The sequence below is a fragment of the Gobius niger genome, assembly GCF_951799975.1.
Source record: "Gobius niger genome assembly, chromosome: 13".
NCBI classification, from domain to species: Eukaryota; Metazoa; Chordata; class Actinopteri; order Gobiiformes; family Gobiidae; genus Gobius; species Gobius niger.
Window position 1 is genome coordinate 26,675,073 of NC_136864.1, and position 144,179 is coordinate 26,819,251.

Here is a 144,179-nt window from a genome sequence, read left to right on the forward strand (position 1 = left end):
AGATGAGCCTCATTCAAAACACATCATAAATCTGCACTCGTGCTCTTTCTATGCAGATATTTTTATCATTAGGTTTTTTGTACTATATTGTTATTACTACAGTGAAGCTCAGACCAGACTTTATACAGAAACATACTACTACTACTACTACTACTACTACTACTATGTTTGGTGGGTAAAGTAGATAAATAGATTTACCTTGACATGTTTCAGCATTGGTAATAACTTTAAGCTTCTGGTAAATGACTTTTAGAAATCAATCCTAAAACTAATGAGCTTTAATTTTACAATACAGTTTTACTGGACACTAATGTAGATGTAAACTATTCAAACTGCACCTTTTTCATTAAAACACGGCCAAGCAACACGAGAAATAAGAAATGAAAAACACTGGATATGAGGAATGACAAGGTTGGTCCATCAAGACTTTATTTTCATGTTCAGATAAATGACAAAAAGATTCAGACTCATTAGTGGAGCAAAAAACATCATTTTCCCTCATACACCGTCCTCCAGAGCCCAAAACTCAGATAAAACCCCATTATCTGACTGCAGACATAGTAAAATAATCCACTATCAGGGAAAACTCAGTGACATTATAGAAAACATTTACTTCCTTTGACATTTTGAAGTAAATGAGCACAGACTAAAACAAAGTTATTACTTGTTTAATTTATGATTTTGATTTGTTCTTGTGTAGAAAGTCGTGTGTGGAGGAAGAGATTTTCTAGTTTGTTTAAAATGATCAAATAAAATCAAGGTCAAATCCATGTGACTAAGTTTATTGAATTTGAAGCTTGTTTACGAGTCAGACCGATAAAATCACACATGTTCAGCTTTTTGACACAGGACAGACACAAGAACAGCAGTCATTTTGAAGTCCTTGTAAATATGGCAGGTACAGCAGGAAACTTTGATCAAACATTTAAAAAACTAGTGCAGTGTCATGTGAGTTTTGGAAAACATGCAGAATCTCCCCTGTAAACCCCAAGTCCAGCGTGCAGAGGCTGAGTGAAGGTGGTCTGGACTCTGTGCAGGAGGATCATGGTTTGATCCTTAACGCTGTAGAAGGACAGAGCTCCTGCGCTGTGGTCCAGGTAAACTCCCACTCTGTTTGAAACTGGACCCGGTACCTTTGAGAGGACGCTGTTGAACCAAAATGTGTAGAGACTTTTCTCACACTGTAGGGCCCAGGATTTATTATTCATTCCAAAGGCAGATTCAACACCTCCTTTTCTGTTGATATCTTTATATGTTACTCCGATAAAAACCACTCCCTTCCAGGTCAACTCCACCTCCCAGTAACAACGCCCCGTCAGACCCTCTCTGCTCAACACCTGGGTCCAAGAACTAAATCTGTGTGGATGATCAGGATGACTTTGGGATTGGGTCATATGTGTTGCTCTTCTGTTTCCCTCAGACAGAGACAGATAATCGTTGGCTGTATTTGGGTCGAGTGTAATATCACATGCATATCTCAGGAAGTCCTCTCTAAAGTTGAGTTCAGGTTCAGACAGTTTAAACTCTTTCAAAGTGAGCTGCAGTTTGTCTTTGAGCTCTGACACAGCTCTGGTCAGGTCCTCTAAGTTCCTCCTTGTCCTGGTCTGGATTCTGGACTCTGTCTCAGACTCAGTGCTTTGTGTGGCTCTCACCAGAGGAGGACAGAGCTGTATGAACTGGTTATGGTCTGGTGTGAGGGACAGTGTGTCCAGCTCAGAGAGGGTCCTCTTCAGCTCAGTGACGTCCCGCTGCAGTTTGTCCTGAAGCTCTTGGACTTGCTGTAGTTGGCTCTGCTCTTCAGACCGGATCTGCTGCTCCACTTCAGAGCGTCTCTTCTCTAAAAGCAGGGCCATCTCTCTGAAGTCGTCCCCGCTGCGCTGCACTGCAGTCTGGGCAGAGTGGCTGATGTCCTGGGCCTGCTGTCGGAGCCTCTCCTGCTCCGTCTCTTTGTCCTGGAGGCTCTGGCGCAGCAGGGGCCTCCTGGTCTGCAGCTCCTCCTGTCTCTGGGCCCTCTCTGCTGCACAGGACACCGTGTCATGGCCCTTGTGTTGGTCCATGCTGCAGAGGTAACAGATGACCTGCTCATCTGTGCGGCAGAATATTTCCATCAGCTTGTTGTGTTGAGAGCAGAGGTTTTCCTGGAGTTTGTCGGAGGGCGCCACCAGCTGGTGTTTCTGAAGCATGGCCACTTCATGATGAGGCTGGAGGTGGCTCTCACAGTAAGAGACCAGACAGTGCAGACAGGATTTAACAGCTTTCAGCTTCCTCCCAGAGCACAGATCACACGACACGTCTCCAGGACCAGCGTAGCAGCGGTCAGGAGGGGGCGCTGTGAGCCCTGTCCTCTTCAGCTCCTCCACTAGATCAGCGAACATTGTGGTTTTGACCAGGACAGGCCTGGGAGTGAAGCTCTCTCTGCACTGAGGGCAGCTGAACCTCACCTGTTGGTCCCAGTGGGTTTGAATACAGTCCATGCAGTAGCTGTGTCCACAGGGAACAGTCACTGGATCCTTCAGTAAATCCAAACAGATGGAACAAGTTATGGCGTCCTGGTTCAGAGCTCTCTGCGCCATTTCTGCTCCGGCTGTGAGTGACTGTGTTAGTTTCACTTTTGCACAAACAAATCCTTGGTGTTTCTGACGACAGAGGCTCCTCCCACCAGCTGCGCCTGCCCAGAGCTGAGCAGGAAGCACTGTTTTCTTTTCTTTTTTTCACATCAGAGATTCTTTTTAAAGGTGCGCCGGCAATGAGTTTGTGTCAACAAGTAGATTATAACTAACTATAACTTTAAAACTCAACACACAAAGCATTCAAACACACAGTATGTAATCCATGTGTTGAATGAATTATGAACTACTACATTCTCTATCTGTTACTGTTCTCACTATTTACTATTTGAGTATTTTGTGGCTGCAACAGTGAGAAAAATAAAGGTTTCTTACGTCACCAGAACTGGCAGCTTCTCCAACATTATTAGGTCCCTTCAGTCTCTGGTTTGTCTCCCTCCACAGTTCTCACGTCTCATCTTTAACCTGGTCCTTTGCTTTTACGTCTGCAGGGCCACCTTCAGATTGGGCGTCTGAAACGACAGGTTTCACTTTTTATTACATGTCATTTTTATGCATGTACGTGCTGTACTTTATGTGTGTATGGACGGATATGTAAGAGTTTATCATTCCTACATTTGTTTTGTCTTTTTTTCTTTTATTAAACTCTGTCCAATGATCTGAAGTCGTACATTAATGTTGTTCTACCTGTAACACATTGTGATATTAATATGAGGTTTTATCACTAAATAGAACCTTGTGCATCTTCAGTCTCAAGTTTAGAATCTTCCAAGTCATTTCCAGTTTGGTTCTGAATTTGAAAACAATGATTGTATCTTCAATTCAATTCAATTCCATTTTTAATTTGAGCATTTGAGTTCCACACAGTTCTTCATAGGAACAGCTTTCAGAGTAATCAAAGCCAAAGAAAGATACATGTGTAGGTGAAAAGGTGAATAAATAAATAACGTCTTCATAATTATATAGTGATATAGTCGTGTGGCAGAATTACGTAACGTCCTGTCTGGTTTGGAAATATAGTGTCCAGCAAACTTGACCAAAGGGCTAAAGGCTGGATTTATAAGAAATGAAGCAGACGGGATTGAGGCCTATGAAGTGCATCGCTGTAGTAATGTTGACCTCTGAACCCTTCGCCTGAACCGAGCACATTTTCTCCAGTTCGACTTCACCCAAATCTAAAAGCTTCTCGGAAAAACATTCAAATCGTGACAAAAAGGAGAAGTGAATGAGGATGAAAACACAGCAAAAAGCATCAACAGGGGCGAGAAAAAAGCTGCAACAATGCGAGGAAAATATCTTAGATCAGTTTTGAAGGTCTTAGCTTTCAAATGATGCGTTACTCTGGCCTTTAGGCGAGACGTTTTTAGATTTGGGTAAAGCCGAGCTGGAGAAAATGTTCTGGGTTAAGGCAGAGGGTAAGAGTAAATGTACAATAAATACCAGCACTGGCCTTCTCTTCTTCCAGAACTTCAGGGTTGAGAGAAAGACCATAGATTTAATCATTAGAGATTAGTGGGTCCCATTCAGCCTCATTCATTATAAAGGTCCCGAGTCGTCTGTGAAACTTACATGGCTGCCAAGTCTCCTCCTACGAAGCCCGTTCCTTAAAAGGACAAAAAGGCGGGGGCGGCTGAATGACTAATCTGACAAACAGCATCACTGAGAATTCAAACTTCATGACGTGACTAAACAAGCAGGTGCAGTTGTAGAGCAGAGTTTAGCAGTAAAAGTAGAACTGTAGTTATGTTAGCAAACATGCAGAAAGCTAACTGTAGCCTACCTGAACTGTTCTTCAGTCGTTCATTTATTGTTTAACAGGACCCAGCCCTATAGGCGCCGATAATGTTCTTCCCAGTTAAAAAAAAAAGACAGGTCAGGATCGATCTCACACACTCGTAGTTCTGAGCCCAGCGCTCTACATGGAGCTAAACAAGCAGAACAACAGTCTGTCGCTGCACATTCATCATCTCAATATCTTTCTTCAACACAAGAAGACAAAGTGAAGGATCAGTTACAGGCCTACAGCCTCATGCCTTTGTAAAATGATGTCATCTACAGGCATGAAGTAAAAAACAAAAGTCACACATGTATGAACACAGACCAGACACTTAAAAATTTAACATGATTTTTTATTTTTAAATTCATTACAAAGTTGAGCGTCATTGAACAAATGTATAAATAATCAAAGATGTTTGTGCTCGTGCTCAAAAGGACACTTCATCTGCTGCTCGCACGAAAATATGATCCCAAATTTCTTCACGTCAAAATATGACAAAGAGCAGCTCATCTTTCTACATATTCACAGAACAAAAGTGAAGGAATCAGTCGTGTGTTGTATTGGAGTTTGCTGAACAAAAAGGAACCTTGAAGAGCAGCTCAGTTTTTATTTACCACTTTGGTTTTCTTCTTTCCTTTCCCTGAAAAAGAAAAACTTTTTATTGCTTTTTTTCTCAGCACAAACACATTAAACTCCAGAATGATTAAGTCAATTAGAAGTTGTGTTTGAAGAAATTACAACATGTGGTTAAAGTCCCCATAATGTGGACACAGAGTCTTCAATTATGTTATATTTCCTCCAATATATTCATACACTAAGTCAGGCCCGTGGGCCACACTCGGTCTCCCAGTGCTTCAATCTGAGGGCCCTGAGGCAATTCTCAATTTAAATGTTTTTCTATTTATTATAATGTTAATAAAACCCATTTTACAGCACCAGTGCATCACAGCGTCTGTTGGATTTGGATTAGTTCTACTGTACATTTATGTTTGCTCTGGAATATCAATAACTGAATCAAATCAACACTTTCCTGATTAGTTTAGTTGTGATTTGCAAACCAGCACAACACAGTGTGCTTCTCTCACTTTGATCTGTTTGAAAACATATTTACATGTGAAGGATCATGTTTATGATATTGGCAGATCCTGAATGTAGAACTGCAGCCCATGAACCATTGCCCTCAGTACATTGTTCATTACCTGGAGTTTGGCCGTTCTTGGCTCCTCTGTGCTGTCCTCTCTCTCCGGTGTCCGGGGCCTGGGAGTGTTTGGGCCGAGCGAAGGCCACGCCCACTTTTTTCCCGTCGATCTCAACGTCCTCCGCTGCCTCTTTGGCTCGTCTGCACGAGTCAGTGCTCTCAAAGTCCACAAAGCCAAACCTGAGGAACAAATGAGAGTGATTCACAGATTCCCAGCTCCAGACTCATTGTAATGTGTCATTAATGAGCACGTGACTTCAAGATAAGTGTCCGATACACTGGCCCGAGAGTGTTTGTTTAAAAAGTACAGCAAAGCCTTAAGGGCAAAAATAAAGTTTTACATTAGAAAACTGCGACAAAAAATGTAATAAATGTACAGACGATAAATATTGAAAAAAAAAAAAAAAAAATATTATGTGATATTTCTTGAGCGATACATCGACATTAGCCTGGCTAACACCAGACTAAAATCACAAGTGATATTTAGTCTGGGGACCACCAATTCATTTTCTCGTAGGAGAGGTGTGGTTTGCGATCGTCCATAGTCGTTTATTGGGCGATACGAAAAAAAAAAAAAAAAAGTCTCATGCGTCTGCACGTAGCCACAGCCAATCATATCATCGTATGAGATGACGTATGACGTACCCGCTGTAAACTTTTGAGCTAAATTATTTAGAACAAGGTCTAAAGCTTGATCAAAAAATACCATCGTGTCTGCTGCTGTCATGTTGGATCCGTAAATAAACTTTTTTTTAAATTATCCGTAAATAAACTACAAGCTTCCATATATCGAATAGCGCGTCATCGTCTTGCCGTCCCTCCTCGCTCTGTGATTGGTTCCCAAATCCACCGGAGATTTGGCCATGGTCCCCAGGCTGTTGTGCAGTTCGAAATAATTCGAGCGCACACAGCAGCCTGGTGTTAGCCAGGTTACATCGACATAGTAATCATTGTGACAGCCCTAACACTTGTAATCTCCACATACACATGATGGCCACTGGGAGGCGCCACACGCCTATGCCAGTTAATCCACTGTATCCAGTGTTTTCAATCAGCATTTTCAATTGTCTGATTAATTTGTCCTATTTGATGTGAGACTGTTTTTCCTACTGCTCACTCATGACCTGCACTTTGACCGGCAGAACTAAAGGAAAAGACCAACAGCTCTGAGATTAGGAGGAAAGACTTTTCCTATTTCAAAATGACCATTTAGAAATTTCAATAATTTGTTATTATTATTTATTTTGTTTCTATCTTGATCCTCTTGAAGCACAAAGAACAAGCTCTCATCATTGTGTCTCTTCTTCATCTATAATGTGGTGCAGTCCTGGTTTTAAGTACCACTGTGTGCTGCCCCCTGCAGGTTACCTCATGTGTGTACAGCTCCAGTATCTTACTCAGACAATCCCATCTGTGCACTTCCTGTTTGACTCACTTCCTTGACAGTCCAGTGTCTTTATCCACAAATATCCGTGAACTGGAGGCTCCCTCAAACGCCTCGGTCAGAGTGTCCGCTGTGGTTTTCTCATGGAGGCCCAGGACAATCAGGGTTTTAGACGGGACTGGAACAACCATCATAAAGCACGACTATCACCATTTACTGATTGATTTGGTCTGAATGCAGTCCGCTGTGTCACCAACCTTGTGCCGGCTCGGCTTTCCACTTCAAACCAAACTGGACTTTGAGCGGCCTCTTCTGAATCGCACTGTTTTTGGACGACAGTATTTAAATCTATACAAAAATGTGTATCAATACATTTGTATATCCTACTAAAATCCTATAAAAGCTGTATATAAAAGTAGCACATATTTGCATTCAGAAAGGAATATCACATGACACGTTCATTTGCCAAATTCAATCCATATTTGTTTGTAAGAGTTTTCTCAGTAACAATTTAAATCTCTTCTTGTCCTCCACTAACGTTAGACTATCTGGAAGTCCATTCCATGCCTGCATAGCTCTGTATATGAAGGTCCTCGTGATGCTATTCGATCTTACTGTTGGCAAGAGAAATTTTCTGGCCGTTGCATGTCTGGTTTTATATTTGTGTTTCTCGTGGCTGAACAGGAGATTTTCATAGGTAATCTTTGGACATCTTGTCGACATAATACTTTTTACTGAGGATAACAGAGAATACAAGAGTCTGTTTTTCACTGACAACCATTTTAGTTTACTCTGCATTTCTTTTGTGCTTGTCATGTAGTCACAGCCTAGCACCATTCGTGCTGCTCGGTTCTGGACTACTTGTAAGGTTTTTATCCCTTCAGATGTTGCATTTGACCAGACTGTTGGACAATAGTCCAAGTACAGTACCAGCGCTTGTGTGATTAGTTTAGTAGATTGCTGTGTAAGACAGTGCTTGTATCTTTTTATCATTGAGATCGCCCGTGCCATTTTTACCGCTATCATTTCTATATGTTTGGTCCAGTTTAATTTACAGTCCACTAAAACTCCCAGCAGCTTAGTTTCATATACCTGATTTATTTGAACTCCTTCTATCTCAAGTTTTAATTCTGGATCTGATTTAATGTTATTGTTAGACCCAACTACCATTGCAACTGTTTTTGACGTTTTTAATATCAATTGGTTTTCTTGAGTCCATTTTAACACCTGCTTTAATTCTTCACCTAATACTCGTCGCAGTTCTATTCTGTCTTTTGCTGATGAATACAGAGTAGAATCGTCAGCATACATTACTATTTTAGTTTTGTCAAGAGCCAGTGGCATTTCATTTGTGTAAATATTAAAGAGCAAAGGCCCAAGGCAGCTGCCCTGAGGCACCCCGCACGTTATCATTCTTTCTCCTGAGTAATAGCCATTAAAGAAAACTGACTGAAATCTTTTTTCTAAATAGCTTTTAAACCATAATGTCGCTGTCTTCTCAAAACCATAACTCTCTAACTTTGTCAAGATCATCTGATGATTAAGTACATCAAAGGCTGCAGAATAATCTAACATTACAGTTCCGACTATCTTCTTATCTTCTATTTCTCCAAGCCAGTCGTCAGTTATTCGAGTCAGAGCTGTTGCAGGGGAGTGCCCGTGTTTATAGGCATGTTGATGATCAGAGAATAGGTTATTTGCGTGGAAGTAATCATAAACCTGTTCATATACCACTAGCTCCATTACTTTAGCTAGGGCTGGTAATAAACTTATTGGACGACTATTCTGTCCCGAGAATGGTGATTTTTTATCTTTAGGTAGTGACTTTTACCCTCTTCCATTCTTGAGGACATTTACTTTTGGTGAGACTTAGGTTAATGACATAGCAATAATTTCTGCAGTCATTTTCAACAAGTAACAATCAATTTCATCCATGCCAGGCGGTTTATTCTTTAGATTTTTCAGAATGTTTTCAATTTTGCATGTTTCAGTATTCATAAATTGAAAATTACAACGTTTGTGTTCCATTATGTTATTTCTAATTAGTTCATTTGATGTTCTAGTATCATTACTGTTGGATATTGTCATCTTCAGACTCTCTACCTTTGTCGTAAAATAATCATTAGAATAGTTTGCAATCTCAATTGGTTTCGTCATAAAGTTTCCATCCACTTTTTCTTCCCGTTAAATCATTTATTATGTTCCATAGTTTCTTATTATCATTTTTAATATTGTCGATTTTAATTCCATAGTGCAGTTTCCTCTTGTTTCTATTCAATTTTGTCGTTTGATTTCTCAGTTTACGGTAGAAGATCCAATCCTCTGCCTTTCCTGAGAGAGATGTTATTGCTTTTGCTTGTTCCCGTTGTTTTATTAGTTGTTTTAGATCTTTATCCAGCCAGGGTGTTTCTTTGTTCTTTACTGTAAACCTTTTGACTGGAGCATGCTTGTTTACTATTGACAGAAAAGTATCATTAAATTTTAGTATGGCCTCGTCAACATTCTCTTGACTCATTACAGCTGCCCAATTAGCACTTTGGATTTCCTTAATAAAATCTTCTTTTATGAACTTTTTATAAGATCTTTTGTTCAAAATGCTTGGACCACACTTTTCTATTTTGGCTTTCCTTACTGTAAGTATTAGGTCATGGTCGCTGCATCCAACTTGAATAGATGGTGCTTTTGTACAAAGTTCGGGAGTATTCGTGAAGATGTGATCAATACATGTTGCAGTAATGGTTCCGTCCTGTTTTTGACATATTTTCGTAGGTTTTTTAATCAATACAATTGATTAAAAAAGTGCCATTTGCACTTGTGAAGTCGACAAGTTTGCTTTTTTGTGGGCATTTATTTGCAAGCCAATCTACATTCAAGTCACCCATAAAATAGGTTTCTGAGGCTAGATTGCTGATTTTTTCCAACATTTCTCCAATTAAACTCATATAATTACTGTCCGCCCTAGGTGGGCGGTAGCAGCATCCCACTATCATTGGACTTACATGAGGTAGATGTATTTGCAACCAAATAGTTTCTACATTACAGTCCCATAGATCCTTTCTGACTTTTGCTGGTATGTTTTCCTGTATATAAAAAGCTTCTCCTCCACCGTAACGGTTTCTGTCCCTTCTGAATATGTTGTACCCTTGTATTGCAATTTCTTCATCATCAAATGTGTCGTCTAGATGTGTTTCTGAAATCCCTAGGACGTGCAGATTGTACATGTATAATAGTTCTTTTACATCCACTAGTTTATTTCTTCAACTGTTAATGTTAACATGTGCTATTTTTAATCCCGTTTTTGGTATGTGTACATCCTTCATGATAAAATTGACATGCTCTCAACTGTGGTTAAAATCCTACAATGTGGGATTCCCTCAAGGCTTTTTTGGCGTACTACTGTTTGGTCTTGTATGTACAATTAGTTTGTCGTGCCTTAAAAATGCTATGTTTCCTTTAGCTCTTTCTTCTCTCATTTTCGGTAGTAGTTCTTTTCTTCTTCTTATGGTTTCTTCTGTATAATCGTCGTTAATAAAAACATTGGTTCCTGTAACCCGGCATTTCAAACATGTGCAGTGTCTGGTCAGTGCTGTGGACATTATTAAGGTAAGACACTGCAGGTGAAGAGGGGGGGAAATAAATGTAGAGACATCAGTGTGAAACCTTTGCTGTCGATTAAATATGAGCAACAAATGTATTGAAAGTTTTCTGTCATTTTCTGTTTTCATAAAGGGTCATTTACTGGTAAAAATGGCTAAAATTGTTTATATTTTGATGACGAAAGCTGAATAATAAATTGAGCCTGGTTTAACCTCTTAACCCCCAACTGAACCGACCACATTTTCTCCAGTTTGGCTTTACCCAAATCTAAAAGCTTGGAAAAAATGTCACTATAGCAACGAGAAAAAAGGATGAAAACGCAACAAAACAAGCAACACGCGACACACGAGAAATAAGAAATGAAAAACACTGGATATGAGGAATGACAAGGTTGGTCCATCAAGACTTTATTTTCATGTTCAGATAAATGACAAAAAGATTCAGATTCATTAGTGGAGCAAAAAACATCATTTTCCCTCATACACCGTCCTCCAGAGCCCAAAACTCTTTCTCTTGTCTATCACACAAGAATAGATTTATAAAATATATCACAGGTGTGTTAGAGTTGTATATGTTTCTCCCTCTTGGTTTAATATACGCGGTAACAAAGAACAGAAACAGTTAAACAATACAGCGGGTCGTGGATTGACATTGTAATGATGAGTCTTGAAGTAGATTCTGTATTTATGTTTGTTTTGCTTCTCTTTTACATGTTTTTAATCATTCACAGATAGTTCTGAACGTTCTCAGTGGATTTTCTCCAGAAAAATCACTGTCAGCGTGTGATGAAATAAAACCCCATTATCTGACTGCAGACAGAGTAAAATAATCCACTATCAGGGAAAACTCAGTGACATTATAGAAAACATTTACTTCCTTTGACATTTTGAAGTAAATGAGCACAGACTAAAACAAAGTTATTACTTGTTTAATTTATGATTTTGATTTGTTCTTGTGTAGAAAGTCGTGTGTGGAGGAAGAGATTTTCTAGTTTGTTTAAAATGATCAAATAAAATAAAGGTCAAATCCATGTGACTAAGTTTATTGAATTTGAAGCTTGTTTACGAGTCAGACCGATAAAATCACACATGTTCAGCTTTTTGACACAGGACAGACACAAGAACAGCAGTCATTTTGAAGTCCTTGTAAATATGGCAGGTACAGCAGGAAACTTTGATCAAACATTTAAAAAACTAGTGCAGTGTCATGTGAGTTTTGGAAAACATGCAGAATCTCCCCAGTAAACCTCAAGTCCAGCGTGCAGAGGCTGAGTGAAGGTGGTCTGGACTCTGTGCAGGAGGATCATGGTTTGATCCTTAACGCTGTAGAAGGACAGAGCTCCTGCGCTGTGGTCCAGGTAAACTCCCACTCTGTTTGAAACTGGACCCGGTACCTTTGAGCCGACGCTGTTGAACCAAAATGTGTAGAGATTATTCTCACACTGTAGGGCCCAGGATTTATTATTCAGTCCAAAGGCAGATTCATCATCATATCCTTTTCTGTTGATATCTTTATATGTTACTCCGATAAAAACCCGTCCCTTCCAGGTCAACTCCACCTCCCAGTAACAACGCCCCGTCAGACCCTCTCTCTTCATCACCTGCCACCAATATTCAAATCTGTGTGGATGATCAGGATAACTTTGGGGTTGGTTCATACATGTTGCTCTTCTGTTTCCCTCAGACAGAGACAGATAATAGTTAACTGTATTTGGGTCGAGTGTAATATCACATGCATATCTCAGGAAGTCCTCTCTAAAGTTGACGGGCTCAGGTTCAGGCAGTTTAAACTCTTTCAAAGTGAGCTGCAGTTTGTCTTTGAGCTCTGACACAGCTCTGGTCAGGTCCTCTAAGTTCCTCCTTGTCCTGGTCTGGATTCTGGACTCTGTCTCAGACTCAGTGCTTTGTGTGGCTCTCACCAGAGGAGGACAGAGCTGTATGAACTGGTTATGGTCTGGTGTGAGGGACAGTGTGTCCAGCTCAGAGAGGGTCCTCTTCAGCTCAGTGACGTCCCGCTGCAGTTTGTCCTGAAGCTCTTGGACTTGCTGTAGTTGGCTCTGCTCATCAGACCGGATCTGCTGCTCCACTTCAGAGCGTCTCTTCTCTAAAAGCAGGGCCATCTCTCTGAAGTCGTCCCCGCTGCGCTGCACTGCAGTCTGGGCGGAGCGGCTGATGTCCTGGGCCTGCTGTCGGAGCCTCTCCTGCTCCGTCTCTTTGTCCTGGAGGCTCTGGAGCAGCAGGGGCCTCCTGGTCTGCAGCTCCTCCTGTCTCTGGGCCCTCTCTGCTGCACAGGACACCGTGTCATGGCCCTTGTGTTGGTCCATGCAGCAGAGGTAACAGATGACCTGCTCATCTGTGCGGCAGAATATTTCCATCAGCTTGTTGTGTTGAGAGCAGAGGTTTTCCTGGAGTTTGTCGGAGGGCGCCACCAGCTGGTGTTTCTGAAGCATGGCCACTTCATGATGAGGCTGGAGGTGGCTCTCACAGTAAGAGACCAGACAGTGCAGACAGGATTTAACAGCTTTCAGCTTCCTCCCAGAGCACAGATCACACGACACGTCTCCAGGACCAGCGTAGCAGCGGTCAGGAGGGGGCGCTGTGAGCCCTGTCCTCTTCAGCTCCTCCAATAGATCAGCCAACACTGTGCTTTTGACCAGGACAGGCCTGGGAGTGAAGCTCTCTCTGCACTGAGGGCAGCTGAACCTCACCTGTTGGTCCCAGTGGGTTTGAATACAGTCCATGCAGTAGCTGTGTCCACAGGGAACAGTCACTGGATCCTTCAGTAAATCCAAACAGATGGAACAAGTTATGGCGTCCTGGTTCAGAGCTCTCTGCGCCATTTCTGCTCCGGTTGTGAGTGACTGTGTTAGTTTCATGTTTACTTAAATGAATCTCTGGTGTTTCCTGACGACAGAGGCTCCTCCCACCAGCTGCACCTGCCCAGAGCTGAGCAGGAAAAACGAAATATCAGAGATTGTTTTAAAGGTGCGCCGGCAACGAGTTTGTGTCAACTGTGTCAAACAGGTTTAGGATAAATGTAAGTCGATTATAACTAACTATAACTTCAAAACTCAACACACAAAGTATTCAAACAGACAGTATGTAATCCATGTGTTGAATGAATTATGAACTACTACATTCTCTATCAGTTACTGTTCTTACTATTTACTATTTGAGTATTTTGTGGCTGCAACAGTGAGAAAAATAAAGGTTTCTTATGTCACCAGAACTGGCAGCTTCTCCAACATTATTAGGTCCCTTCAGTCTCTGGTTCGTCTCCCTCCACAGTTCTCACGTCTCATCTTTAACCTGGTCCTTTGCTTTTACGTCTGCAGGGCCACCTTCAGATTGGGCGTCTGAAACGACAGGTTTCACTTTTTATTATATGTCATTTTCATGCATGTACGTGCTGTACTTTATGTGTGTGTGGACGGATATGTAAGAGTTTATCATTCCTACATTTGTTTTGTCTTTTTTTCTTTTATAAAACTCTGTCCAATGATCTGAAGTCGTACATTAATGTTGTTCTACCTGTAACACAGTGTGATATTAATATGAGGTTTTATCACTAAATAGTACCTTGTGCATCTTCAGTCTCAAGTTTAGAATCTTCCAAGTCATTTCCAGTTTGGTTCTGAATTTAAAAAAAATGATTGTATCTTCAATTCAATTCAATTCCATGTTTAATTTGAGCATCTGAGTTCCACAAAGTTCTTCACAGGAACAGCTTTCAGAGTAATCAAAGCCAAAGAAAGATACATGTGTAGGTGAAAAGGTGAATAAATAAATAACGTCTTCATAATTATATAGTGATATAGTCGTGTGGCAGAATTACGTAACGTCCTGTCGGGTTTGGAAATATAGTGTCCAGCAAACTTGACCAAAGGGCTAAAGGCTGGATTTATGAGAAATGAAGCAGACAGGATTGAGGCCTATGAAGTGCATCGCTGTAGTAATGTTGACCTCTGAACCCTTCGCCTGAACCGAGCACATTTTCTCCAGTTCGACTTCACCCAAATCTAAAAGCTTCTCGGAAAAACATTCAAATCGCGACAAAAAGGAGAAGTGACTGAGGATGAAAACACAGCAAAAAGCATCAACAGGGGCGAGAAAAAAGCTGCAACAATGCGAGGAAAAATCTTAGATTAGTTTTGTAGGTCTTAGCTTTCAAATGATGCGTTACTCTGGCCTTTAGGCGAGACGTTTTTAGATTTGGGTAAAGCCGAACTGGAGAAAATGTTCTGGGTTAAGGCAGAGGGTAAGAGTAAATGTACAATAAATACCAGCACTGGCCTTCTCTTCTTCCAGAACTTCAGGGTTAAGAGAAAGACCATAGATTTAATCATTAGAGATTAGTGGGTCCCATTCAGCCTCATTCATTATAAAGGTCCCGAGTCGTCTGTGAAACTTACATGGCTGCCAAGTCTCCTCCTACGAAGCCCGTTCCTTAAAAGGGCAAAAAGGCGGGGGCGGCTGAATGACTAATCTGACAAACAGCATCACTGAGAATTCAAACTTCATGACGTGACTAAACAAGCAGGTGCAGTTGTAGAGCAGAGTTTAGCAGTAAAAGTAGAACTGTAGTTATGTTAGCAAACATGCAGAAAGCTAACTGTAGCCTACCTGAACTGTTCTTCAATCGTTCATTTATTGTTTAACAGGACCCAGCCCTATAGGCGCCGATAATGTTCTTCCCAGTTAAAAAAAAAAGACGGGTCAGGATGGATCTCACACACTCGTAGTTCTGAGCCCAGCGCTCTACATGGAGCTAAACAAGCAGAACAACAGTCTGTCGCTGCACATTCATCATCTCAATATCTTTCTTCAACACAAGAAGACTAAGTGAAGGATCAGTTACAGGCCTACAGCCTCATGCCTTTGTAAAATGATGTCATCTACATGCATCAAGTAAAACAAACAAAAAGTCACACATGTATGAACACAGACCAGACACTTAAAAATGTAACATGATTTTTTATTTTTAAATTCATTACAACGTTGAGCGTCATTGAACAAATGTATAAATAATCAAAGATATTTGTGCTCGTGCTCAAAAGGACACTTCATCTGCTGCTCGCACGAAAATATGATCCCAAACTTCTTCACGTCCAAATATGACAAAGAGCAGCTCATCTTTCTACATATTCACAGAACAAAAGTGAAGGAATCAGTCGTGTGTTGTATTGGAGTTTGCTGAACAAAAAGGAACCTTGAAGAGCAGCTCAGTTTTTATTTACCACTTTGGTTTTCTTCTTTCCTTTCCCTGAAAAAGAACAACTTTTTATTGCTTTTTTTCTCAGCACAAACACATTAAACTCCAGAATGATTAAGTCAATTAGAAGTTGTGTTTGAAGAAATTACAACATGTGGTTAAAGTCCCCATAATGTGGACACAGAGTCTTCAATTATGTTATATTTCCTCCAATATATTCATACACTAAGTCAGGCCCGTGGGCCACACTCGGTCTCCCAGTGCTTCAATCTGAGGGCCCTGAGGCAATTCTCAATTTAAAAATGATCTTTTTTCTATTTATTATAATGTTAATAAAACCCATTTTACAGCACCAGTGCATCACAGCGTCTGTTGGATTTGGATTAGTTCTACTGTACATTTATGTTTGCTCTGGAATATCAATAACTGAATCAAATCAACACTTTCCTGATTAGTTTAGTTGTGATTTGCAAACCAGCACAACACAGTGTGCTTCTCTCACTTTGATCTGTTTGAAAACATATTTACATGTGAAGGATCATGTTTATGATATTGCAGATCCTGAATGTAGAACTGCAGCCCATGAACCATTGCCCTCAGTACATTGTTCATTACCTGGAGTTTGGCCGTTCTTGGCTCCTCTGTGCTGTCCTCTCTCTCCGGTGTCCGGGGCCTGGGAGTGTTTGGGCCGAGCGAAGGCCACGCCCACTTTTTTCCCGTCGATCTCAACGTCCTCCGCTGCCTCTTTGGCTCGTCTGCACGAGTCAGTGCTCTCAAAGTCGACAAAGCCAAACCTAAGGAACAAATGAGAGTGATTCACAGAGGCCCAGCTCCAGACTCATTGTAATGTGTCATTAATGAGCACGTGACTTCAAGATAAGTGTCCGATACACTGGCCCGAGAGTGTTTGTTAAAAAAGTACAGCAAAGCCTTAAGGGCAAAAATAAAGTTTTACATTAGAAAACTGCGACAAAAAATGTAATAAATGTACAGACGATAAATATTGTGTGACATTTCTTGAGCGATACATCGATATAGTAATCATTGTTACAGCCCTAACACTTGTAATCACTACATACACATGATGGCCACTGGGAGGCGCAACACGCCTATGCCAGTTAATCCACTGTATCCAGTGTTTTCAATCAGCATTTTCAATTGTCTGATTAATTTGTCCTATTTGATGTGAGACTGTTTTTCCTACTGCTCACTCATGACCTGCACTTTGACCGGCAGAACTAAAGGAAAAGACCAACAGCTCTGAGATTAGGAGGAAAGACTTTTCCTATTTCAAAATGACCATCTATAAATTGCAATAATTGATTGACTGCGGAATTCTTCCGCAGTCAATTATTGGTTTTCATGTTCTTTATTATTATTCCTCTTCCATCTTTTTCCCGATTTTCTAGAGCTTTCAGCACCTTCATGCTTTGTGCAATTTATGCAAGTTATGCATCAAAATGTTCTGCATGTTGAGGAGAAGGGTGCTATTACTTTTGGGACTTCTGCAACTTACGGTTTTTCCGCAATCGGCCGAAATGTTGGAGATTTTTCCCATTGACTTATAATGGGGCTTCCGCAAATCCATGCTTTTCTGCACTTTTTTCTGCATTTTCTGCAATTTCTGCACTTTGTGCATGTTCAGCATCTGCAACTTGTGGGTTTTGAAAAAAAATTGTCCTTCTGCAGTTTTCCAGTTTTTTTATACGGGAGTTTGAAATGTTTGCATTGGTGTGTATGGGGGAATCCAGCCAATGGGGAGACTCCAGGCCTTTCAGCCATTTGTGCAGCTTCTGCCAATCAAGCACTGAGGCCATTTCAACAGTTTGACCAGTTTATGGAATTTAAAAGTTTATGCAATATTAACAATTTATGCAAAGTAACCACTTCATGGGATTTAACCAGTTAATGCATTTTAAAGCGTTTATGCAACTTAAGAGTTCATGCCATTTAGGATTTATGCATTTTAAAGCGTTTATGCAATTTACATAATTATGCAAATTAAACCATTAATGCATTTTACCACTTTATGCAGTTTATACAGTTTATGCAACATGACATTTTATGCATTTTACCAGTTTATGCAAATTTGATTATGCAATTTGAAGAGTTTATGCAATTTCTGCATTCGCTTCCCGCATTTCCGCAGTCAATCGCAATGGCGCAGCCATTGCATTTCTAGTTTTTTATTATTATTTATTTTGTTTCTATCTTGATCCTCTTGAAGCACAAAGAACAAGCTCTCATCATTGTGTCTCTTCTTCATCTATAATGTGGTGCAGTCCTGGTTTTAAGTACCACTGTGTGCTGCCCCCTGCAGGTTACCTCATGTGTGTACAGCTCCAGTATCTCACTCATACAATCCCATCTGTGCACTTCCTGTTTGACTCACTTCCTTGACAGTCCAGTGTCTTTATCCACAAATATCCGTGAACTGGAGGCTCCCTCAAACGCCTCGGTCAGAGTGTCCGCTGTGGTTTTCTCATGGAGGCCCAGGACAATCAGGGTTTTAGACGGGACTGGAACAACCATCATAAAGCACGACTATCACCATTTACTGATTGATTTGGTCTGAATGCAGTCCGCTGTGTCACCAACCTTGTGCCGGCTCGGCTTTCCACTTCAAACCAAACTGGACTTTGAGCGGCCTCTTCTGAATCGCACTGTTTTTGGACGACTTCAGAGCCTTCGCCGCATGTGCCACAGACGCAAACTCCACAAAAGCAAATCTGTGCAGGAAAAGGCAAACACGCTGTATCAATAAGCTCAATAAATGCTCTATCCAGCGGTTTCTAATCTGAGCTCAGAAATCTACATCCTGTAACCCGGCATTTCAAACATGTGCAGTGTCTGGTCAGTGCTGTGGACATTATTAAGGTAAGACACTGCAGGTGAAGAGGGAGGGAAATAAATGTAGAGACATCAGTGTGAAACCTTTGCTGTCGATTAAATATGAGCAACAAATGTATTGAATGTTTTAAGTAAGTTTTCATAAAGGGTCATTTACTGGTAAAAATGAGTAAAATTGTTTATATTTTGGTGACGAAAGCTGAATAATGGATCGAGCCTGGTTTAACCTCTTAACCCCCACCTGAACCGAGCACATTTTCTCCAGTTTGGCTTTACCCAAATCTAAAAGCTTGGAAAAAATGTCACTATAGCAACGAGAAACGAGGATGAAAACACAACAAAAATGTGATCAAAGAGCGACAAAACCAACAATAATACAACAAAAAAGTGCGACAACTTGACAAAAAGGTCAAGATCCGTCTTGATCTTGAGCTTTCAAATGAGCCGTTATACTGCACTGTTGCTCTCCAGTCGAGTCGCTTTCAGATTTGGGTAAAGCTGAACTGGAGTAAATACACTTGGTTAAGGCGGGGTAAGTGGTAAATATTTCACATGTGTTTATTTTGTGACATATTCGTTAAAAAGATCTTTTCAGACGGGATTTTGGATCTTGTTTGGTTTAAATAAGCTGGAGAAAAATGATGTAAAAATTCAAATTTCGCCTTGTTTTTTGAGGTTTGAAACTCAATAAATCAGTCTAAGATATGAAAAAATTCCCTCTGGAAAAAAGTGTGAAATACCTCGAGTCCATGATGGAAAAGTTCAAGTCTTTGGAGCGACTGAAGTGGAGATATCGCTGCAAGAGTGTAAAGAAAAGCTCTTTCTTCTTGAGTTTGCTGCAAACGTCTCCCACAAAGGAAATGACCACACTGCAAAAAGTGGATTCTAAGCAAGTAAAAAAGGTCTTACTTTAAGAAATAAGTTCTTATTTTTTCCCTAAAAAGTAATAATGTCTTGACGAGCAAAGTTTTCTTGAGAAAAACAATCTTGTTTTAGGAAATAAAATCTAGCCATTTCTTGTTCAGATATATTTGCTAAAAACATGCTAATTTATCTTGTAACAAGAAATAAAAACTTCAGTTTTAGACAAAGAATATTTTTTCTTATTTTAAGAAAAACTAAGATCACAACAACTCTTAATGTAAGAACTGATTCTCACAGAGAGATAATACATTCCATTCGGTTTGAGCCTCAGCTTCACAGCTCGAAGGTCCTGGGTTCGATTCCCACCAGGACGGGGCCTTTCTGTGTGGAGCTGTTCTCCCCGTGTCTACCACTAAAAACATGTACAATAGGTGAATCCTCCAGCAGGTGATTCTGACCATCAGCCTGGCTCCACATCATGGAGACGGGTCTCCGGGCGTGGGCAATACTTTCCTTAAATATTAGTATTCATTAAGAACATTTTGCTTAAATCAAGCAACATTTAAGTAAAATATCCCACAATTTTTCACTAAATAAGAATGTTTTCCTTAAATTATTGCATTTTCTGAGGACATTTTGCTTAATTCTAGCTATTTATTTGCTTAAATTTAGTGTTTCTTTCTTGTTTTATGATAAGAAAAATATTCTAGAAAAAAGAATTCTTAGCAAGAAAAAAATGCTGACCCCATTGGCAGAATTTTTTCCTTAAAACAAGACAAAATGTCTTATTTTAAGATTTTTTTCCCTTGTTTTTATTCGGGCACTTTTTGCAGTGCAGACTTGGATGACGGAGTCTTATCGACGGGATTCCCTGCAACACGTGGATACCAAACCTGCATAAAAGATTTACCCCTTGGATTTCCCGTCGCTCTGAGGAATGCGGATCTGCACGGCGCTCTTGAAGATCTTCTTGAGGAGTTTGGGCTTCAGGACGTCTTCTCTTGTAGCAGAGGATGGGAGGTTTTCCACATGGACACAACGCAGATTTCTGCCTGTTCACAAAGTTTAAACACGTATTAACCCTTTGTAGCTGAGCTGAAGACAAAACACTACACGAATGCAGTACTTTTCTGAACTTCCTGTGGATCTTTCTTCTTCTTCTTCTTCTTCTTCTTCGCCGCGTCGGCCTCTTTGGCTTTAGCCTTGGAGATTTTCAAGGGTTTGTCGAGCAGCTTCTGTCCATTTAACGCGAGCGCTTTGGTCAGGTCCATCTGGGAGGCCAGGTCGACAAACGCGTGCTTTCTACAACACAAACAACTGTTTTTAAAAGAAACAAAGAGGTGTCTTCAAACAACGGAGGATTTAAAACAATTCTCCCTGATTTTATGTCACATTTTTGTCATTTTTTGTCACATTTTTGTCACATTTTTGTCATTTTTGTCATTTTTGGTCATTTTTTGTCACATTTTGTCATATTTTTGTCATTTTTTCGTTAATTTTTATCACATTTTTGTCATTTTTTTGGTCATTTTTTTGTCACATTCACAGCTTTTTTCCAGAAGCTTTTGGATTGGGGTAAAGCCAAACTGGAGAAAATGTGCTTGGTTCAGGTGGGAGTTAAGGGGTTAAAGGAACGACACCTGATTTTTTTTCTAGTCATGGAACAACATTATGACTTTTAGTTTATTGGAAACTCTATTTCATGAACTTACAGGCTGGTTTTCTTGCATTTTTGTCAAAGTGACCCTGCAAAATTGTGAAATGAGCGTAAAAACACATCACATTGACTTTGCTCAATATCCCACTTTAGGAACTGTATTTGTATATTTGATCGTCTTCTGCATTCGACACATTCATCATCAAGTATAACGTGATTCCTGCTGTTGTTATCACTGTGTTGCCACATCTATGAGGCAGATAAAGTCCACACTCACTTGGCTTTGTCCAGTCGAATGTCCTGCACCAGGAGAGACTGCGTCATGAAGTAGTTTGCTAAAGAATTTCGGATTTCCTCGTAATATTTAGAGTTGTCCAAGTTTCCCACATAAAGGCAGTAACCTACAAACAGAGATGTTATCAACCTCTCGTCTGTTACACATTAGCTCCATTCTAGCTTTACATTCACTGAACCAGGTCATGAAGAAGAAAGACACAATTCTTCCTCTGGTCGTCAGTAAAATGGAGCCGAAGGAAAACTTTTGGATAGAGAGACTTTAGAGACACGTTTATTCATGATGAGCCTCATTCAAAACACATCATAAATCTGCACTCGTGGTCTTTCTATGCAGATATTTTTATCATTAGGTTTTTTGTACTACATTGTTATTACTACAGTGAAGCTCAGACCAGACTTCATACAGAAACATACTACTACTACTACTACTACTACTACTACTACTACTACTACTGCTACTACTACTACTACTACTACTACTACTACTACTACTACTACTACTACTACTACTACTACTACTATGTTTCGTGGGTAAAGTAGATAAATAGATTTACCTTGACATGTTCCAGCATTGGTAATAACTTTAAGCTTCTGGTAAATGACTTTTAGAAATCAATCCTAAAACTAATGAGCTTTAATTTTATAATACAGTTTTACTGGACACTAATGTAGATGTAAACTATTCAAACTGCACCTTTTTCATTAAAACACGGCCAAGCAACACGAGAAATAAGAAATGACAAACACTGGATATGAGGAATGACAAGGTTGGTCCATCAAGACTTTATTTTCATGTTCAGATAAATGACAAAAAGATTCAGACTCATTAGTGGAGCAAAAAACATCTTTTTCCCTCATACACCGTCCTCCAGAGCCCAAAACTCTTTCTCTTGTCTATCACATAAGAATAGATTTATAAAATATATCACAGGTTTGTTAGAGTTGCATATTTTTTTCCCTCTTGGTTTCATATACGCGGTAACAAAGGACAGAAATAGTTAAACAATACAGCGGGTCGTGGATCGACATTGTAATGATGAGTCTTGAAGTAGATTCTGTATTTATGTTTGTTTTGCTTCTCTTTTACATGTTTTTAATCATTCACAGATAGTTCTGAACGTTCTCACTGGATTTTCTCCTGAAAACTCACTGTCAGCGTGTGATAAAATAAAACCTCATTATCTGACTGCAGACAGAGTAAAATAATCCACTATCAGGGTGGAGTTTATTGAATTTGAAGCTTGTTTACGAGTCAGACCGATAAAATCACACATGTTCAGCTTTTTGACACAGGACGGACACAAGAACAGCAGTCATTTTGAAGTCCTTGTAAATATGGCAGGTACAGCAGGAAACTTTGATCAAACATTTAAAAAACTAGTGCAGTGTCATGTGAGTTTTGGAAAACATGCAGAATCTCCCCTGTAAACCCGAAGTCCAGCGTGCAGAGGCTGAGTGAAGGTGGTCTGGACTCTGTGCAGGAGGATCATGGTTTGATCCTTAACGCTGTAGAAGGACAGAGCTCCTGCGCTGTGGTCCAGGTAAACTCCCACTCTGTTTGAAACTGGACCCGGTACCTTTGAGTCGACGCAGTTGAACCAAAATGTGTAGAGACTTTTCTCACACTGTAGGGCCCAGGATTTATTATTATTTCCAAAGGCAGATTTAACAAATCCTTTTCTGTCGATATCTTTATATGTTACTCCGATATAAACTCCTCCCTTCCAGGTCAACTCCACCTCCCAGTAACAACGCCCCGTCAGACCCTCTCTGCTCAACACCTGGCTCCAAGAACTAAATCTGTGTGGATGATCAGGATGACTTTGGGATTGGTTCATATATGTTACTCTTCTGTTTCCCTCAGACAGAGACAGATAATCGTTGGCTGTATTTGGGTCGAGTGTAATATCACATGCATATCTCAGGAAGTTCTCTTTAAAGTTGACGGGCTCAGGTTCAGGCAGTTTAAACTCTTTCAAAGTGAGCTGCAGTTTGTCTTTGAGCTCTGACACAGCTCTGGTCAGGTCCTCTAAGTTCCTCCTTGTCCTGGTCTGGATTCTGGACTCTGTCTCAGACTCAGTGCTTTGTGTGGCTCTCACCAGAGGAGGACAGAGCTGTATGAACTGGTTATGGTCTGGTGTGAGGGACAGTGTGTCCAGCTCAGAGAGGGTCCTCTTCAGCTCAGTGACGTCCCGCTGCAGTTTGTCCTGAAGCTCTTGGACTTGCTGTAGTTGGCTCTGCTCTTCAGACCGGATCTGCTGCTCCACTTCAGAGCGTCTTTTCTCTAAAAGCAGGGCCATCTCTCTGAAGTCGTCCCCGCTGCGCTGCACTGCAGTCTGGGCAGAGTGGCTGATGTCCTGGGCCTGCTGTCGGAGCCTCTCCTGCTCCGTCTCTTTGTCCTGGAGGCTCTGGAGCAGCAGGGCCCTCCTGGTCTGCAGCTCCTCCTGTCTCTGGGCCCTCTCTGCTGCACAGGACACCGTGTCATGGCCCTTGTGTTGGTCCATGCAGCAGAGGTAACAGATGAGCTGCTCATCTGTGCGGCAGAATATTTCCATCAGCTTGTTGTGTTGAGAGCAGAGGTTTTCCTGGAGTTTGTCGGAGGGCGCCACCAGCTGGTGTTTCTGAAACATGGCCACTTCATGATGAGGCTGGAGGTGGCTCTCACAGTAAGAGACCAGACACTGCAGACAGGATTTAACAGCTTTCAGCTTCCTCCCAGAGCACAGATCACACGACACGTCTCCAGGACCAGCGTAGCAGCGGTCAGGAGGGGGCGCTGTGAGCCCTGTCCTCTTCAGCTCCTCCACTAGATCAGCCAACACTGTGCTTTTGACCAGGACAGGCCTGGGAGTGAAGCTCTCTCTGCACTGAGGGCAGCTGAACCTCACCTTTTGGTCCCAGTGGGTTTGAATACAGTCCATGCAGTAGCTGTGTCCACAGGGAACAGTCACTGGATCCTTCAGTAAATCCAAACAGATGGAACAAGTTATGGCGTCCTGGTTCAGAGCTCTCTGCGCCATTTCTGCTCCGGCTGTGAGTGATGTTTACACAAATGAATCTCTGGTGTTTCTGACGACAGAGGCTCCTCCCACCAGCTGCACCTGCCCGGACCTGAGGAGGACGCTCTTCAATATTAAAGATTCCTTTTAAGGCATCTCGGAAGTGAGTTTGTGTCAAACAGGTTTAGTGACATTTAAGCACAATTTAATCCTTTATGGAAAAATAGTCTCAAAGCTTTCTCTTCAAAACATCCACGAGCCAAAACATTTCATAGAAAATAGATATCCATTCATGAAGTTCATGTAATCTTTTGTATTATGTTTCGTGGGTAAAGTAGATAAATAGATTTACCTTGACATGTTTCAACATTGGTAATAACTTTAAGCTTCTGGTAAATGACTTTTAGAAATCAATCCTAAAACTAATGAGCTTTAATTTTACAATACAGTTTTACTGGACACTAATGTAGATGTAAACTATTCAAACTGCACCTTTTTCATTAAAACACGGCCAAGCAACAAGAGAGATAAGAAATGACAAACACTGGATATGAGGAATGACAAGGTTGGTCCATCAAGACTTTATTTTCATGTTCAGATAAATGACAAAAAGATTCAGACTCATTAGTGGAGCAAAAAACATCATTTTCCCTCATACACCGTCCTCCAGAGCCAAACATGAGATTTGATTCATTATAACATTTTTTTCCTTGTCCATCACACAAGAATATCTTTATTTTCTATCTAACCCTTATTAAACCAGGAAAGTCCCACTAAGATTAAAAACCTCTTTTTCAAGCGAGTCCTGGCCAAGAGGCGGCAAAAGACACAGTCACAGAATCACACACACGTTATATACACATGAAAAACAGGCACAAAGTCAAAAAGTCAACTCAAGTGCTCTCAATCTGGACTTAAAAGCGATCAATGAAATAAGTTCAGTTCACTTTGATCAAACATTTAAAAAACTAGTGCAGTGTCATGTGAGTTTTGGAAAACATGCAGAATCTCCCATGGTGTAAACCCGAAGTCCAGCGTGCAGAGGCTGAGTGAAGGTGGTCTGGACTCTGTGCAGGAGGATCATGGTTTGACCCTTAACGCTGTAGAAGGACAGAGCTCCTGCGCTGTGGTCCAGGTAAACTCCCACTCTGTTTGAAACTGGATCCGGTACCTTTGAGTGGACACTTTTGAACCAAAATGTGTAGAGACTTTTCTCACACTGTAGGGCCCAGGATTTATTATTCAGTCCAAAGGCACATTCATCATCACAACATTTTCTGTTGATATCTTTATATGTTACTGCGATATAAACCACTCCCTTCCAGGTCAACTCCACCTCCCAGTAACATCGCCCCGTCAGACCCTCTCTGCTCAACACCTGGCTCCTATACCTAAATCTGTGTGGATGATCAGGATAATTTTGGCGTTGGTTCAAATATGTTGCTCTTCTGTTTCCCTCAGACAGAGACAGATAATCGTGGGCTGTATTTGGGTCGAGTGTAATATCACATGCATATCTCAGGAAGTCCTCTCTAAAGTTGAGTTCAGGTTCAGACAGTTTAAACTCTTTCAAAGTCAGCTGCAGTTTGTCTTTGAGCTCTGACACAGCTCTGGTCAGGTCCTCTAAGTTCCTCCTTGTCCTGGTCTGGATTCTGGACTCTGTCTCAGACTCAGTGCTTTGTGTGGCTCTCACCAGAGGAGGACAGAGCTGTATGAACTGGTTATGGTCTGGTGTGAGGGACAGTGTGTCCAGCTCAGAGAGGGTCCTCTTCAGCTCAGTGACGTCCCGCTGCAGTTTGTCCTGAAGCTCTTGGACCTGCTGTAGTTGGCTCTGCTCTTCAGACCGGATCTGCTGCTCCACTTCAGAGCGTCTTTTCTCTAAAAGCAGGGCCATCTCTCTGAAGTCGTCCCCGCTGCGCTGCACTGCAGTCTGGGCAGAGCGGCTGATGTCCTGGGCCTGCTGTCGGAGCCTCTCCTGCTCCGTCTCTTTGTCCTGGAGGCTCTGGAGCAGCAGGGGCCTCCTGGTCTGCAGCTCCTCCTGTCTCTGGGCCCTCTCTGCTGCACAGGACACCGTGTCATGGCCCTTGTGTTGGTCCATGCAGCAGAGGTAACAGATGACCTGCTCATCTGTGCGGCAGAATATTTCCATCAGCTTGTTGTGTTGAGAGCAGAGGTTTTCCTGGAGTTTGTCGGAGGGCGCCACCAGCTGGTGTTTCTGAAGCATGGCCACTTCATGATGAGGCTGGAGGTGGCTCTCACAGTAAGAGACCAGACAGTGCAGACAGGATTTAACAGCTTTCAGCTTCCTCCCAGAGCACATATCACACGACACGTCTCCAGGACCAGCGTAGCAGCGGTCAGGAGGGGGCGCTGTGAGCCCTGTCCTCTTCAGCTCCTCCATTAGATCAGCCAACACTGTGCTTTTGACCAGGACAGGCCTGGGAGTGAAGCTCTCTCTGCACTGAGGGCAGCTGAACCTCACCTGTTGGTCCCAGTGGGTTTGAATACAGTCCATGCAGTAGCTGTGTCCACAGGGAACAGTCACTGGATCCTTCAGTAAATCCAAACAGATGGAACAAGTTATGGCGTCCTGGTTCAGAGCTCTCTGCGCCATTTCTGCTCCGGCTGTGAGTGATGTTTACACAAATGAATCTCTGGTGTTTCCTGACGACAAAGGCTCCTCCCAAATGTGCCTGCCCAGACCTGAAGAGGACGCTCTTCAATATTAAAGATTCCTTTTAAGGTGTAATGGCCGTATTACAGTTAGTGGGTGTGGGACTACCTGTATGACCCACAAACTCCCAGTAATCCAATCTACCAAACAACGCCACCCTGGGTTATAGTGCCAGGGACACTTTCAAAGAGGACTCGCAAGTTCGTGACTGAGTGGACCAGGAGACGTAATTGAAAAGCCACAATATTTATTTAAATCAGTCAGTGTGAAATACAGTTGGATAGATTCTATTTAAAAACACTATAGGCCTCATTCACACATAAAACCAAACATTTGTACCATAGACCACGTTTCCCAAAGCAGCAGCCCCCCCCAAATGTTCCAAGTCTGTGCTATATGTCCTACCGGAGAGTCGCGCCGGTCCACGCGGTGTCGACTGGCTTGGCACGGCGCGCCAGCTGCGCACACAGATGCAGCCAACCTGGGACCAGGGCAGTGTCCGCGCTAGTCTCTAGCAGTCTTTACACCGTATCGTTCGGATTGGGGGCGAAGGGGCGAAGGGGATCTGGAGCCAGGTGAGACGGGAGAGGGAGGAAAAGGGATTGGGCGAGGAACAAAAACTAATGACAGGAGAAGGGACCAAGGGGGAAGGAGCCAATGTAGAAGGGACCAACGGAGAAGGAGAGGCCCGCTCGGATTCCAATCCTGAGAAAGGTACATTTTTAGACACAATTGATCCTATATGGCTGTAGAAAACCTGCGCAGCAGGGAAGAGCACACGTAGCCTACTTACCCAAAAAGCGCTTCGGCGCTGCACGTATTTGAACGGAGAACGCCAAACGGATGGCGGAAACTGAGTGCCACGCTAAATAAGGGGACGCTAATTAGTGAACTGGAATAACAGATTAAATTTAATATTAACAAAGTTCTTACCGGAGTGTGGCACGAGCGAGGCGCGGCACGAGCCTGGTGCAACACAGTCGTGCGTAAAAGCACTCGCCTGACGCTGCGCACTACAACCAGCGCCAGATTAGGATACAGTTTTAACAAATTACGATATTGTGCACGGAGACGGCTTACCGGGGCTTGGTTAACGGAGATGCGTGCAGCACGAGCCGCAAAGTTGTTCCAAAGTGACTGAGCCAAGCTGTAGAAGCGAACACACACGCTGTGCGTCAAAGGAAGCTGGAGAGAGGAGGTTTGTTTTAGTACGACGGAATGAACGAAAGATTATTTGACACGCAAGGTACTCACTGTAGAACGAGAACGCTTTCGGATGAATTGCTGATTTTAAGACCGAATGGATCGGCAATGTTTGTTTGGCAAGGCTCCAGTCCGGCTCGTGCTGCTGCCAGCTCCCAGGCAGCGGGTGACGTCAGAGGCGAGAGAGAGCTAGCGCAGGTGAGGTACCCACCTCTTAAAGGCTCAGTCGGCACGCCATAGGCCGCCCGCAGTTAAAGGGGCCTACTACCACACTCTACCCCCCCATTTTCATCGTCGCCCCGACGATGGGGCAACAGGTTGTTCCAACGACCTCACAGTGGCACCTGCCGTGTTTGACACGGTCTTCTAAGCGTCCAATGTTGACCGTGGCATGTTGTGTGGATTAGGGTGGCAGCCAGCAGTGGAGCGCGTCGACCGCCGCACCTCCAGGGTTTCAGCATTGACGGGTGAAGACGGTTCAGATCTTCTAGGGGAAGTACAGACAATTTCCCCCGCCGTATCGGGGACGGGAGGCAAAGCAGGTTGTTCAATAGGTTGGCTTTGAAGTAAAGGAGGAGGATGACCAGAAACAACCCACAGCTCTGCATCACAAGACTCATCTGATAAGCGGCGAGAGGGCCCGGGTTGGCCATCGCCTTGATTGACTACATGTCTTTCTGCGCCAACAAACACCTTCAATAAGGACCGATGGACGGTTTTGACCTTCCCATGGTCATGAGCAGGGGCAATGGTGTACACAGCTCCACCATTGTGAGCTTTCAAGACAACATGGGGAGTGGAAGACCACAAGTCTTGTGTCTTACAGCGGCCTCTAACGCCAGTATTACGCAGCAAGACCATTTCCCCTATGTCCAGAGAGTTCTCGCGGATGTTCTCGTCATGTCGAGCCTTCCTACGCCCTGCAGCAGATCTCAAACGTTCCTTGGCTCCTTCAAAAGCAAGCTGCAAGCGAGTTTGATGCTCTAGGATCCAATCATGATGGTCTCCCCCAACAGGGTCGTCCACCTGACCAAGCAAGAAGTCGACTGGAAGCCGGGGCTCCTGGCCGAACATCAAGAAGAAAGGGGATTCTCCAGTAGAGTTGTGGGGTGTTGTGTTATATGCATACAGGACCTGTGGCAAGCAAGAGCACCAATCACGCTTACGAGAAGGTGGCAAAGTGCGAAGCAGGTTGTGTAAGGTGCGATTAAATCGCTCACACTGCCCGTTCCCACTAGGATGGTATGGAGTAGTACGCGATTTTGAGATGTTATAAAGGTGACACAGCTGTTGCACTAGCACATTCTCGAAACTCCGCCCCTGGTCGGAATGAATTCTTGCAGGAACCCCGAACTTTGAGAACCACTCGGTCACTAAAATCTGCGCAACCGTCAAAGCTCGCTGATCTCGAGTTGGGAACGCCTGTGTATACTTGCTGAACACATCCGTAATGACCAACACGTTCTCGAATCCTCTGGATGATGGCTCGAGCAATGTAAAATCCAAGGCCAAGATTTCGTTGGGCCTCGAGGCCAAGAGGTGGCCCATAGGGGCTCGAACTGGAGGCCTGGAATCCTTGGCTATCTGACAACGGGTACACTGTTGGCACCACTGACTCACGGCCTTCGACATTCCAGGCCAGTAACACCGTGCACGTAGAAGGGCCAGGGTTCTCTCCACCCCTTGATGGCCATGTGCATCATGTATTTGGGTCAACACTTCCTCAATCATGACTGCAGGTAACAACAACTGAAGCACAGCTTCGCCACCATCAGGGCGAAGGATTTTACGGTACAACAATGAGTCTCTTTCAACAAGCCGATCCCACTGACGAAGCAACACCATCGCGGGTGGTGACAAGCGCCTTCTCTCCTCAGGATTTGGTTCCTGCTGCTGCCTCCAAAAGACTGCTACTTCCTGAATAACAGGATCCGAGTCCTGAAGGGCACCGATATCGGCCAACGAGTGACCTGGCAAAGCGGACACCACAGCCTGGGTTACTTCAACTGATGGTAGGGGCGGAACTCGCCGCAAGGAGAGAGGAACCACAGTGCCTGGAACCAGACCTGCCATATCCGCTGAGCCACACTCCTGTTGGCGGGACAGAGCATCTGCGTTGCGGTTACTTCGACCCGATCGGTATCGCAGCTCAAAATCGAAAGCAGCGAGCTGTGCCGCCCAACGCTGCTCAACGGCACCAAGTTTAGCAGTTAAAAGATGACTCAAAGGATTGTTGTCGGTGTATACAATGCAGCTATGTCCCAACAAGTATTCACGAAATTTTTCGGTCATTGCCCACTTAAGGCCCAAGAGCTCAAGTTTCATTGAACTGTAGTTTGTCATATTCCGTTCTGCTCCTCGTAGACCCCGACTAGCGTAGGCTATGGGCCTCACCTTGCCTCCTTGTTCCTGCGAAAGTACTGCACCTAGGCCGCAGTGGCTCGCGTCCACCTCAAGGATGAAAGGCAAGGTAAAGTCGGCGTAAGCCAGCACCGGTGCACTGCTGAGTCGCTCCTTCAAGCCATCGAAGCCTGCTTGACATTCCTGGTCCCACGTCTCCATGCTAAACCTAACAGACCTCCTCTTGGACTTCCCTGACAACTCTGCCACCTTCCGATGTAGCGGTGCCGCCAGCTTGGCGAACCCATCCACGAAACGACGATAGTAACTCGCAAAGCCAATAAATGATCGTAATTCGGACACCGTGGTGGGCACTGGCCACTCAGCGACCGCCTTAACCTTCCCTGGATCGGTAGCGACTCCTTTGTCAGAAATGACATGTCCCAAGTAGTTAACTTCCCGCTGAAAGAAACTACATTTCCCAAGCTTCACTTTTAGACCCTCTGTGTGTAATCGACTCAGGACCCCGTCAAGCCTCTCTAACTGCTGATCTAAGTTGGAAGAGAAGACAATGATATCATCTAAGTAGAGGAGCAATGACTGACCCTGCTGGCTACCGAAAATCCTTTGCATCAGCCTTTGAAAGGTACTCGGCGCATTGCAAAGGCCGAAAGGCATCCGGTTCCATTCAAATAGGCCAAAAGGCGTACAGAAAGCGGTCTTTGGACGGTCTCTCTCCACAACAGGCACCTGATTGTAACCGCTCGCTAGATCTAGAGTAGAGAACCAGCAAGCGCCGGTAAGGGAGTCAAGAGATTCCTCTATACGCGGAAGCGGGAACGCGTCTTTCCTAGTTTTGGAGTTCAGCTGACGATAATCCACGCAGAGGCGTAAAGTGCCGTCTTTCTTGCGCACGAGCACGATCGGGGAGGCGTAAGGGCTTGAACTTTCGCGGATGACTTGCGCCTCGAGCAGTTGGTTTATGTGTTCTTTCACGACCTCGTACTCTGATGGTGGTATGCGGCGGTGTCTTTGTCTAATCGGAACGTCGTCAAGCAACGGAATCTCATGAGAAATCAAATTTGTACAGCCAAGGTCCTGGTTGTTGGCAGAGAAGACAGAGACGTGTTTTCGCAGGAGGGAACGAGCAGCTTCATGTTGTCCAAGGGGCAAGTAGGACAGGTCAATGGACTCAATCTGGTCAAGGATCGGAGAAGCAACACCATGGCCAGCAACTTCAGCGGCAATGGTGGACACCTCAGCGACACCAGAGGGCAAGCTAACAACCCGGACACTGTCCAGCGTGCCAAGAGCAGTGCGGGGATACAAGAGCACATCTGCAACACCCACATTCACTACAGGGATATAAGCAGTGCCATGATCAACGCGGACCAAAGCTGGCGATGCCAGAAGGCCCGCCGGTAAACCAGACTCAGGTGGTTCGAAAAACACAGTTCCACTGGAAAATTGTTCTGAACATGTGGCAGCAATCAACTTTATGGCTCCACCCGGGATACAACAGGCTCTCTTCCCTCTAACCCGGACACGACCCGGTTTAGTAGGCGTGGTGTGAGCACTAGCAACATGACACTTCTGCATAGCTTCTACAAGGACAGTAGGGAGCGAACTGGGCGACTCTCCAAACAATGCAGATCCATACTGGCCGAAGAGCTCGAGATAACATTTCCGGATAATGTTCATCCCCAGCACACCGGGTACCTGAGGGGGAGTCCGCCCAGGAGGGTCCCTAACTACCAAGACGCCACACTGGGGCATCGACTTCCCGCTAAGATTGACATCAAGCTCGAGGTAGCCAATATATGGGATGGCCAAACCATTGGCGGCTTTCAATTCCAACCAATGGCAGGCTTTCAGACGCTCCGCACCCCAAGGTTCAAAGTTCTTCCTAAAGAAACTCTCGGTAATCGTTGATACCATCGACCCAGTGTCCACAAGGCATGGCACGGTGGCGCCTCCCATACCTATGTCCATGTGTGGGCATGAGGAAATCAACTTGGGAGCGTCTTCAAGCCCCCCCCAAGGATTATGTGAGCCAGTAGATGCCCCACCCGAGCTGTGGCTCGACAGCACGGTGGGCGCTAGTTTTCCGAATGCTGATGCTGTTGAGAGCGACCACGCCCAGAAGAATGCGAACGAAACGGAACCCTGGGTCCATCACACTCCCTGGCAATGTGACCTGGTTGCTGACAGCGCAGGCAGATGATTGGACCAGAGCGGGGTGAACGGCCGCGCTGGTGATGCTGCGGGGCCTGTAAGCGCGAAATACTCTCCGTCAGCTTGTCCAGCTGTGCCTGCTGCTGTTTCAAGAGCTCTTTCATTTCGCTGACTTCAGTGGATGGCGGGGGATGGCCCGACTGCTGGCAACCACCCTGTACCGCAAACTGGAGCCCTAAGGCTGAGGGGACAGAATGGCTTCGGCCCCTTACAACCGCAGGCAACCCCTCGCGCTCCCACCGTATAGCCTCGCCTCTGACGTCAAGGAGCGTGGCCTGCGGAAACTGACGCACATATTGTTTAAGGTCGCGCCGAAGAGCGCCATCTAGGACCTGTTCAACGAATTGATCTCGCAAAAGGATTTCTAAATTTGCAATATTATTGGGAGCGCGCTGTTTAACTTTTTCCATAAGAGACATAAGCGCAAGTGAGTACTCCAGCAAACTCTCCCCTTCCTGCTGTCGGCGCGAGAAAAATGCTTCTTGCAATGCTACGTATGATTCCACGCAGCCATATAGGTCCTGCAAAATGGCAGTAATTTTGGTTGGGTCGCTCCGTTCTTCAGCAGAGCGATATTTTATTTCCTCGCGAGCCTCTCCTTCTAAATGGTCAAACAGAAAAAATGCTTCGTCTGCGGAAGACAAATGCCGAGCTCTAATACATGCCTGGGCCTCTTCTAACCACTCACCAAGGCCAATGCCCGTTCTGCCTCGAAACATGGGGCACTTGCGGTCACGTGGAATAAAAACTAACCTCTCAGCACCAGAGTCCCTACGCGCTGAAGGTACAGGTGGTGCAGTAGACTGACTGGATGGCCCAGCAGTAGCACCTTGACGCAGGGTTTCATTGTCGGTTTGTAACTGTTTCACTAATTCTTCTAGCTCACGCAGTCGCTCTTCCATATTTTACATAAGGGGCACAGACTTGGACCACAAATGGGGACAACTTTCTACTGCTTTCACAATACCCCAACACAATTTACTTAAGACAGGAGGTAAATATCAAGCACAATTTTCACATTAATGGCAATGAGCTATTCAATCCGGATCTAAAGCAGCTGTAATAGTAATAGTTTGAGGTACAAACACAGGTTAAACAGCACTGCAAAAACAAATCATGCAAGGGTCAAAACATGCACAAAATAGTAAATATTGCAACTCAATAAACATGCAAACATAACAAAATGCCCTTTAACTCATACACATTAAGCACCTTTACTTCGCTAGAATAACAGCAATCACCAGAGTGCTAAATTGTACTGTACTCTTTACTCCAGTCTAAAGTTAGTGTTTTTTTTTTTTCTTTGTATTGTTTTTTTTTTTTTTCCAATTAGGTCTCGGTCCAACTCAATCGTATCCTGCCAAGACAGCGCCAAAACTGTAATGGCCGTATTACAGTTAGTGGGTGTGGGACTACCTGTATGACCCACAAACTCCCAGTAATCCAATCCTGCCAACAACGCCAAAACTGTAATGGCCGTATTACAGTTAGTGGGTGTGGGACTACCTGTATGACCCACAAACTCCCAGTAATCCAATCTACCAAACAACGCCACCCTGGGTTATAGTGCCAGGGACACTTTCAAAGAGGACTCGCAAGTTCGTGACTGAGTGGACCAGGAGACGTAATTGAAAAGCCACAATATTTATTTAAATCAGTCAGTGTGAAATACAGTTGGATAGATTCTATTTAAAAACACTATAGGCCTCATTCACACATAAAACCAAACATTTGTACCATAGACCACGTTTCCCAAAGCAGCAGCCCCCCCCAAATGTTCCAAGTCTGTGCTATATGTCCTACCGGAGAGTCGCGCCGGTCCACGCGGTGTCGACTGGCTTGGCACGGCGCGCCAGCTGCGCACACAGATGCAGCCAACCTGGGACCAGGGCAGTGTCCGCGCTAGTCTCTAGCAGTCTTTACACCGTATCGTTCGGATTGGGGGCGAAGGGGCGAAGGGGATCTGGAGCCAGGTGAGACGGGAGAGGGAGGAAAAGGGATTGGGCGAGGAACAAAAACTAATGACAGGAGAAGGGACCAAGGGGGAAGGAGCCAATGTAGAAGGGACCAACGGAGAAGGAGAGGCCCGCTCGGATTCCAATCCTGAGAAAGGTACATTTTTAGACACAATTGATCCTATATGGCTGTAGAAAACCTGCGCAGCAGGGAAGAGCACACGTAGCCTACTTACCCAAAAAGCGCTTCGGCGCTGCACGTATTTGAACGGAGAACGCCAAACGGATGGCGGAAACTGAGTGCCACGCTAAATAAGGGGACGCTAATTAGTGAACTGGAATAACAGATTAAATTTAATATTAACAAAGTTCTTACCGGAGTGTGGCACGAGCGAGGCGCGGCACGAGCTTGGTGCAACACAGTCGTGCGTAAAAGCACTCGCCTGACGCTGCGCACTACAACCAGCGCCAGATTAGGATACAGTTTTAACAAATTACGATATTGTGCACGGAGACGGCTTACCGGGGCTTGGTTAACGGAGATGCGTGCAGCACGAGCCGCAAAGTTGTTCCAAAGTGACTGAGCCAAGCTGTAGAAGCGAACACACACGCTGTGCGTCAAAGGAAGCTGGAGAGAGGAGGTTTGTTTTAGTACGACGGAATGAACGAAAGATTATTTGACACGCAAGGTACTCACTGTAGAACGAGAACGCTTTCGGATGAATTGCTGATTTTAAGACCGAATGGATCGGCAATGTTTGTTTGGCAAGGCTCCAGTCCGGCTCGTGCTGCTGCCAGCTCCCAGGCAGCGGGTGACGTCAGAGGCGAGAGAGAGCTAGCGCAGGTGAGGTACCCACCTCTTAAAGGCTCAGTCGGCACGCCATAGGCCGCCCGCAGTTAAAGGGGCCTACAACCACACTGGCATCTCGGAAGTGAGTTTGTGTCAAACAGGTTTAGTCAATTCAAATTCACTTTATTTATCCGTTAGGAACGTCATTTGCAGGAGAAGTGCCAGCACGGGCCCGATAAAAACATTACATCAACAGACATACAACAACATACAGCAATAACAAATACATAAAAAAAATATATATATATATAGTGGGCCTTTGATAGACCAAGGTCCACACAGTCATTTATTCAGCAGGCGGATGGAGGTCGAGAGGAAAGTGGAGGTCGCCCTCTTTGTCCCTTGTTTATGGTCGATTATGGAACCCAGGTATTTGTATGAATGAACCTTTTCTATTATTTTGTTGTTGACAGTGAGGGAGGGAGAGCTGGAGTGGCCATGTTGGAAGTTGATGGTCATCTCTTTGGTCTTGGATACATTTAAATCCAGACAGTTCTCCCCACACCAGCGTGAGAATGAGTCCAGTTCAGTTTGCAGTGATCCGTGTGTGTTTGTGGTGTCCATGATAACTGTGTCGTCTGAGTACTTGATGTAGGTCATACCTGGGGTGGTGCTCCTGCGGTCGCTTGTGTACAGAGTGAAGAGAAGTGGAGAGATGACTGATCCTTGAGGAGAACCAGTGGACATTGTCCTGACAGCACTGAGGTGGCCGTTCACTCGGACCCTCTGATCCCTCCCCGTGAGAAAGGAACGGCCCCAGAGGATGAGGTGAGGGTTGGCGTTCATCTGGAGCAGCTCACGTCCCATGAGATGTGGCTGCACGGTGTTAAATGCACTTGAGAAATCCACGAAGACCAGGTTGACGTGGGACTTGGGCTTTTCCAGGTGGGTGATGACACCATGTACCAGAGTGAGCACAGCATCATCCACCCCTCTCCGTGGCTGGGAGGCGAATTGCAGTGGGTCAGAGTGCAGACCCACATCTGCACATTTAAGCACAATTTAACCCTCGATGGGAAATAGTCTCAAAGCTTTCTCTTCAAAACATCCACGAGCCAAAACATTTCATAGAAAATAGATATTTAATTATTAAGTTCATGTAATCCTTTGTGTTATTTTCCGTGGGTAAAGTAGATAAATAGATTGACCTTGACATGTTTCAGCATTGGTAATAACTTTAAGCTTTTAGAAATCAATCCTAAAACTAATGAGCTTTAATTTTATAATACAGTTTTACTGGACACTAATGTAGATGTAAACTATTCAAACTGCACCTTTTTCATTAAAACACGGCCAAGCAACACGAGAAATAAGAAATGACAAACACTGGATATGAGGAATGACAAGGTTGGTCCATCAAGACTTTATTTTCATGTTCAGATAAATGACAAAAAGATTCAGACTCATTAGTGGAGCAAAAAACATCATTTTCCCTCATACACCGTCCTCCAGAGCCAAAACTCTTTCTCTTGTCTATCACACAAGAATAGATTTATAAAATATATCACAGGTTTGTTAGAGTTGTATATGTTTTTCCCTCTTGGTTTAATATACGCGGTAACAAAGAACAGAAACAGTTAAACAATACAGCGGGTCGTGGATTGACATTGTAATGATGAGTCTTGAAGTAGATTCTGTATTTATGTTTGTTTTGCTTCTCTTTTACATGTTTTTAATCATTCACAGATAGTTCTGAACGTTCTCAGTGGATTTTCTCCTGAAAACTCACTGTCAAGGTGTGATGAAATAAAACCCCATTATCTGACTGCAGACATAGTAAAATAATCCACTATCAGGGAAAACTCAGTGACATTATAGAAAACATTTACTTCCTTTGACATTTTGAAGTAAATGAGTACAGACTAAAACAAAGTTATTACTTGTTTAATTTATGATTTTGATTTGTTCTTGTATAGAAAGTCGTGTGTGGAGGAAGAGATTTTCTAGTTTGTTTAAAATGATCAAATAAAATAAAGGTCAAATCCATGTGACTAAGTTTATTGAATTTGAAGCTTGTTTACGAGTCAGACCGATAAAATCACACGTGTTCAGCTTTTTGACACAGGACAGACACAAGAACAGCAGTCATTTTGAAGTCCTTGTAAATATGGCAGGTACAGCAGGAAACGTTGATCAAACATTTAAAAAACTAGTGCAGTGTCATGTGAGTTTTGGAAAACATGCAGAATCTCCAATGTCGTAAACCCAAAGTCCAGCGTGCAGAGGCTGAGTGAAGGTGGTCTGGACTCTGTGCAGGAGGATCATGGTTTGATCCTTAACGCTGTAGAAGGACAGAGCTCCTGCGCTGTGGTCCAGGTAAACTCCCAATCTGTTTGAAACTGGACCCGGTACCTTTGAGCGGACGTTGTTGAAGCAAAATGTGTAGAGACTTTTCTTACACTGTAGGGTCCAGGATTTATTATTCTGTCCAAGGACAGATTCAACACCTCCTCCTTTTCTGTTGATATCTTTATATGTTACTCCGATTTCAACCCGTCCCTTCCAGGTCAACTCCACCTCCCAGTAACAACGCCCCGTCAGACCCTCTCTGCTCAACACCTGGCTCCTATAACTAAATCTGTGTGGATGATCAGGATAACTTTGGGATTGGTTCATACATGTTGCTCTTCTGTTTCCCTCAGACAGAGACAGATAATTGTGGGCTGTATTTGGGTCGAGTGTAAAATCACATGCATATCTCAGGAAGTCCTCTCTAAAGTTGACGGGCTCAGGTTCAGGCAGTTTAAACTCTTTCAAAGTGAGCTGCAGTTTGTCTTTGAGCTCTGACACAGCTCTGGTCAGGTCCTCTAAGTTCCTCCTTGTCCTGGTCTGGATTCTGGACTCTGTCTCAGACTCAGTGCTTTGTGTGGCTCTCACCAGAGGAGGACAGAGCTGTATGAACTGGTTATGGTCTGGTGTGAGGGACAGTGTGTCCAGCTCAGAGAGGGTCCTCTTCAGCTCAGTGACGTCCCGCTGCAGTTTGTCCTGAAGCTCTTGGACTTGCTGTAGTTGGCTCTGCTCTTCAGACCGGATCTGCTGCTCCACTTCAGAGCGTCTTTTCTCTAAAAGCAGGGCCATCTCTCTGAAGTCGTCCCCGCTGCGCTGCACTGCAGTCTGGGCAGAGCGGCTGATGTCCTGGGCCTGCTGTCGGAGCCTCTCCTGCTCCGTCTCTTTGTCCTGGAGGCTCTGGAGCAGCAGGGGCCTCCTGGTCTGCAGCTCCTCCTGTCTCTGGGCCCTCTCTGCTGCACAGGACACCGTGTCATGGCCCTTGTGTTGGTCCATGCAGCAGAGGTAACAGATGACCTGCTCATCTGTGCGGCAGAATATTTCCATCAGCTTGTTGTGTTGAGAGCAGAGGTTTTCCTGGAGTTTGTCGGAGGGCGCCACCAGCTGGTGTTTCTGAAGCATGGCCACTTCATGATGAGGCTGGAGGTGGCTCTCACAGTAAGAGACCAGACACTGCAGACAGGATTTAACAGCTTTCAGCTTCCTCCCAGAGCACAGATCACACGACACGTCTCCAGGACCAGCGTAGCAGCGGTCAGGAGGGGGCGCTGTGAGCCCTGTCCTCTTCAGCTCCTCCACTAGATCAGCCAACACTGTGCTTTTGACCAGGACAGGCCTGGGAGTGAAGCTCTCTCTGCACTGAGGGCAGCTGAACCTCACCTGTTGGTTCCAGTGGGTTTGAATACAGTCCATGCAGTAGCTGTGTCCACAGGGAACAGTCACTGGATCCTTCAGTAAATCCAAACAGATGGAACAAGTTATGGCGTCCTGGTTCAGAGCTCTCTGCGCCATTTCTGCTCCGGCTGTGAGTGACTGTGTGAGTTTCACTTTTGCACAAACGAATCCTTGGTGTTTCTGACGACAGAGGCTCCTCCCACCAGCTGCGCCTGCCCAGACCTGAGGAGGACGCACTTCAATATTAAAGATTCCTTTTAAGGCATCTCGGAAGTGAGTTTGTGTCAAACAGGTTTAGTGACATTTAAGCACAATTTAATCCTTGATGGAAAATAGTCTCAAAGTTTTCTCTTCAAAACATCCACGAGCCAAAACATTTCATAGAAAATAGATATCCATTCATGAAGTTCATGTAATCTTTTGTATTATGTTTCGTGGGTAAAGTAGATAAATGGATTTACCTTGACATGTTTCAACATTGGTAATAACTTTAAGCTTCTGGTAAATGACTTTTAGAAATCAATCCTAAAACTAATGAGCTTTAATTTTACAATACAGTTTTACTGGACACTAATGTAGATGTAAACTATTCAAAATGCACCTTTTTCATTAAAACACGGCCAAGCAACAAGAGAAATAAGAAATGACAAACACTGGATATGAGGAATGACAAGGTTGGTCCATCAAGACTTTATTTTCATGTTCAGATAAATGACAAAAAGATTCAGACTCATTAGTGGAGCAAAAAACATCATTTTCCCTCATACACCGTCCTCCAGAGCCAAACATGAGATTTGATTCATCAGAACAATTTTTTCCCCTTGTCTTTCACACAAGAATATTTATATTTTTTTATCTAACCTTTATTTAACCAGGAAAGTCCCCCTAAGATTAAAAACCTATTTTTCGAGCGAGAAAGACTCAGTCCCAGAATCACACACACGTTATATACACATGAAAAACAGGCACAAAGTCAAAAAAGTCGACTCAAGTGCTCTCAATCTGGACTTAAAAGCGCTCAATAAAATAAGTTCAGTTCATTTCCCGTCTTTTTTACAACATGCTCCATGAAAAAGGAGCAGAGTGAACGAAAGCCCTTTTTCATATTAAAAATGAAGCAATAGCTTAAGATTTGGTAAAGGACAGCGAGTAAAAGCTAAGATGTGACGGAGCAGGTTAGAAAATATTACATGAGACGTAACGACTTCACTGGAGGAAACTCCGTGTTCATAACGGTGGATGTTTTTGTCTTGAGGCTAACGCGGCTAACACTAAATAAAAATTAAATCAAAGTTTTGAACGAGCCTGCGCAAAAAAGGATCGTCCTGTTAGTAGTTTAAATAATATTGACTTGTTTACATGTTATATTATCATTTTTCAACACTAGCCTTTAGCTCTAAGATAAAAGCTCCGCCCCTTACGACAGCTGGCGTTTCCTTTGGGGCTGGATTCACAGTGAACATGATGTTTGTAACACGTTGCTGTGACTCCATCAGTAACTCGTTGTCCTTAACCAGATCCTGAGCTTCTCTATATTTGTGTGGGACCTGCTAATTGTGAAAGTAAACGATCGCTGACAGGAAGTCCAGCGTCTGGCTGACTGTCCAGGAAGACGTCACGTGGGGAAACTGTGCATAAGCCTATAGTTTTATAAAAGAAACAGGTTTGTAAGAGTTGCATATTTTCCCCTCTTGGTTTAATATACATGGTAACAAAGGACAGAAATAGTTGAACAATATAGCGGGTAGTGAAGTCTTGAAGTATTTATGTATCTTTTGTGAGTCGTTTACATTTTTAAATCATTCACAGATAGTTCTGAACGTTCTCAGTGGATTTTCTCCTGAAAACTCACTGTCAGCGTGTGATGAAATAAAACCCCATTATCTGACTGCAGACAGAGTAAAATAATCCACTATCAGGGAAAACTCAGTGACATTATAGAAAACATTTCCACCTTGGACATTTTGAAGAAAATGAGTACAGACTAAAAAAGTTCTTTTGGCTGTCATTACTTGTTTCATTTATGATTTTGATTTGTCCCTGTGTAGAAAGACAGGTGTGGAGTTTATGTTTAAAATTGCAAAATAAAATAATAAAGGTCAAACCCATGTGCAAAGTTCATTGAAAGAACGACTGTGTTTGTTTCACTTTTGCACAAATGAATCCTTGGTGTTTCTGACGACAGAGGCTCCTCCCACCAGCTGCACCTGCCCAGAGCTGAGCAGGAAAAAACAAATATCAGAGATTGTTTTAAAGGTGCGCCGGTGTGACCAAGTGAGGGCGATGGTGATATTTGTTTATACAATTATGTTCGATCCATGACAACGCCACTGGTTAAACCAGAAATATTTTGTTCTATACACCAAAAGGCTACGCAGTTTCGTTGACTGAAGTGACAGAAACACATGATTACAGGACGGAAGTTTCGTTTCTTAGATTAATTTATTTTCTGCTATATAAAACCAGCATTAAAATATATGTTCGACTTTGACGTTTAAAGACACGTGGTGCAACATCCCATTCACAACTGGGTATAAACAAAAATGCAGTCCGTTAGTGAGTCCAGTGGTTACAAACTGTGCACCCGAAGGCCAGTGCACACAGGAAAAAGGGGGAGACTCCCGCCAGCAGAAGCCTGGACAACATGGATACATTCAGTTTACATACAAATGAGTAGGCAACATGCGCACATAAACAAAGACATAACACCAAGGACATACCGAGACGTATAGAGCGACGCTGCGCCACCCTTTGGCCCGCAACAGCCGCAAGGATCCCCGAGCCGCCGAAGACTAGAAAGAACAGGGCCGTTAGCCACACGCCAAGTTACTTAAAACCACGAGACTGCTCCAACGCTTACCCACGATGCACGCGCAACCATCTCGAGCTACTGCGCTTGACGCCCTCAGAAGCTACGGTGCGCCTTATCGTGCCCAAACAGCTTGGAGCCCCAGTCTCGCCGCCATGACAGCTGCGCCAGCGTGTGACGTCACGGGGTGGGAGGTCAGGTGAGGGAAAGTGCGGATGAAGGTAGTGGCCTTTTATAGGCAGGGAGGGGTAACGCACCCCGAACTACCACATTCACCCCCCCAAAGTGAATCGGCGGCCCGACGATTGACCATTTAAACCCATTATACACTACGGGAAGGCGCGGTGAAGCAGCTCCCTACCCCATAGCCGACAGTACAAAGATAAAACAGTCTACACAAAACAAAAACATTAAATGAAGGGATGCCCCCAAAAGGCAACGAGGAAAGTGCGGGTTGGATCCACTTGGTACCCACGTACGCTGCAACTGCGGCTCTACTTCACGTTCAAGCCCACACGTACAATACAGTTGCGGCTCTACTTTACGTTCAAGCCAACACGTACGCTGCCCTGAAGGCTGGCACCATGTGATGCGGACCCAAGTCCCCATACCTCAATTCTCCCCCCAGCCACACCTGAAAGGCCCACCCCCAACGTCTTTTCCACAGAGCCTCCCCCTTTTAGCTCCACTTTGCAATGTCTGTACGAAAATCAAATCCATTTAGCAAGACTTGGTGAATAGTTACAATATAGTAAACTTTACACGTGTTACATCCACAGGCTAGTCCGGTACAAAAATGAACCAGGGCTGTCAAATTACACAAAAGCCACACAAAAATTAAGCACACAGCCTACACACAAAACATGCAGGGCAAATTATGAAAACAAATGAAAACAATTGTACAGGCCCAAGAACATCCTGCACAGAAAAATCCGATGGCTTCGACGCTTGATGTTTACAACATTGATCCCATTGTGCCACAATCAATCTAAATTTTCATGTAGTTTCTGTCAATCTTGCAGTCAATCCAGACGACCAACGCCAAATGTGACCAAGTGAGGGCGATGGTGATATTTGTTTATACAATTATGTTCGATCCATGACAACGCCACTGGTTAAACCAGAAATATTTTGTTCTATACACCAAAAGGCTACGCAGGTTCGTTGACTGAAGTGACAGAAACACATGATTACAGGACGGAAGTTTCGTTTCTTAGATTAATTTATTTTCTGCTATATAAAACCAGCATTAAAATATATGTTCGACTTTGACGTTTAAAGACACGTGGTGCAACATCCCATTCACAACTGGGTATAAACAAAAATGCAGTCCGTTAGTGAGTCCAGTGGTTACAAACTGTGCACCCGAAGGCCAGTGCACACAGGAAAAAGGGGGAGACTCCCGCCAGCAGAAGCCTGGACAACATGGATACATTCAGTTTACATACAAATGAGTAGGCAACATGCGCACATAAACAAAGACATAACACCAAGGACATACCGAGACGTAGAGCGACGCTGCGGCACCCTTTGGCCCGCAACAGCCGCAAGGATCCCCGAGCCGCCGAAGACTAGAAAGAACAGGGCCGTTAGCCACACGCCAAGTTACTTAAAACCACGAGACTGCTCCAACGCTTACCCACGATGCACGCGCAACCATCTCGAGCTACTGCGCTTGACGCCCTCAGAAGCTACGGTGCGCCTTATCGTGCCCAAACAGCTTGGAGCCCCAGTCTCGCCGCCATGACAGCTGCGCCAGCGTGTGACGTCACGGGGTGGGAGGTCAGGTGAGGGAAAGTGCGGATGAAGGTAGTGGCCTTTTATAGGCAGGGAGGGGTAACGCACCCCGAACTACCACACCGGCAACGAGTTTGTGTCAACTGTGTCAAACAGGTTTAGATTAAATGTAAGTCGATTATAACAAACTATAACTTTAAAACTCAACACACAAAGCTTTCAAACAGACAGTATGTAATCCATGAAGCTTGTTTACGAGTCAGACCGATAAAATCACACATGTTCAGCTTTTTGACACAGGACAGACACAAGAACAGCAGTCATTTTGAAGTCCTTGTAAATATGGCAGGTACAGCAGGAAACTTTGATCAAACATTTAAAAAACTAGTGCAGTGTCATGTGAGTTTTGGAAAACATGCAGAATCTCCCCCGTAAACCCAAAGTCCAGCGTGCAGAGGCTGAGTGAAGGTGGTCTGGACTCTGTGCAGGAGGATCATGGTTTGATCCTTAACGCTGTAGAAGGACAGAGCTCCTGCGCTGTGGTCCAGGTAAACTCCCACTCTGTTTGAAACTGGACCCGGTACCTTTGAGTGGACGTTGTTGAACCTAAATGTGTAGAGACTTTTCTCACACTGTAGGGCCCAGGATTTATTATTATTTCCAAAGAGAGATTCAACAACTCCTTTTCTGTTGATATCTTTATATGTTACTCCGATATAAACCCCTCCCTTCCAGGTCAACTCCACCTCCCAGTAACAACGCCCCGTCAGACCCTCTCTGCTCAACACCTGGGTCCAAGAACTAAATCTGTGTGGATGATCAGGATAACTTTGGAATTGGTTCATATGTGTTGCTCTTCTGTTTCCCTCAGACAGAGACAGATAATTGTTGACTGTTTTTGGGTCGAGTGTAATATCACATGCATATCTCAGGAAGTCCTCTCTAAAGTTGATTTCAGGTTCAGGCAGTTTAAACTCTTTCAAAGTGAGCTGCAGTTTGTCTTTGAGCTCTGACACAGCTCTGGTCAGGTCCTCTAAGTTCCTCCTTGTCCTGGTCTGGATTCTGGACTCTGTCTCAGACTCAGTGCTTTGTGTGGCTCTCACCAGAGGAGGACAGAGCTGTATGAACTGGTTATGGTCTGGTGTGAGGGACAGTGTGTCCAGCTCAGAGAGGGTCCTCTTCAGCTCAGTGACGTCCCGCTGCAGTTTGTCCTGAAGCTCTTGGACTTGCTGTAGTTGGCTCTGCTCTTCAGACCGGATCTGCTGCTCCACTTCAGAGCGTCTTTTCTCTAAAAGCAGGGCCATCTCTCTGAAGTCGTCCCCGCTGCGCTGCACTGCAGTCTGGGCAGAGCGGCTGATGTCCTGGGCCTGCTGTCGGAGCCTCTCCTGCTCCGTCTCTTTGTCCTGGAGGCTCTGGAGCAGCAGGGGCCTCCTGGTCTGCAGCTCCTCCTGTCTCTGGGCCCTCTCTGCTGCACAGGACACCGTGTCATGGCCCTTGTGTTGGTCCATGCTGCAGAGGTAACAGATGAGCTGCTCATCTGTGCGGCAGAATATTTCCATCAGCTTGTTGTGTTGAGAGCAGAGGTTTTCCTGGAGTTTGTCGGAGGGCGCCACCAGCTGGTGTTTCTGAAGCATGGCCACTTCATGATGAGGCTGGAGGTGGCTCTCACAGTAAGAGACCAGACACTGCAGACAGGATTTAACAGCTTTCAGCTTCCTCCCAGAGCACAGATCACACGACACGTCTCCAGGACCAGCGTAGCAGCGGTCAGGAGGGGGCGCTGTGAGCCCTGTCCTCTTCAGCTCCTCCACTAGATCAGCCAACACTGTGCTTTTGACCAGGACAGGCCTGGGAGTGAAGCTCTCTCTGCACTGAGGGCAGCTGAACCTCACCTGTTGGTCCCAGTGGGTTTGAATACAGTCCATGCAGTAGCTGTGTCCACAGGGAACAGTCACTGGATCCTTCAGTAAATCCAAACAGATGGAACAAGTTATGGCGTCCTGGTTCAGAGCTCTCTGCGCCATTTCTGCTCCGGCTGTGAGTGACTGTGTGAGTTTCACCTTTGCACAAATGAATCCTTGGTGTTTCTGACGACAGAGGCTCCTCCCACCAGCTGCGCCTGCCCAGAGCTGAGCAGGAAGCACTGTTTTCTTTTCTTTTTTCACATCAGAGATTATTTTTAAGGTGCGCCGGCAATGAGTTTGTGTCAACAAGTAGATTATAACTAACTATAACTTTAAAACTCAAAACACAAAGCATTCAAACAGACAGTATGTAATCCATGTGTTGAAGGAATTATGAACTACTATAATTTCATGTTTTCTTGGGCAGATACATAAATATCAGAAAATGTAGCTTTACCTTAACATTTGGTGAACGATCGTGATGAACAACTATAATAAACAATAGTAATAAACTCAACAACCCACTTATCTTTACAATTGAGTTTTTATGGTTAGTAAATGTGTCTCTGAAAATTACAACCATCTGGTTACAATTCCAGGCAACAAAAGCTGAGCAACAAAACAACAAACTGAACACACTGAAGGTGGAACAATATTGTGGGTCAACAATGTAAAACTGAGTCAGATGTTTTGCTCCTGTACATTCTCCATCTGTTACTGTTCTTACTATTTACTATTTGAGTCTATTGTGGCTGTAACAATGTCATTTCCCTTCAACGAGAAAAGAACAGTTTTTCTTTTCTTTTATATCACGAGAACTGATGCCTCTCCAACAGGCCGGGGCTTGACAGCAGCCACTGGGACGTTTGGAGTCTTTATTCAGGTTTAGGATATTTTTAATCATTTCTTTTGACGCTACAACACAGTCACAACATATAGACCGGGAGCCAGACCACCTCCTCAGGCACATTTTTGCTACTTTTCCAAACTAGTATCTTTCAATAGAGTATATCCTGGGTCATTTCCAGTGGGGACCCCCCATTGCAACTCGGCCCCGTTCGGCTGTGGGACCCCAAAAACCACTTTAACGGGACAGGCTTCAGACAAACCTTTGTGACTCTATCCAAAGTAGTGCTGTGGTCTCATACAGAGTCACAGATTAATGAAATTTAGAACAAAGAAAGCTGACATGATGAGGAACAAAGGAATATGACAGTTTTGGGCTTTAGCTTTTTCTTTTTCCATATATTAAACAATATATCTACAAAAATGCTAAATAAATGTCATATAGATAAGAAAAGCGCTTCACAAATGAGTGCATTATTGTCTTTTGTGTTTATTTTTACCTTTTCAAATGTAAATAGAAAACTGCCCCAACTCATTAGCTTCACATTAAGCCCAAGATGAGCTCAGTACCTCTAACGGATCAGCAGCTATAACAGAAAATGCGTTCCATGTTCCCTCTCAGAGCTGTGGAATTCTCATGCATTTGTCCATATAGGCCTGTGAGAACATTCCATGGTGAAGTTACAGCTTTTAGGACAACAGTTCAACTTCACCTTTTTGGATTTGCTTCAAACTTGGCACAGTTGATGTTGATATACTAAATATTCTGTGAATACAATTTGAGAGGCATATCTTTTTTAATTCATGAGTTTTAGGGGATTTCAAAAGAGGGTAGGGTTCAAAACAGGCCTAGATGCAACTAACAAGTTTCACTAACTTTAGAGATTACAGACGTTTGTGACAGACTTTTGGGAATTTTAGTACTTATTATATTAATATACATTATATATTATTTTATCGAAACATTGCATTGACAATATATAAGAATATGTTGGCAGTGTCATCACTAAGTATGATATACGACGGTTCAAACATATGTAACATTAACTTAACAACAACTAAGAACAGTTTGGGACCTGTTCATCAGCCTAATGCGACTTTACTTAAACTACCCAGTGTTTACTGAAGCAGCATGTATTGCTTTGTGGTTTACCATCTCTTCTATGCATTTTCATTGCACCTGCTGTGTTACTACTGGCAGACGAGTCGACGTGTGGTAATAAATTGTGGGTAAATTGAGGACTTTTTTTCATACAGTCATCAATTTTAGGTTCTTTGTTTATGTTTTCTCCCTCAACATCTTAGTTTTATTGTGAGAGTAAATGTTGGACCAAATTCACACATTAAAATGACCATTTGTGAACTTTCACCTTTGGCTTTTTTTTCTAAAATTATTAAAAGTTTGTGTAACGCATTATCCACTCACAAAAACCTGACCTGCCCGGTGCAGTTATATTATATTAGATTCAACTTTAATGTCCACCTCGTTTAAATTTGTCTTTGGTTCACCATTCAAGCTAATTTCTAGCCTGATTTCTAGAGCTTTGGATCCCCAAAACACAAGGGAACCTGTCTTGACTTTTACAGAATTACACAGACTAACGTTTCAGGAATCATCCATTTCACTTCTTCAGTGGGCCAAAGAATTTCAATGCCACTATATTGTAAAATGGCTGGTTATTCATTATTCTGAATAACAATAATATTTTTTTCTTTATTCTGGATAACTGAGTGTTCTTTTTAAATTCTGAGTCTATTGTGGTTAAGCTTCAGTTTAGACCACATTTATGTGTGTTTAGACTGGATTTTGGATCACATCTAAACCCAACCTTAAAAGAACTGGTTTAGGCTCTGAACAGGTAAACACAGGCTCAGACTGTGTTAACTCAAGCTCCAATTAGACTGATTCAGGCAGGGTTGCCAGGTTCTTGGGCAGGTTTGACTTCTGAGACCTGGCAACCCTAGACTCAGGTCAGCTTTATACTGGGTAAAGGGGAAGGGTATCTTATTTTATATAGCGCGTTTCATGACACAAGTCCCCCAAAGGGCTCCTCAAAAGGAATGGGGATTTTCATTCATGTCATACCAGCTGCAATGCAGCCAGTTTCTCCTGGGGCAGACTGACAGAAGCGTGGCTGCTTACATCTAGACCACCAACTCACATTCACTTAGACGTGATGTATAGATAGGCTTTGATTGGATTTAAAGTGGATTGGACGAGCTCAAATTGAAATGACAGGAAAATATTACCAAATACCAATGCCACCAACACTTGAGTCTCCAGTACTCAGCGGTGATAAGCTACTGTTGTAGCCACAGGTGCCCTGGGAGCTGTGGCTATGGAAGCAAGGCTGCCCATGTGTTTAGACCTCTCCGACCAGCACCTCTCACTCACACACTACATTCATACATGGACAATGTGGGTTAAGTTTCTTGCCCAAGGACACAATGGCAGTCTGCACCTGCGGGAGCTTGGATTCTAACTGGCAACCTCACAATCAGAGCTTCCAGTTAAAAACTAATCCTAAAGACTTAAACATACACTGTTTACTTATAGGATACTGAGCAAAATTGTTTTGTTTGAACCTCGTATTGTGTCACAAAAACAGAAATAACTGTATTTGTATTTGATTCAAGAAAAATATGTCTTTTACACTTTTAAAAAAGTCTAAAAGGCTGCTGGGCACGCCCCAAAGGGCCCGTGGGCACCACGTTGGTGACCCCTGCGTTAAACCATCGTGTATCTTATTTAGAGATGACACTGGCAACATATTCGGTATTGATTGTCAAAGATATTTTGAAGAGTAGAAATTAGTACTAAAATTCCCAAAAGTCTGTCACAAACGTCCGTAATCTCTAAAGTTAGTGAAACTTGTTAGTTGCATCTAGGCCTGTTTTGAACCCTACCCTCTTTTGAAATCCCCTAAAACTCATGAATTAAAAAAGATATGCCTCTCAAATTGTATTCACAGAATATTTAGTATATCAACATCAACTGTGCCAAGTTTGAAGCAAATCCAAAAAGGTGAAGTTGAACTGTAGTCCTAAAAGCTGTAACTTCACCATGGAATGTTCTCACAGGCCGATATGGACAAATGCATGAGAATTCCACAGCTCTGAGAGGGAACATGGAGCACATTTTCTGTTATAGCTGCTGATCCGTTAGAGGTACTGAGCTCATCTTGGGCTTAATGTGAAGCTAATGAGTTGGGGCAGTTTTCTATTTACATTTGAAAAGGTAAAAATAAACACAAAAGACAATAATGCACTCATTTGTGAAGCGCTTTTCTTATCTATATGACATTTATTTAGCATTTTTGTAGATATATTGTTTAATATATGGAAAAAGAAAAAGCTAAAGCCCAAAACTGTCATATTCCTTTGTTCCTCATCATGTCAGCTTTCTTTGTTCTAAATTTCATTAATCTGTGACTCTGTATGAGACCACAGCACTACTTTGGATAGAGTCACAAAGGTTTGTCTGAAGCCTGTCCCGTTAAAGTGGTTTTTGGGGTCCCACAGCCGAACGGGGCCGAGTTGCAATGGGGGGTCCCCACTGGAAATGACCCAGGATATACTCTATTGAAAGATACTAGTTTGGAAAAGGTAGCAAAAATGTGCCTGAGGAGGTGGTCTGGCTCCCGGTCTAATATATCACAAAATACAATATATTATTAGAACTTCATTAGAATGCTTTTGCAGCTTTGAGCTTTGAGATGTGTTTAATTCTACCAAGAAGTATAGATTGGCCATGGCAGTGTCTGAAACTATCAAATTATAGCCTCCATGTCCTAACCCTAGCTCCTGATCCTTAACCTTTCATGGGGTCAACTGTTTGGTCTCTATGTTGTTAATGAACTTTTGCTTCAGCAGCATTTGCCCAATTTGACCGTCCTTACCCAGGGGAAGAGGAAGTGACATCACCAAGAGCTGCTGTTCTTCTTCTTTAAGGTTATTGGCAGACTGAAGGAAAACAAAAGTGCAAACCTCCACCTACTGTATTGCAAATGCATCAACAAAGTGTCCAAATAAAGACATTTAAGGATAAAAAAAATGAAACATCACATTTCCCTTTAGCCTTTTTTTATTTCAACTGCTGTTTCATAAAGCTACAGTAGCAAACTAGCCATGAGGCTTGAGTTTCTACAACATGAGAGCAAATGCACGAAAGCACAAACTGTCTTCATTTAAGCCGTTTACGGAGGCGGCTCTTTAACACAGTGACATGTGACTGAGCTCTGACGACTCCAACATGTGTTTTGTCACTTTTATAAAGTTTGGCTTGTGCACAATCTTATTCCATATATTTTTTTATTAAATGTGCGCCTGTCAAACAGTGGTTGTGCATGAATCACTCGAGGGTGGGGCCGAGAGGGGCCCACCCTCCAGCTCATGTTCTCCAGTTTGACCCAAATCTAAAAGCTTCTTTATGTTCTTCCCAGTGACGGGTCAGGATGGATCTCACACACTCGTAGTTCTGAGCCCAGCGCTCTACATGGAGCTAAACAAGCAGAACAACAGTCTGTCGCTGCACATTCATAATCTCAATATCTTTCTTCAACACAAGAAGACAAAGTGAAGGATCAGTTACAGGCCTACAGCCTCATGCCTTTGTAAAATGATGTCATCTACATGCATAAAGTAAAATAAACAAAAGTCACACATGTATGAACACAGACCAGACACTTAAAAATGTAACATGATTTTTTATTTTTAAATTCATTACAGAGTTGAGCGTCGTTGAACAAATGTATAAATAATCAAAGATATTTGTGCTCGTGCTCAAAAGGACACTTCATCTGCTGCTCGCACGAAAATATGATCCCAAACTTCTTCACGTCAAAATATGACAAAGAGCAGCTCATCTTTCTACATATTCACAGAACAAAAGTGAAGGAATCAGTCGTGTGTTGTATTGGAGTTTGCTGAACAAAAAGGAACCTTGAAGAGCAGCTCAGTTTTTATTTACCACTTTGGTTTTCTTCTTTCCTTTCCCTGAAAAAGAAAAACTTTTTATTGCTTTTTTTCTCAGCACAAACACATTAAACTCCAGAATGATTAAGTCAATTAGAAGTTGTGTTTGAAGAAATTACAACATGTGGTTGAAGTCCCCATAATGTGGACACAGAGTCTTCAATTATGTTATATTTCCTCCAATATATTCATACACTAAGTCAGGCCCGTGGGCCACACTCGGTCTCCCAGTGCTTCAATCTGGCCCCTGATCAATTTATAAATCATATTTTTTCTATTTATTATAATGTTAATAAAACCCATTTTACAGCACCAGTGCATTACAGCGTCTGTTGGATTTGGATTAGTTCTACTGTACATTTATGTTTGCTCTGGAATATCAATAACTGAATCAAATCAACACTTTCCTGATTAGTTTAGTAGTGATTTGCAAACCAGCACAACACAGTGTGCTTCTCTCACTTTGATCTGTTTGAAAACATATTTACATGTGAAGGATCATGTTTATGATATTGGCAGATCCTGAATGTAGAACTGCAGCCCATGAACCATTGCCCTCAGTACATTGTTCATTACCTGGAGTTTGGCCGTTCTTGGCTCCTCTGTGCTGTCCTCTCTCTCCGGTGTCCGGGGCCTGGGAGTGTTTGGGCCGAGCGAAGGCCACGCCCACTTTTTTCCCGTCGATCTCAACGTCCTCCGCTGCCTCTTTGGCTCGTCTGCACGAGTCAGTGCTCTCAAAGTCCACAAAGCCAAACCTGAGGAACAAATGAGAGTGATTCACAGAGGCCCAGCTCCAGACTCATTGTAATGTGTCATTAATGAGCACGTGACTTCAAGATAAGTGTCCGATACACTGGCCCGAGAGTGTTTGTTTAAAAAGTACAGCAAAGCCTTAAGGGCAAAAATAAAGTTTTACATTAGAAAACTGTGACAAAAAATGTAATAAATGTACAGACGATAAACACTGAAAAAAAAATGTATAAATGTATGTGACATTTCTTGAGCGATACATCGATATAGTAATCATTGTGACAGCCCTAACACTTGTAATCACCACATACACATGATGGCCACTGGGAGGCGCCACACGCCTATGCCAGTTAATCCACTGTATCCAGTGTTTTCAATCAGCATTTTCAATTGTCTGATTAATTTGTCCTATTTGATGTGAGACTGTTTTTCCTACTGCTCACTCATGACCTGCACTTTGACCGGCAGAACTAAAGGAAAAGACCAACAGCTCTGAGATTAGGAGGAAAGACTTTTCCTATTTCAAAATGACCATTTATAAATTGCAATATTTTATTATTATTTTTATTTTTTGTTTCTATCTTGATCCTCATGAAGCACAAAGAACAAGCTCTCATCATTGTGTCTCTTCTTCATCTATAATGTGGTGCAGTCCTGGTTTTAAGTACCACTGTGTGCTGCCCCCTGCAGGTTACCTCATGTGTGTACAGCTCCAGTATCTCACTCATACAATCCCATCTGTGCACTTCCTGTTTGACTCACTTCCTTGACAGTCCAGTGTCTTTATCCACAAATATCCGTGAACTGGAGGCTCCCTCAAACGCCTCGGTCAGAGTGTCCGCTGTGGTTTTCTCATGGAGGCCCAGGACAATCAGGGTTTTAGACGGGACTGGAACAACCATCATAAAGCACGACTATCACCATTTACTGATTGATCTGGTCTGAATGCAGTCCGCTGTGTCACCAACCTTGTGCCGGCTCGGCTTTCCACTTCAAACCAAACTGGACTTTGAGCGGCCTCTTCTGAATCGCACTGTTTTTGGACGACAGTATTTAAATCTATACAAAAATGTGCATCAATACATTTGTATATCCTACTAAAATCCTATAAAAGCTGTATATAAAAGTAGCACATATTTGCATTCAGAAAGGAATATCACATGACACGTTCATTTGCCAAATTCAATCCATATTTGTTTGTAAGAGTTTTCTCAGTAACAATTTAAATCTCTTCTTGTCCTCCACTAACGTTAGACTATCTGGAAGTCCATTCCATGCCTGCATAGCTCTGTATGTAAAGGTCCTCGTGATGCTATTCGATCTTACTGTTGGCAAGAGAAATTTTCTGGCCGTTGCATGTCTGGTTTTATATTTGTGTTTCTCGTGGCTGAACAGGAGATTTTCATAGGTAATCTTTGGACATCTTGTCGACATAATACTTTTTACTGAGGATAACAGAGAGTACAAGAGTCTGTTTTTCACTGACAACCATTTTAGTTTACTCAGCATTTCTTTTGTGCTTGTCATGTAGTCACAGCACCATTCGTGCTGCTCGGTTCTGGACTACTTGTAAGGTTTTTATCCCTTCAGATGTTGCATTTGACCAGACTCTTGGACAATAGTCCAAGTAGGACAGTACCAGCGCTTGTGTGATTAGTTTAGTAGATTGCTGTGTAAGACAGTGCTTGTATCTTTTTATCATTGAGATCGCCCGTGCCATTTTTACCGCTATCATTTCTATATGTTTGGTCCAGTTTAATTTACAGTCCACTAAAACTCCCAGCAGCTTAGTTTCATATACCTGATTTATTTGAACTCCTTCTATCTCAAGTTTTAATTCTGGATCTGATTTAATGTTATTGTTAGACCCAACTACCATTGCAACTGTTTTTGACGTGTTTAATATCAATTTGTTTTCTTGAGTCCATTTTAACACCTGCTTTAATTCTTCACCTAATACTCGTCGCAGTTCTATTATGTCTTTTGCTGATGAATACAGAGTAGAATCGTCAGCATACATTACTATTTTAGTTTTGTCAAGAGCCAGTGGCATTTCATTTGTGTAAATATTAAAGAGCAAAGGCCCAAGGCAGCTGCCCTGAGGCACCCCGCACGTTATCATTCTTTCTCCTGAGTAATAGCCATTAAAGAAAACTGACTGAAATCTTTTTTCTAAATAGCTTTTAAACCATAATGTCGCTGTCTTCTCAAAACCATAACTCTCTAACTTTGTCAAGATCATCTGATGATTGAGTACATCAAAGGCTGCAGAATAATCTAACATTACAGTTCCGACTATCTTCTTATCTTCTATTTCTCCAAGCCAGTCGTCAGTTATTCGAGTCAGAGCAGTTGCAGGGGAGTGCCCGTGTTTATAGGCATGTTGATGATCAGAGAATAGGTTATTTGCGTGGAAGTAATCATAAACCTGTTCATATACCACTAGCTCCATTACTTTAGCTAGGGCTGGTAATAAACTTATTGGACGACTATTCTGTCCCGAGAATGGTGATTTTTTATCTTTAGGTAGTGACTTTTACCCTCTTCCATTCTTGAGGACATTTACTTTTGGTGAGACTTAGGTTAATGACATGACTCACTGCTGGAGCAATAATTTCTGCAGTCATTTTCAACAAGTAACAATCAATTTCATCCATGCCAGGCGGTTTATTCTTTAGATTTTTCAGAATGTTTTCAATTTTGCATGTTTCAGTATTCATAAATTGAAAATTACAACGTTTGTGTTCCATTATGTTATTTTTAATTAGTTCATTTGATGTTCTAGTATCATTACTGTTGGATATTGTCATCTTCAGACTCTCTACCTTTGTCGCAAAATAATCATTAAAGTAGTTTGCAATCTCAATTGGTTTCGTCATAAAGTTTCCATCCACTTCTATAAATGATATTGCACGCCTCTTTTTTCTTCCCGTTAAATCATTTATTATGTTCCATAGTTTCTTATTATCATTTTTAATATTGTCGATTTTAATTCCATAGTGCAGTTTCCTCTTGTTTCTATTCAATTTTGTCGTTTGATTTCTTAGTTTACGGTAGAAGATCCAATCCTCTGCCTTTCCTGAGAGAGATGTTATTGCTTTTGCTTGTTCCCGTAGTTTTATTCGTTGTTTTAGATCTTTATCCAGCCAGGGTGTTTCTTTGTTCTTTACTGTAAACCTTTTGACTGGAGCATGCTTGTTTACTATTGACAGAAAAGTATCATTAAATTTTAGTATGGCCTCGTCAACATTCTCTTGACTCATTACAGCTGCCCAATTAGCGCTTTGGATTTCCTTAATAAAATCTTCTTTTATGAACTTTTTATAAGATCTTTTGTTCAAAATGCTTGGACCACACTTTTCTATTTTGGCTTTCCTTACTGTAAGTATTAGGTCATGGTCACTGCATTCAACTTGAATAGATAGTGCTTTTGTACAAAGTTCGGGAGTATTCGTGAAGATGTGATCAATACATGTTGCAGTAATGGTTCCGTCCTGTTTTTGACATATTTTCGTAGGTTTTTTAATCAATTGTATGAAGCCATTTGCACTTGTGAAGTCGACAAGTTTTGTGGGCATTTATTTGCAAGCCAATCTACATTCAAGTCACCCATAAAATAGGTTTCTGAGGCTATTGCTGATTTTTTCCAACATTTCTCCAATTAAACTCATATAATTACTGTCCGCCCTAGGTGGGCGGTAGCAGCATCCCACTTTCATTGGACTTACATGAGGTAGATGTATTTGCAACCAAATAGTTTCTACATTACAGTCCCATAGATCCTTTCTGACTTTTGCTGGTATGTTTTCCTGTATATAAAAAGCTACTCCTCCACCGTAACGGTTTCTGTCCCTTCTGAATATGTTGTTCCCTTGTATTGCAATTTCTTCATCATCAAATGTGTCGTCTAGATGTGTTTCTGAAATCCCTAGGACGTGCAGATTGTACATGTATAATAGTTCTTTTACATCCACTAGTTTATTTCTTCAACTGTTAATGTTAACATGTGCTATTTTTAATCCCGTTTTTGGTATGTGTACATCCTTCATGATAAAACTGACATGCTCTCAACTGTGGTTAAAATCCTACAATGTGGGATTCCCTCAAGGCTTTTTTGGCGTACTACTGTTTGGTCTTGTATGTACAATTAGTTTGTCGTGCCTTAAAAATGCTATGTTTCCTTTAGCTCTTTCTTCTCTCATTTTCGGTAGTAGTTCTTTTCTTCTTCTTATGGTTTCTTCTGTATAATCGTCGTTAATAAAAAGATTGGTTCCTGTAACCCGGCATTTCAAACATGTGCAGTGTCTGGTCAGTGCTGTGGACATTATTAAGGTAAGACACTGCAGGTGAAGAGGGAGGAAAATAAATGTAGAGACATCAGTGTGAAATGAGCAACAAATGTATTGAAAGTTTTCTGTCATTTTATGTTTTCATAAAGGGTCATTTACTGGTACAAATGGCTAAAATTGTTTATATTTTGGTGACGAAAGCTGAATAATAAATTGAGCCTGGTTTAACCTCTTAACCCCCACCTGAACCGACCACATTTTCTCCAGTTTGGCTTTACCCAAATCTAAAAGCTTGGAAAAAATGTCACTATAGCAACGAGAAAAAAGGATGAAAACACAACAAAACAAGCAACACGCGAAACACGAGAAATAAGAAATGACAAACACTGGATATGAGGAATGACAAGGTTGGTCCATCAAGACTTTATTTTCATGTTCAGATAAATGACAAAAATATTCAGACTCATTAGTGGAGCAAAAAACATCATTTTCCCTCATACACCGTCCTCCAGAGCCCAAAACTCTTTCTCTTGTCTATCACACAAGAATAGATTTATAAAATATATCACAGGTGTGTTAGAGTTGTATATGTTTTTCCCTCTTGGTTTAATATACGCGGTAACAAAGAACAGAAACAGTTAAACAATACAGCGGGTCGTGGATTGACATTGTAATGATGAGTCTTGAAGTAGATTCTGTATTTATGTTTGTTTTGCTTCTCTTTTACATGTTTTTAATCATTCACAGATAGTTCTGAACGTTCTCAGTGGATTTTCTCCTGAAAACTCACTGTCAGCGTGTGATGAAATAAAACCCCATTATCTGACTGCAGACATAGTAAAATAATCCACTATCAGGGAAAACTCAGTGACATTATAGAAAACATTTACTTCCTTTGACATTTTGAAGTAAATGAGTACGGACTAAAACAAAGTTATTACTTGTTTAATTTATGATTTTGATTTGTCCTTGTGTAGAAAGTCGTGTGTGGAGGAAGAGATTTTCTAGTTTGTTTAAAATGATCAAATAAAATAAAGGTCAAATCCATGTGACTAAGTTTATTGAATTTGAAGCTTGTTTACGAGTCAGACTGATAAAATCACACATGTTCAGCTTTTTGACACAGGACAGACACAAGAACAGCAGTCATTTTGAAGTCCTTGTAAATATGGCAGGTACAGCAGGAAACTTTGATCAAACATTTAAAAAACTAGTGCAGTGTCATGTAACTTTTGGAAAACATGCAGAATCTCCCCAGTAAACCCCAAGTCCAGCGTGCAGAGGCTGAGTGAAGGTGGTCTGGACCCTGTGCAGGAGGATCATGGTTTGATCCTTAACGCTGTAGAAGGACAGAGCTCCTGCGCTGTGGTCCAGGTAAACTCCCACTCTGTTTGAAACTGGACCCGGTACCTCTGAGCGGACGTTGTTGAACCAAAATGTGTGGAGACTTTTCTCACACTGTAGGGCCCAGGATTTATTATTCTTTCCAAAGGCAGATTCATCAACTCCTTTTCTGTTGATATCTTTATATGTTACTCCAATATTAACCACTCCCTTCCAGGTCAACTCCACCTCCCAGTAACAACGCCCCGTCAGACCCTCTCTGCTCAACACCTGGCTCATAAAACTAAATCTGTGTGGATGATCAGGATAACTTTGGGATTGGTTCATAACTGTTGCTCTTCTGTTTCCCTCAGACAGAGACAGATAATCGTGAGCTGTATTTGGGTCGAGTGTAATATCACATGCATATCTCAGGAAGTCCTCTCTAAAGTTGACGGGCTCAGGTTCAGGCAGTTGAAACTCTTTCAAAGTGAGCTGCAGTTTGTCTTTGAGCTCTGACACAGCTCTGGTCAGGTCCTCTAAGTTCCTCCTTGTCCTGGTCTGGATTCTGGACTCTGTCTCAGACTCAGTGCTTTGTGTGGCTCTCACCAGAGGAGGACAGAGCTGTATGAACTGGTTATGGTCTGGTGTGAGGGACAGTGTGTCCAGCTCAGAGAGGGTCCTCTTCAGCTCAGTGACGTCCCGCTGCAGTTTGTCCTGAAGCTCTTGGACTTGCTGTAGTTGGCTCTGCTCTTCAGACCGGATCTGCTGCTCCACTTCAGAGCGTCTTTTCTCTAAAAGCAGGGCCATCTCTCTGAAGTCGTCCCCGCTGCGCTGCACTGCAGTCTGGGCAGAGCGGCTGATGTCCTGGGCCTGCTGTCGGAGCCTCTCCTGCTCCGTCTCTTTGTCCTGGAGGCTCTGGAGCAGCAGGGGCCTCCTGGTCTGCAGCTCCTCCTGTCTCTGGGCCCTCTCTGCTGCACAGGACACCGTGTCATGGCCCTTGTGTTGGTCCATGCAGCAGAGGTAACAGATGACCTGCTCATCTGTGCGGCAGAATATTTCCATCAGCTTGTTGTGTTGAGAGCAGAGGTTTTCCTGGAGTTTGTCGGAGGGCGCCACCAGCTGGTGTTTCTGAAGCATGGCCACTTCATGATGAGGCTGGAGGTGGCTCTCACAGTAAGAGACCAGACACTGCAGACAGGATTTAACAGCTTTCAGCTTCCTCCCAGAGCACAGATCACACGACACGTCTCCAGGACCAGCGTAGCAGCGGTCAGGAGGGGGCGCTGTGAGCCCTGTCCTCTTCAGCTCCTCCAATAGATCAGCCAACATTGTGTTTTTGACCAGGACAGGCCTGGGAGTGAAGCTCTCTCTGCACTGAGGGCAGCTGAACCTCACCTGTTGGTCCCAGTGGGTTTGAATACAGTCCATGCAGTAGCTGTGTCCACAGGGAACAGTCACTGGATCCTTCAGTAAATCCAAACAGATGGGACAAGTTATGGCGTCCTGGTTCAGAGCTCTCTGCGCCATTTCTGCTCCGGCTGTGAGTGACTGTGTGAGTTTCACTTTTGCACAAATGAATCCTTGGTGTTTCTGACGACAGAGGCTCCTCCCACCAGCTGCGCCTGCCCAGAGCTGAGCAGGAAGCACTGTTTTCTTTTCTTTTTTTCACATCAGAGATTATTTTTAAAGCTGCGCCGGCAATGAGTTTGTGTCAACAAGTAGATTATAACTAACTATAACTTTAAAACTCAACACACAAAGCATTCACACAGACAGTATGTAATCCATGTGTTGAATGAATTATGAACTACTACATTCTCTATCAGTTACTGTTCTCACTATTTACTATTTGAGTATTTTGTGGCTGCAACAGTGAGAAAAATAAAGGTTTCTTACGTCACCAGAACTGGCAGCTTCTCCAACATTATTAGGTCCCTTCAGTCTCTGGTTTGTCTCCCTCCACAGTTCTCACGTCTCATCTTTAACCTGGTCCTTTGCTTTTACGTCTGCAGGGCCACCTTCAGATTGGGCGTCTGAAACGACAGGTTTCACTTTTTATTATATGTCATTTTTATGCGTGTACGTGCTGTACTTTATGTGTGTATGGACGGATATGGAAGAGTTTATCATTCCTAAGTTTCTTTTGTCTTTTTTTCTTTATAAAACTCTGTCCAATGATCTGAAGTCGTACATTAATGTTGTTGGTAACACTTTACATTACGGGCCGGTAAGTCCTTGGTACTTACAGTGGTAATTCTAGATACTTATGGTGGAACTGACAGTGGTATATACTAGTAATAATAGTGGTACTTCTAGGTACTTATTGTGGTACTTACAGTGGTGCTATTGGTGTTATTTACAGTGGAAATTCTAGATACTTATGGTGGTACTTACAGTGGTATATACTAGTAATAATAGTGGTACTTCTAGGTATTGTGGTACTTACAGTGGTGCTTTTGGTGGTACTTACAGTGGTAATTCTCGATACTTATTGTGGTACTTAAAGGATACTATAGTGAGAATTACAAGGTATGTACTTCTAAAAACCGTGGTAACTCTTAGTAATGAAGGTTGTACTTCTGGTTTTCCCTCATGCTGTTTTATGTTGTTTTATAGTCACACAATCCAAGAAATTACTTCTGTTTGTAGAAGTACCTCATTTACTACCTATGAATTGCTGCTGCGTTATCCTTGAATTACCAGTAAGTACCATACACTGTAAATTCCAACTAAGGTCGCAACATGAAATAAAGTGTTATAATTACTAAGAGACCTGAAATTTTCAGCATTAACCCTCTATTCCATGTAAGAGGTACATTTTCAAGAGAAAATTATGATTAATTGCTTTTCCATTTTACAGCAACATGTTTCTGCTCCAAAAACAGGGTTTTACAAGTACTGACTAACTTTACATGATGCCAGTAATGATTATTTGTCGTCCTGTTGTGCTCACGCTCAATCTAAAGTATCCATTATCAGATTCTGTCCCACTTACTAGGATTTGCCAGTTTCGAATAATATTGGCTGAACATTGGCTTGACTTGCTTTTCTCTTTATCCAGTACATGGTTTTAGTAACTCTCACTAACCCCCCCAGTGTCCTCTACTGCCCCCCTGTAACGGGAACTTGACTGTCTAGTAATCGTAACTGACAAAACTAAGCTGTAACCTATGCTGCCCGTGATTGGCTCAGGTCATATGTCACATGTACAGAATGAGCCAATCAGGTTGCTCTGAACTGTTTTGAATTCAAAAGAGAAGTGTTGAACAGCCTCAGTGCATCATCAGCAGAAACAGCAGAAAACAGGACCTTTTCTGTTTTATTTCTCATTAATCGACATAAGGTGAGTGTGTCTTTGCATATATTTGTGTTTGCTCTGAGAGTTTGATGTATCGTTGCTATTTTAGTTTTTTTTCAGTATTTTTTTATATTTGAAAAATGCAATAACGCTCTTGCTCTACCTTATAACACATTTGTTTTTTAATTTGGTGACCGCACAGTGGCCTGTCTAACATTAGTGATACAAATTTAAGTAGTAAAGCTCCAGACGTGTCTTTTAAAGACAGAAAATAGATACTTAAGGGTAATTTACTGAGTGTTCTCGTGCAAAAGTGAAGCAGCAGCAGCACAGTCATTTGTGCATTTTTTACTCATGGACCATCTACATATTAGCTTTGGCCATATTAATGTAATACTCATTATTTCAAATGTTAAATCAGGTGTAGCCTGTCCACAACATCTAATACTGCTGGTTATGATTAAAGTTTTTCTTTTATTCCCACAGCTGTGAAGATTTAGAGACTGACTCTACATCAAGGCTGAAGGTAAGACTGCACTGATCAGTGTTTTAAACAGCATGTAATTTAGTAAAATAATCTTTTAAATGGTTTGTGTGTCCAGTGTCAGACTGAGGAGTCCAGCTGTGGAAAGACCTGATGAGACGGAGCTGAACAAGCTGAGGTGAGACATTCAAATGACTTTAGTATTAGTACAAATATAATATAAATATATAAATATCAATCCTGATTTTTTATATGATAGTTTATCCTTATTGTCATAAAACTCTGAGGAAGTCCATAGTCTTTTTTATCTGTTTTTACTGAGCTTGGTGATTGTAATTCTTTGTTTTACAGAAGTCTGAACTGCTGTGAAAACTCTGAGACCATCTCAGCATCCAGGCTATAGGCAAGACGGCACTCATCGTTATATTCTGATAAAGTGGCCATAAGTTGGATGTGAAATAACATTTGTGAATGGTTTGTGTGTGTCCAGTGTCAGACTGAAGAGCAGCTGTTGAAGGATCTGCTGAGGCTGGAGCTGAACACACTGAGGTGAGACAGAGTCAGAGCTGAGATGTTTGGATGAGACAAAGCAACATTTTACCTGTAGGTTTTGGTCTTGCCATTGGGACTTGTATCTAAAGTATTTTTGTTCTTTTTATGTCTTACAGAAATCTGACCAGGCTAATGAAGACTTGAGGGTGATTTACAAAGATGCCCTTCCTCCTGCTGTGAGTCTGCAGAACCTGCTGCATGTACAGAGTCTGTGAAACCTTCTGAGACACTTCAGCTCCTCGTCTTCATCGGCTCAGTACAGACTAATCCACCTGTTTGGACTGATGTGAACTATAACTGCAGAAATAGAGATTTTCTATCATTAATTTCACCTAAAAATGTAAGTGTTTTACACTGTGTTAATGTTAAATAAATTGACTTTATAACTACACTTTGTTTTGCTTTATTACAACATTTATATCTTGTACTAAATTTGTAAAGCTTAATTAATGGGAATAACCAATAAACCATAAAGGGAGCAGGAATGTTCCATTAACCAGTACTAAGCATAATAGTACAGGTTAAGGCCATATTTAAGTAACAAAAGTAATCAGTACTCGGAATTCCCAGTTGCCAGTACTAACATGTCTAGTAATCAGAACTTGTATCATAAGCAATGAATACTGTGAAAGCCGTCTTAATCATACTAGCGTTACTAGTAATCATGGCTTAACATTGGGAGTAATAGTTATGCATCGGGTTTACAACTTATTCCAATTAAGTGCAATGAGTTGGAATTTACAGTGTAGTAAATAGAAGTACAACCTTCATTACTAAGAGTTACCCCTGTATCTCTTAGTAACTCTGTGACTCCCTAACCCTACCCCCAATTACTAGTAATTACCACTTTTAGTGCCACAATAAGTACCACTGGCATTACTAGTAATTACCACTATAAGTACCATGGACTTACCGGCCCGTAATGTAAAGTGTTACCATGTTGTTCTACCTGTAACACATTGTGATATTAATATGAGGTTTTATCACTAAATAGAACCTTGTGCATCTTCAGTCTCAAGTTTAGAATCTTCCAAGTCATTTCCAGTTTGGTTCTGAATTTAAAAAAATGATTGTATCTTCAATTCAATTCAATTCCATTTTTAATTTGAGCATCTGAGTTCCACAAAGTTCTTCATAGGAACAGCTTTCAGAGTAATCAAAGCCAAAGAAAGATACATGTGTAGGTGAAAAGATGAATAAATAAATAACGTCTTCATAATTATATAGTGATATAGTCGTGTGGCAGAATTACGTAACGTCCTGTCTGGTTTGGAAATATAGTGTCCAGCAAACTTGACCAAAGGGCTAAAGGCTGAATTTATGAGAAATGAAGCAGACGGGATTGAGGCCTATGAAGTGCATCGCTGTAGTAATGTTGACCTCTGAACCCTTCGCCTGAACCGAGCACATTTTCTCCAGTTCGACTTCACCCAAATCTAAAAGCTTCTCGGAAAAACATTCAAATCGCGACAAAAACGAGAAGTGAATGAGGATGAAAACACAGCAAAAAGCATCAACAGGGGCGAGAAAAAAGCTGCAACAATGCGAGGAAAAATCTTACATCAGTTTTGTAGGTCTTAGCTTTCAAATGATGCGTTACTCTGGCCTTTAGGCAAGACATTTTTAGATTTGGGTAAAGCCGAACTGGAGAAAATGTTCTGGGTTAAGGCAGAGGGTAAGAGTAAATGTACAATAAATACCAGCACAGGCCTTCTCTTCTTCCAGAACTTCAGGGTTGAGAGAAAGACCATAGATTTAATCATTCAAGATTAGTGGGTCCCATTCAGCCTCATTCATTATAAAGGTCCCGAGTCGTCTGAGAAACTTACATGGCTGCCAAGTCTCCTCCTACGAAGCCCGTTCCTTAAAAGGGCAAAAAGGCGGGGGCGGCTGAATGACTAATCTGACAAACAGCATCACTGAGAATTCAAACTTCATGACGTGACTAAACAAGCAGGTGCAGTTGTAGAGCAGAGTTTAGCAGTAAAAGTAGAGCTGTAGTTATGTTAGCAAACATGCAGAAAGCTAACTGTAGCCTACGTGAACTGTTCTTCAGTCGTTCATTTATTGTTTAACAGGACCCAGCCCTATAGGCGCCGATAATGTTCTTCCCAGTTAAAAAAAAAGACAGGTCAGGATCGATCTCACACACTCGTAGTTCTGAGCCCAGCGCTCTACATGGAGCTAAACAAGCAGAACAACAGTCTGTCGCTGCACATTCATAATCCCAATATCTTTCTTCAACACAAGAAGACAAAGTGAAGGATCAGTTACAGGCCTACAGCCTCATGCCTTTGTAAAATGATGTCATCTACATGCATAAAGTAAAACATAAACAAAAGTCACACATGTATGAACACAGACCAGACACTTAAAAATGTAACATGATTTTTTTATTTTTAAATTCATTACAAAGTTGAGCGTCATTGAACAAATGTATAAATAATCAAAGATATTTGTGCTCGTGCTCAAAAGGACACTTCATCTGCTGCTCGCACGAAAATATGATCCCAAACTTCTTCACGTCAAAATATGACAAAGAGCAGCTCATCTTTCTACATATTCACAGAACAAAAGTGAAGGAATCAGTCGTGTGTTGTATTGGAGTTTGCTGAACAAAAAGGAACCTTGAAGAGCAGCTCAGTTTTTATTTACCACTTTGGTTTTCTTCTTTCCTTTCCCTGAAAAAGAACAACTTTTTATTGCTTTTTTTCTCAGCACAAACACATTAAACTCCAGAATGATTAAGTCAATTAGAAGTTGTGTTTGAAGAAATTACAACATGTGGTTAAAGTCCCCATAATGTGGACACAGAGTCTTCAATTATGTTATATTTCCTCCAATATATTCATACACTAAGTCAGGCCCGTGGGCCACACTCGGTCTCCTGATGCTTCAATCTGGCCCCTGATCAATTTAGAAATAGTATTTTTTCTATTTATTATAATGTTAATAAAAACCCATTTTACAGACCCAGTGCATCACAGCGTCTGTTGGATTTGGATTAGTTCTACTGTACATTTATGTTTGCTCTGGAATATCAATAACTGAATCAAATCAACACTTTCCTGATTAGTTTAGTTGTGATTTGCAAACCAGCACAACACAGTGTGCTTCTCTCACTTTGATCTGTTTGAAAACATATTTACATGTGAAGGATCATGTTTATGATATTGGCAGATCCTGAATGTAGAACTGCAGCCCATGAACCATTGCCCTCAGTACATTGTTCATTACCTGGAGTTTGGCCGTTCTTGGCTCCTCTGTGCTGTCCTCTCTCTCCGGTGTCCGGGGCCTGGGAGTGTTTGGGCCGAGCGAAGGCCACGCCCACTTTTTTCCCGTCGATCTCAACGTCCTCCGCTGCCTCTTTGGCTCGTCTGCACGAGTCAGTGCTCTCAAAGTCCACAAAGCCAAACCTAAGGAGCAAATGAGAGTGATTCACAGAGGCCCAGCTCCAGACTCATTGTAATGTGTCATTAATGAGCACGTGACTTCAAGATAAGTGTCCGATACACTGGCCCGAGAGTGTTTGTTTAAAAAGTACAGCAAAGCCTTAAGGGCAAAAATAAAGTTTTACATTAGAAAACTGCGACAAAAAATGTAATAAATGTACAGACGATAAATATTGAAAAAATTTTTAAAAAAATTACGTGACATTTCTTGAGCGATACATCGACATAGTAATCATCGTGACAGCCCTAACACTTGTAATCACCACATACACATGATGGCCACTGGGAGGCGCCACACGCCTATGCCAGTTAATCCACTGTATCCAGTGTTTTCAATCAGCATTTTCAATTGTCTGATTAATTTGTCCTATTTGATGTGAGACTGTTTTTCCTACTGCTCACTCATGACCTGCACTTTGACCGGCAGAACTAAAGGAAAAGACCAACAGCTCTGAGATTAGGAGGAAAGACTTTTCCTATTTCAAAATGACCATCTATAAATTTCAATAATTTGTTATTATTATTTATTTTCTTTCTATCTTGATCCTCTTGAAGCACAAAGAACAAGCTCTCATCATTGTGTCTCTTCTTCATCTATAATGTGGTGCAGTCCTGGTTTTAAGTACCACTGTGTGCTGCCCCCTGCAGGTTACCTCATGTGTGTACAGCTCCAGTATCTCACTCATACAATCCCATCTGTGCACTTCCTGTTTGACTCACTTCCTTGACAGTCCAGTGTCTTTATCCACAAATATCCGTGAACTGGAGGCTCCCTCAAACGCCTCGGTCAGAGTGTCCGCTGTGGTTTTCTCATGGAGGCCCAGGACAATCAGGGTTTTAGACGGGACTGGAACAACCATCATAAAGCACGACTATCACCATTTACTGATTGATTTGGTCTGAATGCAGTCCGCTGTGTCACCAACCTTGTGCCGGCTCGGCTTTCCACTTCAAACCAAACTGGACTTTGAGCGGCCTCTTCTGAATCGCACTGTTTTTGGACGACTTCAGAGCCTTCGCCGCATGTGCCACAGACGCAAACTCCACAAAAGCAAATCTGTGCAGGAAAAGGCAAACACGCTGTATCAATAAGTTCAATAAACGCTCCATCCAGCGGTTTCTAATCTGAGCTCAGAAATCTACATCCTGTAACCCGGCATTTCAAACATGTGCAGTGTCTGGTCAGTGCTGTGGACATTATTAAGGTAAGACACTGCAGGTGAAGAGGGAGGAAAATAAATGTAGAGACATCAGTGTGAAACCTTTGCTGTCGATTAAATATGAGCAACAAATGTATTGAAAGTTTTAAGTAAGTTTTCATAAAGGGTCATTTACTGGTAAAAATGAGTAAAATTGTTAATATTTTGGTGACGAAAGCTGAATAATGGATCGAGCCTGGTTTAACCTCTTAACCCCCACCTGAACCAAGCACATTTTCTCCAGTTTGGCTTCTCGGAAAAAATGTCACTATAGCAACGAGAAACGAGGATGAAAACACAACAAAAATGTGACCGAAGAGCGTCAAAACCAACAATAAAACAACAAAAAAGTGCGACAACTTGACACAAAGGTTAAGATCCGTCTTGAAGGCCTTAGCTTTCAAATGAGCCGTTATACTGTACTGTTGCTCCCCAGTCGAGTCGCTTTCAGATTTGGGTAAAGCTGAACTGGTCATCCCTCCCCCTTTCTGTTGCAGGCCGCATTAACTCTGTGCGAATGAACATTTTACCCAAGTTTACATATCTTTTCCAGTGTCTACCAATTTTTATCCCAAAATCTTCATCACAACTTTCATCTGGAATGACAAGCCCCCCCAGAATATCATGGACCACTTTGCAACAACCAAAAAAAGACAGGAGGTATGGCCGCACCAAACTTTCAGTATTATTACTGGGCTGCAAACATCAGACCAATAGTCCACTCGCTCTACGGACATCCGGGAGCCGATGCCCCTTCATGGCCACAGCTGGAGGCATCATCTCGCAGCCCCTCATCCCTGTCAGCTTTAACTTTTTCTAATACACCTCCCCCATCTGAATATACTAAGAATGTTGTTGTCAAAAATGCTCAATGTCTCAATGTAAAAAACATCAAAAAAGGTCCCTCAGTTTCCCAACGCTCCACAAAAAAATCCTGGTGACCTCATTCTAGCTCGACCACAAACATTTAAGAGTGTGATTTCAATCTTATACAGCAACATTTTACAGACTGAGCTCAGTGTGACCCTCAATGATGACCTCTGGCTTTCAATTCTCAATAGAGTCCACACCTCCTCTGTCTGTGCCAAACAGTCCTTTATGCAATGTCAAATTCTGCACCGCTGTTTTTGGACCAACCAGATGTTAGCGAGGATTTTTCCTGATGTGAACCCAAACTGCAATCGCTGTGGTGCTGCTCCAGCCAATCATGTTCACATGTTCTGGTCTGGTATTTAACTAGATCAGTATAAACATCTCAATTTGAGCATGATAATCCAAATTTTAGTTGTTTTGACTAGGTAAGAAGTTCTTGGGCATTTGTCCGAGATTATTTCACTTGTTCTGAGATGTTTCTGACTCGTTTCGATACGTTTCGTTCTTATTTCAGGTCATTTTCTTTGCCAATGGGGTAAGAAAATAGTTCTTATCTCATTGGCAATTTTACTTTCTTATTTCAAGCAAGATTTACCTTAGAACTGGTCAGAAATGTCCTCAAACAAGCAAAGTAAACTTGGTCCGATCAGGGAAAGTGTCTGAATGAGTGAAAACCGCTCAAAACAAGATACATTTCCTCAATTCAAGTCATTTAAGCCAATGCTTGATATTTACTTTTTGTAGTGTATGTACAACGAATCGTATCCATAGCCCATGAATTAGCCTTTGTCTGTACCTGTATGTGAGAGAACGTGTGTGACTGCGTTATTAGTATTATTTTTTATTCATTTATTTTTTCTCTTCTTTCATATTTCTTATTATTTAGTTGTTGTTGTTTTTTTCCATTTGTTTGCTCTTCCTTTTTTGTATCTGTTCTATGTTTTAACCAAAATCATTTCCCATGTACAACTAATGAAGTTAAAAGAAAAATAATAAAAATATATATAAAAAAAAAAAAGCTGAACTGGAGTAAATACACTTGGTTAAGGCGGGGTAAGTGGTAAATATGTCACATGTGTTTATTTTGTGACATATTCGTGTTAGAGGATAACATTAAATCGCTATTTATCATACTGGGTCAGGCTGTACAGTCGTACTATCTCTGTCATAGCCTTGACTGTGGTGCTCAGGCGCCCACTCTCTGCCACTGAATGCTTGCGTATCAGTATGACGCTCTGAGAGGGTATTTATCCCTCTTCTGTGGAAGCATAGACAGACTTGAATGGTAGGACTAGCGCAATGTCTCGAGTTCATGTCTCCGGGTCCCGCACCGATGGTAAATAAACTTCTCCTGCATAAGACATCCAGACTGCTGCCTGTCATTCATCTATCCTCTCGAACACCATTGTTATTTCTCTAACAATTTGGCGTCAACGAACATGTCTACAGCTGATCTGGTAGGTGCATTTTTATCCTTTGATAAAAGGGAGGGGGAATGGCCTTACCAGATTCATGCTTGATAGAAAAAAGAACAATGCAATGGGAAACGTACAATTAGTAAAAATGACATAATCTCATGTTATCGGTTAATTCTGGATGTTTGGTTCCGGTCGAGAGTAGGGACTTTAGGTCCACTAGGTGACTGGGGTATTCCGATGCACAAAGCTTGAACTGAAATAGCTGCAATAATCTGTGAAGCTCCATGCATACAGTTTAGAGTAGGTCAGGTTTTAAACTTGTTGACTCTACTGTTTATCCACATAGCCGTCATAGGCAAGAGTGAGGAACACATATTATAGACTATCTTGAGTGTAAAGCTTTGTTTAATGTTAATTTTAGTGTCAAACAAAAGGCCTCACACCGACATAGCCAGGAAGCTAGAATGCTCCAGAAAGCTGTAAACGAGTCTGGGTCCAGGTCACTGGTCTCTATGTCTGGTTTACGGATAGCAAGTGTGGGTCAAAGCAAAAGCTGTGGGCTACTGTGTAAAGCTGTTGTTTCATGTTACTTTTAATTTTGAACTAAGTGCTGAATATTGAGTCGGTAATAATTACATAGGCCGTGTAATTAATTACTAAGGCAGTTGGACTTAGAAATACGCCACAGTCAGAGGACTGTGACCACAGGCTGGTGTGAAAACTTGAATAGAACTATCTGTTTTTAGTGGTCATAAAAGCTTGTGGTTTAATATACATCTGCTGATTTTTCTTCTGACTATAGAATAGTTACAAGAAGTAGAGAGAGTAGTTGTACTGGTGCTAAGGGATTATGGGTAGGAGATGAACCTAGGATATTTTTCTCCTAAGAGAGATAACCCGCTTAGCACCGATTTTTGAGATGTGCACAAAAGAGAGGAACACGTACGCTCCATATACAACCTATGGAGGCTGTTGTGTTTGTTCATTTCTAATCTAACTGTGAAACTCCAGAATCAACTGATGAACATTGAGAGAAATGTAACTGATGGCTATGGCTCTGGATGCAGCGAGTAGATCTTTATTTCCATGTTTTTATATTTCATATTCTGTGCTTCCTTGCTTGGTTTGCTTTGTTTGCTTGGTTTATTTGATGTTTGTTTGAATTTTTTTCTTAGGGCTATAATGGACACACAGAGAACATAAAGTGTACTGAGTTATTTTGCGATAACAACATGCTTATTTGAGTAAAACTGTACATTCTTTGGTAATAAGATTACACTGACACCAACAAAGTAAAATAGAGGCAACACCATCCTCACAGTTACTCAGTACTCACAGCATTCGAGTACACTTGAGCGAGTAAAATCCAGTGGTGGAGGAATTGCTCGACACTCTTACTTAAGAGTGCAGATACAGATTCTTTTTACTTGAGAAGAAGTGAAGGTATCTGACATGATTTTGACTCAAGTAGAAGTGTTGAGTTATGCATTGTGGAATGTGCTTTATAAGCGGAAGGTGAAGGTATTTAAGAGATTATTGTGCAGGATTTTAAAATCATTTGAATCTGGTTTAAACAAGGTCTAAAACAAGGTTTAAAGGAGTAAACCATTGGACTAGGTTTGAACCGGGTTTAAAACAAGGTTTAAAAGACTAAACCACTAAACCAAGTCTAAATTGGGTCTAACCAGTTCATCGTAATGAGGTCACTTTGAAAATAAAATGCTTTACTTTTAACCCAATTGAAAAATATAGTGAAGTAAAGTAGAGGTTCATTCATCATAAATTTACTAAAGAAAAGTAAGATGCCCATACTTTTACCTTTTGCTTGTACTTGTGCTTTTACTTTGTTGCTTTCCACCACTGCACTTGAGCGAGTAAAAACTAAATTATTTCAAAGTAATGTTACTCTCACATAAGTAATTTGCCAGAGATTTCACCTATATCTGGACTTATAAGTGAAGGTCTTGCTGTATAACACCGACCGTGTTCACAAGCAACAAACTACGAGAGTAGAGAGTTTTCACGGACACAGGGTCAAAGAAGAACAAGGGTCTGAATGAACAAAGTAAGGGATCTGTCAGTTTTATACAAAGGACAGATTGTGTTGTTAGGGGTGACCTGATGCTGTTCGGTTTCTTTGACATTCAGCAAGATGCAATGACATAATGTTAGACCAAATTATGAACATTTTCACTTATTTCAAAGTAAGAATAATTCAGGGAGAGTGATGCTCACATTTTGTGTCTCTGCCTTGTCTCCTCTGTCCACATCTACTGTTTCCCCTATCTGTTATTGTTTTGTCTCTGTCTGTGAAGGTCCATGAGCAGAGCGTTCCTGATAAACTCTTGCCTCGGAAGATTGTTGAGTCAGTTTAACAAAACAAAATGCCAACATTGTTTGCTATAACTATTTCATAGAATAGGGGGGTATGCTTTTGAATAATGATAATGCATTGGTAAAGCAATGATACAAGTTAAGAGTCCCCGTAGGGTAAACAATGTCCGCATTTTGAATCACAATCAATTGATGTTCACATGACGGTGATGATGAATTGAAAAATGTGTTATTTTTGTGAATTGATGCTGCTTTATAATCTGTTACAGGCCACAGGAACTGTGTGGAGGACTGATTTCCGGTGTCACAATGTCACAATGTCTCTGTTTTAGCTGCAACTTGTGAGTATAACAACTGGGTTTTAAAATACACAAGGAAAAATTCTATGAGGGAAAGATGTATAACTACAAGTAGTTATGTTAGTAAAAGGTATGACTTGGGTGTGATGAGCAATAAAAACAAATGATATTGATCACAGTCAGACAAATTTAAAAGTAAAATGCGCACAATCGAGAAGTTGAAATGGCTTGCATTTTTAGTTTATTAGCCCAATAATAGAATAGATGGATAAATGTTGTTCTGCTGTGATTTGCTTGAGAAGCCTGAGTTTGTAGGCCTGGTTCTAAAAGTACCAGGACCTGAAAAATATTATATTTTGTTATTTTGTCTTCACTGTTTAGACTTGTGGTAAAGTGAAATTTAACTCTGTCTTTCTAGGCTCTGAATGTCTATATAGGCTCTCAGTTGTACAGGAGTTGCACATCGTTAATCTTTATAAAAGATTTGAATATTGAGAGATGCCCAGATTACGGCAGGTTGGCTTCCTGGTTCCTTTAAAGATAGTTTAAGTATTTGCTTTGTTACATTTTGTGCCCAAGATTAGATTGGAGTAGTCAAAACACTTCCTTTGCTCTTCTAAGTAATGCCTCGAGAACAAGGTTCAAGACAAGGTCAGCTGGAGTCCAAACTGTGTTTAGGAGAAACATATTTGCGACAAAGGTAACCAGAGGTTTAGAATGCAAACTAAGTGTCTTAATAAATTCCAACATTAGTCGGAACAGTTGTTCCCAAAGTAGGGGTTAGGATCCCCCAGGAGATAGCGAGCACTGAGATAATATGAATTTTAAATAATTCCTAATTGCAAACAGCACTGATTTGAATATAAGAGGTCAAATAAAAGAAAATTATGCAAATAATATAAAAGAGTTTAAGTGTTGTTTTGCTTGACATTGTCTAAATTACTAAACACTTTATATCTCGAATAGTTCGCAAAGGGTTTTTGGGGGTCCTGACCAGAAATGTGTAAATTAAACTTTAGAGACCAATTTAATTTAAGTCTGGAATAGACAATTGAATTTAATATAGTAAAATATAGTTAAAGATTTAAAGAAAACTTGTAGTACAGTATCTCAATTCTTGATGTTTTAATCTTAGTGATGTGGTTTTAAGAACCTAAAGGCAACTAAAATTAAACACATTAAAGACAAAAGGAGAAATGAATAACACTATGCTTACTTTCAAGCATGCTGCATTGACTCTTTTGAGGATGGGCCTTTTTTGATAAAGTACAGAATTTTTGCTTTTATTTTTGTGATGCTTTGCGTAATAGGACATGCTGAATTTTGTAGGTTTTAGATTTTAGATTTTACTTTGCCATTTTTGGTGGTGATGGGAAAAGGCAAGGGCCTGTTGCGCGTTGCGTGGGCATTGGTCCAAGTGCATTGCTCAAAGACCCTGAAATGAAAGTTCACCGAATCGATAGTCTGCCGAAGAGAAAGTCCGCCAAACTGATCGTCCACCGAACTGAGAGTCTGCTCTGCCTCGCTGAGAAACTGTCCTCGAAAACATGCCAACAAAAGCCCCGCTGCTGCTGCCCCTCGAAAGCCTTGAACAGTCGTCTGCAGGAGGACTAGTGCTCACAATTTGCCCAGGTCTGATGCCTTGCTCTCTGTACCACTTGGACCTACATTTTTTAAGTTTTTTTGCTATATACTTATTTTATATTTACTTTTTTTTAGCAATTTTTGGTGTTTTTGCCGATGGGTCAGCGGCCCATGGGATCCTCTTTTGCTGCGATTTATAATTATTATTTTTTTTCTCATTTTGATATTTTTGACTATAGAATGCTCAAATTGGTCAATGAGTCTGCATCTTAAACAGCAAAAATAATCAAGTTAAAATAAATAAATAAATACATTTTATTGGATATTTTAAGAGATAACAATTTTTTACAAAAATAAAATAATAAAACGACAGACAGAGAGATTTGAATGTTCAGTCAGTAATAGTATGCAATAAACAACATTTTAGCCTCTCAAAAATAGAGTAATTCCCAAATTACTGTGTAGCGCAGTTGCATTGATCTGTAACAGCCGATAACATAACTTTGAAAGATAAATATCCACAAGTTACCACTCGTGTGAAATAGTTTTGTTGATAGGACTGTAGGGATTAATTTTTTGTTAGTACCCAAGGAGGGTTAAGGCTTAACAATTTGTTGTTTGTGTTTATGTTCTTTCTGAACTTTCTGAAATTGATAAAAGATGTCGTGAATTTAATTTAAGTAAATTGAGTGAGTTCTGCACAGAAATTGACTGTGCAGTTGATTCTGGATTTTGTTGTTGGTTTCGGTTTTAGGTAAAATGAGAAGTCCTAAATTTTGATCAGTGGAAGATACTGGTGTATGTTAATTTGAAGCGTTTATGATAAAGGTGATCATTTACATTGGAAAACTTTAGGATGCTTAGGTTGAAATATTGTGTTGTTTGCCAAGAATTGTCAGTGGAGGCTGAATCCAGATTTGAACGCATCGTGTGTTCTTAGATTTTAGATCTGAGGCTGTGATTTCGAGTTGTATGCAGCCTAATGAAGAGGTTTGCATACAGTGTAAGTAAAGCGGTGTCTTCAAATTTGAAAGTTGTGCTGGCAAACATGTTTTATTTCGGACTAGCAAGAGTTTTCAGTGTAATCCAGTATCTCAAGAGTCAGTCAAAAGGCCACACTTATGGCCTCAAAAGTATATTGCCCAGTTTTCAACACTAATCACGACTCTGGGTGCACACGGAGCTCGTTATAATTGTTGAAAAAGAGGAGGGGCCAAGAAGCAGAGGAGATTTGCTCTCTGTAGAAATAATTGTGACTCTTTCTGATCTAAATAAACAAATAATGAGAAAACAAAAGTTACAGCAAGTAGTTTAATTTCAAGTCTAAAACCTGATAATTAAACACAGGGAAAGTATCAGAAATAACGCAACATAATAAAGAATGAAGAAAAGTTGTGTAAGTGAAACCCAGTTGTTCTGAAAATAGGAAATGTGTAATGCCATTATTGCTTAATACTAACATACTAATGCCATGATTTAATTTCTTATATTTACTATAAAATGATATTAAAGAGTGTGATTGTTTTGATTGTGAGTGTGTAACATGTTTTAATCCATATTATTTCCAGGTTGATAACGTTAATTTCCCACAGAGACAGGGAATTTACAGGAGGAATTCTGATGCAGGAGGGTCTGATTCAGGACAGGAGCTGATGAGCCGAGAACAATAATACCAATGGCATGATCAAAGATGGCCTTATGCAGGCCGGTGTGTGCTTCTTTATTGTTGCAGGAGGCAACGTGGAAGAAGAAAATGTCGGTTTGTTCTGGATGTCTGGAGGTCGTGCCTGAGCATCAGTATCCTTTGTGTATCTATTTTGTGTTTCCAAGCAAGAGAAAGAAACACTTATTATCTCATCAAATATTTTAACTTGCGAATGATAGTAATGATTGATATTCATGTCATGATGGCTGAAGCTGACTCTGGTGAAAAGTCATACTTAATCGGTAAGTTTGTAGAAATTATACTGATGTGTTGATGTTTGCAAGGTATAACATTCTTTCCACAGGCGACCTGAGAGACAGGTTGGATCTGGCAGGAAGGCAAACACACATCCATTGGAGTTTGAATAAAGTTTAAATGGAAAGATTCATCTTACACACTCCCATTGTTCTTACATTTACTTGATATTTCATTATTATTTTCATTTATATATTTATAAGTGCTTTCATTTTATATTTACATTTTTTACATTAATTATTTTATATTTTATTATTCATTTCTCATTATTATTTTCATTTATATATTCATAAGTGCTTTTATTCTATATTTACATTTTTACTTGGCTATATTTACTTATTTCATAGTTGTGTGTATTCATATTTACTTTATATTTGACATTTATTATTTTATATTTTAATACTCTTTTATAGTTAATAAGCTTTCATGTATTTTTAATTTTACAGCATGTATTTTAGATGTAGTGTTCATTTATTTAGTGTTTGTTTATTCTTTTCTGGCCATATCACTGAAGTCCGTCACTAGTGGCCAACACCGAGGGAGCGTTAAAGCCAGAATTTGGCATATAGATTGATTAGGACTTAGTGTGAGGCTAGATATATATTTTTTAAAAATACTTTATTTCTATATTTACCTATTTTTTATTATTATTATTATTATTATTATTATTATTATTATTATTATTATTATTATTATTATTATTATTATTATTATTTTAGCATTTTTTATTTTTCTATTTTATTCTTTCTATATATTATTACTCATTTTGGTCCAGTCAGTTTTCAGCTTATATTTTGATTTTGCATTTATATTTTTTAATCTTTGGTGCTTATTCTTTATGGCTTAGTTATTCAACTTACCAATTTCACTTTATTTCAATTCATAACTTTGCAGGTACAGATTCACAAGATAAAAGGGCAGGTATTCAATACTTGGTTATCTTGTGGTGAGGTTCTTTCATGTTATGTTTTGTGTGTGTTGCTCATTGCAGGTATGTTCAGGTCAAAAAGGAAGGGTTTTAAGCTCTATTTCAGAGGCCATTACGCCTGAAGTATAAGAGGATTTAATATATTTTGTCCTGAATGATGGTTTCTTGCATAGCAGTTTTCAGTAACATTATTTTTAATCTTGATTAAAACATTGGAAGCAAGGGATAACAAATAATAAGGCTTACGATCTCGTTAGATTTGAATTTTACGGAAAATTCATTGTGCACGAGTGTATGAGCTTGCACCCTTCTCAATGGACGCTGCCAATTCTCCACGCCATTCTATTTCAACCTGAAGACTTGGAAGACAATAGGGAACTCTTGGTGTGTGTGGGCAGAATAATCCCAAAGACACACCAAGAGGTGTTACGGCACGATAGTCTACTCGTGATCCGTATAGATCTGAAGCACCTGGAGGTGTTTTGACGGGCCTCACAAGTATTGTGTTGAAATTAACCATCCGGTATGAAGATTGTTTCATGATTAATAGTTTGCTATGAGCATTCTCTTAATATGTGAATATGATTTTCATGAGAATTGATTGATTCATATCTTTGAATATTGTGTTGTGTTTGTATTTTATTGTATGTACATTTTCTGACTTGGACCAATAATATATCATTTGCAGGAGAAACTGATTGGCGGCCATGATCTTTTACTTATCCCTGATAATTGGCAATCAGGTCGGGGATTTGAGGTTTGGTCATGGTACCCCCTTTTACACGCCTTTAGTACTTGATTCATGTGTTTTATTGGTAGCAGTATTTGCCCCGATTGGGTGATTAGTGAATCTAATGATGCACATGTCTCAGTACTTTGGGGTCACTGGGAGGGGGGTCATTTAATTCCATCACAATGACCCGTATAACTGTGTACTGTGGTACTTTACATGAAGTGTGTTGAATGTTGTTTTGAAATGTCAATTCTGTGTATGCTTCCACTTAGGGCATAGATAAACCATTTGAATTTTGATTTTATTCTAAAATCTTGGTTTTGGATTAAATTGAAACTTAGGTAGTTGATTCAGGTTTATTTTTAGGCTGGCGTTTAATTTTGATTTTTTCACTTAGTCAAAACCACTAGAAAGCTGTAGTTTTGAAAGGGAGGAGTGTTAGAGGATAACATTAAATCGCTATTTATCATACTGGGTCAGGCTGTACAGTCGTACTATCTCTGTCATAGCCTTGACTGTGGTGCTCAGGCGCCCACTCTCTGCCACTGAATGCTTGCGTATCAGTATGACGCTCTGAGAGGGTATTTATCCCTCTTCTGTGGAAGCATAGACAGACTTGAATGGTAGGACTAGCGCAATGTCTCGAGTTCATGTCTCCGGGTCCCGCACCGATGGTAAATAAACTTCTCCTGCATAAGACATCCAGACTGCTGCCTGTCATTCATCTATCCTCTCGAACACCATTGTTATTTCTCTAACAATTCGTTACAAAGATCTTTTCAGACGGGATTTTGGATCTTGTTTGGTTTAAATAAGCCGGAGAAAAATGATGCAAAAATTCAAATTTCGCCTTGTTTTTTGAGGCTCGAAACTCAGTAAATCAGTCTAAGATATGGAAAAATTCCCTCTGGAGAAAAGTGTGAAATACCTCGAGTCCATGATGGAAAAGTTCAAGTCTTTGGAGCGACTGAAGTGGAGATATCGTTGCAAGAGTGTAAAGAAAAGCTCTTTCTTCTTGAGTTTGCTGCAGCCGTCTCCCACAAAGGAAATCGCAGACTTGGATGACGGAGTCTTATCGATGGGATTCCCTGCAACACGTGGATACCAAACCTGCATAAAAGATTTACCCCTTGGATTTCCCGTCGCTCTGAGGAATGCGGATCTGCGCGGCGCTCTTGAAGATCTTCTTGAGGAGTTTGGGCTGAACTTTGACTGGCAGGTTCCTCACAAACAGAGTGTCGCTGGGAGGAGCTTCTGCTGTGGAGGAAGAAACCGGTGAACACGAGCTTTTTCCCACTCTCCATCTCATTCACACTGATGATACGGTCAGGAGGAGCTGGGGAGCAGGGAGAGACACTCAGCAGATTGTGGGAGCCGCCACTAAAACCTACAGTGTTCCAGGCATTGATTTGTCTTCTGGTCTGTCGCTGGAGTTCTGAGAAAAGCCACTAGAGGAGATTCAAAGATTACTCAAAGATGAGCAAGTGGGTCGAACACACAGCTCCAGGTATGTTTTCGATGAGAAAAAAATCATAACGTGGTAAAAAATATAAGTTTGCAGAATTCTGTGAAGTTTCAACGTGGGAACTTTCCCATGGGAATGAACGGGAATTTAAGGGAATAAACGGGAATGAACACATGTGAAGGCGGCTCCTTTAGACAAACCTAAACTGAAGCGTGAACATTTTAGTTGATGTTGATACAAATAAATAAATATCGCAGCAGAGATGAAGTCAGGGCGATAAAACTTTGCCGTTTGTCTCAACACTTATTAGAAAGAGCTTTAACCTCTTAACTCCCGCCTGAACCGAGAGGATCTTTTTCCTCACGTCATCAGATTTTTTTTCCATCATTTTTTTGTTGGGTGTTCAACTCATTTTTGTCATTTTTTGTCATTTTTTTCATTTTTTTATCACATTTTTGTCATTTTTTTGTGACATTTTTGTAATTTTTTGTGAATTTTTTTGTGACATTTTTGTCATTTTTTCGTTAATTTTTTTATTACATTTTTGTCATTTTTTTAAAATCATTTTGTCATTTTTTTGTCCAATTTTTATTTTAATTTTTTTTATTTTTTGTCCATTTTTGGCATTTTTTGTCAAATTTGTATCACATTTTTGCCACTTTTTCATCAATTTTTCGCCACTTTTTTGTCAATGTTTTCTCACTTTTTTGTCACATTTCCATCAGTGTTTTCATCTCAGTTTTGTTGCACCTTTTTTCCAGAAGCTTTTGGATTGGGGTAAAGCCAAACTGGAGAAAATGTGCTCGGTTCAGGTGGGAGTTAAGGGGTTAAAGGAACTACACCTGATTTTTTTTCTTGTCATGGAACAACATTATGACTTTTAGTTTATTGGAAACTCTATTTCATGAACTTACAGGCTGGTTTTCTTGCATTTTTGTAAAAGTGACCCTGCAAAATTGTGAAATGAGCGTAAAAACACATCACATTGACTTTGCTCAATATCCCACTTTAGGAACTGTATTTGTATATTTGATCGTCTTCTGCATTCGACACATTCATCATCAAGTATAACGTGATTCCTGCTGTTGTTATCACTGTGTTGCCACATCTATGAGGCAGATAAAGTCCACACTCACTTGGCTTTGTCCAGTCGAATGTCCTGCACCAGGAGAGACTGCGTCATGAAGTCGTTTGCTAAAGAATTTCGGATTTCCTCGTAATATTTAGAGTTGTCCAAGTTTCCAACATAAAGGCAGTAACCTACAAACAGAGCTGTTATCAACCTCTCCTCTGTTACACATTAGCTCCATTCTAGCTTTACATTCACTGAACCAGGTCTTGAAGAAGAAAGACACAATTCTTCCTCTGGTCGTCAGTAAAATGGACCCCAAGGAAAACTTTTGGATAGAGAGACTTTAGAGACACGTTTATTCAAGATGAGCCTCATTCAAAACACATCATAAATCTGCACTCGTGCTCTTTCTATGCAGATATTTTTATCATTAGGTTTTTTGTACTATATTGTTATTACTACAGTGAAGCTCAGACCAGACTTTATACAGAAACATACTACTACTACTACTACTACTACTACTACTATGTTTGGTGGGTAAAGTAGATAAATAGATTTACCTTGACATGTTTCAGCATTGGTAATAACTTTAAGCTTCTGGTAAATGACTTTTAGAAATCAATCCTAAAACTAATGAGCTTTAATTTTACAATACAGTTTTACTGGACACTAATGTAGATGTAAACTATTCAAACTGCACCTTTTTCATTAAAACACGGCCAAGCAACACGAGAAATAAGAAATGAAAAACACTGGATATGAGGAATGACAAGGTTGGTCCATCAAGACTTTATTTTCATGTTCAGATAAATGACAAAAAGATTCAGACTCATTAGTGGAGCAAAAAACATCATTTTCCCTCATACACCGTCCTCCAGAGCCCAAAACTCAGATAAAACCCCATTATCTGACTGCAGACATAGTAAAATAATCCACTATCAGGGAAAACTCAGTGACATTATAGAAAACATTTACTTCCTTTGACATTTTGAAGTAAATGAGCACAGACTAAAACAAAGTTATTACTTGTTTAATTTATGATTTTGATTTGTTCTTGTGTAGAAAGTCGTGTGTGGAGGAAGAGATTTTCTAGTTTGTTTAAAATGATCAAATAAAATCAAGGTCAAATCCATGTGACTAAGTTTATTGAATTTGAAGCTTGTTTACGAGTCAGACCGATAAAATCACACATGTTCAGCTTTTTGACACAGGACAGACACAAGAACAGCAGTCATTTTGAAGTCCTTGTAAATATGGCAGGTACAGCAGGAAACTTTGATCAAACATTTAAAAAACTAGTGCAGTGTCATGTGAGTTTTGGAAAACATGCAGAATCTCCCCTGTAAACCCCAAGTCCAGCGTGCAGAGGCTGAGTGAAGGTGGTCTGGACTCTGTGCAGGAGGATCATGGTTTGATCCTTAACGCTGTAGAAGGACAGAGCTCCTGCGCTGTGGTCCAGGTAAACTCCCACTCTGTTTGAAACTGGACCCGGTACCTTTGAGAGGACGCTGTTGAACCAAAATGTGTAGAGACTTTTCTCACACTGTAGGGCCCAGGATTTATTATTCATTCCAAAGGCAGATTCAACACCTCCTTTTCTGTTGATATCTTTATATGTTACTCCGATAAAAACCACTCCCTTCCAGGTCAACTCCACCTCCCAGTAACAACGCCCCGTCAGACCCTCTCTGCTCAACACCTGGGTCCAAGAACTAAATCTGTGTGGATGATCAGGATGACTTTGGGATTGGGTCATATGTGTTGCTCTTCTGTTTCCCTCAGACAGAGACAGATAATCGTTGGCTGTATTTGGGTCGAGTGTAATATCACATGCATATCTCAGGAAGTCCTCTCTAAAGTTGAGTTCAGGTTCAGACAGTTTAAACTCTTTCAAAGTGAGCTGCAGTTTGTCTTTGAGCTCTGACACAGCTCTGGTCAGGTCCTCTAAGTTCCTCCTTGTCCTGGTCTGGATTCTGGACTCTGTCTCAGACTCAGTGCTTTGTGTGGCTCTCACCAGAGGAGGACAGAGCTGTATGAACTGGTTATGGTCTGGTGTGAGGGACAGTGTGTCCAGCTCAGAGAGGGTCCTCTTCAGCTCAGTGACGTCCCGCTGCAGTTTGTCCTGAAGCTCTTGGACTTGCTGTAGTTGGCTCTGCTCTTCAGACCGGATCTGCTGCTCCACTTCAGAGCGTCTCTTCTCTAAAAGCAGGGCCATCTCTCTGAAGTCGTCCCCGCTGCGCTGCACTGCAGTCTGGGCAGAGTGGCTGATGTCCTGGGCCTGCTGTCGGAGCCTCTCCTGCTCCGTCTCTTTGTCCTGGAGGCTCTGGCGCAGCAGGGGCCTCCTGGTCTGCAGCTCCTCCTGTCTCTGGGCCCTCTCTGCTGCACAGGACACCGTGTCATGGCCCTTGTGTTGGTCCATGCTGCAGAGGTAACAGATGACCTGCTCATCTGTGCGGCAGAATATTTCCATCAGCTTGTTGTGTTGAGAGCAGAGGTTTTCCTGGAGTTTGTCGGAGGGCGCCACCAGCTGGTGTTTCTGAAGCATGGCCACTTCATGATGAGGCTGGAGGTGGCTCTCACAGTAAGAGACCAGACAGTGCAGACAGGATTTAACAGCTTTCAGCTTCCTCCCAGAGCACAGATCACACGACACGTCTCCAGGACCAGCGTAGCAGCGGTCAGGAGGGGGCGCTGTGAGCCCTGTCCTCTTCAGCTCCTCCACTAGATCAGCGAACATTGTGGTTTTGACCAGGACAGGCCTGGGAGTGAAGCTCTCTCTGCACTGAGGGCAGCTGAACCTCACCTGTTGGTCCCAGTGGGTTTGAATACAGTCCATGCAGTAGCTGTGTCCACAGGGAACAGTCACTGGATCCTTCAGTAAATCCAAACAGATGGAACAAGTTATGGCGTCCTGGTTCAGAGCTCTCTGCGCCATTTCTGCTCCGGCTGTGAGTGACTGTGTTAGTTTCACTTTTGCACAAACAAATCCTTGGTGTTTCTGACGACAGAGGCTCCTCCCACCAGCTGCGCCTGCCCAGAGCTGAGCAGGAAGCACTGTTTTCTTTTCTTTTTTTCACATCAGAGATTCTTTTTAAAGGTGCGCCGGCAATGAGTTTGTGTCAACAAGTAGATTATAACTAACTATAACTTTAAAACTCAACACACAAAGCATTCAAACACACAGTATGTAATCCATGTGTTGAATGAATTATGAACTACTACATTCTCTATCTGTTACTGTTCTCACTATTTACTATTTGAGTATTTTGTGGCTGCAACAGTGAGAAAAATAAAGGTTTCTTACGTCACCAGAACTGGCAGCTTCTCCAACATTATTAGGTCCCTTCAGTCTCTGGTTTGTCTCCCTCCACAGTTCTCACGTCTCATCTTTAACCTGGTCCTTTGCTTTTACGTCTGCAGGGCCACCTTCAGATTGGGCGTCTGAAACGACAGGTTTCACTTTTTATTACATGTCATTTTTATGCATGTACGTGCTGTACTTTATGTGTGTATGGACGGATATGTAAGAGTTTATCATTCCTACATTTGTTTTGTCTTTTTTTCTTTTATTAAACTCTGTCCAATGATCTGAAGTCGTACATTAATGTTGTTCTACCTGTAACACATTGTGATATTAATATGAGGTTTTATCACTAAATAGAACCTTGTGCATCTTCAGTCTCAAGTTTAGAATCTTCCAAGTCATTTCCAGTTTGGTTCTGAATTTGAAAACAATGATTGTATCTTCAATTCAATTCAATTCCATTTTTAATTTGAGCATTTGAGTTCCACACAGTTCTTCATAGGAACAGCTTTCAGAGTAATCAAAGCCAAAGAAAGATACATGTGTAGGTGAAAAGGTGAATAAATAAATAACGTCTTCATAATTATATAGTGATATAGTCGTGTGGCAGAATTACGTAACGTCCTGTCTGGTTTGGAAATATAGTGTCCAGCAAACTTGACCAAAGGGCTAAAGGCTGGATTTATAAGAAATGAAGCAGACGGGATTGAGGCCTATGAAGTGCATCGCTGTAGTAATGTTGACCTCTGAACCCTTCGCCTGAACCGAGCACATTTTCTCCAGTTCGACTTCACCCAAATCTAAAAGCTTCTCGGAAAAACATTCAAATCGTGACAAAAAGGAGAAGTGAATGAGGATGAAAACACAGCAAAAAGCATCAACAGGGGCGAGAAAAAAGCTGCAACAATGCGAGGAAAATATCTTAGATCAGTTTTGAAGGTCTTAGCTTTCAAATGATGCGTTACTCTGGCCTTTAGGCGAGACGTTTTTAGATTTGGGTAAAGCCGAGCTGGAGAAAATGTTCTGGGTTAAGGCAGAGGGTAAGAGTAAATGTACAATAAATACCAGCACTGGCCTTCTCTTCTTCCAGAACTTCAGGGTTGAGAGAAAGACCATAGATTTAATCATTAGAGATTAGTGGGTCCCATTCAGCCTCATTCATTATAAAGGTCCCGAGTCGTCTGTGAAACTTACATGGCTGCCAAGTCTCCTCCTACGAAGCCCGTTCCTTAAAAGGACAAAAAGGCGGGGGCGGCTGAATGACTAATCTGACAAACAGCATCACTGAGAATTCAAACTTCATGACGTGACTAAACAAGCAGGTGCAGTTGTAGAGCAGAGTTTAGCAGTAAAAGTAGAACTGTAGTTATGTTAGCAAACATGCAGAAAGCTAACTGTAGCCTACCTGAACTGTTCTTCAGTCGTTCATTTATTGTTTAACAGGACCCAGCCCTATAGGCGCCGATAATGTTCTTCCCAGTTAAAAAAAAAAGACAGGTCAGGATCGATCTCACACACTCGTAGTTCTGAGCCCAGCGCTCTACATGGAGCTAAACAAGCAGAACAACAGTCTGTCGCTGCACATTCATCATCTCAATATCTTTCTTCAACACAAGAAGACAAAGTGAAGGATCAGTTACAGGCCTACAGCCTCATGCCTTTGTAAAATGATGTCATCTACAGGCATGAAGTAAAAAACAAAAGTCACACATGTATGAACACAGACCAGACACTTAAAAATTTAACATGATTTTTTATTTTTAAATTCATTACAAAGTTGAGCGTCATTGAACAAATGTATAAATAATCAAAGATGTTTGTGCTCGTGCTCAAAAGGACACTTCATCTGCTGCTCGCACGAAAATATGATCCCAAATTTCTTCACGTCAAAATATGACAAAGAGCAGCTCATCTTTCTACATATTCACAGAACAAAAGTGAAGGAATCAGTCGTGTGTTGTATTGGAGTTTGCTGAACAAAAAGGAACCTTGAAGAGCAGCTCAGTTTTTATTTACCACTTTGGTTTTCTTCTTTCCTTTCCCTGAAAAAGAAAAACTTTTTATTGCTTTTTTTCTCAGCACAAACACATTAAACTCCAGAATGATTAAGTCAATTAGAAGTTGTGTTTGAAGAAATTACAACATGTGGTTAAAGTCCCCATAATGTGGACACAGAGTCTTCAATTATGTTATATTTCCTCCAATATATTCATACACTAAGTCAGGCCCGTGGGCCACACTCGGTCTCCCAGTGCTTCAATCTGAGGGCCCTGAGGCAATTCTCAATTTAAATGTTTTTCTATTTATTATAATGTTAATAAAACCCATTTTACAGCACCAGTGCATCACAGCGTCTGTTGGATTTGGATTAGTTCTACTGTACATTTATGTTTGCTCTGGAATATCAATAACTGAATCAAATCAACACTTTCCTGATTAGTTTAGTTGTGATTTGCAAACCAGCACAACACAGTGTGCTTCTCTCACTTTGATCTGTTTGAAAACATATTTACATGTGAAGGATCATGTTTATGATATTGGCAGATCCTGAATGTAGAACTGCAGCCCATGAACCATTGCCCTCAGTACATTGTTCATTACCTGGAGTTTGGCCGTTCTTGGCTCCTCTGTGCTGTCCTCTCTCTCCGGTGTCCGGGGCCTGGGAGTGTTTGGGCCGAGCGAAGGCCACGCCCACTTTTTTCCCGTCGATCTCAACGTCCTCCGCTGCCTCTTTGGCTCGTCTGCACGAGTCAGTGCTCTCAAAGTCCACAAAGCCAAACCTGAGGAACAAATGAGAGTGATTCACAGATTCCCAGCTCCAGACTCATTGTAATGTGTCATTAATGAGCACGTGACTTCAAGATAAGTGTCCGATACACTGGCCCGAGAGTGTTTGTTTAAAAAGTACAGCAAAGCCTTAAGGGCAAAAATAAAGTTTTACATTAGAAAACTGCGACAAAAAATGTAATAAATGTACAGACGATAAATATTGAAAAAAAAAAAAAAAAAATATTATGTGATATTTCTTGAGCGATACATCGACATTAGCCTGGCTAACACCAGACTAAAATCACAAGTGATATTTAGTTTGGGGACCACCAATTCATTTTCTCGTAGGAGAGGTGTGGTTTGCGATCGTCCATAGTCGTTTATTGGGCGATACGAAAAAAAAAAAAAAAAAGTCTCATGCGTCTGCACGTAGCCACAGCCAATCATATCATCGTATGAGATGACGTATGACGTACCCGCTGTAAACTTTTGAGCTAAATTATTTAGAACAAGGTCTAAAGCTTGATCAAAAAATACCATCGTGTCTGCTGCTGTCATGTTGGATCCGTAAATAAACTTTTTTTTAAATTATCCGTAAATAAACTACAAGCTTCCATATATCGAATAGCGCGTCATCGTCTTGCCGTCCCTCCTCGCTCTGTGATTGGTTCCCAAATCCACCGGAGATTTGGCCATGGTCCCCAGGCTGTTGTGCAGTTCGAAATAATTCGAGCGCACACAGCAGCCTGGTGTTAGCCAGGTTACATCGACATAGTAATCATTGTGACAGCCCTAACACTTGTAATCTCCACATACACATGATGGCCACTGGGAGGCGCCACACGCCTATGCCAGTTAATCCACTGTATCCAGTGTTTTCAATCAGCATTTTCAATTGTCTGATTAATTTGTCCTATTTGATGTGAGACTGTTTTTCCTACTGCTCACTCATGACCTGCACTTTGACCGGCAGAACTAAAGGAAAAGACCAACAGCTCTGAGATTAGGAGGAAAGACTTTTCCTATTTCAAAATGACCATTTATAAATTGCAATATTTTTTCATTATTTTTATCATTTTTTGTTTCTATCTTGATCCTCTTGAAGCACAAAGAACAAGCTCTCATCATTGTGTCTCTTCTTCATCTATAATGTGGTGCAGTCCTGGTTTTAAGTACCACTGTGTGCTGCCCCCTGCAGGTTACCTCATGTGTGTACAGCTCCAGTATCTCACTCATACAATCCCATCTGTGCACTTCCTGTTTGACTCACTTCCTTGACAGTCCAGTGTCTTTATCCACAAATATCCGTGAACTGGAGGCTCCCTCAAACGCCTCGGTCAGAGTGTCCGCTGTGGTTTTCTCATGGAGGCCCAGGACAATCAGGGTTTTAGACGGGACTGGAACAACCATCATAAAGCACGACTATCACCATTTACTGATTGATTTGGTCTGAATGCAGTCCGCTGTGTCACCAACCTTGTGCCGGCTCGGCTTTCCACTTCAAACCAAACTGGACTTTGAGCGGCCTCTTCTGAATCGCACTGTTTTTGGACGACTTCAGAGCCTTCGCCGCATGTGCCACAGACGCAAACTCCACAAAAGCAAATCTGTGCAGGAAAAGGCAAACACGCTGTATCAATAAGTTCAATAAATGCTCTATCCAGCGGTTTCTAATCTGAGCTCAGAAATCTACATCCTGTAACCCGGCATTTCAAACATGTGCAGTGTCTGGTCAGTGCTGTGGACATTATTAAGGTAAGACACTGCAGGTGAAGAGGGGGGGAAATAAATGTAGAGACATCAGTGTGAAACCTTTGCTGTCGATTAAATATGAGCAACAAATGTATTGAAAGTTTTATGTAAGTTTTCATAAAGGGTCATTTACTGGTAAAAATGAGTAAAATTGTTTATATTTTGTTGACGAAAGCTGAATAATGGATCGAGCCTGGTTTAACCTCTTAACCCCCACCTGAACCGAGCACATTTTCTCCAGTTTGGCTTCTTGGAAAAAATGTCACTATAGCAACGAGAAACGAGGATGAAAACACAACAAAAATGTGACCAACGAGCGACAAAACCAACAATAATACAACAAAAAAGTGCGACAACTTGACAAAAAGGTCAAGATCCGTCTTGATCTTGAGCTTTGAAATGAGCCGTTATACTGCACTGTTGCTCTCCAGTCGAGTCGCTTTCAGATTTGGGTCAAGCTGAACTGGAGTAAATACACTTGGTTAAGGCGGGGTAAGTGGTAAATATGTCACATATGTTTATTTTGTGACATATTCGTTACAAAGATCTTTTCAGACGGGATTTTGGATCTTGTTTGGTTTAAATAAGCCAGAGAAAAATGATGTAAAAATTCAAATTTCGCCTTGTTTTTTGAGGGTTTGAAACTCAGTAAATCAGTCTAAGATATGAAAAAATTCCCTCTGGAAAAAAGTGTGAAATACCTCGAGTCCATGATGGAAAAGTTCAAGTCTTTGGAGCGACTGAAGTGGAGATATCGTTGCAAGAGTGTAAAGAAAAGCTCTTTCTTCTTGAGTTTGCTGCAGCCGTCTCCCACAAAGGAAATGACCAGACTTGGATGACGGAGTCTTATCGACGGGATTCCCTGCAACACGTGGATACCAAACCTGCATAAAAGATTTACCCCTTGGATTTCCCGTCGCTCTGAGGAATGCGGATCTGCACGGCGCTCTTGAAGATCTTCTTGAGGAGTTTGGGCTGAACTTTGACTGGCAGGTTCCTCACAAACAGAGTGTCGCTGGGAGGAGCTTCTGCTGTGGAGGAAGAAACCGGTGAACACGAGCTTTTTCCCACTCTCCATCTCATTCCTTTTGCTCCGTGTCGAACTGGAAACGCTGTCCCGTGACCCACCTTTCTTGCTGTTCTTGGAGTCAGTGGTGGGTTTGCGTCCTCCCGCGCTCTCTCTGACCACGTTCACGCGCAGGACGCTCTCCCGGATCGTGGCCGTCCCGCTCTGAGCCCGCGCTGCATCGGCCTGCTCTTTGTTCTGGAACTCCACAAAGGCGACGCTGGAATAAAGACGCACATTCGCTGCATTTAGGTTTTTGTGGAGAGATTGGGCGGTTTAGAAATAGAATAATAATCCGTTTGAATGCGCCCTCTGACCCTTTGCCTGGACCGTCCGTTCCTCCGAGAAACCGCACAGCTGTGGCCTTGGGGAACACCTTCAGGACGTCTTCTCTTGTAGCAGAGGATGGGAGGTTTTCCACATGGACGCAACGCAGATTTCTGCCTGTTCACAAAGTTTAAACATGTATTAAGCCTTTGTCGCTGAGCTGAAGACAAAACACTACACGAATGCAGTACTTTTCTGAACTTCCTGTGGATCTTTCTTCTTCTTCTTCTTCTTCGACGCGTCGGCCTCTTTGGCTTTAGCCTTGGAGATTTTCAAGGGTTTGTCGAGCAGCTTCTGTCCATTTAACGCGAGCGCTTTGGTCAGGTCCATCTGGGAGGCCAGGTCGACAAACGCGTGCTTTCTACAACACAGACAAACAACTGTTTTTAAAAGAAACAAAGAGGTGTCTTCAAACAACTGAGGATTTAAAACAATTCTCCCTGATTTTATGTCAATTTTTTGTCATTTTTTGTCACATTTTTGTCATTTTTTCATCCTTTATTGGGCATTTTTTGTCAAATTTTGTCAAATTTTTGTCATTTTTTCATAAATTTTTTATCACATTTTTGTCACATTTTTGTCACTTTTTTGTCATTTTTTGGTCAAATTTTTATCACATTTTTGTCTTTTTTTTGTCATTTTTGGTCATTTTTTGTCAAATTTTGTCATATTTTTGTCATTTTTCGTTAATTTTTATCACATTTTTGTCATTTTTTTTTGTCATTTTTTTGTCACATTCACAGCTTTTTTCCAGAAGCTTTTGGATTGGGGTAAAGCCAAACTGGAGAAAATGTGCTCGGTTCAGTTGGGAGTTAAGGGGTTAAAGGAACTACACCTGATTTTTTTTCTAGTCATGGAACAACATTATGACTTTTAGTTTATTGGAAACTCTATTTCATGAACTTACAGGCTGCTTTTCTTGCATTTTTGTAAAAGTGACGCTGCAAAATTGTGAAATGAGCGTAAAAACACATCACATTGACTTTGCTCGATATCCCACTTTAGGAACTGTATTTGTATATTGTATCGTCTTCTGCATTCGACACATTCATCATCAAGTATAACGTGATTCCTGCTGTTGTTATCACTGTGTTGCCACATCTATGAGGCAGATAAAGTCCACACTCACTTGGCTTTGTCCAGTCGAATGTCCTGCACCAGGAGAGACTGCGTCATGAAGTCGTTTGCTAAAGAATTTCGGATTTCCTCGTAATATTTAGAGTTGTCCAAGTTTCCAACATAAAGGCAGTAACCTACAAACAGAGATGTTATCAACCTCTCCTCTGTTACACATTAGCTCCATTCTAGCTTTACATTCACTGAACCAGGTCATGAAGAAGAAAGACACAATTCTTCCTCTGGTCGTCAGTAAAATGGACCCCAAGGAAAACTTTTGGATAGAGAGACTTTAGAGACACGTTTATTCATGATGAGCCTCATTCAAAACACATCATAAATCTGCACTCGTGCTCTTTCTATGCAGATATTTTTATAGACCAGACTTCATACAGAAACATACTAATACTACTACTACTGCTACTACTGTAGAAACAGCCTCAGTGTGACCACCTGCCTGAGTCTCACATGCTCGTCTGTCGTCAGTTCACACGTGGTTAAAACTGTGTGTTTTGAATGTGTTGAATGTCAGAAACTGGTAAGTAGAGCCGTAAATATTCTCCTCTGAAGTTTCTTAGTTGAAAGGTGCGCCTGCCCAGAGCTGAAGAGGACGCTCTTATATATTAAAGATTCCTTTAAAGGCTTTAAAGGGTGAGTTTACAGGTTTAGTGACATTTACACAATTTAATCCTTTATGGGAAAATTGTCTCAAAGCGTTTTCTTAAAAAAGTCCACGAGCCAAAACATTTAATAGAAAATCGATATCTATTGATTATGTTCATGTAATCTTTTGTATTATTTTCTGTGAGTAAAGTAGATAAATAGATTTACCTTGACATGTTTCAGCATTGGTAATAACTTTAAGCTTCTGGTAAATGACTTTTAGAAATCAATCCTAAAACGAATGAGCTTTAATTTTACAATACAGTTTTCCTGGACACTAATGTAGATGTAAACTATTCAAACTGCACCTTTTTCATTAAAACACGGCCAAGCAACACGAGAAATAAGAAATGACAAACACTGGATATGAGGAATGACAAGGTTGGTCCATCAAGACTTTATTTTCATGTTCAGATAAATGACAAAAAGATTCAGACTCATTAGTGGAGCAAAAAACATCATTTTCCCTCATACACCGTCCTCCAGAGCCAAAACTCTTTCTCTTGTCTATCACATAAGAATAGATTTATAAAATATATCACAGGTTTGTTAGAGTTGTATATTTTTTTCCCTCTTGGTTTAATATACGCGGTAACAAAGAACAGAAACAGTTAAACAATACAGCGGGTCGTGGATTGACATTGTAATGATGAGTCTTGAAGTAGATTCTGTATTTATGTTTGTTTTGCTTCTCTTTTACATGTTTTTAATCATTCACAGATAGTTCTGAACGTTCTCAGTGGATTTTCTCCTGAAAACTCACTGTCAGCGTGTGATGAAATAAAACCCCATTATCTGACTGCAGACAGAGTAAAATAATCCACTATCAGGGAAAACTCAGTGACATTATAGAAAACATTTACTTCCTTTGACATTTTGAAGTAAATGAGCACAGACTAAACAAAGTTATTACTTGTTTAATTTATGATTTTGATTTGTTCTTGTGTAGAAAGTCGTGTGTGGAGGAAGAGATTTTCTAGTTTGTTTAAAATGATCAAATAAAATAAAGGTCAAATCCATGTGACTAAGTTTATTGAATTTGAAGCTTGTTTACGAGTCAGACCGATAAAATCACACATGTTCAGCTTTTTGACACAGGACAGACACAAGAACAGCAGTCATTTTGAAGTCCTTGTAAATATGGCAGGTACAGCAGGAAACTTTGATCAAACATTTAAAAAACTAGTGCAGTGTCATGTGAGTTTTGGAAAACATGCAGAATCTCCCATGGTGTAAACCCGAAGTCCAGCGTGCAGAGGCTGAGTGAAGGTGGTCTGGACTCTGTGCAGGAGGATCATGGTTTGATCCTTAACGCTGTAGAAGGACAGAGCTCCTGCGCTGTGGTCCAGGTAAACTCCCACTCTGTTTGAAACTGGACCCGGTACCTCTGAGCGGACGCTGTTGAAACAAAATGTGTAGAGACTTTTCTCACACTGTAGGGCCCAGGATTTATTATTCTGTCCAAAGGCAGATTCAACACCTCCTCCTTTTCTGTTGATATCTTTATATGTTACTCCGATATAAACCACTCCCTTCCAGGTCAACTCCACCTCCCAGTAACAACGCCCCGTCAGACCCTCTCTGCTCAACACCTGCCACAAATAACTAAATCTGTGTGGATGATCAGGATAACTTTGGGGTTGGTTCAAATATGTTGCTCTTCTGTTTCCCTCAGACAGAGACAGATAATCGTTGGCTGTATTTGGGTCGAGTGTAATATCACATGCATATCTCAGGAAGTCCTCTCTAAAGAGCTCAGGTTCAGGCAGTTTAAACTCTTTCAAAGTGAGCTGCAGTTTGTCTTTGAGCTCTGACACAGCTCTGGTCAGGTCCTCTAAGTTCCTCCTTGTCCTGGTCTGGATTCTGGACTCTGTCTCAGACTCAGTGCTTTGTGTGGCTCTCACCAGAGGAGGACAGAGCTCTATGAACTGGTTATGGTCTGGTGTGAGGGACAGTGTGTCCAGCTCAGAGAGGGTCCTCTTCAGCTCAGTGACGTCCCGCTGCAGTTTGTCCTGAAGCTCTTGGACTTGCTGTAGTTGGCTCTGCTCTTCAGACCGGATCTGCTGCTCCACTTCAGAGCGTCTTTTCTCTAAAAGCAGGGCCATCTCTCTGAAGTCGTCCCCGCTGCGCTGCACTGCAGTCTGGGCAGAGCGGCTGATGTCCTGGGCCTGCTGTCGGAGCCTCTCCTGCTCCGTCTCTTTGTCCTGGAGGCTCTGGAGCAGCAGGGGCCTCCTGGTCTGCAGCTCCTCCTGTCTCTGGGCCCTCTCTGCTGCACAGGACACCGTGTCATGGCCCTTGTGTTGGTCCATGCAGCAGAGGTAACAGATGACCTGCTCATCTGTGCGGCAGAATATTTCCATCAGCTTGTTGTGTTGAGAGCAGAGGTTTTCCTGGAGTTTGTCGGAGGGCGCCACCAGCTGGTGTTTCTGAAACATGGCCACTTCATGATGAGGCTGGAGGTGGCTCTCACAGTAAGAGACCAGACACTGCAGACAGGATTTAACAGCTTTCAGCTTCCTCCCAGAGCACAGATCACACGACACGTCTCCAGGACCAGCGTAGCAGCGGTCAGGAGGGGGCGCTGTGAGCCCTGTCCTCTTCAGCTCCTCCAATAGATCAGCCAACACTGTGCTTTTGCCCAGGACAGGCCTGGGAGTGAAGCTCTCTCTGCACTGAGGGCAGCTGAACCTCACCTGTTGGTCCCAGTGGGTTTGAATACAGTCCATGCAGTAGCTGTGTCCACAGGGAACAGTCACTGGATCCTTCAGTAAATCCAAACAGATGGAACAAGTTATGGCGTCCTGGTTCAGAGCTCTCTGCGCCATTTCTGCTCCGGCTGTGAGTGATGTTTACACAAATGAATCTCTGGTGTTTCTGACGACAGAGGCTCCTCCCAAATGTTCCTGCCCAGACCTGAGGAGGACGCTCTTCAATATTAAAGATTCCTTTTAAGGCATCTCGGAAGTGAGTTTGAGTCAAACAGGTTTGCTGCACATTTAAGCACAATTTAACCCTTGATGGAAAATAGTCTCAAAGCTTTCTCTTAAAAACATCCACGAGCCAAAACATTTCATAGAAAATAGATATCCATTCATGAAGTTCATGTAATCTTTTGTTTTATGTTTCGTGGGTAAAGTAGATAAATAGATTCACCTTGACATGTTTCAGCATTGGTAATAACTTTAAGCTTCTGGTAAATGACTTTTAGAAATCAATCCTAAAACTAATGAGCTTTAATTTTACAATACAGTTTTAATGGACACTAATGTAGATATATCTTAATTTTTTTTCCAACCTTTATTTAACCAGGAAAGTCACTAAGATGAAAAATCTCTTTTTCAAAAGAGTCCTGGCCAAGAGGCAGCAAAAGATACAGTCACAGAATCACACACACGTTATATACACATGCAAAACAGGCACAAAGTAAAAACTCAAGTGCTCTCAATCTTATGGAAGCCCGTTTCCGTCATGTTAAAAAATAAAAGCCCAACGGGAAGTCGAAATTACGAGATAATTCTGTGTTTAAATCTCGAAATTACGACTTTTAAATCTCGAAATTACGACTTTTAAAACTCAGAATTTTGAGATTTAAACTCGGAATTTCAGGTTTTTCAAATCCGTGATCATAGACGTCGGTACGGCGGGAACAGCGGAACCACTGGCGCAAGATGTAAACAAACAGTCATGGAGGATTAGCTTCATCGTGTTGTGAACCGGAGCTACAGCACTGGGACTGGGACTTTTACAAAGACGCACAGGAGTGTTTATTTTACCGAAAACACCCAGGATTAAACAAGAAAAATAAAAAATTGGCTGTATCCACGATAGGAATGTTTTTAGGCCTTGATGATGCATGAGCCTTCCCAAAGCTAATGCTACGATCGTAGCTTTATGAACTTCAATGAACTTCGGATGATCGTGATCATGTGAAAATGTGAAATATGCATGAATAAAGTCAATAAAACCACCGTCTACATGAAGCATCACTTAAACAACGATCACACACTGAGCCGGGCTGGTTGATTTTGCAGTTTATTACTCACACTTCATGTACAACTGGCCGTAGCCGATTGCTTGGCACCCGGAGCTAACTAGCTTCTTAGCAGCTCTAGCATCCAGCTCCAATAATGGATCTTGTGGAATTAAGTATTATACACTAAAAACGTCAATAAAGCCGTAACCACATTATGCAGCCTTGAAGATTATCACACACTGGGTCGGGATTGATGCATTTATGGTTAATTGCAGACTTTTTTATCAACAATGACACCGATTGCACATGCTAACCAGGCTAACCTAGACTAGCCATTGTCCACCGGCATCGCCCTGTTATCAAGCAGGGAGACCATGGGGGGTCCATAGGACATGGCTGAGGCAAAGAGGCACGAGTTTGCCCCAAAATAGCAGGTTTTTTTCAGGCATGATACGATTCCAAGATACGGCTCTGGCCAGATCAAGCTCCACAGTTCAGACGCATCAGACAGGAAAGAGAACGGCAACAACATCCGGATTTTCAAAGTAGAATAGTGCTGATGTCTATGATTACGGATCTTAAAAACTCGTAATTCCGAGTTTAAAGTGTAGATTTAAACTTGCAGCAAGAGTTTTCAAAGTCGTAATTTTGAGATTTAAACTCGTAGTAAGAGTTTAAAAGTCATAATTTCGAGATTTAAGCTCTAAATGTTGTGTTTTAAACACAGAATTATGACTTTAAATCTCGTAATTTCGACTTCCTGCTTGGCTTTTATTTTTTAACATGGCGGAAACGGGCTTCCATACAATCTGGACTTAAAAGCGTTCAATAAAATAAGACAACAAGTCAATCACACAAGAATAGACTATATGCACAGTGACCCCACGTGATTTCCTCCTGGACAGTCAGCCAGACGCTGCCTTCCTGTCCGTTATCTCTTCCCATAAAAAATGAAGCAATAGCTTAAGATTTGGTAAAGGACAGCGAGTAAAAGTTAAGATGTGACTGGAGCAGGTTAGAAAATATTACTTGAGACGTACCGACTTCACTGGAGGAAACCTCCGTGTTCATAACGGTGGATGTTTTTGTCTTGAGGCTAACACGGCTAACACTAAATAATAATTAAATCAAAGTTTTGAACGAGCCTGCGCAAAAAAGAATCGTCCTGTTAGTAGTTTAAATAATATTGACTTGTTTACATGTTATATTATCATTTTTCAACACTAGCCTTTAGCTCTAAGATAAAAGCTCCGCCCCTTACGAGCGCTGGCGTTTCCTTTGGGGCTGGATTCACAGTGAACATGATGTTTGTAACACGTTGCTGTGACTCCATCAGTAACTCGTTGTCCTTAACCAGATCCTGAGCTTCTCTATATTTGTGTGGGACCTGCTAATTGTGAACGTAAACGATCGCTGACAGGAAGTACAGCGTCTGGCTGACTGTCCAGGAAGACGTCACGTGGGGAAACTGTGCTTAAGCCTATAGTTTTATAAAAGATAACAGGTTTGTAAGAGTTGCATATTTTCTCCTCTTGGTTTAATATACATGGTAACAAAGGACAGAAATAGTTGAACAATATAGCGGGTAGTGTAGTCTTGAAGTATTTATGTATCTTTTGTGAGTCGTTTACATTTTTAAATCATTCAGAGATAGTTCTGAACGTTCTCAGTGGATTTTCTCCTAAAAACTCACTGTCAGCGTGTGATGAAATAAAACCCCATTATCTGACTGCAGACAGAGTAAAATAATCCACTATCAGGGAAAACTCAGTGACATTATAGAAAACATTTCCACCTTGGACATTTTGAAGAAAATGAGTACAGACTAAAAAGGTTCTTGTGGCTGTCATTACTTGTTTCATTTATGATTTTGATTTGTCCCCGTGTAGAAAGACAGGTGTGGAGTTTATGTTTAACATTGCAAAATAAAATAATAAAGGTCAAACCCATGTGCAAAGTTCATTGACAGAGGCTCCTCCCACCAGCTGCACCTGCCCAGAGCTGAGCAGGAAAAACCAAATATCAGAGATTGTTTTAAAGGTGCGCCGGCAACGAGTTTGTGTCAACTCTGTCAAACAGGTTTAGAATAAATGTAAGTCGATTATAACTAACTATAACTTTAAAACTCAACACACAAAGCATTCAAACACACAGTATGTAATCCATGTGTTGAATGAATTATGAACTACTATAATTTCATATTTTCTAGGGCAAAGACAGATACAAAAATATCAGAAAATTACACCCATCTGGTTACAATTCCAGGCAACAAAAGCTGAGCAACAAAACAACAAACTGAACACACTGAAGGTGGAACAATATTGTGGGTCAACAATGTAAAACTGAGTCAGATGTTTTACTCCTGTATTTGACATATCAAGTTGTTTTTTTGCTGGCTGAACTTTCTTTATCAGTTACTGTTCTTACTGTTTACTACAAGTTTAGCTCATTTTAATCATTTCATTTGACACTACAACACTACTACACACAATCACATCAGAATAGAGTATATTATTAGAATGTTACTAGAATGATTTTGCAGCTTTGAGATTTGACATGTGTTTGATTCTATCAAGACGTCTAGATTGACCATGACTTTCAGCTATATCAGATATTATATTTAGGGACCTTCAGTCTCTGGTTCGTCTCCCTCCACAGTTCTCACGTCTCATCTTTAACCTGGTCCTTTGCTTTTACGTCTGCAGGGCCACCTTCAGATTGGGCGTCTGAAATGACAGGTTTCACTTTTTATTATATGTTTCGTCGACCTGATGTTGCCCCGCCTTCCCCACCGGCACGCAGGTGGAACCAATTCACTAATCAACGAGGTGCTCCCAGACTGATTTAAAAGGTGCGCACATCCCATTGTTGTTGTGCACTGGGGAGCAGACAGGTCACCACGGCAGCAGAAGCAGGACATTCAAAGCGCCAACGAAGACACAAACTCTCTAAAAACATTGCTGTGCAGGATTGGGTTCTAAAAACACTGGACAGACAGCTGGTAAGCACTAGATCACGCTGTGATCTTTACACTGGAGCTTTCCCCCACTTGCACCGCTGCACATTTAAAGCCTAATAAGATGTTTGTAGATATGTTTTCATTGTGTAAATATTAGGAAAAGTAAGCTTAACTAGGTTAAAATCTGTGCATAAATACAACTTAAAGCTAATTGTGCATTTGTTTGAAATACCTATGAAATAAATGTAATTTGGAATGTAAACAGTTAAAACCACTGGTACAAAAGTTAAAATGTAAACCTTAAGAATTCATAGGAGGAGGTGATTTACATAAAAACAGATAGTAAATACATTTCCTAAATACTAACCTAAATGCTTTTCTGCCTATGGATTTTCTGTAAAAATACTGTCTATGTTTAACTTACACTGGGTTTACCTTTTTGTTAAAGGTTTTAACCTGACCCCAACCGGAAATAAAAAAGTGACAATTAAAATGGTCCGAGTGGAATCCAGTTTTTAATGTCGAAAACCCGTCCTCTTCAAGTCTGGGAAATGCACAGCTAGAGCTAAAAGACTTGACATTATATGTCATTTTCATGCATGTACGTGCTGTACTTTATGTATGTATGGACGGATATGTAAGAGTTTATCATTCTAAATCAGCTTTGTATTATTTTAAAATAAATAAATAGATTCATCTTGACATGTTTCAGCTTTGGTAATAACTTTAAGCTTCTGGTAAATGACTTTTAGAAATCAATCCTAAAACTAATGAGCTTTAATTTTACAATACAGTTTTACTGGACACTAATGTAGATGTAAACTATTCAAACTGCACCTTTTTCATTAAAACACGGCCAAGCAACACGAGAAATAAGAAATGACAAACACTGGATATGAGGAATGACAAGGTTGGTCCATCAAGACTTTATTTTCATGTTCAGATAAATGACAAAAAGATTCAGATTCATTAGTGGAGCAAAAAACATCATTTTCCCTCATACACCGTCCTCCAGAGCCCAAAACTCAGATAAAACCCCATTATCTGACTGCAACAGAGTAAAATAATCCACTATCAGGGAAAACTCAGTGACATTATAGAAAACATTTACTTCCTTTGACATTTTGAAGTAAATGAGTACAGACTAAACAAAGTTATTACTTGTTTAATTTATGATTTTGATTTGTCCTTGTGTAGAAAGTCGTGTGTGGAGGAAGAGATTTTCTAGTTTGTTTAAAATGATCAAATAAAATAAAGGTCAAATCCATGTGACTAAGTTTATTGAATTTGAAGCTTGTTTACGAGTCAGACCGATAAATCACACATGTTCAGCTTTTTGACACAGGACAGACACAAGAACAGCAGTCATTTTGAAGTCCTTGTAAATATGGCAGGTACAGCAGGAAACTTTGATCAAACATTTAAAAAACTAGTGCAGTGTCATGTGAGTTTTGGAAAACATGCAGAATCTCCCCTGTAAACCCGAAGTCCAGTGTGCAGAGGCTGAGTGAAGGTGGTCTGGACTCTGTGCAGGAGGATCATGGTTTGATCCTTAACGCTGTAGAAGGACAGAGCTCCTGCGCTGTGGTCCAGGTAAACTCCCACTCTGTTTGAAACTGGACCCGGTACCTCTGAGCTGACGTTGTTGAACAAAAATGTGTAGAGACTTTTCTCACACTGTAGGGCCCAGGATTTATTATTCTTTCCAAAGACGGATTCATCATATCCTTTTCTGTTGATATCTTTATATGTTACTCCAATATCAACCCCTCCGTTCCAGGTCAACTCCACCTCCCAGTAACAACGCCCCGTCAGACCCTCTCTGCTCAACACCTGGTACCAATGAATAAATCTGTGTGGATGATCAGGATAACTTTGGGATTGGTTCATAACTGTTGCTCTTCTGTTTCCCTCAGACAGAGACAGATAATCGTTGGCTGTATTTGGGTCGAGTGTAATATCACATGCATATCTCAGGAAGTCCTCTCTAAAGTTGACGGGCTCAGGTTCAGGCAGTTTAAACTCTTTCAAAGTGAGCTGCAGTTTGTCTTTGAGCTCTGACACAGCTCTGGTCAGGTCCTCTAAGTTCCTCCTTGTCCTGGTCTGGATTCTGGACTCTGTCTCAGACTCAGTGCTTTGTGTGGCTCTCACCAGAGGAGGACAGAGCTGTATGAACTGGTTATGGTCTGGTGTGAGGGACAGTGTGTCCAGCTCAGAGAGGGTCCTCTTCAGCTCAGTGACGTCCCGCTGCAGTTTGTCCTGAAGCTCTTGGACTTGCTGTAGTTGGCTCTGCTCTTCAGACCGGATCTGCTGCTCCACTTCAGAGCGTCTCTTCTCTAAAAGCAGGGCCATCTCTCTGAAGTCGTCCCCGCTGCGCTGCACTGCAGTCTGGGCAGAGCGGCTGATGTCCTGGGCCTGCTGTCGGAGCCTCTCCTGCTCCGTCTCTTTGTCCTGGAGGCTCTGGAGCAGCAGGGGCCTCCTGGTCTGCAGCTCCTCCTGTCTCTGGGCCCTCTCTGCTGCACAGGACACCGTGTCATGGCCCTTGTGTTGGTCCATGCTGCAGAGGTAACAGATGACCTGCTCATCTGTGCGGCAGAATATTTCCATCAGCTTGTTGTGTTGAGAGCAGAGGTTTTCCTGGAGTTTGTCGGAGGGCGCCACCAGCTGGTGTTTCTGAAACATGGCCACTTCATGATGAGGCTGGAGGTGGCTCTCACAGTAAGAGACCAGACACTGCAGACAGGATTTAACAGCTTTCAGCTTCCTCCCAGAGCACAGATCACACGACACGTCTCCAGGACCAGCGTAGCAGCGGTCAGGAGGGGGCGCTGTGAGCCCTGTCCTCTTCAGCTCCTCCACTAGATCAGCAAACACTGTGCTTTTGACCAGGACAGGCCTGGGAGTGAAGCTCTCTCTGCACTGAGGGCAGCTGAACCTCACCTGTTGGTCCCAGTGGGTTTGAATACAGTCCATGCAGTAGCTGTGTCCACAGGGAACAGTCACTGGATCCTTCAGTAAATCCAAACAGATGGAACAAGTTATGGCGTCCTGGTTCAGAGCTCTCTGCGCCATTTCTGCTCCGGCTGTGAGTGATGTTTACACAAATGAATCTCTGGTGTTTCCTGACGACAGAGGCTCCTCCCAAATGCGCCTGCCCAGACCTGAAGAGGACGCTCTTCAATATTAAAGATTCCTTTTAAGGCATCTCGGAAGTGAGTTTGTGTCAAACAGGTTTGCTGCACATTGAAGCACAATTTAATCCTTGATGGAAAATAGTCTCAAAGCTTTCTCTTAAAAACATCCACGAGCCAAAACATTTCATAGAAAATAGATATCCATTCATGAAGTTCATGTAATCTTTTGTATTATTTTCCGTGGGTAAAGTAGATAAATAGATTTACCTTGACAAGTTTCAGCATTGGTAATAACTTTAAGCTTCTGGTAAATGACTTTTAGAAATCAATCCTAAAACTAATGAGCTTTAATTTTACAATACAGTTTTACTGGACACTAATGTAGATGTAAACTATTCAAACTGCACCTTTTTCATTAAAACACGGCCAAGCAACACGAGAAATAAGAAATGACAAACACTGGATACAGACTAAAAAGTTCTTGTGGCTGTCATTACTTGTTTCATTTATGATTTTGATTTGTCCCCGTGTAGAAAGACAGGTGTGGAGTTTATGTTTAAAATTGCAAAATAAAATAATAAAGGTCAAACCCATGTGCAAAGTTCATTGAAAGAACGACTGTGTTTGTTTCACTTTTGCACAAATGAATCCTTGGTGTTTCTGACGACAGAGGCTCCTCCCACCAGCTGCGCCTGCCCAGAGCTGAGCAGGAAAAAACAAATATCAGAGATTGTTTTAAAGGTGCGCCGGCAACGAGTTTGTGTCAACTCTGTCAAACAGGTTTAGAATAAATGTAAGTCAATTATAACTAACTATAACTTTAAAACTCTCACCAACAAAGCATTCAAACAGACAGTATGTAATCCATGTGTTCAATGAATTATGAGCTACTATAATTTCATATTTTCTAGGGCAGATACATAAATATCTGAAAATTACACCCATCTGGTTACAATTCCAGGCAACAAAAGCTGAGCAACAAAACAACAAACTGAACACACTGAAGGTGGAACAATATTGTGGGTCAACAATGTAAAACTGAGTCAGATGTTTTACTCCTGTATTTGACATATCAAGTTGTTTTTTTGCTGGCTGAACTTTCTCTATCAGTTACTGTTCTTAGTTCTGAACGTTCTCAGTGGATTTTCTCCTGAAAACTCACTGTCAGCGTGTGATGAAATAAAACCCCATTATCTGACTGCAGACAGAGTAAAATAATCCACTATCAGGGAAAACTCAGTGACATTATAGAAAACATTTACTTCCTTTGACATTTTGAAGTAAATGAGTACAGACTAAAAACCACTTCATGATGAGGCTGGAGGTGGCTCTCACAGTAAGAGACCAGACACTGCAGACAGGATTTAACAGCTTTCAGCTTCCTCCCAGAGCACAGATCACACGACACGTCTCCAGGACCAGCGTAGCAGCGGTCAGGAGGGGGCGCTGTGAGCCCTGTCCTCTTCAGCTCCTCCACTAGATCAGCCAACACTGTGCTTTTCACCAGGACAGGCCTGGGAGTGAAGCTCTCTCTGCACTGAGGGCAGCTGAACCTCACCTGTTGGTACCAGTGGGTTTGAATACAGTCCATGCAGTAGCTGTGTCCACAGGGAACAGTCACTGGATCCTTCAGTAAATCCAAACAGATGGAACAAGTTATGGCGTCCTGGTTCAGAGCTCTGTGAGTTTGTGTCGAACAGGTTTGCTGCACATTTAAGCACAATTTAACCCTTGATGGAAAATAGTCTCAAAGTTTTCTCTTCAAAACATCCACGAGCCAAAACATTTCATAGAAAATAGATATCCATTCATGAAGTTCATGTAATCTTTTGTATTATGTTTTGTGGGTAAAGTAGATAAATGGATTTACCTTGACATGTTTCAGCATTGGTAATAACTTTAAGCTTCTGGTAAATGACTTTTAGAAATCAATCCTATAACTAATGAGCTTTAATTTTACAATACAGTTTGACTGGACACTAATGTAGATGTAAACTATTCAAACTGCACCTTTTTCATTAAAACACGGCCAAGCAACACGAGAAATAAGAAATGACAAACACTGGATATGAGGAATGACAAGGTTGGTCCATCAAGACTTTATTTTCAGCAAGAAACATCATTTTCCCTCATACACCGTCCTCCAGAGCCAAACAAGAGATTTCATTCATTATAACAATTTTTTTCCTTGTCTTTCACACAAGAATATTTTTATTTTTTATCTAACCTATGACTTTAATCTCGTAATTTCGACTTCCTGCTGGTCTTTTATTTTTTAACATGGCGGAAACGGGCTTCCATACAATCTGGACTTAAAAGCGTTCAATAAAATAAGACAACAAGTCAATTACACAAGAATGGGCTGAATGCACAGTGACCCCACGTGATTTCCTCCTGGACAGTCAGCCAGACACTGTCCTTCCTGTCCGCTATCTCTTCCCATTAAAAATGAGCAGGTCCCACAGAAATGAAGCAATAGCTCAAGATTTGGTAAAGGACAGCGAGTAAAAGTTAAGATGTGACTGGAGCAGGTTAGAAAATATTACATGAGACGTAACGACTTCACTGGAGGAAACTCCGTGTTCATAACGGAGGATGTTTTTGTCTTGAGGCTAACGCGGCTAACACTAAATAAAAATTAAATCAAAGTTTTGAACGAGCCTGCGCAAAAAAGAATCGTCCTGTTAGTAGTTTAAATAATATTTACTTGTTTACATGTTATATTATCATTTTTCAACACTAGCCTTTAGCTCTAAGATAAAGCTCCGCCCCTTACGAGCGCTGGCGTTTCCTTTGGGGCTGGATTCACAGTGAACATGATGTTTGTAACACGTTGCTGTGACTCCATCAGTAACTCGTTGTCCTTAACCAGATCCTGAGCTTCTCTATATTTGTGTGGGACCTGCTAATTGTGAAAGTAAACGATCGCTGACAGGAAGTCCAGCGTCTGGCTGACTGTCCAGGAAGACGTCACGTGGGGAAACTGTGCTTATAGCCTATAGTTTTATAAAGAAACAGGTTTGTAAGAGTTGCATATTTTCTCCTCTTGGTTTAATATACATGGTAACAAAGGACAGAAATAGTTGAACAAAATAGCGGGTAGTGTAGTCTTGAAGTATTTATGTATCTTTTGTGAGTCGTTTACATTTTTAAATCATAGTTCTGAACGTTCTCAGTGGATTTTCTCCTGAAAACTCACTGTCAGCGTGTGATGAAATAAAACCCCATTATCTGACTGCAGACAGAGTAAAATAATCCACTATCAGGGAAAACTCAGTGACATTATAGAAAACATTTCCACCTTGGACATTTTGAAGAAAATGAGTACAGACTAAAAAAGTTCTTGTGGCTGTCATTACTTGTTTCATTTATGATTTTGATTTGTCCCCGTGTAGAAAGACAGGTGTGGAGTTTATGTTTAAAATTGCAAAAGAAAATAATAAAGGTCAAACCCATGTGCAAAGTTTATTGAAAGAACGACTGTGTTTGTTTCACTTTTGCACAAATGAATCCTTGGTGTTTCTGACGACAGAGGCTCCTCCCACCAGCTGCACCGGCCCAGAGCTGAGCAGGAAAAAAACAAATATCAGAGATTGTTTTAAAGGTGCGCCGGCAACGAGTTTGTGTCAACTGTATCAAACAGGTTTAGGATAAATGTAAGTCGATTATAACTAACTATAACTTTAAAACTCAACACACAAAGCTTTCAAACAGACAGTATGTAATCCATGTGTTGAATGAATTATGAGCTACTATAATTTCATATTTTCTAGGGCAAAGACAGATACAAAAATATCAGAAAATTACACCCATCTGGTTACAATTCCAGGCAACAAAAGCTGAGCAACAAAACAACAAACTGAACACACTGAAGGTGGAACAATATTGTGGGTCAACAATGTCAAACTGAGTCAGATGTTTTACTCCTGTATTTGACATATCAAGTTGTTTTTTTGCTGGCTGAACTTTCTCTATCAGTTACTGTTCTTACTGTTTACTACAAGTTTAGCTCATTTTAATCATTTCATTTGACACTACAACACTGCTACACACAATCACATCAGAATAGAGTATATTATTAGAATGTTACTAGAATGATTTTGCAGCTCTGAGATTTGACATGTGTTTGATTCTACCAAGACGTCTAGATTGACCCTGACTTTCAGCTGTATCAGATATTATATTTAGGGACCTTCAGTCTCTGGTTTGTCTCCCTCCACAGTTCTCACGTCTCATCTTTAACCTGGTCCTTTGCTTTTACGTCTGCAGGGCCACCTTCAGATTGGGCGTCTGAAACGACAGGTTTCACTTTTTATTATATGTCATTTTTATGCAGGTACGTGCTGTACTTTATGTATGGACAGATATATGAGGGTTTATCATTCTAAATCAGCTTTGTATTATTTTAAAGTAGAGAAATAGATTCATCTTGACATGTTTCAGCATTGGTAATAACTTTAAGCTTCTCGTAAATGACTTTTAGAAATAAATCCTAAAACTAATGAGCTTTAATTTTACAATACAGTTTTACTGGACACTAATGTAGATGTAAAGTATTCAAACTGCACCTTTTTCATTAAAACACGGCAAAGCAACACGAGAAATAAGAAATGACAAACACTGGATCTGAGGAATGACAAGGTTGGTCCATCAAGACGTTATTTTCATGTTCAGATAAATGACAAAAAGATTCAGACTCATTAGTGGAGCAAAAAACATCTTTTTCCCTCATACACCGTCCTCCAGAGCCAAAACTCTTTCTCTTGTCTATCACATAAGAATAGATTTATAAAATATATCACAGGTTTGCTAGAGTTGTATATTTTTTTCCCTCTTGGTTTAAAATACGCGGTAACAAAGAACAGAAATAGTTAAACAATACAGCGGGTCGTGGATTGACATTGTAATGATGAGTCTTGAAGTAGATTCTGTATTTATGTTTGTTTTGCTTCTCTTTTACATGTTTTTAATCATTCACAGATAGTTCTGAACGTTCTCAGTGGATTTTCTCCTGAAAACTCACTGTCAGCGTGTGATGAAATAAAACCCCATTATCTGACTGCAGACAGAGTAAAATAATCCACTATCAGGGAAAACTCAGTGACATTATAGAAAACATTTACTTCCTTTGACATTTTGAAGTAAATGAGCACAGACTAAAACAAAGTTATTACTTGTTTAATTTATGATTTTGATTTGTCCTTGTGTAGAAAGTCGTGTGTGGAGGAAGAGATTTTCTAGTTTGTTTAAAATGATCAAATAAAATAAAGGTCAAATCCATGTGACTAAGTTTATTGAATTTGAAGCTTGTTTACGAGTCAGACCGATAAAATCACACATGTTCAGCTTTTTGACACAGGACAGACACAAGAACAGCAGTCATTTTGAAGTCCTTGTAAATATGGCAGGTACAGCAGGAAACTTTGATCAAACATTTAAAAAACTAGTGCAGTGTCATGTGAGTTTTGGAAAACATGCAGAATCTCCCCTGTAAACCCCAAGTCCAGCGTGCAGAGGCTGAGTGAAGGTGGTCTGGACTCTGTGCAGGAGGATCATGGTTTGATCCTTAACGCTGTAGAAGGACAGAGCTCCTGCGCTGTGGTCCAGGTAAACTCCCACTCTGTTTGAAACTGGACCCGGTACCTCTGAGCGGACGATGTTGAACCAAAATGTGTAGAGACTTTTCTCACACTGTAGGGCCCAGGATTTATTATTATTTCCAAAGAGAGATTCAACATCATATCCTTTTCTGTTGATATCTTTATATGTTACTCCGATTTCAACCACTCCCTTCCAGGTCAACTCCACCTCCCAGTAACAACGCCCCGTCAGACCCTCTCTGCTCAACACCTGCCTCAAAGAACTAAATCTGTGTGGATGATTAAGATAACTTTGGGGTTGGTTCATATTTGTTGCTCTTCTGTTTCCCTCAGACAGAGACAGATAACCGTGGGCTGTATTTGGGTCGAGTGTAATATCACATGCATATCTCAGGAAGTCCTCTCTAAAGTTGACGGGCTCAGGTTCAGGCAGTTGAAACTCTTTCAAAGTGAGCTGCAGTTTGTCTTTGAGCTCTGACACAGCTCTGGTCAGGTCCTCTAAGTTCCTCCTTGTCCTGGTCTGGATTCTGGACTCTGTCTCAGACTCAGTGCTTTGTGTGGCTCTCACCAGAGGAGGACAGAGCTGTATGAACTGGTTATGGTCTGGTGTGAGGGACAGTGTGTCCAGCTCAGAGAGGGTCCTCTTCAGCTCAGTGACGTCCCGCTGCAGTTTGTCCTGAAGCTCTTGGACTTGCTGTAGTTGGCTCTGCTCTTCAGACCGGATCTGCTGCTCCACTTCAGAGCGTCTCTTCTCTAAAAGCAGGGCCATCTCTCTGAAGTCGTCCCCGCTGCGCTGCACTGCAGTCTGGGCAGAGCGGCTGATGTCCTGGGCCTGCTGTCGGAGCCTCTCCTGCTCCGTCTCTTTGTCCTGGAGGCTCTGGAGCAGCAGGGGCCTCCTGGTCTGCAGCTCCTCCTGTCTCTGGGCCCTCTCTGCTGCACAGGACACCGTGTCATGGCCCTTGTGTTGGTCCATGCAGCAGAGGTAACAGATGACCTGCTCATCTGTGCGGCAGAATATTTCCATCAGCTTGTTGTGTTGAGAGCAGAGGTTTTCCTGGAGTTTGTCGGAGGGCGCCACCAGCTGGTGTTTCTGAAGCATGGCCACTTCATGATGAGGCTGGAGGTGGCTCTCACAGTAAGAGACCAGACACTGCAGACAGGATTTAACAGCTTTCAGCTTCCTCCCAGAGCACAGATCACACGACACGTCTCCAGGACCAGCGTAGCAGCGGTCAGGAGGGGGCGCTGTGAGCCCTGTCCTCTTCAGCTCCTCCAATAGATCAGCAAACATTGTTGTTTTGACCAGGACAGGCCTGGGAGTGAAGCTCTCTCTGCACTGAGGGCAGCTGAACCTCACCTGTTGGTTCCAGTGGGTTTGAATACAGTCCATGCAGTAGCTGTGTCCACAGGGAACAGTCACTGGATCCTTCAGTAAATCCAAACAGATGGAACAAGTTATGGCGTCCTGGTTCAGAGCTCTCTGCGCCATTTCTGCTCCGGCTGTGAGTGACTGTGTGAGTTTCACTTTTGCACAAACGAATCCTTGGTGTTTCTGACGACAGAGGCTCCTCCCACCAGCTGCGCCTGCCCAGAGCTGAGCAGGAAGCACTGTTTTCTTTTCTTTTTTTCACATCAGAGATTCTTTTTAAAGCTGCGCCGGCAATGAGTTTGTGTCAACAAGTAGATTATAACTAACTATAACTTTAAAACTCAACACACAAAGCATTCAAACAGACAGTATGTAATCCATGTGTTGAATGAATTATGAACTACTACAATCTCTATCTGTTACTGTTCTTACTATTTACTATTTGAGTATTTTGTGGCTGCAACAGTGAGAAAAATAAAGGTTTCTTACGTCACCAGAACTGGCAGCTTCTCCAACATTATTAGGTCCCTTCAGTCTCTGGTTTGTCTCCCTCCACAGTTCTCACGTCTCATCTTTAACCTGGTCCTTTGCTTTTACGTCTGCAGGGCCACCTTCAGATTGGGCGTCTGAAACGACAGGTTTCACTTTTTATTATATGTCATTTTTATGCATGTACGTGCTGTACTTTATGTGTGTATGGACGGATATGTAAGAGTTTATCATTCCTACATTTGTTTTGTCTTTTTTTCTTCATAAAACTCTGTCCAATGATCTGAAGTCGTGCATTAATGTTGTTGGTAACACTTTACATTACGGGCCGGTAAGTCCTTGGTACTTACAGTGGTAATTCTAGATACTTATGGTGGTACTGACAGTGGTATATACTAGTAATAATAGTGGTACTTCTAGGTACTTATTGTGGTACTTACAGTGGTGCTATTGGTGTTATTTACAGTGGAAATTCTAGGTACTTATTGTGGTACTTACAGTGGTGCTTTTGGTGGTACTTACAGTGGTAATTCTCGATACTTATTGTGGTACTTAAAGGATACTATAGTGAGAATTACAAGGTATGTACTTCTAGAAACAGTGGTAACTCTTAGTAATGAAGGTTGTACTTCTGGTTTTCCCTTATGCTGTTTTATGTTGTTTTATAGTCACACAATCCAAGAAATTACTTCTGTTTGTAGAAGTACCTCATTTACTACCTATGAATTGCTGCTTATCCTTGAATTACCAGTAAGTACCATAGTAAATAGAAGTACAACCTTCATTACTAAGAGTTACCCCTGTATCTCTTAGTAACTCTGTGACTCCCTAACCCTACGCCCAATTACTAGTAATTACCACTTTTAGTGCCACAATAAGTACCACTGGCATTACTAGTAATTACCACTGTAAGTACCATGGACTTACCGGCCCGTAATGTAAAGTGTTACCATGTTCTACCTGTAACACAGTGTGATATTAATATGAGGTTTTATCACCAAATAGAACCTTGTGCATCTTCAGTCTCAAGTTTAGAATCTTCCAAGTCATTTCCAGTTTGGTTTCTGAATTCAAATAAATGATTGTATCTTCAATTCAATTCAATTCCATTTTTAATTTGAGCATTTGAGTTCCACAAAGTTCTTCATAGGAACAGCTTTCAGAGTAATCAAAGCCAAAGAAAGATACATGTGTAGGTGAAAAGGTGAATAAATAAATAACGTCTTCATAATTATATAGTGATATAGTCGTGTGGCAGAATTACGTAATGTCCTGTCTGGTTTGGAAATATAGTGTCCAGCAAACTTGACCAAAGGGCTAAAGGCTGAATTTATAAGAAATTAATGTTCTGGGTTAAGGCAGAGGGTAAGAGTAAATGTACAATAAACACCAGCACTGGCCTTCTCTTCTTCCAGAACTTCAGGGTTGAGAGAAAGACCATAGATTTAATCATTCGAGATTAGTGGGTCCCATTCAGCCTCATTCATTATAAAGGTCCCGAGTCGTCTGTGAAACTTACATGGCTGCCAAATCTCCTCCTACGAAGCCCGTTCCTTAAAAGGGCAAAAAGGCGGGGGCGGCTGAATGACTAATCTGACAAACAGCATCACTGAGAATTCAAACTTCATGACGTGACTAAACAAGCAGGTGCAGTTGTAGAGCAGAGTTTAGCAGTAAAAGTAGAACTGTAGTTATGTTAGCAAACATGCAGAAAGCTAACTGTAGCCTACCTGAACTGTTCTTCAATCGTTCATTTATTGTTTAACAGGACCCAGCCCTATAGGCGCCGATAATGTTCTTCCCAGTTAAAAAAAAAGACGGGTCAGGATCGATCTCACACACTCGTAGTTCTGAGCCCAGCGCTCTACATGGAGCTAAACAAGCAGAACAACAGTCTGTCGCTGCACATTCATCATCTCAATATCTTTCTTCAACACAAGAAGACAAAGTGAAGGATCAGTTACAGGCCGACAGCCTCATGCCTTTGTAAAATGATGTCATCTACATGCATCAAGTAAAAAAAAAGTCACACATGTATGAACACAGACCAGACACTTAAAAATGTAACATGATTTTTTATTTTTAAATTCATTACAAAGTTGAGCGTCATTGAACAAATGTATAAATAATCAAAGATATTTGTGCTCGTGCTCAAAAGGACACTTCATCTGCTGCTCGCACGAAAATATGATCCCAAACTTCTTCACGTCTAAATATGACAAAGAGCAGCTCATCTTTCTACATATTCACAGAACAAAAGTGAAGGAATCAGTCGTGTGTTGTATTGGAGTTTGCTGAACAAAAAGGAACCTTGAAGAGCAGCTCAGTTTTTATTTACCACTTTGGTTTTCTTCTTTCCTTTCCCTGAAAAAGAAACACTTTGTATTGCTTTTTTTTCTCAGCACAAACACATTAAACTCCAGAATGATTAAGTCAATTAGAAGTTGTGTTTGAAGAAATTACAACATGTGGTTAAAGTCCCCATAATGTGGACACAGAGTCTTCAATTATGTTATATTTCCTCCAATATATTCATACACTAAGTCAGGCCCGTGGGCCACACTCGGTCTCCCAGTGCTTCAATCTTGCTCTGGAATATCAATAACTGAATCAAATCAACACTTTCCTTATTAGTTTAGTTGTGATTTGCAAACCAGCACAACACAGTGTGCTTCTCTCACTTTGACCTGTTTGAAAACATATTTACATGTGAAGGATCATGTTTATGATATTGGCAGATCCTGAATGTAGAACTGCAGCCCATGAACCATTGCCCTCAGTACATTGTTCATTACCTGGAGTTCGGCCGTTCTTGGCTCCTCTGTGCTGTCCTCTCTCTCCGGTGTCCGGGGCCTGGGAGTGTTTGGGCCGAGCGAAGGCCACGCCCACTTTTTTCCCGTCGATCTCAACGTCCTCCGCTGCCTCTTTGGCTCGTCTGCACGAGTCAGTGCTCTCAAAGTCCACAAAGCCAAACCTAAGGAGCAAATGAGAGTGATTCACAGAGGCCCAGCTCCAGACTCATTGTAATGTGTCATTAATGAGCACGTGACTTCAAGATAAGTGTCCGATACACTGGCCCGAGAGTGTTTGTTTAAAAAGTACAGCAAAGCCTTAAGGGCAAAAATAAAGTTTTACATTAGAAAACTGCGACAAAAAATGTAATAAATGTACAGACGATAAATTTGCGATAAAAGTTGCGGCCTAAATTGACGGTCCAGATATGAGCTCCGGGCGCAGAGCAGTAGTGTAGAACGCTCCTCTGTAACCACCAACCCTGCTCCCGGATTGTCACAAATCAAGTGTGTAGATTCTTCAGAACAAATAAAGACTGTGTCTGTCCTCCGTAAACCAAAGACTAAAATATTAAAAGCTAACAAAACAAGCACTGGTGTGCGTCCAAATAACTTAATACAAATACCAGAGCAAATAAAGACTGTGTCTGTCCCTCGTACACCAAGCACTAAAACATTAAAAGCTAACATAACAAACGCTGGTGTACGACCAAATAACCTAATACAAATACCCAAAAGTAAACTAAGCATTAAACAAAACGATAAACAAAGTGCTCAGCACATAACGTTTGGGTTGTTGAATATTAGATCAATCTCTTCAAAATCCCTTTTAGTTAATGACTTAATTTGCGATAACAACATTAACCTTCTCGCCCTGACTGAAACATGGCTTCAGCAGGACGACTATGTTAGGCTTAATGAATCTACTCCTCCTAGTTATGTCAATTTTCAAGCAGCTAGAACCACTGGCCGAGGTGGTGGGGTCGCAGCGATATCACACTCTAATCTTGTTCTAAATCCCAAAAACGACCTAAAGTTTAATTCATTTGAAAGTCTAACGCTGTCTCTCACCTGTCACAAATTTAAAAATCAAAAAGCTTTACTACTAGCAATTATTTATCGGCCTCCGGGCCCCTACTCAGACTTCTTAGCAGAATTTTCTGAGTTTTTAGCCAGCATAGTGCTGGACTGGAATAAAATTATAATAGTGGGTGATTTTAACATCCACGTCGATAATAAGAGTGACAGTCTGAGCAGGGCATTTAGTGCCCTGCTGGACGGGGTTGGCTTCACACAAAATGTGAATAAACCTACCCACTGTCATAAACACACCCTTGATTTGGTTTTAACATATGGGATTGAAATTAGCAACCTAAACGTTCTCCCTCAAAACCCTGCGCTTTCTGACCATTTCCTAATTACATTCAATTTCTTAATTGAAGATTACATTAATCCACAGGATAAAATTAAATTAAAACGGACACTATCTGAAAAATCTGTTTTAAAATTTAAAGAAATTATCCAACCAGTCTTTAACATTACAGAGAATAGCTCGCTTACTGATTTAAATGATAGTGATGAGTTTGTGGACAGCGTTATGCTCACGTTAAAAACAGCCCTTAATGTTGCGGCTCCACTGAAACAGAAAGTTATTCGGCCAAGGTGTGTCGCCCCCTGGTACAACGCGGAAACACGAGCGCTTAAGCGAAAGACTCGCAAATTAGAGCGGTTATGGCGCAATTCGCGCACTGAACAATCTCTTAGATATTGGAACAAATGCCTACTCGCATATAAGCAAGCCATGAGGAAAGCAAAAACAAACTACTACTCTTCATTAATTGAAGCAAATAAAAACAACCCTAGGTTTCTCTTCAGTACTGTGGCCCGGCTAACAAACAGTCACAGCGCAGTAGAACCTTCAATCCCTAATACCCTTAGCTGCGATGACTTCCTTAAATTCTTTAATGATAAAATCAAAACCATTAGAGATAAAATAAACGATAAGCTTCCCTCATCTTATCCTGATCTAAACCTAGTTGAGTCATTAACTCCATCTGAAGTCTTAGACAGGTTTATAACTGTAGATGAGGCTGAGGTATCATCAATCATTATGTCCTCAAAACCTTCAACTTGTCTTCTAGATCCAATTCCAATTAAACTCCTTAAAGAAATTACTCCTGAAATCTCAGATACCATATTGAAAATAATTAACTCGTCTTTAGAAAACGGTTATGTGCCAAAGTCCTTTAAATATGCTGTTATCAAACCACTTTTGAAAAAACCTAGTCTTGATCCTGACATTTTAGCCAACTATAGGCCCATATCTAATCTCCCTTTTATCTCAAAAGTCCTTGAAAAAGTAGTGGCTAAGCAGCTTTGCAGTCACCTACGGGACAATAACTTATTTGAAAAATTTCAGTCAGGGTACAGAAGTTATCATAGCACAGAGACCGCCTTAGTCAAAGTTACCAACGACCTGTTATTAGCAGCTGACGCCGGACTAGCTTCAATCCTAGTTTTGTTAGACCTTAGCGCAGCCTTTGACACAATCGATCACAATATTCTCCTGCAGAGGTTAGAATGTGACGTAGGCATCAGGGGAACAGCCCTCTCCTGGTTTAAATCTTATTTATCTGACAGGCAACAATTCGTTAATGTAAACCAACAGTCTTCACCGTGTTCCAAAGTGTGCTATGGGGTGCCACAAGGTTCAGTGCTCGGGCCAATTTTATTTATACTATACATTCTTCCATTAGGGAACATAATCCGAAATCACAATATAAATTTTCACTGTTATGCGGACGACACACAGCTGTATTTATCAATAAAACCAGGTCAGACAGATAAATTAGAAACACTTAGCTCCTGCGTAAAAGCCATAAAGACATGGATGACAGCAAATTACCTCCTTCTTAACCCGGACAAAACCGAGGTTATTATATTAGGCCCTCAAAAACTGAGAGAGTCTTTATCTCAACAGATCATCTCCCTGGATAATATTAGCATATCAACGAGCACAACAGTAAAAAACCTCGGAGTTCTGTTTGACCAAGACCTCTCTTTTAAAACACACATAAACCAGGCTTGTAAAATAGCGTTCTTTCACCTGCGCAACATTACTAAAATACGAAATATCCTAACTAAGAGCGATGCAGAAAAACTTATTCACGCATTTGTCTCTTCAAGGCTGGACTACTGCAACAGCCTGCTGGCAGCGTGCCCTAAAAGCTCCCTGAAAAGTCTTCAATTAGTTCAAAACGCAGCTGCTAGATTGTTAACCCGGACAAAGAGAAGAGAACACATTACACCTGTGCTAAAGTCTCTCCATTGGCTTCCTGTTGAGTTTAGAATAAAATTTAAAATCCTGCTCCTCACATTTAAATCCATAAAGGGTTTAGCTCCGCTTTATCTCCAAGACGCTGTCATTCCATATCAGCCAACCAGAGCTCTCCGCTCTCAAAACTCAGGGCAACTAGTAATTCCTCGAGTCTCCAAAATTACTGTAGGAGGCAGAGCCTTTAGCTACCAAGCTCCGGTTTTGTGGAATAAACTCCCAGCCCACGTTAAAGAAGCAGACACAGTCCCTATATTTAAGACTAGGCTCAAAACGTACCTCTTCGAATTAGCTTATAATCAGGTCAGTTAGGTAAAGCACTAACCCACAGCCCGAAGTAAAGCTGCCTTAGGAGAAACACTGCTGTGGGAAGTACGGTCCACTGAGCGCTGTCCTCTTCTTCTTACTGCAGACTTTGTTTTATTATGATACAATACTTAATTTATCTGTAGTCTGTTCATCACTATTCACATGGTGTCTCCTGTCCCACTCCCCCTCGGGAGTGCCTGTCTAGATCGAATGGAGGAACCTGGGTGAACGGAGGAACTGGCATTCTGGAATCTGAGGACTGGACGGTCTGTGATTGGCCCGTCTGCTGAGGGATCCTTCGGCCCTGGGTCTCTATAGCCTGTCCGTCCATGGGAGTGGATCTCTCCTTCTGTGGTTCTCCCCAAGGTTTCTCTTTTCTCCTGCCGGGTTTTTGAGTTTTTCCTTGCCGTACTGGAGAGTCTAAGGACGGGGGACGCCCACGCCGCTCATCGCTACCTTTGGACATTATATTTGCCATTATATTTACCTGAACTTTTAATTGTCATATTTGTTGCTGTGTTTTATTGCCTTGATGTTTGTTGCAGCCCTTTGAGGCGACTTCTGTTGTGATATTGGGCTATACAAAACCATTAAACTTGAACTTGAAACTTAAATATTGAAAAAAAAATATAAATTTATGTGACATTATTGAGCGATACATCGATATAGTAATCATCGTGACAGCCCTAACGCTTGTAATCACCACATACACATGATGGCCACTGGGAGGCGCCACACGCCTATGCCAGTTAATCCACTGTATCCAGTGTTTTCAATCAGCATTTTCAATTGTCTGATTAATTTGTCCTATTTGATGTGAGACTGTTTTTCCTACTGCTCACTCATGACCTGCACTTTGACCGGCAGAACTAAAGGAAAAGACCAACAGCTCTGAGATTAGGAGGAAAGACTTTTCCTATTTCAAAATGACCATCTATAAATTGCAATATTTTTTAATCATTTTTATTTTTTGTTTCTATCTTGATCCTCTTGAAGCACAAAGAACAAGCTCTCATCATTGTGTCTCTTCTTCATCTATAATGTGGTGCAGTCCTGGTTTTAAGTACCACTGTGTGCTGCCCCCTGCAGGTTACCTCATGTGTGTACAGCTCCAGTATCTCACTCATACAATCCCATCTGTGCACTTCCTGTTTGACTCACTTCCTTGACAGTCCAGTGTCTTTATCCACAAATATCCGTGAACTGGAGGCTCCCTCAAACGCCTCGGTCAGAGTGTCCGCTGTGGTTTTCTCATGGAGGCCCAGGACAATCAGGGTTTTAGACGGGACTGGAACAACCATCATAAAGCACGACTATCACCATTTACTGATTGATTTGGTCTGAATGCAGTCCGCTGTGTCACCAACCTTGTGCCGGCTCGGCTTTCCACTTCAAACCAAACTGGACTTTGAGCGGCCTCTTCTGAATCGCACTGTTTTTGGACGACTTCAGAGCCTTCGCCGCATGTGCCACAGACGCAAACTCCACAAAAGCAAATCTGTGCAGGAAAAGGCAAACACGCTGTATCAATAAGTTCAATAAATGCTCTATCCAGCGGTTTCTAATCTGAGCTCAGAAATCTACATCCTGTAACCCGGCATTTCAAACATGTGCAGTGTCTGGTCAGTGCTGTGGACATTATTAAGGTAAGACACTGCAGGTGAAGAGGGAGGAAAATAAATGTAGAGACATCAGTGTGAAACCTTTGCTGTCGATTAAATATGAGCAACAAATGTATTGAAAGTTTTATGTAAGTTTTCATAAAGGGTCATTTACTGGTAAAAATGAGTAAAATTGTTTATATTTTGGTGACGAAAGCTGAATAATGGATCGAGCCTGGTTTAACCTCTTAACCCCCACCTGAACCGAGCACATTTTCTCCAGTTTGGCTTCTTGGAAAAAATGTCACTATAGCAACGAGAAACGAGGATGAAAACACAACAAAAATGTGACCGAAGAGCAACAAAAACCAACAATAATACAACGAAAAAGTGCGACAACTTGACAAAAAGGTCAAGATCCGTCTTGATCTTGAGCTTTGAAATGAGCCGTTATACTGCACTGTTGCTCTCCAGTCGAGTCGCTTTCAGATTTGGGTAAAGCTGAACTGGAGTAAATACACTTGGTTAAGGCGGGGTAAGTGGTAAATATGTGACATATGTTTATTTTGTGACATATTCGTTACAAAGATCTTTTCAGACGGGATTTTGGATCTTGTTTGGTTTAAATAAGCCAGAGAAAAATGATGTAAAAATTCAAATTTCGCCTTGTTTTTTGAGGTTCGAAACTCAGTAAATCAGTCTAAGATGTGAAAAAATTCCCTCTGGAAAAAAGTGTAAAATACCTCGAGTCCATGATGGAAAAGTTCAAGTCTTTGGAGCGACTGAAGTGGAGATATCGTTGCAAGAGTGTAAAGAAAAGCTCTTTCTTCTTGAGTTTGCTGCAGCCGTCTCCCACAAAGGAAATGACCACACTGCAAAAAGTGGATTCTAAGCAAGTAAAAAATGTCTTACTTTAAGAAATAAGTTCTTATTTTTTCCCTAAAAAGTAATAATGTCTTGACGAGCAAAGTTTTCTTGAGAAAAAAAATCTTGTTTTAGGAAATAAAATCTAGCCATTTCTTGTTCAGATATATTTGCTAAAAACATGCTAATTTATCTTGTAACAAGAAATAAAAACTTCAGTTTTAGACAAAGAATATTTTTTCTTATTTTAAGAAAAACTAAGATCACAACAACTCTTAATGTAAGAACTGATTCTCACTGAGAGATAATAAATTCCATTCTTTAAAGTGGGAGGCTCGGTGGCACAGCGGTTTGAGCCTCAGCTTCACAGCTCGAAGGTCCTGGGTTCGATTCCCACCAGGACGGGGCGGGGCTGTGTGGAGCTGTTCTCCCCGTGTCTACCACTAAAAACATGTACAATAGGTGAATCCTCCAGCAGGTGATTCTGACCATCAGCCTGGCTCCACATCATGGAGACGGGTCTCCGGGCGTGGGCAATACTTTCCTTAAATATTAGTATTTATTAAGAACATTTTGCTTAAATCAAGCAACATTTAAGTAAAATATCCCACAATTTTTCACTAAATAAGAATGTTTTCCTTAACTTATTGCATTTTCTGAGGACATTTTGCTTAATTCTAGCTATTTATTTGCTTAAATTTAGTGTTTCTTTCTTGTTTTATGATGAGAAAAATATTCTAGAAAAAAGAATTCTTAGCAAGAAAAAAATGCTGACCCCATTGGCAGAATTTTTTCCTTAAAACAAGACAAAACGTCTTATTTTAAGATTTTTTTTCCTTGTTTTTATTCGGGCACTTTTTGCAGTGCAGACTTGGATGACGGAGTTTTATCGATGGGATTCCCTGCAACACGTGGATACCAAACCTGCATAAAAGATTTACCCCTTGGATTTCCCGTCGCTCTGAGGAATGCGGATCTGCACGGCGCTCTTGAAGATCTTCTTGAGGAGTTTGGGCTGAACTTTGACTGGCAGGTTCCTCACAAACAGAGTGTCGCTGGGAGGAGCTTCTGCTGTGGAGGAAGAAACCGGTGAACACGAGCTTTTTCCCACTCTCCATCTCATTCACACTGAGGATACGGTCAGGAGGAGCTGGGGAGCAGGGAGAGACACTCAGCAGATTGTCGGAGCCGCCACTAAAACCTACAGTGTTCCGTGCATTGATTTGTCTTCTGGTCTGTCGCTGGAGTTCTGAGAAAAGCCACTAGAGGAGGTTCAAAGATTACTCAAAGATGAGCAAGTGGGTCGAACACACAGCTCCAGGTATGTTTTCGATGAGAGAGCAAAATCATAACGTGGTAAAAAATATAAGGTTGCAGAATTCGTGAAATTTCAACGTGGGAACTTTCTCATGGGAATGAACGGGAATTTAAGGGAATTAACGGGAATGAACACACGTGAAGGCGGCTCCTTTAGACAAACCTAAACTGAAGCCTGAACATTTTAGTTGATGTTGATACAAATAAATAAATATCGCAGCAGAGATGAAGTCAGGGTGATAAAACTTTGCCGTTTGTCTCACCACTTATTAGAAAGAGCTTTAACCTCTTAACTCCCGCCTGAACCGAGAGGATCTTTTTCCTCACGTCTTCATATTTTTTTTCCATCATTTTTTTGTGGGTGTTCAACTCATTTTTGTCACATTTTTGTCATTTTTTTGTCCATTTTTTGTCACATTTTTGTCATTTTTTGTCAAATTTCGTCAAATTTTTTTCATTTTTTTGTCATTTTTTAATCATATTTTGTCATTTTTTGTGAAATTTGGTCACATTTTTGTCATTTTTGTGTCATTTTTTGTCAAATTTTTAACCCATTTTTTTCACATTTTGCCACTTTTTCATCAATTTTTCATCCATTTTTCATCAATTTTTCGTCACTTTTTTGTCAATGTTTTCTCATTTTTTTGTCACATTTCCATCATTGTTTTCGTCTCAGTTTTGTTGATATTTTCACAGCTTTTTTCCAGAAGCTTTTGGACTGGGGTAAAGCCAAACTGGAGAAAATGTGCTCGGTTCAGGTGGGAGTTAAGGGGTTAAAGGAACTACACCTGATTTTTTTTCTAGTCATGGAACAACATTATGACTTTTAGTTTATTGGAAACTCTATTTCATGAACTTACAGGCTGCTTTTCTTGCATTTTTGTCAAAGTGACCCTGCAAAATTGTGAAATGAGCGTAAAAACACATCACATTGACTTTGCTCAATATCCCACTTTAGGAACTGTATTTGTATATTTGATCGTCTTCTGCATTTGACACATTCATCATCAAGTATAACGTGATTCCTGCTGTTGTTATCACTGTGTTGCCACATCTATGAGGCAGATAAAGTCCACACTCACTTGGCTTTGTCCAGTCGAATGTCCTGCACCAGGAGAGACTGCGTCATGAAGTCGTTTGCTAAAGAATTTCGGATTTCCTCGTAATATTTAGAGTTGTTCAAGTTTCCAACATAAAGGCAGTAACCTACAAACAGAGATGTTATCAACCTCTCCTCTGTTACACATTAGCTCCATTCTAGCTTTACATTCACTGAACCAGGTCATGAAGAAGAAAGACACAAATCTTCCTCTGGTCGTCAGTAAAATGGACCCCAAGGAAAACTTTTGGACAGAGAGACTTTAGAGACACGTTTATTCATGATGAGCCTCATTCAAAACACATCATAAATCTGCACTCGTGCGCTTTCTATGCAGATATTTTTATAATTACATTTACTGTACTACATTGTTATTACTACAATAAAGCTCAGACTAGACTTCATACAGAAACATACTACTACTACTACTACTACTACTACTACTACTACTTTGTTTCGTGGGTAAAGTAGATAAATAGATTTACCTTGACATGTTTCAGCTTTGGTAATAACTTTAAGCTTCTGGTAAATGACTTTTAGAAATCAATCCTAAAACTAATGAGCTTTAATTTTACAATACAGTTTTACTGGACACTAATGTAGATGTAAACTATTCAAACTGCACCTTTTTCATTAAAACACGGCCAAGCAACACGAGAAATAAGAAATGACAAACACTGGATATGAGGAATGGCAAGGTTGGTCCATCAAGACTTTATTTTCATGTTCAGATAAATGACAAAAAGATTCAGACTCATTAGTGGAGCAAAAAACATCTTTTTCCCTCATACACCGTCCTCCAGAGCCCAAAACTCTTTCTCTTGTCAATCACACAAGAATAGATTTATAAAATACATCACAGGTTTGTTAGAGTTGTATATTTTTTTCCCTCTTGGTTTAATATACGCGGTAACAAAGAACAGAAATAGTTAAACAATACAGCGGGTCGTGGATTGACATTGTAATGATGAGTCTTGAAGTAGATTCTGTATTTATGTTTGTTTTGCTTCTCTTTTACATGTTTTTAATCATTCACAGATAGTTCTGAACGTTCTCAGTGGATTTTCTCCTGAAAACTCACTGTCAGCGTGTGATGAAATAAAACCCCATTATCTGACTGCAGACAGAGTAAAATAATCCACTATCAGAGAAAACTCAGTGACATTATAGAAAACATTTACTTTGACATTTTGAAGTAAATGAGTACAGACTAAAACAAAGTTATTACTTGTTTAATTTATGATTTTGATTTGTCCTTGTGTAGAAAGTCGTGTGTGGAGGAAGAGATTTTCTAGTTTGTTTAAAATGATCAAATCAAATAAAGGTCAAATCAATGTGACTAAGTTTATTGAATTTGAAGCTTGTTTACGAGTCAGACCGATAAAATCACACATGTTCAGCTTTTTGACACAGGACAGACACAAGAACAGCAGTCATTTTGAAGTCCTTGTAAATATGGCAGGTACAGCAGGAAACTTTGATCAAACATTTAAAAAACTAGTGCAGTGTCATGTGAGTTTTGGAAAACATGCAGAATCTCCCCCGTAAAGCCAAAGTCCAGCGTGCAGAGGCTGAGTGAAGGTGGTCTGGACTCTGTGCAGGAGGATCATGGTTTGATCCTTAACGCTGTAGAAGGACAGAGCTCCTGCGCTGTGGTCCAGGTAAACTCCCACTCTGTTTGAAACTGGACCCGGTACCTTTGAGTCGACGTTGTTGAAGCAAAATGTGTAGAGACTTTTCTCACACTTTAGGGCCCAGGATTTATTATTCTTTCCAAAGGCAGATTCAACATCATATCCTTTTCTGTTGATATCTTTATATGTTACTCCGATTTCAACCCCTCCCTTCCAGGTCAACTCCACCTCCCAGTAACAACGCCCCGTCAGACCCTCTCTGCTCAACACCTGCCACAAAAGACTAAATCTGTGTGGATGATCAGGATAACTTTGGCGTTGGTTCATACATGTTGCTCTTCTGTTTCCCTCAGACAGAGACAGATAATTGTTGACTGTTTTTGGGTCGAGTGTAATGCATATCTCAGGAAGTCCTCTCTAAAGTTGACGGGCTCAGGTTCAGGCAGTTGAAACTCTTTCAAAGTGAGCTGCAGTTTGTCTTTGAGCTCTGACACAGCTCTGGTCAGGTCCTCTAAGTTCCTCCTTGTCCTGGTCTGGATTCTGGACTCTGTCTCAGCCTCAGTGCTTTGTGTGGCTCTCACCAGAGGAGGACAGAGCTGTATGAACTGGTCATGGTCTGGTGTGAGGGACAGTGTGTCCAGCTCAGAGAGGGTCCTCTTCAGCTCAGTGACGTCCCGCTGCAGTTTGTCCTGAAGCTCTTGGACTTGCTGTAGTTGGCTCTGCTCTTCAGACCGGATCTGCTGCTCCACTTCAGAGCGTCTTTTCTCTAAAAGCAGGGCCATCTCTCTGAAGTCGTCCCCGCTGCGCTGCACTGCAGTCTGGGCAGAGCGGCTGATGTCCTGGGCCTGCTGTCGGAGCCTCTCCTGCTCCGTCTCTTTGTCCTGGAGGCTCTGGAGCAGCAGGGGCCTCCTGGTCTGCAGCTCCTCCTGTCTCTGGGCCCTCTCTGCTGCACAGGACACCGTGTCATGGCCCTTGTGTTGGTCCATGCAGCAGAGGTAACAGATGACCTGCTCATCTGTGCGGCAGAATATTTCCATCAGCTTGTTGTGTTGAGAGCAGAGGTTTTCCTGGAGTTTGTCGGAGGGCGCCACCAGCTGGTGTTTCTGAAACATGGCCACTTCATGATGAGGCTGGAGGTGGCTCTCACAGTAAGAGACCAGACACTGCAGACAGGATTTAACAGCTTTCAGCTTCCTCCCAGAGCACAGATCACACGACACGTCTCCAGGACCAGCGTAGCAGCGGTCAGGAGGGGGCGCTGTGAGCCCTGTCCTCTTCAGCTCCTCCACTAGATCAGCCAACACTGTGTTTTTTACCAGGACAGGCCTGGGAGTGAAGCTCTCTCTGCACTGAGGGCAGCTGAACCTCACCTGTTGGTCCCAGTGGGTTTGAATACAGTCCATGCAGTAGCTGTGTCCACAGGGAACAGTCACTGGATCCTTCAGTAAATCCAAACAGATGGAACAAGTTATGGCGTCCTGGTTCAGAGCTCTCTGCGCCATTTCTGCTCCGGCTGTGAGTGACTGTGTGAGTTTCACTTTTGCACAAACGAATCCTTGGTGTTTCTGACGACAGAGGCTCCTCCCACCAGCTGCGCCTGCCCAGAGCTGAGCAGGAAGCACTGTTTTCTTTTCTTTTTTTCACATCAGAGATTCTTTTTAAAGGTGCACCGGCAATGAGTTTGTGTCAACAAGTAGATTATAACTAACTATGACTTTAAAACTCAACACACAAAGCATTCAAACAGACAGTATGTAATCCATGTGTTGAATGAATTATGAACTACTACATTCTCTATCTGTTACTGTTCTTACTATTTACTATTTGAGTATTTTGTGGCTGCAACAGCGAGAAAAATAAAGGTTTCTTACGTCACCAGAACTGGCAGCTTCTCCAACATTATTAGGTCCCTTCAGTCTCTGGTTTGTCTCCCTCCACAGTTCTCACGTCTCATCTTTAACCTGGTCCTTTGCTTTTACGTCTGCAGGGCCACCTTCAGATTGGGCGTCTGAAACGACAGGTTTCACTTTTCATTTTATGTCATTTTTATGCATGTACGTGCAGTACTTTATGTGTGTATGGACGGATATGTAAGAGTTTATCATTCCTACATTTGTTTTGTCTTTTTTTCTTTTATAAAACTCTGTCCAATGATCTGAAGTCGTACATTAATGTTGTTCTATCTGTAACACATTGTGATATTAATATGAGGTTTTATCACTAAATAGTACCTTGTGCATCTTCAGTCTCAAGTTTAGAATCTTCCAAGTCATTTCCAGTTTGGTTCTGAATTAAAAAAAAAAAGATTGTATCTTCAATTCAATTCAATTTCATTTTTAATTTGAGCATTTGAGTTCCACAAAGTAATTCATAGGAGCAGCTTTCAGAGTAATCAAAGCCAAAGAAAGATACATGTGTAGGTGAAAAGGTGAATAAATAAATAACGTCTTCATAATTATATAGTGATATAGTCGTGTGGCAGAATTACGTAACGTCCTGTCTGGTTTGGAAATATAGTGTCCAGCAAACTTGACCAAAGGCCTAAAGGCTGGATTTATGAGAAATGAAGCAGACAGGATTGAGGCCTATGAAGTGCATCGCTGTAGTAATGTTGACCTCTGAACCCTTCGCCTGAACCGAGCACATTTTCTCCAGTTCGACTTCACCCAAATCTAAAAGCTTCTCGGAAAAACATTCAAATCGCGACAAAAAGGAGAAGTGAATGAGGATGAAAACACAGCAAAAAGCATCAACAGGGGCGAGAAAAAAGCTGCAACAATGCGAGGAAAACTCTTAGATCAGTTTTGTAGGTCTTAGCTTTCAAATGATGCGTTACTCTGGCCTTTAGGCGAGACGTTTTTAGATTTGGGTAAAGCCGAGCTGGAGAAAATAAGTAAGAGTAAATGTACAATAAATACCAGCACTGGCCTTCTCTTCTTCCAGAACTTCAGGGTTGAGAGAAAGACCATAGATTTAATCATTCGAGATTAGTGGGTCCCATTCAGCCTCATTCATTATAAAGGTCCCGAGTCGTCTGTGAAACTTACATGGCTGCCAAATCTCCTCCTACGAAGCCCGTTCCTTAAAAGGACAAAAAGGCGGGGGCGGCTGAATGACTAATCTGACAAACAGCATCACTGAAAATTCAAACTTCATGACGTGACTAAACCAGCAGGTACAGTTGTAGAGCAGAGTTTAGCAGTAAAAGTAGAACTGTAGTTATGTTAGCAAACATGCAGAAAGCTAACTGTAGCCTACCTGAACTGTTCTTCAGTCGTTCATTTATTGTTTAACAGTATAAGCAACAAGAGAAATAAGAAATGAAAAACACTGGATATGAGGAATGACAAGGTTGGTCCATCAAGACTTTATTTTTATGCACAAATATATGAAAAAAAGATTCAGAGACTCATTAGTGGAGCAAAAAACATCATTTTCCCTCATACACCGTCCTCCAGAGCCAAACATGAGATTTGATTCATTATAACAATTTTTTTCCCTTGTCTTTCACACAAGAATATTTTTATTTATTTATCTAACCTTTATTCAACCAGGAAAGTCCCACTACGTTATATACACATGAAAAACAGGCACAAAGTCAAAAAGTCGTCTCAAGTGCTCTCAATCTGGACTTAAAAGCGTTCAATAAAATAAGTTCAGTTCGTTTCCCGTCTTTTTTACAACATGCTCCATGAAAAAGGAGCAGAGTGAACGAAAGGCCTTTTTCCCAGTTCTGTGCAGCAAATGGAACAGGTTTTTAAGAATAACAATATAGGTGAAACAATACAGCGGGTCGTGGATTGACATTGTAATGATGAGTCTTGAAGTAGATTCTGTATTTATGTTTGTTTTGCTTCTCTTTTACATGTTTTTAATCATTCACAGATAGTTCTGAACGTTCTCAGTGGATTTTCTCCTGAAAACTCACTGTCAGCGTGTGATGAAATAAAACCCCATTATCTGACTGCAGACAGAGTAAAATAATCCACTATCAGGGAAAACTCAGTGACATTATAGAAAACATTTACTTCCTTTGACATTTTGAAGTAAATGAGAACAGACTAAAACAAAGTTATTACTTGTTTAATTTATGATTTTGATTTGTCCTTGTGTAGAAAGTCGTGTGTGGAGGAAGAGATTTTCTAGTTTGTTTAAAATGATCAAATAAAATAAAGGTCAAATCCATGTGACTAAGTTTATTGAATTTGAAGCTTGTTTACGAGTCAGACCGATAAAATCACACATGTTCAGCTTTTTGACACAGGACAGACACAAGAACAGCAGTCATTTTGAAGTCCTTGTAAATATGGCAGGTACAGCAGGAAACTTTGATCAAACATTTAAAAAACTAGTGCAGTGTCATGTGAGTTTTGGAAAACATGCAGAATCTCCCATGGTGTAAACCCGAAGTCCAGCGTGCAGAGGCTGAGTGAAGGTGGTCTGGACTCTGTGCAGGAGGATCATGGTTTGATCCTTAACGCTGTAGAAGGACAGAGCTCCTGCGCTGTGGTCCAGGTAAACTCCCACTCTGTTTGAAACTGGACCCGGTACCTCTGAGCGGACGCTGTTGAACCAAAATGTGTAGAGACTTTTCTCACACTGTAGGGCCCAGGATTTATTATTCTTTCCAAAGGCAGATTCATCATATCCTTTTCTGTTGATATCTTTATATGTTACTCCGATATAAACCCCTCCCTTCCAGGTCAACTCCACCTCCCAGTAACAACGCCCCGTCAGATGCTCTCTGCTCAACACCTGCCACAAAATACTAAATCTGTGTGGATGATCAGGATAACTTTGGGATTGGTTCATAACTGTTGCTCTTCTGTTTCCCTCAGACAGAGACAGATAACCGTTGGCTGTATTTGGGTCGAGTGTAATATCACATGCATATCTCAGGAAGTCCTCTCTAAAGTTGACGGGCTCAGGTTCAGGCAGTTGAAACTCTTTCAAAGTGAGCTGCAGTTTGTCTTTGAGCTCTGACACAGCTCTGGTCAGGTCCTCTAAGTTCCTCCTTGTCCTGGTCTGGATTCTGGACTCTGTCTCAGACTCAGTGCTTTGTGTGGCTCTCACCAGAGGAGGACAGAGCTGTATGAACTGGTTATGGTCTGGTGTGAGGGACAGTGTGTCCAGCTCAGAGAGGGTCCTCTTCAGCTCAGTGACGTCCCGCTGCAGTTTGTCCTGAAGCTCTTGGACTTGCTGTAGTTGGCTCTGCTCTTCAGACCGGATCTGCTGCTCCACTTCAGAGCGTCTTTTCTCTAAAAGCAGGGCCATCTCTCTGAAGTCGTCCCCGCTGCGCTGCACTGCAGTCTGGGCAGAGCGGCTGATGTCCTGGGCCTGCTGTCGGAGCCTCTCCTGCTCCGTCTCTTTGTCCTGGAGGCTCTGGAGCAGCAGGGGCCTCCTGGTCTGCAGCTCCTCCTGTCTCTGGGCCCTCTCTGCTGCACAGGACACCGTGTCATGGCCCTTGTGTTGGTCCATGCAGCAGAGGTAACAGATGACCTGCTCATCTGTGCGGCAGAATATTTCCATCAGCTTGTTGTGTTGAGAGCAGAGGTTTTCCTGGAGTTTGTCGGAGGGCGCCACCAGCTGGTGTTTCTGAAACATGGCCACTTCATGATGAGGCTGGAGGTGGCTCTCACAGTAAGAGACCAGACACTGCAGACAGGATTTAACAGCTTTCAGCTTCCTCCCAGAGCACAGATCACACGACACGTCTCCAGAACCAGCGTAGCAGCGGTCAGGAGGGGGCGCTGTGAGCCCTGTCCTCTTCAGCTCCTCCACTAGATCAGCCAACACTGTGCTTTTGACCAGGACAGGCCTGGGAGTGAAGCTCTCTCTGCACTGAGGGCAGCTGAACCTCACCTGTTGGTCCCAGTGGGTTTGAATACAGTCCATGCAGTAGCTGTGTCCACAGGGAACAGTCACTGGATCCTTCAGTAAATCCAAACAGATGGAACAAGTTATGGCGTCCTGGTTCAGAGCTCTCTGCGCCATTTCTGCTCCGGCTGTGAGTGACTGTGTGAGTTTCACCTTTGCACAAATGAATCCTTGGTGTTTCTGACGACAGAGGCTCCTCCCACCAGCTGCGCCTGCCCAGAGCTGAGCAGGAAGCACTGTTTTCTTTTCTTTTTTTCATATCAGAGATTCTTTTTCAGGTGCGCTGGCAATGAGTTTGTGTCAACAAGTAGATTATAACTAACTATAACTTTAAAACTCAACACACAAAACATTCAAACAGACAGTATGTAATCCATGTGTTGAATGAATTATGAACTACTATAATTTCATGTTTTCTAGGGCAAAGACAGATACAAAAATATCAGAAAATGTAGCTTTACCTTAACATTTGGTGAACGATCGTGATGAACAACTATAATAAACAATAGTAATAAACTCAACAACCCACTTATCTTTACAATTGAGTTTTTATGGTTAGTAAATGTGTCTCTGAAAATTACAACCATCTGGTTACAATTCCAGGCAACAAAAGCTGAGCAACAAAACAACAAACTGAACACACTGAAGGTGGAACAATATTGTGGGTCAACAATGTAAAACTGAGTCAGATGTTTTGCTCCTGTACATTCTCTATCTGTTACTGTTCTTGCTATTTACTATTTGAGTCTATTGTGGCTGTAACAATGTCATTTCCCTTTAACGAGAAAAGAACAGTTTTTCTCTTATTCTATATCACGAGAACTGATGCTTCTACAACAGGCCGGGGCTTGACAGCAGCCACTAGGATGTTTGGAGTCTTTATTCAGGTTTCGGATATTTTTAATCATTTCATTTGACGCTACAACACAGTCACAAAATACAATATATTATTAGAACTTCATTAGAATGCTTTTGCAGCTTTGAGCTTTGAGATGTGTTTAATTCTACCAAGAAGTATAGATTGACCATGGCAGTGTCTGAAACTATCAAATTATAGAAAAATAAAAATATATAGCCTCTATGTCCTAACCCTAGCTCCTGATCCTTAACCTTTCATGGGGTCAACTGTTTGGTCTCTATGCTGTTATTGAACTTTTGCTTCAGCAGCATTTGCCCAATTTGACCGTCCTTACCCAGGGGAAGAGGAAGTGACATCACCAAGAGCTGCTGTTCTTCTTCTTTAAGGTTTTTGGCAGACTGCAGGAAAACAAAAATGCAAACCTCCACCTACTGTGTGTCGAAATAAAGACATTTAAGAAGAAACAAAAAGAAAAATCCAGATGAGCCATCACATTTCCCTTTAGCCTTTTTTTATTTCAACTGCTGTTTCATAAAGCTACAGTAGCAAACTGGCCATGAGGCTTAAGTTTCTACAACATGAGAGCAAATGCACAAAAGCACAAGCTGTCTTCATTTAAGCCGTTTACGGAGGCGGCTCTTTAACACAGTGACATGTGACTGAGCTGTGACGACTCCAACATGTGTTTTGTCACTTTTATAAAGTTTGGCTTGTGCACAATCTTATTCCATATATTTTTTTTATTAAATGTGCGCCTGTCAATCAACAGTGGTTGTGCATGAATCACTCGAGGGTGGGGCCGAGGGGGGCCCACCCTCCAGCTCATGTTCTCCAGTTTGACCCAAATCTAAAAGCTTCTTTATGTTCTTCCCAGTGACGGGTCAGGATGGATCTCACACACTCGTAGTTCTGAGCCCAGCGCTCTACATGGAGCTAAACAAGCAGAACAACAGTCTGTCGCTGCACATTCATCATCTCAATATCTTTCTTCAACACAAGAAGACAAAGTGAAGGATCAGTTACAGGCCGACAGCCTCATGCCTTTGTAAAATGATGTCATCTACATGCATCAAGTAAAAAAAAAGTCACACATGTATGAACACAGACCAGACACTTAAAAATGTAACATGATTTTTTATTTTTAAATTCATTACAAAGTTGAGCGTCATTGAACAAATGTATAAATAATCAAAGATATTTGTGCTCGTGCTCAAAAGGACACTTCATCTGCTGCTCGCACGAAAATATGATCTCAAACTTCTTCACGTCTAAATATGACAAAGAGCAGCTCATCTTTCTACATATTCACAGAACAAAAGTGAAGGAATCAGTCGTGTGTTGTATTGGAGTTTGCTGAACAAAAAGGAACCTTGAAGAGCAGCTCAGTTTTTATTTACCACTTTGGTTTTCTTCTTTCCTTTCCCTGAAAAAGAAAAACTTTTTATTGCTTTTTTTCTCAGAACAAACACATTAAACTCCAGAATGATTAAGTCAATTAGAAGTTGTGTTTGAAGAAATTACAACATGTGGTTAAAGTCCCCATAATGTGGACACAGAGTCTTCAATTATGTTATATTTCCTCCAATATATTCATACACTAAGTCAGGCCCGTGGGCCACACTCGGTCTCCCGATGCTTCAATCTGAGGCCCTGAGGCAATTCTCAACTTAAAAATGTGTCTATTTATTAAAATGTTAATAAAACCCATTTTACAGCACCAGTGCATTACAGCGTCTGTTGGATTTGGATTAGTTCTACTGTACATTTATGTTTGCTCTGGAATATCAATAACTGAATCAAATCAACACTTTCCTGATTAATTTAGTTGTGATTTGCAAACCAGCACAACACAGTGTGCTTCTCTCACTTTGACCTGTTTGAAAACATATTTACATGTGAAGGATCATGTTTATGATATTGGCAGATCCTGAATGTAGAACTGCAGCCCATGAACCATTGCCCTCAGTACATTGTTCATTACCTGGAGTTTGGCCGTTCTTGGCTCCTCTGTGCTGTCCTCTCTCTCCGGTGTCCGGGGCCTGGGAGTGTTTGGGCCGAGCGAAGGCCACGCCCACTTTTTTCCCGTCGATCTCAACGTCCTCCGCTGCCTCTTTGGCTCGTCTGCACGAGTCAGTGCTCTCAAAGTCCACAAAGCCAAACCTGAGGAGCAAATGAGAGTGATTCACAGAGGCCCAGCTCCAGACTCATTGTAATGTGTCATTAATGAGCACGTGACTTCAAGATAAGTGTCCGATACACTGGCCCGAGAGTCAGGCCGCACAAAATGTACCAGATCTGAAGTTCAACATGAGCCACCAAAATATTCCCATAAACAATGTGATGAAGACCTTTTATTGCCACAGAAACTACCTGAAGCTTAAAAATTACAAAAATACACTAGAAAAATGTAATGTAAATGTACAGATGATAAATATTGGGGGAAAAAATGTATGTGACATTTCTTGAGCGATACATTGAAATAGTAATCATCGTGACAGCCCTAACACTTGTAATCTCCACATACACATGATGGCCACTGGGAGGCGCCACACGCCTATGCCAGTTAATCCACTGTATCCTGTGTTTTCAATCAGCATTTTCAATTGTCTGATTAATTTGTCCTATTTGATGTGAGACTGTTTTTCCTACTGCTCACTCATGACCTGCACTTTGACCGGCAGAACTAAAGGAAAAGACCAACAGCTCTGAGATTAGGAGGAAAGACTTTTCCTATTTCAAAATGACCATCTATAAATTCAAATATTTTTTTATTATTATTTATTTTGTTTCTATCTTGATCCTCTTGAAGCACAAAGAACAAGCTCTCATCATTGTGTCTCTTCTTCATCTATAATGTGGTGCAGTCCTGGTTTTAAGTACCACTGTGTGCTGCCCCCTGCAGGTTACCTCATGTGTGTACAGCTCCAGTATCTCACTCATACAATCCCATCTGTGCACTTCCTGTTTGACTCACTTCCTTGACAGTCCAGTGTCTTTATCCACAAATATCCGTGAACTGGAGGCTCCCTCAAACGCCTCGGTCAGAGTGATGTTTATACAAATGAATCTGGTGTTTCCTGACGACAGAGGCTCCTCCCAGCTGCACCTGCCCAGACCTGAGGAGGACGCTCTTCAATATTATTATTTTTTTTCATTTCATTTTATTTATTCTTTTTTCAAGGTAATGCAACCTAAAATAAAGCAACAATCCAACAAAAAACAAACAAACAATACATTCCATGAAAAGAAGAACAGGAGTTGGATGAAGAAAAAAAAATCTTATAAACTCCAACCCCATTCTTGAAGAAAAACTTACAAACTAGATGGCCTAACCGATGTAAAAGACAACAACAAAAAACAACAACAATACACATACATACACATATACACACATATACACACAATACACACATATACATACATTTACACACATATACACACATATACACACATATACACACATATACACACATATACACACATATACACACATATACACACATATACACACGCAAAAACCAGATGTAATCAGCTTTCGATTTTAACTTTTTATTTTTTTATTTTTTTTATTTTTATTATTATTATTACTATTATTATTAATGATTGTTTGCTAAAACAACAGTGATGCAATGGTGACAACAGGCAATGGAAAGATTCCTTTTAAGGCATCTCGGAAGTGAGTTTGCGTCAAACAGGTTTGCTGCACATTTAAGCACAATTTAACCCTTGATGAAAAATAGTCTCAAAGCTTTCTCTTAAAAACATCCATGAGCCAAAACATTTCATAGAAAATAGATACCCATTCATAAATAGATTTACCTTAACATGTTTCAGCATTGGTAATAACTTTAAGCTTCTGGTAAATGACTTTTAGAAATCCATCCTAAAACTAATGAGCTTTAATTTTACAATACAGTTTGACTGGACACTAATGTAGATGTAAACAATTCAAACTGCACCTTTTTCATTAAAACACGGCCAAGCAACACGAGAAATAAGAAATGACAAACACTGGATATGAGGAATGACACGGTTGGTCCATCAAGACTTTATTTTCATGTTCAGATAAATGACAAAAAGATTCAGACTCATTAGTGGAGCAAAAAACATCATTTTCCCTCATACACCGTCCTCCAGAGCCCAAAACTCTTTCTCTTGTCTATCACACAAGAATAGATTTATAAAATATATCACAGGTTTGTTAGAGTTGTATATGTTTTTCCCTCTTGGTTTAATATACGCGGTAACAAAGAACAGAAATAGTTAAACAATACAGCGGGTCGTGGATTGACATTGTAATGATGAGTCTTGAAGTACATTCTGTATTTATGTTTGTTTTGCTTCTCTTTTGCATGTTTTTAATCATTCACAGATAGTTCTGAACGTTCTCAGTGGATTTTCTCCTAAAAACTCACTGTCAGCGTGTGACAAAATAAAACCCCATTATCTGACTGCAGACAGAGTAAAATAATCCACTATCAGGGTGGAGTTTATTGAATTTGAAGCTTGTTTACGAGTCAGACCGATAAAATCACACATGTTCAGCTTTTTGACACAGGACAGACACAAGAACAGCAGTCATTTTGAAGTCCTTGTAAATATGGCAGGTACAGCAGGAAACTTTGATCAAACATTTAAAAAACTAGTGCAGTGTCATGTGAGTTTTGGAAAACATGCAGAATCTCCCATGGTGTAAACCCGAAGTCCAGCGTGCAGAGGCTGAGTGAAGGTGGTCTGGACTCTGTGCAGGAGGATCATGGTTTGATCCTTAACGCTGTAGAAGGACAGAGCTCCTGCGCTGTGGTCCAGGTAAACTCCCACGCTGTTTGAAACTGGACCCGGTACATCTGAGCGGACTTTGTTGAACCAAAATGTGTAGAGATTATTCACACACTGTAGGGCCCAGGATTTATTATTATTTCCAAAGACAGAGTCATCATAACCTCCTTTTCTGTTGATATCTTTATATGTTACTCCGATACAAACTCCTCCCTTCCAGGTCAACTCCACCTCCCAGTAACAACGCCCCGTCAGACCCTCTCTGCTCAACACCTGGTACCAAATACTAAATCTGTGTGGATGATCAGGATAACTTTGGGATTGGTTCATGTTTGTTGCTCTTCTGTTTCCCTCAGACAGAGACAGATAATTGTTGGCTATATTTGGGTCGAGTGTAATATCACATGTATATCTCAGGAAGTCCTCTCTGAAGTTGAAGAGTTCAGGTTCAGGCAGTTTAAACTTTTTCAAAGTGTGTTGCAGTTTGTCTTTGAGCTTTGACACAGCTCTGGTCAGGTCCTCTAAGTTCCTCCTTGTCCTGGTCTGGATTCTGGACTCTGTCTCAGACTCAGTGCTTTGTGTGGCTCTCACCAGAGGAGGACAGAGCTGTATGAACTGGTTATGGTCTGGTGTGAGGGACAGTGTGTCCAGCTCAGAGAGGGTCCTCTTCAGCTCAGTGACGTCCCGCTGCAGTTTGTCCTGAAGCTCTTGGACTTGCTGTAGTTGGCTCTGCTCTTCAGACCGGATCTGCTGCTCCACTTCAGAGCGTCTCTTCTCTAAAAGCAGGGCCATCTCTCTGAAGTCGTCCCCGCTGCGCTGCACTGCAGTCTGGGCAGAGCGGCTGATGTCCTGGGCCTGCTGTCGGAGCCTCTCCTGCTCCGTCTCTTTGTCCTGGAGGCTCTGGAGCAGCAGGGGCCTCCTGGTCTGCAGCTCCTCCTGTCTCTGGGCCCTCTCTGCTGCACAGGACACCGTCTCATGGCCCTTGTGTTGGTCCATGCTGCAGAGGTAACAGATGACCTGCTCATCTGTGCGGCAGAATATTTCCATCAGCTTGTTGTGTTGAGAGCAGAGGTTTTCCTGGAGTTTGTCGGAGGGCGCCACCAGCTGGTGTTTCTGAAACATGGCCACTTCATGATGAGGCTGGAGGTGGCTCTCACAGTAAGAGACCAGACACTGCAGACAGGATTTAACAGCTTTCAGCTTCCTCCCAGAGCACAGATCACACGACACGTCTCCAGGACCAGCGTAGCAGCGGTCAGGAGGGGGCGCTGTGAGCCCTGTCCTCTTCAGCTCCTCCACTAGATCAGCCAACACTGTGCTTTTGACCAGGACAGGCCTGGGAGTGAAGCTCTCTCTGCACTGAGGGCAGCTGAACCTCACCTGTTGGTCCCAGTGGGTTTGAATACAGTCCATGCAGTAGCTGTGTCCACAGGGAACAGTCACTGGATCCTTCAGTAAATCCAAACAGATGGAACAAGTTATGGCGTCCTGGTTCAGAGCTCTCTGCGCCATTTCTGCTCCGGCTGTGAGTGACTGTGTTAGTTTCACTTTTGCACAAATGAATCCTTGGTGTTTCTGACGACAGAGGCTCCTCCCACCAGCTGCGCCTGCCCAGAGCTGAGCAGGAAGCACTGTTTTCTTTTCTTTTTTTCACATCAGAGATTCTTTTTAAAGCTGCGCCGGCAATGAGTTTGTGTCAACAAGTAGATTATAACTAACTATGACTTTAAAACTCAACACACAAAGCATTCAAACAGACAGTATGTAATCCATGTGTTGAATGAATTATGAACAATTTCATATTTTCTAGGGCAAAGACAGATACATAAATATCAGAAAATGTAGCTTTACCTTAACATTTGGTGAACGATCGTGATAAACAACTATAATAAACAATAGTAATAAACTCAACAACCCACTTATCTTTACAATTGAGTTTTTATGGTTAGTAAATGTGTCTCTGAAAATTACAACCATCTGGTTACAATTCCAGGCAACAAAAGCTAAGCAACAAAACAACAAACTGAACACACTGAAGGTGGAACAATATTGTGGGTCAACAATGTAAAACTGAGTCAGATGTTTTGCTCCTGTACATTATCCATCTGTTACTGTTCTTACTATTTACTATTTGAGTCTATTGTGGCTGTAACAATGTCATTTCCCTTTAACGAGAAAAGAACAGTTTTTCTTTTCTTTTATATCACGAGAACTGATGCTTCTTCAACAGGCCGGGGCTTGACAGCAGCCACTAGGACGTCTGGAGTCTTTATTCAGGTTTAGGATATTTTTAATCATTTCTTTTGACGCTACAACACAGTCACAACATACAATATATTATTAGAACTTCATTAGAATGCTTTTGCAGCTTTGAGCTTTGAGATGTGTTTAATTCTACCAAAAAGTATATTTTAACCATGGCTGTGTCCGAAACTATCAAATTATAGCCTCCATGTCCTAACCCTAGCTCCTCATCCTTTCATGGGGTCAACTGTTAGGTCTCTATGCTGTTATTGAACTTTTGCTTCAGCAGCATTTGCCCAATTTGACCGTCCTTACCCAGGGGAAGAGGAAGTGACATCACCAAGAGCTGCTGTTCTTCTTTAAGGTTTTTGGCAGACTGCAGGAAAACAAAAATGCAAACCTCCACCTACTGTGTGTCGAAATAAAGACATTTAAGAAGAAACAAAAAGAAAAATCCAGATGAGCCATCACATTTCCCTTTAGCCTTTTTTTATTTCAACTGCTGTTTCATAAAGCTACAGTAGCAAACTGGCCATGAGGCTTAAGTTTCTACAACATGAGAGCAAATGCACAAAAGCACAAACTGTCTTCATTTAAGCCGTTTATGGAGGCGGCTCTTTAACACAGTGACATGTGACTGAGCTGTGACGACTCCAACATGTGTTTTGTCACTTTTATACAGTTTGGCTTGTGCACAATCTTATTCCATATATTTTTTTATTAAATGTGCGCCTGTCAATCAACAGTGGTTGTGCATGAATCACTCGAGGGTGGGGCCGAGGGGGGCCCCCACCCTCCAGCTCATGTTCTCCAGTTTGACCCAAATCTAAAAGCTTCTTTATGTTCTTCCCAGTGACGGGTCAGGATGGATCTCACACACTCGTAGTTCTGAGCCCAGCGCTCTACATGGAGCTAAACAAGCAGAACAACAGTCTGTCGCTGCACATTCATCATCTCAATATCTTTCTTCAACACAAGAAGACAAAGTGAAGGATCAGTTACAGGCCTACAGCCTCATGCCTTTGTAAAATGATGTCATCTACATGCATCAAGTAAAAAAAAAAAAGTCACACATGTATGAACACAGACCAGACACTTAAAAATGTAACATGATTTTTTATTTTTTTATTCATTACAAAGTTGAGCGTCATTGAACAAATGTATAAATAATCAAAGATATTTGTGCTCGTGCTCAAAAGGACACTTCATCTGCTGCTCGCACGAAAATATGATCCCAAACTTCTTCACGTCAAAATATGACAAAGAGCAGCTCATCTTTCTACATATTCACAGAACAAAAGTGAAGGAATCAGTCGTGTGTTGTATTGGAGTTTGCTGAACAAAAAGGAACCTTGAAGAGCAGCTCAGTTTTTATTTACCACTTTGGTTTTCTTCTTTCCTTTCCCTGAAAAAGAAAAACTTTTTATTGCTTTTTTTCTCAGCACAAACACATTAAACTCCAGAATGATTAAGTCAATTAGAAGTTGTGTTTGAAGAAATTACAACATGTGGTTAAAGTCCCCATAATGTGGACACAGAGTCTTCAATTATGTTATATTTCCTCCAATATATTCATACACTAAGTCAGGCCCGTGGGCCACACTCGGTCTCCCAGTGCTTCAATCTGAGGGCCCTGAGGCAATTCTCAATTTAAAAATGATATTTTTTCTATTTATTATAATGATAATAAAACCCATTTTACAGCACCAGTGCATCACAGCGTCTGTTGGATTTGGATTAGTTCTACTGTACATTTATGTTTGCTCTGGAATATCAATAACTGAATCAAATCAACACTTTCCTGATTAGTTTAGTTGTGATTTGCAAACCAGCACAACACAGTGTGCTTCTCTCACTTTGACCTGTTTGAAAACATATTTACATGTGAAGGATCATGTTTATGATATTGGCAGATCCTGAATGTAGAACTGCAGCCCATGAACCATTGCCCTCAGTACATTGTTCATTACCTGGAGTTTGGCCGTTCTTGGCTCCTCTGTGCTGTCCTCTCTCTCCGGTGTCCGGGGCCTGGGAGTGTTTGGGCCGAGCGAAGGCCACGCCCACTTTTTTCCCGTCGATCTCAACGTCCTCCGCTGCCTCTTTGGCTCGTCTGCACGAGTCAGTGCTCTCAAAGTCCACAAAGCCAAACCTGAGGAACAAATGAGAGTGATTCACAGAGGCCCAGCTCCAGACTCATTGTAATGTGTAGTTAATGAGCACGTGACTTCAAGATAAGTGTCCAAAACTCTGGCCCGAGAGTCACAAAATGTACCAGATCTGAAGTTCAACATACTGAGCCAGCAAAATATTGCCATAAATAATGCGATGAAGACCTTTTATTGCCACAGAAACTAACTGAAGCTTAAAAATTGCAAAAATACACTAGAAAAATGTAATGTAAATGTACAGATGATAAATATTGGGGGAAAAAATGTATGTGACATTTCTTGAGCGATACATCGATATAGTAATCATTGTGACAGCCCTAACACTTGTAATCTCCACATACACATGATGGCCACTGGGAGGCGCCACACGCCTATGCCAGTTAATCCACTGTATCCAGTGTTTTCAATCAGCATTTTCAATTGTCTGATTAATTTGTCCTATTTGATGTGAGACTGTTTTTCCTACTGCTCACTCATGACCTGCACTTTGACCGGCAGAACTAAAGGAAAAGACCAACAGCTCTGAGATTAGGAGGAAAGACTTTTCCTATTTCAAAATGACCATCTATAAATTGCAATATTTTTGAATTATTATTATTTTTTGTTTCTATCTTGATCCTCTTGAAGCACAAAGAACAAGCTCTCATCATTGTGTCTCTTCTTCATCTATAATGTGGTGCAGTCCTGGTTTTAAGTACCACTGTGTGCTGCCCCCTGCAGGTTACCTCATGTGTGTACAGCTCCAGTATCTCACTCATACAATCCCATCTGTGCACTTCCTGTTTGACTCACTTCCTTGACAGTCCAGTGTCTTTATCCACAAATATCCGTGAACTGGAGGCTCCCTCAAACGCCTCGGTCAGAGTGATGTTTATACAAATGAATCTCTGGTGTTTCCTGATGACAGCGGCTCCTCCCAGCTGCACCTGCCCAGACCTGAGGAGGACGCTCTTCAATATTAAAGATTCCTTTTAAGGCATCTCGCAAGTGAGTTTGTGTCAAACAGGTTTAGTGACATTTAAGCACAATTTAACCCTTGATGAAAAATAGTCTCAAAGCTTTCACTTAAAAACATCCACGACAAAACATTTTATAGAAAATCGATATCTATTGATTAAGTTCATGTAATCTTTTGTATTATGTTTCGTGGGTAAAGTAGATAAATAGATTTACCTTGACATGTTTCAGCATTGGTAATAACTTTTGTTATGTGCTAGGCAGACTAGTGTCTTTGTCTCCCTCTTGTGTTTGTTCCCCTCTGTTTTTGTTTTTCAGGCTTGGCTCTTGGCTGGTGGGAGTGTCTCTGAGCAGGCAAAGCTGACATCCATCTTCAATCAAGCTCTGTACATAGACTCCTGGTTTTCCTGCACTCACTGCCAGATTGTTCCGTTTTCTTCACGGTTAGTACCCAAGCTTAGTAGTCCAGTTTTTGGTCATCTGTTTTTGTGGCTAAAGTTTATTTTGTTCCTTTGCGCGCAGATCCTTCCTGCCTCAGAGACACCCTGCCAGACCGTGTAGAGTCAAGCCTGTTTAGTTTTTTGTTACTTGGAGACGTCTTATTAAATAAAGACATTTTTTGTTCAACTTAGTTGCCTTTTGTGTCTGCTTTGGGGTTCACTCACCAACCCTAACAGAACAATCTGGCCAACTATGGACCCCGCAGACTCAGAGGCTATAGTCAGGGCTCTATCTGCTCAAGGACAAACCATTGGACGCCAAGAACAGGGCATCACGGAAATCATCGAGTCTCTCCAGGAACTCACCAACCAAGTTGTGGACTTGGGAACAAAGATCACAGCGTTGCAGTCTCCTGAACCTTTAGTGTCTACTGCTACAACTCCTACGCAAGCTCTGCTCCAGGATTTTCGGACCCCTGCACCACGTGAGCCATTCATTCCCATCCCACAACCTTATTCAGGAGACATTGGCAATTGCGTGGCATTTTTGTTAAAATGTGATTTAGTTTTTGAACAACAGCCTTTAACCTATGCTACTGATAGGTCTAAAATTGCCTACATTGTGGGTTTGTTAACTGGAAAAGCATCGGAATGGGCCACAGCTGTTTGGAACAGTCAATCACCCATTTGCCATTCCTATCCTGAGTTCACCACAGAAATGAGACGCATTTTTGACCACCCTATTCAGAGCAAAGAAATCGGCCAACGCCTATTCACACTTAGACAGGGCCCTAACTCAGTTGCACATTATGCTTTAAATTTCCGTATTGCTGCAGCAGAAAGTGGGTGGGACCAAAGGGCACTTCAGGGAGCATTCTTTCATGGACTTAATGAAAATATTAAGGACGAATTGGCTGCTAGAGATGAATGTAGAGACTTAGAAACATTGATCTCATTAACTATTCGTCTTGACAACCGTCTCAGGGAGAGGCGCAGAGAAAGACTCTCGGTCTAGTCCTTCCCCTGTGATTCTTGGTTTTTCCCCACCTGTGTCCCATCCTAAACGAGAGCCTGACCATGCTCTTTCAACTGCCACTCAAGAAGAACCCATGCAATTGGGCCGCTTAGGCCTGGATTCTGCAGAACGCCAGCGCCGCCTGGTGTCCCGACTGTGTTTCTTTTGTGGAGGTTCTGATCATTTCCGGGGCCAATGCAACCTACGGCCAAAAGACCAGGCTCATCAGCAGGAAAGGGGTCGCTGGTGAGCCCAATTACATCTCACACCAAGACCCCTCAACGCATGCAACTTCAATCCTCCCTTCTGATCAATGGTGAGTCCTTCTCTGTAACTTCGCTCATAGACTCTGGTGCCGACGATAATTTTATTGACGCTGACCTTGTAAAAGACTTGGGCATACCACTTGAGCCCCTAGAGCAAGGTAAATTTGTAAAGTCTGTAGATGGTCGACTCATTTCCAAAGTTACTTCCTGCACCATACCATTAACACTGGTTTTATCTGGAAACCATAAAGAATCTATAAGACTGTTTGTGCTGCCTTCGCCACTCGCACCTGTTGTCCTTGGAATCCCCTGGTTAAGACTCCATAACCCTCAATTTGACTGGCCCTCTGGTTCGGTAGTTAACTGGAGTGTATTTTGTCACTTGAATTGCCTACGCTCAGCTCTCACTACTTGCCATTCGGCAACGGCTCCTTCTGAACCACCTGATCTGTCCAACGTACCTCACGAATATCATGATCTGGCTGAGGCATTTAACAAGGATAAAGCACTCTCTTCCCCCTCACAGACCCTATGACTGTGCTATTGAACTTATTCCTGGTGCCCCCTTACCCTCAAGCCGGTTGTACAATCTGTCTCCTCCAGAAAGAGAAGTCATGGAAAAATACATCAATGGTGCATTAGCGTCTGGACACATACGTCCATCCTCGTCACCTGTAGCAGCAGGTTTTTTCTTTGTTGAGAAAAAAGACACTACTCTAAGACCATGCATTGACTACAGAGGTCTCAATGACATCACTGTCAAAAATAAATATCCACTGCCACTAATTGACTCTGCTTTTGAGCCTCTTCACAGTGCCACCATCTTTTCTAAGTTGGATCTCCGCAACGCCTACCATCTGGTACGAGTCAGGAAAGGAGATGAGTGGAAAACTGGGTTCAATACCCCCCTGGGGCACTTCGAATATCAGGTAATGCCTTTTGGCCTTACTAATGCCCCTGCAGTTTTCCAAGCCCTTGTAAATGACGTTCTTAGAGACATGCTCAACAAGTTTGTTTTTGTCTACATTGATGACATCTTAATTTTTTCTCGCAACCTCCAAGAACACATTCTACACGTCCGTTTGGTTCTACAAAGGCTACTTGAAAACAAACTTTATGTCAAAGCTGAAAAATGCGAGTTTCATGTCTCCTCAGTTGGCTTCCTGGGATTTATCATTGAGCAAGGCACACTCAGAGCAGACCCTGCTAAAGTTCAGGCAGTAGCAGACTGGCCAACACCTACTTCTCGTAAACAATTGCAACGTTTTTTAGGTTTTGCCAATTTTTACAGGCGCTTCGTCAGGAACTTCAGTCAAGTTGCTGCTCCACTCACTCGCCTCACCTCTACCTCGTCGCCCTTTCAGTGGACCCCTGAAGCCCAAGCAGCCTTTGACCAGCTGAAACACCGGTTCACTACAGCACCTATCCTCGCACATCCGGACCCAAGTCAACAGTTTCTCGTGGAGGTAGATGCATCTGACGTTGGGGTGGGTGCTATTCTGTCTCAACGTTCCCCTCAGACCGACAAATTTCATCCGTGTGCATTCTTCTCCAAACGTCTTTCGGATGCTGAGAGGAATTATGACGTCGGAAACCGTGAGTTGTTGGCTGTGGTCTTAGCCCTACAGGAATGGAGACATTGGTTGGAGGGGGCAACGCACCCATTTGTTATCTGGACTGATCATAAAAATCTGTCTTATCTCCGTTCAGCCCGCAGACTCAACTCTCGACAGGCACGTTGGGCTCTTTTCCTTGGACGTTTCAAGTTCAACCTTACTTACCGACCTGGATCTAAGAACACCAAACCAGACGCTCTGTCCCGACTTCACACGGCTGATGGTACGGATACGCCTCCTGAAACGATAATACCTACCTCCTGTATCCTCGCAGCTGCTCATTGGGACATAGAAAACCTTGTCACTGCAGCCCAACACACCGAACCTGATCCTGGAACTGGCCCCGCTAATCGTCTTTGTCCCGTCCACTGCTCGCTCTCAGGTTCTCCAGTGGGGGCATTCATCTAAGCTTTCTTGCCACCCAGGTATTCACCGCACACTGTCCTTTATAAAACAAAGATTTTGGTGGCCTACTATGGGTCCAGATGTGCGTGAATTTGTATCTGCATGTGATGTTTGTGCCCGTAGTAAATCTTCTCATCTACCTGCTGCTGGCTTGTTGCTTCCGCTCCCAGTGCCTTCTCGTCCTTGGTCCCACATTGCTGTGGATTTTGTCACCGGTCTACCCCCCTCAGAAGGTAACACGGTTATTTTGACAATCATCGATCGCTTTTCTAAGGCGGTACATTTTGTCCCCCTCGTGAAACTCCCGTCGGCCCTGGAGACCGCTAATGTCCTAGTCCAACACGTTTTCAGATTACACGGCATCCCTATTGACGTTGTGTCCGATCGTGGGCCTCAATTTTCTTCCCAGGTTTGGAAGGCGTTCTGTCGAGCCCTCGGTGCCTCTGCCAGCCTCACGTCAGGTTACCATCCTCAGTCTAATGGACAGACAGAGCGTGCCAATCAGGATCTGGGTACTGCGCTTCGCTGTGTTACTGCCCGTCATCCCTCTGCCTGGTCTTCCTTTCTTCCTTGGATAGAGTATGCTCACAACTCTATGACCAGCTCTGCTACTGGGATGTCCCCTTTCATGGCCTCCCTGGGCTATCAACCACCCTTGTTTCCAGCCCAGGAGGGTGAAGTGGCCGTTCCCTCGGTTGCGGTTCACCTTCGTCGCTGCAGAAGCATCTGGCGGACTGTCAATGCAGCCCTGATTCGTTCTGCAGCTCGTACTAAGCGCACCGCAGACAGACACCGTGCTCCCGCTCCGGTTTACCAGCCGGGTCAGAGGGTGTGGCTCTCATCTCGGGATCTGCCTCTTCAAGTAGCTTGCAAAAAGCTTGCCCCTAGGTATGTTGGGCCATATGAAATTGAGAGGGTCATTAACCCGGCTGCTGTCAAGCTGAAGTTGCCAGCGGCCTTGCCTGTCCACCCTGTTTTTCATGTCTCGTTACTCAAGCCTGTCTTGTCTAGTTCCTTGTCCCCTCCGGCCGAACCCCCTCCGCCCGCCCGTCTGGTCGATGGTCATCCGGCTTTTACTGTATCCCGGATCCTGGATGTGCGCCGCCGTGGGCGTGGTTTTCAATACCTGGTCGATTGGGAGGGCTACGGTCCGGAGGAACGTTCCTGGATTTCTCGGAGGCTCATCTTGGACCCTGGGTTGCTTCGGGACTTCTATGTCCGGTTTCCTGGCAAGCCCGGTAGGACGCCTGGAGGCGTCCATTAAGGGGGGGGTCCTGTTATGTGCTAGGCAGACTAGTGTCTTTGTCTCCCTCTTGTGTTTGTTCCCCTCTGTTTTTGTTTTTCAGGCTTGGCTCTTGGCTGGTGGGAGTGTCTCTGAGCAGGCAAAGCTGACATCCATCTTCAATCAAGCTCTGTACATAGACTCCTGGTTTTCCTGCACTCACTGCCAGATTGTTCCGTTTTCTTCACGGTTAGTACCCAAGCTTAGTAGTCCAGTTTTTGGTCATCTGTTTTTGTGGCTAAAGTTTATTTTGTTCCTTTGCGCGCAGATCCTTCCTGCCTCAGAGACACCCTGCCAGACCGTGTAGAGTCAAGCCTGTTTAGTTTTTTGTTACTTGGAGACGTCTTATTAAATAAAGACATTTTTTGTTCAACTTAGTTGCCTTTTGTGTCTGCTTTGGGGTTCACTCACCAACCCTAACAAACTTTAAGCTTTTAGAAATCAATCCTAAAACTAATTACTACTAAACTAAAGCTTTAATTTTACAATACAGTTTAACTGGACACTAATGTAGATGTAAACTATTCAAACTGCACCTTTTTCATTAAAACACGGCCAAGCAACACGAGAAATAAGAAATGACAAACACTGGATATGAGGAATGACAAGGTTGGTCCATCAAGACTTTATTTTCATGTTCAGATAAATGACAAAAAGATTCAGATTCATTAGTGGAGCAAAAAACATCATTTTCCCTCATACACCGTCCTCCAGAGCCCAAAACTCTTTCTCTTGTCTATCACATAAGAATAGATTTATAAAATATATCACAGGTTTGTTAGAGTTGTATATGTTTTTCCCTCTTGGTTTAATATACGCGGTAACAAAGAACAGAAACAGTTAAACAGTCTTGAAGTAGATTCTGTATTTATGTTTGTTTTGCTTCTCTTTTACATGTTTTTAATCATTCACAGATAGTTCTGAACGTTCTCAGTGGATTTTCTCTTAAATTGGCAGGTACAGCAGGAAACTTTGATCAAACATTTAAAAAACTAGTGCAGTGTCATGTGAGTTTTGGAAAACATGCAGAATCTCCCATGTTGTAAACCCGAAGTCCAGCGTGCAGAGGCTGAGTGAAGGTGGTCTGGACTCTGTGCAGGAGGATCATGGTTTGATCCTTAACGCTGTAGAAGGACAGAGCTCCTGCGCTGTGGTCCAGGTAAACTCCCACTCTG

General features: G+C 41.7%; 11 protein-coding genes, 1 long non-coding RNA gene and 1 pseudogene across 13 annotated transcripts in view; all 13 read right to left on the reverse strand.

Annotated features, from left to right (window-relative positions):
• Positions 1 to 944: 944 nt before the first annotated feature.
• Positions 945 to 2,573, reverse strand: LOC306972798 (tripartite motif-containing protein 16-like; the record flags this gene model as incomplete). Its single annotated transcript, XM_079569504.1, has 1 exon — positions 945 to 2,573. One exon carries the CDS (start codon positions 2,571 to 2,573, stop codon positions 945 to 947), a length of 1,629 nt encoding a protein of 542 aa, XP_079425630.1.
• A 9,154-nt stretch (positions 2,574 to 11,727) lies between these two features.
• Positions 11,728 to 13,362, reverse strand: LOC306972799 (tripartite motif-containing protein 16-like; the record flags this gene model as incomplete). The annotated part of the gene is made up of 2 exons (XM_079569505.1): positions 11,728 to 12,436; positions 12,593 to 13,362. 2 exons carry the CDS (start codon positions 13,360 to 13,362, stop codon positions 11,728 to 11,730), a joined length of 1,479 nt encoding a protein of 492 aa, XP_079425631.1.
• A 38-nt stretch (positions 13,363 to 13,400) lies between these two features.
• Positions 13,401 to 21,586, reverse strand: LOC306972800 (nucleolin-like; the record flags this gene model as incomplete). The annotated part of the gene is made up of 8 exons (XM_079569506.1): positions 13,401 to 13,468; positions 16,350 to 16,528; positions 18,127 to 18,253; positions 18,333 to 18,463; positions 20,359 to 20,500; positions 20,575 to 20,750; positions 21,383 to 21,506; positions 21,568 to 21,586. The coding sequence occupies 8 exons, from the start codon at positions 21,584 to 21,586 to the stop codon at positions 13,401 to 13,403; spliced, it is 966 nt and encodes a 321-aa protein (XP_079425632.1).
• A 1,204-nt stretch (positions 21,587 to 22,790) lies between these two features.
• LOC306972801 (tripartite motif-containing protein 16-like) lies at positions 22,791 to 27,015 on the reverse strand (the record flags this gene model as incomplete). Its single annotated transcript, XM_079569507.1, has 3 exons — positions 22,791 to 24,433; positions 25,911 to 26,089; positions 26,432 to 27,015. The coding sequence occupies 3 exons, from the start codon at positions 27,013 to 27,015 to the stop codon at positions 22,791 to 22,793; spliced, it is 2,406 nt and encodes an 801-aa protein (XP_079425633.1).
• Positions 27,016 to 37,818: 10,803 nt separating this feature from the next.
• LOC306972238 (E3 ubiquitin/ISG15 ligase TRIM25-like) lies at positions 37,819 to 59,501 on the reverse strand (the record flags this gene model as incomplete). The annotated part of the gene is made up of 6 exons (XM_079568786.1): positions 37,819 to 38,530; positions 38,687 to 38,844; positions 38,914 to 39,364; positions 45,326 to 45,920; positions 52,186 to 52,364; positions 58,732 to 59,501. The coding sequence occupies 6 exons, from the start codon at positions 59,499 to 59,501 to the stop codon at positions 37,819 to 37,821; spliced, it is 2,865 nt and encodes a 954-aa protein (XP_079424912.1).
• A 7,009-nt stretch (positions 59,502 to 66,510) lies between these two features.
• On the reverse strand, positions 66,511 to 78,251 carry LOC306972558. Its single transcript, XR_013793504.1, has 3 exons — positions 78,216 to 78,251; positions 66,687 to 66,817; positions 66,511 to 66,607 (listed from the first exon to the last, which is right to left on the reverse strand). It is a non-coding gene; the product is annotated as an uncharacterized lncRNA (long non-coding RNA).
• A 2,680-nt stretch (positions 78,252 to 80,931) lies between these two features.
• On the reverse strand, positions 80,932 to 82,560 carry LOC306972239 (tripartite motif-containing protein 16-like; the record flags this gene model as incomplete). The annotated part of the gene is made up of 1 exon (XM_079568787.1): positions 80,932 to 82,560. The coding sequence occupies one exon, from the start codon at positions 82,558 to 82,560 to the stop codon at positions 80,932 to 80,934; it is 1,629 nt and encodes a 542-aa protein (XP_079424913.1).
• A 441-nt stretch (positions 82,561 to 83,001) lies between these two features.
• On the reverse strand, positions 83,002 to 93,447 carry LOC306972240 (E3 ubiquitin/ISG15 ligase TRIM25-like; the record flags this gene model as incomplete). The annotated part of the gene is made up of 11 exons (XM_079568788.1): positions 83,002 to 83,066; positions 85,531 to 85,709; positions 86,969 to 87,095; positions 87,175 to 87,305; positions 88,352 to 88,481; positions 88,579 to 88,736; positions 88,834 to 88,960; positions 89,035 to 89,204; positions 89,973 to 90,096; positions 91,836 to 92,521; positions 92,678 to 93,447. The coding sequence occupies 11 exons, from the start codon at positions 93,445 to 93,447 to the stop codon at positions 83,002 to 83,004; spliced, it is 2,667 nt and encodes an 888-aa protein (XP_079424914.1).
• A 5,547-nt stretch (positions 93,448 to 98,994) lies between these two features.
• On the reverse strand, positions 98,995 to 100,626 carry LOC306972241 (E3 ubiquitin/ISG15 ligase TRIM25-like; the record flags this gene model as incomplete). The annotated part of the gene is made up of 2 exons (XM_079568789.1): positions 98,995 to 99,700; positions 100,043 to 100,626. 2 exons carry the CDS (start codon positions 100,624 to 100,626, stop codon positions 98,995 to 98,997), a joined length of 1,290 nt encoding a protein of 429 aa, XP_079424915.1.
• A 5,516-nt stretch (positions 100,627 to 106,142) lies between these two features.
• LOC306972242 (E3 ubiquitin/ISG15 ligase TRIM25-like) lies at positions 106,143 to 107,777 on the reverse strand (the record flags this gene model as incomplete). The annotated part of the gene is made up of 1 exon (XM_079568790.1): positions 106,143 to 107,777. The coding sequence occupies one exon, from the start codon at positions 107,775 to 107,777 to the stop codon at positions 106,143 to 106,145; it is 1,635 nt and encodes a 544-aa protein (XP_079424916.1).
• Positions 107,778 to 110,725: 2,948 nt separating this feature from the next.
• On the reverse strand, positions 110,726 to 122,598 carry LOC306972243 (E3 ubiquitin-protein ligase TRIM11-like; annotated as a pseudogene). The gene is made up of 7 exons: positions 122,015 to 122,598; positions 120,991 to 121,672; positions 117,988 to 118,117; positions 115,949 to 116,079; positions 115,743 to 115,869; positions 110,942 to 111,120; positions 110,726 to 110,751 (listed from the first exon to the last, which is right to left on the reverse strand). The product of its transcript is annotated as an E3 ubiquitin-protein ligase TRIM11-like (transcript).
• A 2,857-nt stretch (positions 122,599 to 125,455) lies between these two features.
• Positions 125,456 to 127,090, reverse strand: LOC306972244 (E3 ubiquitin/ISG15 ligase TRIM25-like; the record flags this gene model as incomplete). Its single annotated transcript, XM_079568791.1, has 2 exons — positions 125,456 to 126,164; positions 126,507 to 127,090. The coding sequence occupies 2 exons, from the start codon at positions 127,088 to 127,090 to the stop codon at positions 125,456 to 125,458; spliced, it is 1,293 nt and encodes a 430-aa protein (XP_079424917.1).
• A 5,395-nt stretch (positions 127,091 to 132,485) lies between these two features.
• The window catches only part of LOC306972245 (E3 ubiquitin/ISG15 ligase TRIM25-like), a gene marked incomplete at both ends in the record, with an annotated part of 13,153 nt that continues 1,459 nt past the window's right edge, over positions 132,486 to 144,179 (reverse strand). Inside the window, 3 exons of the mRNA XM_079568792.1 lie at positions 132,486 to 134,134; positions 136,826 to 137,004; positions 142,715 to 142,969. Of these exons, the coding sequence (XP_079424918.1) occupies positions 132,486 to 134,134; positions 136,826 to 137,004; positions 142,715 to 142,969 (2,083 nt within the window). The remainder of the gene's footprint in view (positions 134,135 to 136,825; positions 137,005 to 142,714; positions 142,970 to 144,179) is intronic.